This window comes from Miscanthus floridulus, chromosome 11 (assembly GCF_019320115.1).
Source record: "Miscanthus floridulus cultivar M001 chromosome 11, ASM1932011v1, whole genome shotgun sequence".
Lineage (NCBI taxonomy): Eukaryota > Viridiplantae > Streptophyta > Magnoliopsida > Poales > Poaceae > Miscanthus > Miscanthus floridulus.
In genome coordinates, this window is record NC_089590.1 from 54,377,741 (window position 1) to 54,498,870 (window position 121,130).

General features: G+C 46.1%; 7 protein-coding genes and 2 pseudogenes across 7 annotated transcripts; 4 read left to right on the forward strand and 5 right to left on the reverse strand.

The window, feature by feature from the left end:
* Positions 1-2,012: 2,012 nt before the first annotated feature.
* Positions 2,013-3,308, reverse strand: LOC136494926 (fasciclin-like arabinogalactan protein 7). The gene is made up of 2 exons (XM_066491092.1): positions 2,825-3,308; positions 2,013-2,724 (listed from the first exon to the last, which is right to left on the reverse strand). The coding sequence occupies exons 1-2, from the start codon at positions 3,140-3,142 to the stop codon at positions 2,269-2,271; spliced, it is 774 nt and encodes a 257-aa protein (XP_066347189.1). The 5' UTR covers positions 3,143-3,308; the 3' UTR covers positions 2,013-2,268.
* Positions 3,309-3,547: 239 nt separating this feature from the next.
* Positions 3,548-6,176, reverse strand: LOC136492889 (fasciclin-like arabinogalactan protein 7). Its single transcript, XM_066488941.1, has 2 exons — positions 6,088-6,176; positions 3,548-4,342 (listed from the first exon to the last, which is right to left on the reverse strand). Exon 2 carries the CDS (start codon positions 4,322-4,324, stop codon positions 3,548-3,550), a length of 777 nt encoding a protein of 258 aa, XP_066345038.1. The 5' UTR covers positions 4,325-4,342; positions 6,088-6,176.
* A 4,959-nt stretch (positions 6,177-11,135) lies between these two features.
* LOC136493127 (glycerophosphodiester phosphodiesterase GDPDL3-like) lies at positions 11,136-16,265 on the forward strand. Its single transcript, XM_066489167.1, has 9 exons — positions 11,136-11,509; positions 12,128-12,421; positions 12,724-12,839; positions 12,927-13,425; positions 13,964-14,002; positions 14,085-14,372; positions 14,603-14,742; positions 14,971-15,454; positions 15,571-16,265. The coding sequence occupies exons 1-9, from the start codon at positions 11,410-11,412 to the stop codon at positions 15,852-15,854; spliced, it is 2,244 nt and encodes a 747-aa protein (XP_066345264.1). The 5' UTR covers positions 11,136-11,409; the 3' UTR covers positions 15,855-16,265.
* Positions 16,266-43,034: 26,769 nt separating this feature from the next.
* On the forward strand, positions 43,035-47,995 carry LOC136493128 (glycerophosphodiester phosphodiesterase GDPDL3-like). The gene is made up of 9 exons (XM_066489168.1): positions 43,035-43,434; positions 44,053-44,346; positions 44,649-44,764; positions 44,852-45,350; positions 45,882-45,920; positions 46,003-46,290; positions 46,521-46,660; positions 46,889-47,372; positions 47,489-47,995. The coding sequence occupies exons 1-9, from the start codon at positions 43,335-43,337 to the stop codon at positions 47,770-47,772; spliced, it is 2,244 nt and encodes a 747-aa protein (XP_066345265.1). The 5' UTR covers positions 43,035-43,334; the 3' UTR covers positions 47,773-47,995.
* A 20,155-nt stretch (positions 47,996-68,150) lies between these two features.
* LOC136494070 (uncharacterized) lies at positions 68,151-69,011 on the reverse strand. The gene has a single exon (XM_066490210.1). The coding sequence runs from the start codon at positions 68,687-68,689 to the stop codon at positions 68,357-68,359; it is 333 nt and encodes a 110-aa protein (XP_066346307.1). The 5' UTR covers positions 68,690-69,011; the 3' UTR covers positions 68,151-68,356.
* A 2,833-nt stretch (positions 69,012-71,844) lies between these two features.
* On the forward strand, positions 71,845-80,827 carry LOC136490772 (uncharacterized; annotated as a pseudogene).
* Positions 80,828-82,268: 1,441 nt separating this feature from the next.
* LOC136493129 (probably inactive leucine-rich repeat receptor-like protein kinase At5g06940) lies at positions 82,269-85,574 on the forward strand. The gene is given in 3 exon segments (XM_066489169.1): positions 82,269-82,473; positions 82,475-84,650; positions 84,848-85,574. Coding segments are annotated over 3 exon segments (2,604 nt in total). The 5' UTR covers positions 82,269-82,395; the 3' UTR covers positions 85,198-85,574.
* A 1,500-nt stretch (positions 85,575-87,074) lies between these two features.
* Positions 87,075-88,996, reverse strand: LOC136493130 (uncharacterized). The gene has a single exon (XM_066489170.1). It carries the CDS (start codon positions 88,973-88,975, stop codon positions 87,410-87,412), a length of 1,566 nt encoding a protein of 521 aa, XP_066345267.1. The 5' UTR covers positions 88,976-88,996; the 3' UTR covers positions 87,075-87,409.
* Positions 88,997-96,537: 7,541 nt separating this feature from the next.
* LOC136491967 (asparagine--tRNA ligase, cytoplasmic 3-like) lies at positions 96,538-99,376 on the reverse strand (annotated as a pseudogene).
* Between the last annotated feature and the right edge of the window lie 21,754 nt (positions 99,377-121,130).

Genomic DNA, 121,130 nt, shown 5'->3' on the forward strand with positions numbered 1-121,130 from the left:
TCATCGTAGTTATTGTAAGCTTCAACATCGTCCACGCCATCAACTCTAATAATGTGTTGTTTCCCGGAGGCAACCACATGCTTTGTCTTCTTCTTCAGGGGGAGGTTACTTTGGGGTTAGACATATAGAAAACTTATGCGACACGTGAAGCGAGCACCCAAGGGTCATCTTGGTAGCCTAGATTCTCGAGGTCCAGGACTCTCAATCCGATCTCGTTCAGTTGGTGTTGTTTGATCCAGCGACATCGAAACAAGGCCACTGTTATATCCCTTCCATAGTCAAGTTCCCATATATCTTCAATGATGCCAAAGTATTGGATCTTTCGCCCCAATCCATCAAGAGCCTATATTCAAACGCCGCTGTTTTGGTTCACATATTTACTATCCTTTGCGTGGATATAGAAAATTACATGAAGCATACAAACACACCATGGTAGAAGAAAATTAATTAATGGCTCATTTATTCATAAATAATTAAAATACATATTTGTTGATTACAATAAACAATTTCAAAGACAACAATTAGCAACAATTATATTTTACCCAATATCTTTCATGCAAACCCTAGTCTAATTTCATCAAACACAAATTTACAAAACCGAAATTAATAAAAAAAACCAAACCCTAGATCTAGATCTACATACATATAAAACATCCATAAAACTAACTAATTGTTCACTAAAATTAAGACACATGGACCAAATAAGGGTATGATCTTGTTTCCCTCCCTAATTTACCCTAGTACATTCAAAACTTGAGTCTAATTTGCTTCATAAGTAGCTCAAGCACCATAGAAGAGAGAGAAAAGCAAAACTCTAATTACTCACTAACCAACCATTAAAACTTCAAAAAAAAGGTGTGGAATAGCATTTTTTTACCGTCTACAACCTCTCCACCGAAGGATTTGAGACCAAAACCTTCCCCACTAGTAGAACAATTTTTGGGAGATGCCCAAGGCCTTCCCACCTTTCTTTCACGGGTTGGAGTGAGTGACCCGAGGAGGAAGAAGATGCTGCAGCTTGCTTTATATGTGGGTCATTTGTAGGGGCGGCTGGTGATTGAGCCGCCCCTACAAATCGCAGGTATTTATACGCGGGCATTTGTAGGGACGGCTCAATCACCAGCCGCCCCTACAAATAGCAATACCGGGGGCGGCTGGTGAGTGAGCCGCCCCTACAAATCCGATCCATTTGTAGGGGCGGCTCGTATCACCAGCCCCCTGCTGTTTTATTTGTAGGGGTGGCTGGTCTCGTGGCTCCCGAGTACAGCACTATAGGGGCGGCTCCATCACCAGCCGCTCCTACAAAAAATTTGTCCCGTTGCTACAAACCATTTTTCACGTAGTGTTTCTAGAGGATAGGCCGAGGACAGCTTCGAGACTAGTACCAGGCCTTTCTAGAGGCTAGGCAGAGGACAGCCGCGGAGGTAGCCCATTTCCAGGAGAAGCGAGCGCTCATCGACGACGATGAGGACGCCGATGCCCTAGCCCTGTTAGCAGGGTGTGCCTGCGGATAGGAGGAGATTGCAATAGCCACAATGGAGGATGTGAAGAGCATCAGGTTGGTAGGCATGGACGCGGAACTGGCTGTCCACGCGCAACTATCTTAAGTAGAATGATCGGGGGAGAGGGGCGTGTGCCCCAGGCCCCTCGACCCGAACGAGTTTTTTAAAGAGTGTGTATCCCTTCAGGGAAACTTTGAATACAAACCTCTTTATGCAAATTTTATATCCTATACTTATATATAATTTGACATTGTTGGTTAAAGTTTGTAAAAATTAACTTTCTATGTGCAATTCATTTGTCTTTCTGAGACGGAGGGACTATGGAGTATTTAATTAGACACATTTCTGAAACACTAAGTAGATTTTTTTCTCCCCCACCCCCACATTTTGCGTGTACACTACTTCCTCTGGTCAGAATTGCAAGCCACGTCCACAATGTATATCCTGTGCCGGAGGCTCCCATATAAGTGGGGTTTGGGAAGGGATAAACCGAGACAAGCCTTTCTCCCGCAAAATCTACAGAGAGACGGCTTCGAACCCACGACCTGGTAACTCAGTAAGACAACTCTCATCACTGCACCAGGCGTGCCCTTCGGATATTAAACTTTCTATGCTATCGCAAAAATGACGATCCAATATAATCCTATCCATCAGTCATCGCTTATCAGTTATCACATGCAAGAATTCTACATCGGTGAGACGGTGACACATTCTACTCTCGCACTAATAAAGCTCAAAAGCACCTCTGTCAGACTATCACAGTTATTCACAATGCGACCAGCGCCATCACTGCACCGAGAGCCGCGGCGGCCGCATAGCACGCGACCCGACCGTCGTCGTCTCCGCACGCCGAGACTGGGGCGTCCGCCACTCCCGGCGTGCCGTACTGCGCCGTTACAACCGGATCCGGCTCCGTCAAGGGCTCACCACCGGGCGGCTGGGCGTGGAAGAGCGTGTCCGGGAGCAGCACCCGGTCGAGCTCGTATATCGCCATGGGCGCGTCCACGGACACGCTCCCGACGATCTTGGCGTGGGCCCACGTGGAGTGCACGTGGACGGTGCCCGCGTCGTAGGTCACGTTCACCGTGTACAGCCCGCCGGCGAGCGTCGTCACCGGCCTGGTCTGGCTCAGCCGCTCGAAGTCCGCGAGCTCGTAGTGCTTGGGCAGCGAGTGGTACATCATCAGGTTCTTGAGCTGCTGCACGGAGAGATCCGACAGCCCCTGCATGTCAGACACGCAAATTGATGGATCGATCCTGATGTCAGACACCCTTGCTCCGTATTCTACGAGTACTCTGCGATGGTTTTGTTGTTGACGTTACCGGCGGCTTGACGGCGGCGAAGGCCCTGTCGACGGGGACGAAGATGGTGATGCCCTGGTCCGTCAGGTACGCCTGGCTCTGGAACACTTCCACGAGGTTGGTCTGCTGCAGGTAGCCGAGGAAGGTGCGGAAGGGCCCGTCCAGGGTCAGGATCGCGGTGAGGTTGGCGGTGCGCTTGGCCTGTGGCGTAGGCGGCAATGTGCCGGTCATCTGCAGCGTCGTTGCGTGGGACGGCTTGACGAGCGGCCGATGCGCGCCGGCGTGCAGTGCAGACACGCACACCATCACGGCCGCGAGCAACGCCACGGCGCACTTCATGTTGCAAGCGTTCGAAGAGCGCAGTGCCGTAGGCAAGTCCGGAGGAGGCGAGTTCACGGTGAACTGCCGGGTATTTGCGACTGCACACAGGGGCGCGGGGGAGAGACGCTGAGATGCGATCTTTGTGCGAGCTGTCAGCTCTCGTTTCCTATTTTTCCAGCGGCTCAGAGGCCCCAGAACTGTGTCAACTGGTAGAAGATCCAATGTGCCTTGAGAGCTGAGAAATGTGCAGCTCTGGAGAGTGGATAGCCAGACGAGTCGTTAGAGTCCTCTCTTTATTAACCTGTGGAAATTGTCACGGTACAAACGAATCGACACGTCTGCAATGCAAAATACATAAAAGGTGCAACAGAGCCCACTCCTCACAAAACACTAACGACGCAATCGTGCAAATGAATTCAGCGTCTACATCAACAGAAATCCGAAAGACATCAAGGCCAAGTATCCAACGAGAACGCGACGTGCACCGAACCGGCACGACGAACTATTGCTGTCTCCACGCTCGGTAGCGGCCGGCACGGCGTCGGTCGCGTCACCCCCGCCCGCCGCCGGCGCGGGCACGGGCGCCACGGCGGGCTCGGTCGGGAACACCTGCTCCGGCAGCAGCACCCTGTCGAGCGCGTACACAGCGACCGGCGGCGTGGAGTACACGCTGCTGACGAGCCTGGCCGCCCGGGTCCAGCCCGACGTGACGTGGATCCTCCCGGCGGCGTCGGTGACGTTCAGCGCGCACCCCGGCACGCCGCCCGCGAACGTGGGCACGGGTCCCGACGCGGCCAGCGCCGCGAAGGAGGAGAGCGGGAGGTACCGAGGCACGCCGTGGCACAGCATGAGCGTCCGGAGCTGGTCCGCGGTGAGGTTGGACAGCGCGGCGCCGTCGACGGCCGCGAACGCCGAGTCCTGCGGCGCGAACACGGTGACGCCGCCCTGGTCGTGGTCGTGGTCGGTGGTGGCGTTGGCCTGGCTCTGGAACGTCCGGATCACGTCGGTCCGGGTGAGGTAGTCCAAGAACGTCCCGTATGGCCCCGCGAGGGCGAGCAGCTCGGTGAGGTTGACGTGGTGCAGCGCTGGCGCCGGCGCCGGCGTTTCGACTACCCGTGACGATGTCCGCTGTGACAATGTGGCCCGGGGCAGCGCGAGGCACAGCATCGCGATGGCAAGGACGGCTGACTTGGGCTCCATTGCTGCCAAGCACTGCAGCTGCAAGTGCAACCGTCAGAAGTAACCGTGAGCAAGATGAAGGCTTTGCTGAACTGCAGACAAAGCTCAGGTCGTGGCGAAGCTGTGAACAGATCGCAGGAGAATTTATACTGTATATATGGGAGTGTGGTCAAACATAAGAAATAGTGAAAGCACCCGGGCTGGCATTTGGTTGTCAGTGTGTCGGCACTCGGTAAGTAGTAGCATGCCGTCACGCTTAACGGAAGACTTCAACACGATCGTGTTTGGGGAATGTTTTTCTCTGACGGTGGTGGTGAATTGGTGATCAACGTTCCGTCTGATACTGAGAATTCGCGTATAGGTTTAAGCACGGATTATCGAAACGTTGAGCGGCCAAATGATTACAGTAAGTGATTCGGAGGCCAGAAAAGCTGAATCTGTATTACAGTCAAGACAACAGCAGTGCTCTCAATAACTTGCATAGCAATGCCACATAATAAAATTAAACTCATAACGTCAGTATGCACCGACGCGGAGGTGAGAAAAGAGCGGGGTGCAGTCCAGCGTCAGTGTGGACCGACGCGGAGAGCTGCCAGCCTATGGCGTCACTCCTCGTGCTCGGGCGCTGCATAATGCTTTTCATTGCAATGGGTAGCTTTGGCATGCCTTGGTTCCCCGTCTCGCTGCACTCATGCACGAGAGCACGTCTCAATTCGCAGAGAGCTGCTAGCCCGTGGTATCACTCCACGTGTCCGGGAGCTGCACAATGCTTTCATTGCGATGTGGGTAGCTTTAGCATGGCTTGCCTCCCCGTCTCGCTGCACTCCGCATCTATTTCGAACGACCAATGACGTGGCTGCCATCCCTAACCACATTTACGGCGGAGAACTGAAGTGGAGAAAGCAGCAAATTCTTCTCACGGCGGGGGAGGCCCAGACGTGCTCGCCGCGAATCAGCCTACAGCTCTCGGTGTCTCGCTGTCCCAGCGCTTGCCGACACGCAAACGCAAATAGTCACATGGATGGACAGCTAAAGAAAAGCCGGTATAGATCGATATATAGTAGTAGTACGTATAAAATAACACCATTTGTGCGTGTCACGGCTTAACAGATCATTAGACCAGCCCAGCGAGTACAGTGAATCATGCGTGCGCAGCGCCGTGGCCGGGGGCGCACGACTTGGCGAGTGGCGACGGACGGACGGCCACGTCTGCCAGGTGCCAGCCAGCTGATTTCCGTTGTCTGTCTGCGCAGACCCGCACGCAGAGATACTGTAGGCGGTTTGTCGGGCCTACGTAATAAAACTCGGTCTCCCGTCCATAGCAGCCCAATCAAACAGGCCCAATTTAAGGAAGCCGCTTAACCCAGCCCACACTTCGGCATGGCCGCATCCGCTTCATGTGTTCGGATTCGGATCGGCCTGTCTGTCTGTTTGGTTGGGTTTTTTTTTTTAAAAAAAAACAAGGAGTTATCACAGAAACTTCTCCAAAAAAAAGTTGTCACAGGAACGTTTCGAACGCAATGGTCTGCAAACAGAGTTTTTTGCGGTCTCTGGTCTGGATTCTGGATTCTGGACTCTGGACGCATGCCAGTAATGTGCAAGTCAATAATTGGGGGTAATTTCCTTTTAAAGAATCCTTCTAAAAAGCTTTGGTTACCTATGAAAATAATCACGCAATAAAAAGTAGGTACATACTAAATTATTAATATGTGCAAGCAGCCATGCGTATACTGTTAAAAGTCGGTACTGAAATGCAACTATGCAAGCTTAAGCTGTATAGATACCTATAACATCTTGCCAGAATGAAAGAGCTAGAGCATGTTGTTTGCTGGAAGCCTGGAAGAGTGGAGCGCAAACGTCGTATCCGCTTTCTATGTTCCAATTGTATTGCTGAAAAAATAAAATAAAAACTTAAGACATCACCTTTCAGACTTGATTGTTGATTACCGATTGCAGAATTGTATATTTGAGTTACCTGGACAGCAGATGGGCAGGGAGAGCTTAACGCAGCGGCCACCGGCCACCGGCAAGTCGTCGCTGAGATTTGCGTCTTGAGACGCGTGGTCCAGAATGAATACTAAGGAGCAGCCGCTGGCACCGGCACCGTCAGGAGGACTTACGAATTGCGATGTGAAAATAATGAAGATCAGAAGATGAAACGGTGATTAGGGTTAGGCTGTAGCGGAGGCCAGAGGCGACGTTTCGGCCTTCTGGGCTGCTGTTCCATGAAAGGAGAGCTGGGGCTGGGCTATTGGGTGTGCTACTGGGCTTATTCCTGCTCCTCGCAAACGATGGAGGGATGGGCTGAGGCATTGCCGCGATGGAACTGCTGAGCCGCCGGGGGGTCGCACGTAATTTTTGCCGGGGTCATTAGCGGACCCAGACCTAGGTCCTAGGGCCAGTAGGGCCTTGGCCCTAGTCGTCGTGGCTCATCGTGCACATGACCTGCTGCGCTGTGTTGTGCTGGATAACAAGCTGTTCGACCTCAGGATGGTGATCGTAGATACTAGAAGTCTGGAAGCGCTACATGGCGCACCCGCTGTGAGAGCGGCAAACACTGAATATCAGCTGGACATTCCAGGCAGAATGCATACATTGACTGACTGCACGTGTGTTTATGTATGTACGCATTTGAATTCTCCAATAGATAGATGTCTGTCATCTCATCCGACCAGCCTATGTGTAGTCTATCAAACACTCAAACCTAAGGAATTTCGAATGTGTAGTCTGTCAAACACTCAAACCTAAGAATTATATATCATCTTGTGTCTCTTTAAGCCGCATTATTTACTGATCATTTGCTTACGTAAGAGAGATGTGCCCTTGCTTCTTCTGAAAACAGCAACGAAGAGCAACAAGACTTTGACATGTTATTTCTCTCATACTTGTCCATGGACCATCGAGCACTTCTTCGAGACCTGCACCTGCACGTGACGGTGCCCTTCGGTTTTGGCTCGATGCCAACTACCACGCAGTGGCGATGGGTGCCCAACATACTACGCCGGATTCACGATTTGTTCACACCATTTGCATGGCGTTCCTTTTGGACGATGGGAGTATGTGTCGCAGTACTCTTCATTTTGGAGGAAGTTTAAGCATGGTTGCAAGGTAAAAACTGTCTCAAACTTAGCTTAGTCACAGACCCGGAACTTGGCACGGCCCTGGTTTTTGTCACCCGGGAACACAAGCCGATCTGCCCCTTGGTTTATTTTTTTTTCTTTACTGCAAGCTCCTTTTTCCTCGGCAACAGGAACAGGGCGTGAGGGTCCATCCTCTTAAAATGACATGCCTGGAAAGGTCACCCAAGACGGTGCAGTTTCCGTATGGTAACGAGGTGAGATTGCAGCACTGGACCGGGCTGTGCTCCTCCGTACTGATCTGTGGCCATTTCAGCTCGATCGGACACTCTGCTGAACAATCTGAAGACGAAACATCAACATTTCCCTGCTGCATCCTCCATGTGGAGGTCGTTTATCGTTAACTGCCTGCTCCTAGGATAGGATCATCATTTAATTAAGAGTTCTTTTTCCGGGGAAACGCCTCCCAACATGTCATGTGACGTCCAATCAAAAAAAAAAAGGACACCGGCCGGCCATGATCAGGTACACCTAGTAGACGTCAACACATACAGGAGGGCCCTGATCTGCCACCGGCCAATCAACCTCGCGCACCGCCACCGGGACCTAATGATTTCGTTAGCGCGTTCCGGTTCCGTGACGACCTGCCTCCATCGGTAAGCTGTACGTGCACAGACATTTGTGCTGCTGCTCAGCTGTACGGCTGTAACACTTTTGTGCAATGGTCTGAACTCGCTCCAAGACTCTTCCATTCATAATATGAACTGGTATTACCGATAGGCAATAAGCTCAGTTCCACGCAGGCCTAGCGCTATCATCACCCATAATCTGAACGTTCCAAAACCTGAAAGCCGTGTGGTGTGGGGTTTGATGACGACAAGGGAACGGAGTCCGTAGCACTGGCACTGAATCACTGATCCAGTAATCCACCGGCCGTAGCGTCCCCATCAACTAGGATGAGCTATTCAGCTGGCACAAATGGACACGGGGACGAGCGAGCGAGTGCTCCGTCGCCGTCCACGAGCGCCGCGCCGGTAAGTTGAGTCGTTTTCCGTACGCGCTGCAACGCATCTGCTCCTCAGCCTCAAATGACAAAAAGCCGTGAGGGACGAGAGTACGAAACCGTGTGACTTGTGAGTATGCGTCGTCACGGTCATGGGCAGCGATTAGGCACCGTCAGATGGAAAAATGGCACTAGTACTGCAACTGCAGTTGCGAGAGCTGTCGTGCATTAGCTGTATATGTGCAAGGGGTGCAGTTCGACCCCCCCTAAAAAGTTGATCCGCTCCTCATTTTAGCCGACGGAGCAAACCGGTTCGACCCCAAAACCAAGAGGAGCGACAGGGTCACGACCCGTCCGACCCCAAGGGTCGACCCGTGAGCGTGCAGTACTCTTCTCCGACTCTCCATCGCCGCACTTCTTCGTCCAATCGCTCTCCCCGGCTCCCCGCAGCCATGCTCCCCGTGATGCTGTGCTCCTGGAACTTGATTAGGCGGCAGTGCATCTGCTCGCCGTCGACGGAGGTGCCGTTCATGCCCTCCTCGCCGCTGGTCAGGTCGTCCCCGTCGTGGCAGATGGACCGCCGGCCGTCTTTGACGAGCACCAGCCCTGGCGGGCAGCCGCCCTCGTCCAAAATGTTCCCAGGTGGGCGCGGACGAATCACCCTGACGAGCTCGAATGAGTCGTCGCCGGCGTGCAGGTACAACAGTGCGCTCCGGAACGCAGCGCAGCGCGCCGCCGAGTAGAGCTGGGACTTGGGCAAGTGGCCTTCGAGGGTGGGTCGTGGCGTGGTCTTTTAGCATGATCCGAAGCACGACACGGTACGAAATATTTTAGACCATGCCGGCACAACTAGAACACGAGGGCCCACATTTTGGTCCGAGCTTGGACCGGCACGACACAAAAATGACACGTACACATATCTACAACTATACAATCCAATTTCCAAGCATTTGTTATACTACATCTCATACAATTCTTGGATAGATTATGAAAATCATTAAAACTTTCATGAAAATAGTATACATAAAATATATATTTTTTATATCACGAGCAGAAAAAGATTAGCATAGATATTTTAAGGGCCGTGCTCGGGCCAACACGACCCAAAGACATACCGACGTGCATGACCCCAGACCCAAGACGGCACGAAGCACGGGAGGGCCGTTGGACCCTTCCCGGCCTCGAGGCAGGCACGGAAGGAGCCCTCGATGATGCCCTCCCCGCAGTCACCCTCCCCGGCTCCGACGAGCAGATGCTATGCTCCCCGTGATGTGTACACGCATGAGGTTTGAACCTCGGAGCACCGTGGATCGTTAACATCCGCAGGAAAAAGAGTTTCGGGTCGACCCTGATCCTCGTTTAAACAAGAGCGGAGCTCAGGGTCGGGATTATGGGCGCTCCGGTCCGCCCCCTTGCAGGCATAATTAGCTGGGGTTCTTCTTTTCCTTGATGATGCTCGTTCCTCCTGCTCTCCATTAGCTGGAGTGTTAACTTGCAGGTCAAACATGACAGGGTGGCCGATTGCCTGCTTGATTTTTCCCGGATATTATAGTCTTTCATGGGAGCTGAAGGGCTGGGAAGGAAACCTGAATGAATCCAACTTCCAACGGCCGTCAGTCCGTCACTGTTGCGCTCTACCTGGAGCACTTGGTTGGTTGCCGTTGGGGCTTTGTGCTGTTCGTCATGGGATTCCTGCCCACTGGCCACCTGCGCCGCTCATGATCCGTGGGCCGTGGCAGCGGCCGAGCAGGCAGAACATTACTCCCTCGTCCTGTTTTTTGGCCCCGTGAGGAGGCAGAACATTTCGTGGTATCCCGCGGCCTGATTGAGAGAGCTACCTGCTCTGCTCATCATCTGGCACTTCCTGCGCGACTGAACCTGTGTGGTGTGGCCCGGGCTCCGGGGACCGTGGGTGCCGATGAGCTACGCCCCGTTCCGGCAGTTTCGCTACTTCCCTATGCGTGGAACCCGTGTGGAATCCCGCCGAAACAATGCCAGCCGACCGGGCCGTTCCGTTCCGCCCGGATCGACAGCCGCACGCGCACGTCCAATTTCCTGCCCCAATCCCGCTGCGGGCGGTGCTCCAACGTGCGCGTCCTACTCCCAAATCGCAAATTCTTCGGTTGCGGTGCTGATCTGCTGGACGCCTGGACATGACTGCTGGATGCTGGAGCACCTGCACGGGGAGGCGGGGAGCGACGCCGACGCTAGCGCGGCGCACCGATCGGGCGACGGGCGGGGCGCGTGGGCCTGCTCGACCTGCACTGCACTGCACGTAGGGGTTATTCCGCGGGGACCCTGTGTCAGGGAGCTGGGTCGAGTCCAGGCCCAGGCTGCCAGGCGTCCAGGTACTCCTGCATCGTCTGATCATCTCAGTTCTCAGCTGACTGTAATCGCAATAGGAAGTATCCGATGCTTTGTAGTACCAATTATTAGCGATATAGTGCTACAGTACATGGATACTTACGCTGTGATTAGCTACGGTTTCTTTGTACCTATAGCAAGATCAGTTCGAGCAAGCCACCTAAACAACTTAACGCTTTTTGCATCATGTCTCTTATGGCCAGCACATAGCACTACTACCCTTACTAAAGCATAACGTAGTACACTTCGGTAAATGATGAAGAAAATGGTAGTGGTACTCGTAATAACGAGCAAACAGTCCTGGTGGCATCGATGGAGGCTGGAGGCAGCTGTCTCATTATTTGACCACCACTACGAGTACCCACCAGCAGGCCACCACCACCTTCCCCCTGCTGCTTGTTCACTACCTGCCTCTCCTCTCCCATCCGGCCATCCCCTCCCATCTCCTCTCTTCCAAGCTCCAACGCAGCTCACCATTACTTCCCCTCATCTCCAGTTCATCGTCTTCGTCTGCAGGGCTTAAATACAACAAAGCCATTGCGGCAGCTCAGTGATTTCTCCATCACCGCTGCCTTCTTGGTCTCTCGGGGCCCGGCGTTGTCGGTCCACAGCGCTGCTTCCGGAGCAGGGCGCTTGCGCTGAGGGCTGAGCTCTCTGCCGGAATGAGGAGCGGCCGTGCCTGCTCCCTTCTTGTGTGGCTCCTGCTGCTGTGGCTGGGCGTCGCCGCCGCGCAGAAGGCCTCGTCTTGGAAGACATTGAGCGGTAAATCCTTCATGCTCCTCTCCTGGGCTCTCCCCACCAGGTTTTTTATTACTGGCCCAAAACGCGGCCCACGAGATTAGTTACAGGTTTACAGTGCTTATGTAGTTACTCCCCCTTCTTTTGAGAACAACTGTTTCGTTAATCGCACGATAGCCCCGTTCGTTTCGTTTCTCGTCCATTCTAGCATTGCCGGAATCCCGACACTCAGCTGCAGATTTTGGGTTCTCTGTCAGGGGATTGTAAATTTGGGCCGACGGCCGACCAAGATGTTTCCCCCTCTCTTTCTGGTCGATTAGCCTTTTCAGCTGATGTTCATGTGGTTATTACTTGGGACCTGCTGCCGGCTTTTCGGACGAAGGATCGGCACATGACTGTGCTACTAGTATCTCTGTAGTCTGTACACCTTTATACAACCTTGTACCGTTATCTAAAAAAAATACATTTTTTTATCGTGTCGGCGAAACATAGAGCGTGATCTCCTTGAGGATTTATCCTACCTGCATGTCCCATTTTGCATAACGAATTCTGCTTCTTGGATGGATTCCAGATCGGAATTAGGATCCATCCATTTCAGGCATCCTCTAGGCTAACAAATATTCCCAATACATTTTTTTTCAGGCAAGGCTCCAGCAATCGTAGCCAAGGGTGGATTTTCCGGGCTATTCCCTGATTCAAGCGAATATGCTTATCAATTTGCGCTGGTCGCTAGCTCGCCGGATACAATACTGTACTGCGATGTGCGGCTGACCAAGGATGAGATTGGCATTTGCCTGCCGGACATCAAGATGGATAACTGCACAAACATTCCAGATTTCTATGCGCAGGGTCAGAAGAGTTACCTCGTCAATGGTGTGCCTACCTCGGGATGGTTCTCGGTGGACTACAATGGCACCGAGCTTGGGCAAGTGACTCGTAAGTGATATCATATTGTTCTAAGTTTTTTTTTCATCGAAGATGCAGGAGAGTTGCACTTCATTGCCCTTCATTAACGCCTTGTTTGGATGCATGTATATCTACTTCAATTCACATGTGTTGGAGTGGATTGGAATGAAACTTAGTTTAATTCCACTCCAATCCACTTTAACACATGTGGATTGAGATGAATACATGCGCATCCAAACAAGGCCTAAGAGAGAAAAAAGTAGAAAGGAGGGATATGAACCTCTCCTGGTTGGTTTATTTGTCTAACCCATGGGATTGTATATGTTGAGCAGTCAAGCAGTCAATCAATTCTCGGACGCCTAGATTTGATTCAAATTTCTTTCCACTACTTGCTGTTGAAGATGTGCAGTCCAAATTCAAACCTCCTGGAATTTGGCTCAATGTTCAGGTACAAATAAGAATCTCATTCCATAAGGTAGATTACGTCGGGGCTCTTTTCTGCTGTCGCCGTAACCTCCTCTTAATGCCATTGCAGCACGACAGTTTCTACAGCCAGTTCAACCTAAGCATGAGGAATTATATCATTTCTGTATCTAAGCGTGTTGTTGTCAATTATGTCTCATCACCTGAAGTGAGCTTCCTCGCCAAAATACTTGGAAGAATTAGCAACAAAACAAAGCTCGTGTTCCGCTTTCTTGATGAGAGCACTCTCGAGCCATCTACGAACCAGACATATGGTTCCATGTTGAAAAATCTTACATTTGTCAAGACATTTGCATCTGGGATACTTGTCCCAAAGAGTTATATTTGGCCTAATTCACCAGATAATTATCTGCAACCATATACTTCAGTTGTCGACGATGCTCATAAAGTAGGGTTGGAAATTTATGCTGCTGATTTTGCAAATGATTTTCTGCTCAGTTACAACCACAGCTACGATCCCTTAGCAGAATATCTCTCATTCATTGATAATGATGTCTTCTCAGTTGATGGTGTACTGACTGATTTCCCTGTCACAGCATCAGAGGCAATTGGTGAGTCCTTCTGCCTTTTTTTTTTTTTTTTTTTTTTTTTGTGTGTGTGTGTGGGGGGGGGGGGGGGGCGGGGGGGGGGGTCAGCAAAACACATATGCTTCTCAAATTTTAGTGCATTTTTTTCTTTCTAGGAGGCAAGACACCAGAGGAGGACCTTACTCCGTACTTCTGTTGGTAGATTAGTATAAAAAACTGAAAGGAATCATATGCGTACAAGATAAAGGGAAGAGCATACAGGCTCTGGGTCATTTAATTTGTGTTAGACTGCAAAATCATAAATGATGGAATGTTGCTTTTATCTAATGGGCTTCATAGCTTACACATCTATAAACTGTATGTTTCACATCAAAAATATCTGCTGCATATCATTCCAGTTTCCAAAAGCTGCAGCCTCCAAACAGGGTGTGCTTCTTAACTTTTGGTTCCAAAGTATCTTTTATGTGCATTTTTCTTTAGTCCCTGATCAACTGTCATACTATATCTGATAGATTTGAATGGATTGTAGCTTCTCATCCTTGTTTTACGTTTGTATGTGCAGGATGTTTTACCAATTTGAACAAAAGCAACAATGATCATGGTATATCTAGCACTTTTGTTCCTATTATGTCATTGTTTATATTTATTCGTTGCTGACCGCCCTTCTCACATTTTTACTGCAGGAAAGCCTTTAATTATTTCCCACAATGGTGCTAGTGGGGATTACCCTGGGTGCACTGATCTAGCTTATCAAAAAGCAGTTGATGATAGTGCAGATGTCATTGATTGCCCTGTTCAAGTGACCAAAGATGGAACACCAATATGCATGTCTTCCATTGACCTAATGACCGATACTACTGTTGCAAGATCACAATTCATCTCTCAGACTTCCACAATAAAGGATATTCAGATTGCACCAGGGGTTTTTAGTTTCAACCTCACCTGGGATGACATTGTAAAGAACCTGAAACGTAAGTTGAATTGAAATGTTTTATGATATTAGCATGAACTGCAAAATATATTTGGAGTGCTAAGCCAATATGAATGAAATGATCTTAAGTGACCTATTTATTGACTCTTGTTGGCTCGTTCTGTATCTTGTTAAGCTGCCCGACAACTTCGCTGTCCTTCTATTGCTTACTTCACTACCAAATTACCACTGATCGTTTACTAAGAGACTAATTCATTTCCATTGTTACAGCCAAAATATCCACCCCATGGACCAACTTCGCATTGGACCGAAATCCGAGATATAGGAATGCAGGAAAGTTCATGAGGTTATCAGACTTTTTGGACTTTACAAAAGATAAAGATTTGTCTGGAATCATGATCACTGTAGAGGTGAGAAGCTGAGAATTTATTTTATTGATTTCATTGCTTTGCTATGGTGATATTCGCTGCCCCTTTTGTTCCGTCGTGCCATTAGTTTGAACTGCCATGCTTTGAGCATTTGCTCCACATTTTAGTATTGAAGCATACCAACACAAATCAAACCTGTAAAATTAAAATTCTTACTAGTTCCAGCAATATCTTCACGCTTGAATTAACTTTGATATTCATATTTTGCAGCATGCTGCCTTCATGGCAGGAGAACTTGGGTTTGACATGGTCGATAATGTTATCAAAGCCCTTGACGACGCTGGTTACCATGACCAAACTGCCCAGAAAGTTATGATTCAGTCAACCGATAGTTCAGTTCTAGAGAAGTTCAAGGAGCAAACAAAGTACGACCTTGTGTACATGATCAACAAAGAAGTCGGGGACGCTGCACCTTCCTCGCTCGCGGACATTAAAAAGTTTGCTAGTGCCGTTTCCGTTGATACCAGCTCTGTCTTCCCTGAATCCCACTACTTCACAGTGTATGAAACCAATCTTGTCCAGACACTGCAGACAGCTGGCCTCTCGGTCTATGTTTATACTCTTATGAATGAGTTTCCGTCTCAGCCATACGACTTCTTCTCAGATGCTACAGCGCAGATCAATGCCTATGTTAAGGGTGCTCTAGTGGATGGGCTAATCACGGATTTCCCTGCTACGGCTCGAAGATACAAGGGTAAGTTTATGTTCCCTTTTTGTGTATCCTGCATCCTTGACAGTACCATGTTTAGGTCACAAAGCATCCACAATACAAGCAGCTGTCTGTACTCACATGATGAATTCATTTTGCAGTGAACAATTGCATGAACATGGGGAACAGCACGCCGAATTTCATGGCCCCTGCTCATCCCGGCGATCTCATGCAAAGCATCAGCAAGAGTGAGCAGCCACCAGCATTGGCTCCCATTCCGCCCTTGACTGAGTCCGACGTGGCACAGCCGCCTTTGCCTCCTGCCAGATCAAACAGCAGTACAGCTCTGACGCAATCACCCGCGAGCAGGACGCATGCCTGTGCTGCTCACATCCCAGTCCTCGTCACACTGGCAATGCTTTGTGCTTGGCGTTCCCTGGTCTGAGCTTGCAATGCAGGCCACCCTCGTCCCTCGAGCTGGAGCGCCGATCTACTAATCAGATATTCTTCCCCACCTGTAGCAGTAGTTATTTGTTCAGTGAATTTGCATCTAGGGGCTTGCGCGGAATGCATATGACACTTCTGTGTGAGCTGTCCTTGCTGACGTTCCGGTACATATATGTGGGATGGGTAATATATTCTTCGAGAATTTCTTCTTCTCAAGGCTATTGACCATGTCCTCACAAAGAAAATGCTATGGTCATGTGTAAGCAACTCAGATTGCATAGTTGTATGCAATCTGTCTGAGCCTATGAGCCGTGAGCCCGTGACTGTTCTGTTCTGAAAGGCTGAGAAATATGAAAAGTGCGACAACCCTCCCTGAATTAGGATGGCGTGTGAAATGGTCGGATGGATGTGTTTCCGGATGGACTTGTGATCTCTTACTAATCTCAATAGGTGTGTTCTTTCATGTGCACCGTACTATGCAGCTGCTGGTATTTCTGACCTGTCAGTTGTTAAATTGGCATACAGTGTCGATGAGTTCTTCTCTAAGCTTCGGGGTTATATTTGCCCCTGCAATCCTACAGTCTACTGATTCGGGGCCACGTTAACCCTCATCCAGGTCGTTTATTTACCCAGAGCTTGCCGGAACTTGCAGTTGAGTTAGGTAGGCCTCAAGCCTCATTATAGTTAGACCCATCTGCCACTCTACCAGTGAATTAGTGATTCAACTGCAGAGGAGACTCATCGTACTTGCCAGTTGCCACAACCTAATAGAAACCGAATGCCGGTCTTGGATACTGAATGGCCAAGGCGAAGGATGGCAGTGCATGATGTCCATGGTAACCAGAGGCCTAGGCGCCTAGGCCTACCAAGGCTACCAGGACCTCGATCGGCAACTAGTCCAGTCATGACCCATCTTTCGATTGCCGAAAACGACCTGCAAATCTGGTTCTGATCTTATCACCAGCATTGTTCATGATAAGCACAGTGATGGACAGCCACATGCACGTGATAAGGAGATGTTCGGTCTGCGCCTGGTCCCTTTTGAGGGTAAAATCTTATCCTCTTTTTTTACTTGTGTGATCTCCGTCATCTTCTTTCCCTCACAAAAGGTCAGCAACTTGGCCATTAACCTGCCAGTGCCATGAGCCATGGCCCGCTTGTAATCCCTTCGAAGCGCCGGGAAGGATGGATAGTGCCAGTGGGTACTCCGGCCGTCACCCGTCAGGCTTGCTGTTTGCAGCCGTTCCTCTGACTTGATAGCTTGATCTGCAGCTGTCTCGCGGTAGGGCGCCGTTGCTCTGTTGTTGGTATGATGATCTGAGAACTGATCTGACTGTCTCGCGAAATCAAGCGTGGAGATCCATGTGCTAGCTGCTAAGTTTCGAACAGAGCATGGAGCAGAAAAGGGGACACGGACCAAATTCTCCAGCAGAAGAACATGTCAATTACTCCTTTCCGCTTCATGCTCTGCTCCCTTTCTGCTTCATGAAACTAAGCAGAAAGTCAGTTTGCGCGAGCCGCTCGCCGCTGACGCCCATGCTACCTCCGCTCTGCCACACGCCATGACGACACCGACAGGGGCGCTCCGCTCTGGCCACGGCGCCAGGCGCCGGCGCATTTCCGCGCGCCACGTTGCCGGATATCGCGTCCGTCCCGTCGCCGAGCGCGCTCTGGTCGACCACCGCGCAGTCCGCGGCCGACGCGGCCCGTGGCCGCCGTAGGCCTTGCGCCCTTGCCACACAAGCGACAGCACGTCCGACAACCGATATAGACATAGGATTATAGGAAGCCAGGAAGATCAGATCAGCGACACAAGATTGCTGGACTGTCAAGAAATCAATTTTCCTTTTGGCCCTCTCTCCTCTGCGCCGAAGATCACACATATGCATGCCAACACATGTCATGTTCACTTGTGTGTCAACAGACTCGTGAGAACATATGGGAGGGAAAGCTGTTATCGGATTGATCTCACTTGTAAGCTAACGAAACACACATGAAAGGCACAAAGGCATGGTGGGGTGCTGATGGGAGAGGGACGAGCACTCGCTAAAGCTGAAAAGGCTTTGAGGTTAGTGGAAGAGGGATGGTCACAACCGAAAACAGCAGCTCTGCACCAGCCAGCAATTAGCGCAGGATTTTCAGGCTCTCTCACGTACGATCGTTTTGCCGGGCTACATAGGAACAATTTAATCTTTTGGTCGCACCAGGCACATGTTGCGTGGTTTGGCATGTCATATACCGCCACGTTCCCTCGAACTTGTTTTTCTCTAAAAAAATCAGCTTTACAATAAATCAGCGTGACAAGATGTGACATGCTAGAGGGTTTAGGAGAATTTTATTTAAGGTCAATAAGATGCTTAAAGAGTTGACAATAACTTTTAACAAGGTGTTCTTTAACGGAAGAGCAAGTGCAAGTACGTCCGGCCGCAGGACTTGTCCTGACGCTGCTCCCGCACCTGCGCCGCATCGCATACCACGCCCCCCACGGCCCCACCCTGTATCCCATCCCACGCCAGCGCCTGCGTCCGAATGCAGCACCCTCGACGACCACCACCCCAACGCCAACGCCGAGGCGAGATGGAGGGAAGGGAAGTGAGGGGAGGGAGATGAGAGGAGAGGACGAGGTGCGCCATGCGAGGTAGGAACTGAAGCCTTGCGGCAGGCTGCTATCCGCCAGTCACCGGCGCCATTGCAATATGTGCAACACTAGATCTATTTTTGAAACATTCACATGAAATATTTGTCAAATACATCTGTAGACAGATAAAACATTTGAACATGCGTCTAATACACTTGTAAAACACATGAAAAGTTATTGCAAAACATATGCAACATCAAGATAAAACACGTGCAACATATGTGTGAAACATATATAACATCCAAATAAACACATTTGCAACATAGTCTAAAAAACAGATGAAACATTTGAAACATACACTTGCAACAAACGTGTATGGCTATTGCAACATGTGCAACAGCCTGATCTACTTTTGCAATGAAAGCATCTAGGCCCCTAGTTGGATTTCGGTGATTAATGACAATGCAAGATTACTATGACTAACGTGTGTTTTGCGGAGGCAATTAAGTTAGGTCATGGTAATGGAGATCGATTGGGCAATCGAGGTGGTCATGCCCCTACGATGGAAATCGTTTCGGTTTTCAAAGGATGGACGGCAAGGTTAAGGATGACTAGTTTTAAGTGTCGATTGGAGTTGGAGAGACACTTAGAGTAGTTTAGGACTTTATTTTTCCTTTAACCGTACTATTAAGGGGGTATGGACGGGTAGCTTGACCTAGGTGAGTCTAGTGAGTTAGGTGTGGTGCACACTTGTTAAAACTAGCTCTAGGTAGCTCCTACGAATGCCTAAGATCCTTTGGAGCAAACTTCATTCACATATGATCGAGAGTTGGAAGTGAATGGAGGGTCAAATGCTGACCGGACGCTGGCTCCGGTGCGACCGGACGCTGGCCGCAGGGTCCGGTTAGTTCATTTGATCAAGTGACTGTGTTCAGTGCGACCGGACGCTGGAGGGGTCAAGTGACCAGACGCTGAGAGGCAGCGCCCGGTCGACTCCATTAAGGTTCTAGAGAAGGGAATCTGTGACCGGACGCGTTCGGTCAGTACTGACCGGACCGTGGGGGTTCAGCGTCCGGTCGAGTACAGTAAGGTTCCAGTAAGGGTTTAATACGACCGAACGCATCCGGTCAACACATATTCACTGGTTTGCGGGTTGAACTGACCGGAGCGTCTGGTCAACATGACCGGAGCGTCCGATCACCCCGCAGAAGCTCATAACGGTTCATTTTTCAGGCTGCCTTATAAATAGAAGCTCCACTCGTGTGTGGAGTTACTTTTGCTCATTCCAACAGCTGAGAAACACGTTTGTGAGTGCCAAGAAGAGCAAGGTCCTAGTGAGGTGATTGAGATTTGAAAATCCAAGAGAGTAGCCTCATTAGTGAATCAAGAGTAGCAAAGTGTACATCCATCTTCTCATTAGGCTTTGCGTGGTCAAGTGAGAGTTCGTGCTTGTTACTCTTAGTGATCGTCATCACCTAGACGGCTTGGTGGTGATTGGGAGCTTGGTGATCACCCGACAAAGCTTGTGGGTGACCCAACTCAAGTTGTGAGCGGCTTTGGGTGATTCGCCACGACAGAGTATCGAAGAATCAACCCGTAGAGAGCACTTGATCCTTGCGCGGATCAAGGGGGAGCTACACCCTTGCGCGGGTGCTCCAACGAGAACTAGTGGGGAGTGGCGACTCTCCGATACCTTGGCAAAACATCGCCGTGTTCCTCTCTCTCTATTTATCTTGAGCATTTACTTTGAGCATTTACTTTGAGCAATTCAATACTTGTCTTTACATTCATAGAATTGTCATGCTAGAGTAAGTTTGGAACATAGGTTACAAATCCGTTGTGCGTTAGATTAATAGAAATACTTTTCTAGGCACAAGGGGTTAATTGGGCTAACCATAGGATTTGATTATTGCAAGAAAAAATAGAATTAGCCCAATTCACCCCCCCTCTTAGGCATCTTGATCCTTTCAATTGGTATCAGAGCCTTGTGCTCACGTTTTTAAGCTTAATCGCTTAGAGCAAGATGTCTCACGGGGATGGACCTCCTCCTATCTTTGAGGGAGATGACTTTCCATATTGGAAAATCCGCATGGAGGCGTACTTGGAAGCTCTAGACGTTGGTATTCTTAGAGCCGCCTCACAAGGCTTCCCAAAACCTCGAGATGCAACTAATTTACAAGGCGATGAGGTTAATTATGAAAAATGGAATGCAAAGGCTTGAAACACCATCTTTAGATGCCTTTGCAAAGATGTGTTCAACCGTGTAAGGAACCACAAAGACGTCCATGCACTATGGTCGGATGTTTGTGCGCTCCATGAGGGAACTAAGAGTGAGCGTGAGGAACGCTATCATCTTGTAATCAAAAAGCTAAATTCTTTTGAGATGCTTCCCAAAGAATGTGCTAATGAAATGTATTCACGTTTAAATATTCTTGTAGAGGAAGTCAATGGGCTTAGACTTACTCAAATGTCACCATCCGACGTTGTGAGAAAGATCTTGAGTGTCCTCCCTATTGACAAATATAGGCATATTGTGACCGTGCTACATCAAGGTGATCTTTCCGCCGCTACACCGACATAAATCTTGGGAAAGATCAATGCTCATGAGATGTACATGCACATCACGCCACAAGATGGTTCATCCTCTACCAAGAAGAAAAAGAAGGACATAACATTCAAAGCTAGCCAAGATAAGGGCAAAGCAAGACTTGAGTATGAGAGCTCAAGTGATAAAGAAAATGAAGATGAAAATCTTGCTCTCATGGTGAAGAAAGCCACCAAGATGCTAAAGAAGCTAAACAAGAGTGGCATCAAGTTTGATGGCAAGAAGAAGAAGTTCTTCACTAGTTTAAGAAGAAAGCCAATCTCCGAGATGGATTGCTACAATTATGGCGAACTTGGCCATCTAGCTCATCAATGCACAAAGCCCAAGAAAGACAAGTTCAAGAACAAGAACAAGGGCAAGAAAGATGACTCAAGCAATGAAGATGAAGATGAGAAGAAAAAGAACAAGCCATACAAGAAGAGAGATGGCAAAAAGAAGGACTTCTACAAGAAGAAGAAGAAGAGCAAAAAGGCCTACATCGTCGGTGATTGGCTTACGGATATTGATTCATCTAGTGGATTATCTGATGATGATAGTGACAATAAGAAGGTGGCCGCCATTGCTATTGATCTTCTATCTTCACCATCACCATCGCCATCATCCTCTACACACCTATGCCTTATGGCCAAGGGTGAACGCAAGGTATCAAATGATGATGATAGTAGTGATGATGAACATGCTAGTGATGATGATAGTGATAGCGATAGCGATAGCGATGATGATGATTCACCTTCATATGATGATCTTGTCAAAATACTAAGAAAATACACTAAGATCATTAGAAAGAGTAGAGCTAAAAATGAAAAGCTTGATGCTAAAAATGATTCACTCTTAGCTAAATGCGATACATTGGAAAAGGCTAATGTTGAGCTCAAAGAAACAAATGATTCTATATCATCCAAACTTAAGGAGCTCAAATCTTCTAAGAAAGAGCTTAAAGATAAATATGATAAACTTGAGTGGGTGCACAATGAGCTCATCACTAGCCACAATAAGCTAAAAGATGAATACACTACTCTTAAGATCAATCATGATACTCTTGTTATTGCTTAAGAATTTTTACCAAATGAGCCACATGATGCTACTAACCATGTTGTTAAGATTGATATAGCTACTTCATGTGATGATTTAATTGATGAGAGCATTGAGCAAGGATCTAATGGCAAAGGCAAGCAAGTGGTTGAGTGCAATGACTATGATGAATATGTCAAGCTCAAGAACACAAATGAAAAGCTCATGAAAGATCTTGAAGAGATCAAAAGCCACAACATCATTGTGCTAGAAACTCTTGATCATGACAAAGAGTTGATCCTTGAGAATGAGAAGCTCAAAGAAGAAAACAAGAAGCTCAAGGAAGAGAAGAAAGATGATGCTCTAAAGGAAGAAAATAAGAAGCTCAAGTTGGAGAAAGAGCATCTCAAGATTGGGTTGAGCAAGTTTGCTAGAGGCAAGCACCTCCAAAGTGAGCTACTCATGAACACCATCATGAAGATAGATAGAAGTGGCATTGGATATATGGCAAGTGTAGAGAAGAAGAAGGCTCAAGTTCAACAACAACAATCAAAGCCAAAGCCAAAGCCAAAGAGATATTTTGAGTGTGGATAAGAAGGCCACTTTGCTCATGAGTGCCAAACTCTACCGCCACAACCCTTGCCCAAGCATGCTAGACCCTTTACCTTTAATGCTCACTACATGCTTAGAAATGACTCTAGTGGAAAGATGAAAGTCATGTTCTTAGGACCCCTTAACAAGAATAGACCTAAGAAGATTTGGGTGGCTAAGTCACTTGTTGAGAAGGTGAAGGGCCCTCAACAAGTTTGGATTCCTAAAGCTTGAATCTCTTGTGTGTAGGTGAACTACAAGACCGGTGGAAGTCATTGGGTTATTAATAGTGGTTGCACTCAACATATGACCGGTGATCCTCGCATGTTCATCTTACTAGATGAAGAGGTAGATGGTCAAGAGAAAATAACATTTGGAGATAACTCAAAGGGCAAGGTTAAAGGATTGGGCAAAGTGGCAATAACAAATGATCATTCCATCTCCAATGTGCTCTATGTTGCTTCATTGAGCTTCAACTTGCTATCAGTTAGACAATTGTGTGATCTTGGCTTCCAATGCTTGTTCACCGAGAAGAAGGTTGTTGTGTCCAAGGTAGATGACAATCAAGTGATATTCAATGGATTTAGATACAACAACTTATATCTAGTGGACTTCACCTCCGAAGATACAAATTTGAAGACTTGTCTATTCACCAAAACAACACTTGGGTGGCTATGGCATAGAAGACTTGCTCATGTTGGGATGAGCTCACTCAAGAAGCTTATGAAGAATGATTTGGTGAGAGGGTTGAAGGATGTGAAGTTTGAAAAGGACAAGCTTTGTAGTGCATGTCAAGCTGGCAAGCAAGTTGCAAATACTCATCTAACCAAAGTTTTCATGTCAACCACAAGAGTGCTAGAACTCCTACATATGGATTTATTTAGACCAACAATATACAAGAGTTTGGGAGGGAATCTCTATTGTCTTGTGATTGTTGATAACTATTCAAGGTATACATGGGTATTCTTTCTTCATGAAAAATTCGAAGTTGCATCTTGCTTCAAGAAGTTTGCCAAGAGAGCTCAAAATGAATTTGAAGTGAAGCTCAAGAAGATAAGAAGTGATAATAGAAAAGAATTTGACAACACAAACATTGAAGCTTATTGTGATGAAGTTGAGATCAAGCATGAAGTCTTTGCAACTTATACTCCTCAACAAAATGGTGTAGTTGAGAGGAAGAACCGGACTTTGATCACTCTTACAAGGACAATGCTAGATGAGTACAACACCCCCAAAGCTCTATGGGTGGAAGCAATCAACACCGCATACTATGCATCCAACCGTCTATTCCTTCAAAAGTTCCTTGGCAAGACATCTTATGAGTTACTCAATGGGAAGAAGCTAGACGTCTCCTTTAGGGTGTTTGGTTGCAAATGCTACATCTACAAGAAGCAGCAACACCTAGGGAAATTCCAAAAACGTTGTGATATTAGTTTTCTTATTGGTTACTCATCAAAGTCTAAAGCATATAGAGTATTTAATCATGCCACCAGCTTGGTTGAAGAAACATATGATGTGGAATTTGATGAATCTAACGGCTCCCAAGGAGCACATGAGAATCTTGATGATGTAGGTGATGAACCATTGAGGGATGCTATGAAGAACATTCCGGTGGGAGACATCAAGCCAAAAGATGATGAAGATGATGTACAAGTCATTAATCAACCTTCTTCATCAAGTGTGCCACAAGATGGTGAAAAAGATGGAAGAGCAGAAAATGAAGATACTCATATCTCTCATAAGCAAATGGTGGTACAAGCACAAGATGTTGATGCTCCATAACCTCCTCCTCAAGTGGTCAATAGAAGAAATATACCTCTTCTACAAGATCATCCACAAGATCTCATCATAGAGAGTTCATCAAAGGGTTTAATGACTCGATCTCAAAAACTTGCTTCGTTTATTGCTTATCACTCTTTTGTCTCTTGCTATAAGCCTACCAAGGTAGAAGAAGCTCTCAAAGATCTGGATTGGATAAATGCCATGCATGAAGAGTTGAACAACTTCACTCGTAATGAAGTTTGGACTCTTGAAGAGCGACTAAAAGGTGCAATAGTCATTGGAACAAAGTGAGTGTTCCATAACAAGCAAGATGATCAAGGTGTTGTTGTGAGGAACAAGGCAAGACTAGTTGCAAAGGGGTTCTCCTAAGTTGAAGGTTTAGATTTTGGGGAGACCTTTGCACCGGTTGTAAGATTAGAAGCCATCCGTATCCTACTTGCATATGCATCACATCATGAAATGAAACTATATCAAATAGATGTGAAAAGTACATTTTTAAATGGCTTTATTAATAAACTAGTCTATGTTGATCAACCTCCTAGGTTTGAAGACCCTAAATATCCTAATCATGTTTATAGGTTGTCCAAGGCACTATATAAGCTTAAGCAAGCCCCAAGAGCCTGGTATGAGCGCCTTCGGGACTTCCTCGTTGAGAAGGACTTCACCATTGGAAAGGTCGACACCATACTATTCACCAAGAAGCTTGATGGGCATATCTTTATTTATCAAGTGTATGTTGATGATATCATCTTTGGATCATCAAATAAAGACTCATGCAAAGAATTTGGTGAATTAATGTCGAAGGAGTTCGAGATATAAATGATCGGTGAGCTTACATTCTTTCTTGGTTTTCAAGTCAAGCAAATGAAAGAAGACATCTTTATCTCTTAAGAGAAATACGCAAAAGATCTTCTCAAGAGATTTAAGATGGATGAATGTAAGCCAATCAAGACACCAATGCCTACCAATGGACATTTCGACCTAGATGAGGGAGGTAACCCGGTTAATCAAACTCTCTACCGTTCCATGATTGGTAGCTTGTTATATTTAACCGCATCTAGGCCCGACATCATGTTTAGTGTGTACATATGTGCTAGATTTCAAGCTAATCCTAAGAAAACACATTTAATTGTCATAAAAAGAATTCTTAGGTATTTTAAGCACACGCCAAGCATTGTCCTTTGGTATCCCAAAGAAGCTATATTTGAATTAGTTGGTTATTCCAATTCGAATTACGCCGGATGCAAAGTTGATAGAAAGAGCATATCCGGAGGGTGCCATTTGCTTGGTAGATCACTTGTGTCTTGGTCCTCCAAGAAACAAAATAGTGTGGCTTTATCCACCGCCGAAGCAGAATACATTGCCACGGGTGCTTGTTGTGCACAAATTTTATACATGAAACAAACTTTGCTAGACTATGGTGTAATTCTAGAAAAAGTACCTCTTTTGTGCAACAATGAAAGTGTGGTAAAACTTGCAAATAATTCGGTTCAACACTCTCGCACCAAGCACATAGATATCCGCCATCACTTTCTAAGAGATCATGTTGCTAAAAATGATATATCACTAGAAGATGTAAGAATCAAAGATCAATTAGCGGATATCTTCACTAAATCGTTAGATGAGGCTACATTTTGTAGATTGCAGAATGAGCTCAATGTGCTTGACTTTAGCAACTTCACTAAAAATTGAGCTTGTGTTGACCCTTGCATTCATTGTAATATACAACATGTTTAATTTTTGGCAATGCATATAGGGCTTGTCTAACATGGTTAAGATAACCGCCGAAAAGCGTGTGAAGAAGCTTAACCTTGGATCAAACTTGACAAGCAACTAGATTTACTTACAAGTATTGCATATGCATAGATGTTGTTTTTGTTGTTTTGTTCCATTTGCCCTCTTATTGTCTATTTTCTTAAAAAGAATTATAGCCTAAGGCAAAGTATCTTGAAAAATATGAGGGTTTGAGAGAGGTTACTCACATTAGTCCCGATTGGTGTTTATTTGGATCTTATTTAAGTTGGGACTTAATTGGGAACAGGCAGTGCGAAGGAACTTTGAAGATTTGCTAGAAAAGGACCACCGGACGCTACATCGGACGCTTGAAAGGTCCTTATTTGGTTTTGGTAATTGAGTGACAACTTAGGTGGACTAAGTGTGTTTATGTGAGATACACAGGTGATTAGTCCACAGGTACATATGTGTGAGCAACATATGCCATGGAGGTGAAAATGGCTTGGAGATGTTGCAAAGCTCACACATGTGATGATGAAGGAGCTTATTGCACATGAGACATGACATTGAGTCATGTGATCAAGGTGGAGAAGATCAAGACAAGACTTAGCACCGATGGACGATGGCAACGGTGAAGAGCAAGTGAAGTCAAGATCGATGAACCAATATGATCACGTGATGATATGAAGTGGATCATATCATTATTGATCGTGTTGGTGCATGTGTTGCATCGATGTTGGAGGAGATGGAATGGAATACGCAAGGCAAAGGTATAACCTAGGACATTTCATTTCATCGGTCATAGGTGTGTAGAGAAGTTTATGACCAGGTTTAGGATAGATGACCATACTATCAAGAGGGGCAAACTTGTTTGCATATCGGTCATCTAGTGCCACTCGAGTGATCTAACTTTGTATCGTCGCTAGGATCGAGTGGCGTGGCAAGTTGAGTGGCTAACATCCTTTGGGAAATGATTGTAAAAATGCTAACATACATACACATGGTGGTGTACACTTGGTGGTGTTGGCACATTTACAAAGGAGGTGGTGTTGGCACATTTACAAAGGAGGTGGCGCTTTCAGGAAAATGGAATGCCTATTTTCTATTGCGCTGAATGCAAGTTCTTGTGGTTAGCACATTAGAGCAAGGGTGAAGAAGTTAGAAGTGAAAACGAGTTGATCGCAAAGATGCTGGCGTCGGTCAACTGACCAGACGCTGGATCTGAATGCACCGGACGCTGGCAGGCTACATCCGGTCAGGCTGACGTACGATGACGCAGAAGCTGGAGTGTGACCGGACGCTGGCTGCGTCCGATCAAGTGTGACCGAACGCGTCCGATCGAGGTCAGTACCTTACTGGAAACGACCGGACGCTGGGGGTTCAGCGTCCGGTCAGTTGAAGCTGCTATGTCCGGTCAAGTCTAGTGACCGTTGGAACCGGGACACATGGCCGTCTGCGGGCGACCGGACGCTGAGGTCCAGCGTCCGATCAACACGACCGAAGCATCTGGTCGGCCCGACCGTTGCCCAGTGAAGGGGTAACAGCTAGTTTAGCCCTTGGGGCTATAAATAGAAGTGGCCTTTGGCCATGGCTGGCGGGGAGCACCTTGGGGGACTTTATGTCCATTCTTAAGAGTGCTTAGGAGCCCTCCATCTCACACATACTTGATAGCGATCATTCGATTGTGTGAGTGAGCGATTCTAGTGTGATTGCATCATGAGGTTGCATCAAGTGGCACTAGGTGATCGAGTTGCAAGCCAGTGGTGCTTGTTACTCTTGGAGGTTGCCACCTCCTAGATGGCTTGGTGGTGGTCTCCGTCGAAGCACGCAAGAAGCTTGTGCGGCGCTTCGAAGAAGTGCTTGTGAGGGGCACTTGTGCTCACCCCACGGGAGTCACGAAGAGCAACTTTAGTAAAGCGTGTCATTGAGCTACCCTCACTCAAGGGGTAGGTTCTTGCGGCGCTCAACGTGCGGGCTTAGCGGGTGATGCTAATTAGCCGCCGAACCACCAAGTGAGCGGTCGACACAACGGGGACTAGCGTGTTGGCAAACACATAAACCTTGGGAGAAAAATCATCGTGTCAACCTTGTTCTTCCCATTGGTTTGCATCCCTATTACACAAGCTTGCAATTACTTTTATACATATTAAGCTTATGCAGTTGCTCTTGTAATTAGATAGCTTGTGTAGCTTACTAATTACCTTCTTGCTTGTGTAGCATAGAAGTAGCTCCCGTGTGTGGCTAATTTGGTTTATGTAACCTTGTTAGTCACATTGCTTAGTTTGTGTAGCTAAGTATTTGCACTCTCTAATTAGGCATTGGTTGCCTTGTTATTGAGCATTGCTAGTGAGCTTAGCTAGCTTTGTGCTTTTGCTTACTAGCATGTGTAGAAGCTCCCTCATTGCTTAAAGTACTAGTGGCATAGGTTTGTGTGACCTTGCTCCTAGAATTGACTAAGAGAGCTCTAGCTAGCTCGGCACCTTTGTTGCATAATTGTTATCTTTGAAAGGTGCTAGTGAACATATATAGTGGGGTATAGTCTTGGCTAGACCGATAGTTTTAATTCCGCATTTGTATCGGTTAGCTGACGTGATTAAGTTTTAGAAAAGACTATTCACCCCCCCCCCCCTCTAGTCGCCATCTCGACCCTTCAACGCTGCTATCCAGCGTCCGATTAGTTCATAGGATGTGAACTGCTGCTGAAGGAGTGACCGAACGCTACGTTTGTGCGTCCAGTCAGGAAGGGATCCAGCGTCCGGTCGTTTGAAGGAGAATCAGGCTGAGCTGACCGGACCCTACCTACGTCCGGTCATGGACCACCGAACGCGTCCGGTCATGATTTCAGAGGAACTGGACCTCTCTAGAATTGACCGGACGCTAGGTGGCAGCATCCAGTCGCTACCACCGGAGCGTCCGGTCAATGGATCTTGTGCGGCTTTAGGACTCCTTTTCCATTTCCTTTCTTGTCGAGTTGGGAGACCTATTTAATCGCATCTGCCATAGCCTTTGCCCCACATCTCGCCGTGACCTAGCCCTAGCCCGAGCCACTGCCAGCTCACCGTAGCCGCTTCCGTGTCAACGCCGCCGTCGTCTCTAGCCGCCCGCGCTCGCCACCGTCCGCACTGCAGCGCTTCCCCACACCTAGCACCTCGCCATGCCATCCTCTACTGCCGCGCGCCTCCTGCGACCAAGCGCTGCCGTAGCCAAGCCCGTTCGCCCGATGCCGCCAGCCAGCGACCAGCTCCACCGCGCCGATCTGCTGCGCCAGTAGTTAGCCTTCAAGCGCCACCGTAGCCATAGTTCCCGTGCCCTAGCCCTGCCTTCTTGTCGATAAGGCCATAGCATCATCCTTGCTTGATTTTGATCCGTTCAAATTTCAATGCATTGACCTAGATCATCTAGGGCCGCCGAATTCATCGAAGTGCTTCGCAACCCTAACCCCAGCTGGTTTTGAGGTTTCCCCGCGTGACACGTCTCTTCTTCTCTCGGATCGCTGGTTCGTTAGGTAGAAAGCCCGTCGTCTCAATTTCGTACCTAAATTGCTTGCTTCCTAGGGTTTTTACATCTATTAGATATATTGTATTTATTTGTATATCCATCTACTCCATCGTGTAGCAAGTCGGTGCCGTTGAGGTTCTTGTAGCAGTTGTTAGACAACTTGGAGCCAAGCTCGCGAGTACGGATCGAGGCCAAGCCTCGAGAGTGTTAGTTTGACAGTTGATCTTTGTCAATGGCAGTTCATCTTCTTGTCAGATCAGATGGCTCACACCAAGAACGTAGGTGGTGGTCCAGCAGATGACGATCGGAGGCCCCCACCTCGCTAGCCTGCAGGACCGAAAGGCAAGGCGACAAAGTAGGTTACATCTAAGAAGCGCAAGTACCCTGACGCAGAGACAGCGAGAGCAGCTGCAGTCGCTGAGGCCGCAGAGCGTGCCGAGAGAGGAGGTGCCCGCAGTGGAGTTGTCATAGCAGATCATCTGGCACTAGACGCGTAGGGCAGACTTAGGGAGATTGAGCGACTTCATGGTAGTCCATCTAGGACTGTCATGATGGTAGGATGTCATCTGGCTATTGAGGAGCCTCAGCGTTAGGGAGAGTCCCAGCAGGAGCCACAATAATAGTCCCCACCAGTAGAGCCTCAGCCAGCTCAGGAGACTTAGGAGGGCCAGCAGGCCAAGGAGACCGAGCAGGCACCCCAGCTATGTCGCTCTAGTCATACCAGTGCTATAGTTCCATCGAGGCCAGCTACACAGCGTAGGGGTTCACGCCCACTGCCCAGACCACAGGGTCCACCTCCAGTGGTACATCTTGACTTGAGGGCCACCATAGCTAGATAGGTTCACCAGCTGAGGTTTGTTGAGTTTGATGTGTGGTTCCCTCCGAGGAGGGATGAGAGAGCAGTAGAGGGTTTCTATACACCATTTCAGGAGGATTTCTATAATGCTTATCTCAACAATAGGGCAGTGTTCAGATCTCAGCGAGTATGCAGTATAGAGTCTATTGTGGCAGCAGCCGGAGAGCATATCCACCCCTACTTGTTGTATTTGCCAGGGCTGATAGATCTGATTGGCTGGACAAGAGTATATGTACCATCTTGGGTTCAGCAGTTTTATGCTTCGCTCTACGTTGATCCATATCACAACTTTATACACTTTGCATTCAACGGCAGAGACTACAGAGTGATGAGTTTCAGGGCCTAGGAGATACTAAGGCTATAGGATCAACCTGTTAGATTGCATGAGGTATGTTATGGACAGTAGGAGCCTCCTAGGCGTTCTCATGGAGGGTTGGTGCCCCCTACAGATCTTGTGCGACATTGCTTCAAGGAGCCCTTTGGTGAGGGGTCGAGGAGGAACCCCAGTGACCTTACTCCTATAGCTCGTGTGCTAGAGGCTATCATCAGGAGGACACTACTTCCCAGGTTGGGATACAGAGAGGGTCTGACTCGCTTATAGCTCTGGCTCCTCAACGCCCTGATGCAGCAGACTATGTTTGACATTTGGGACCTCCTTCTATCAGAGATGGAGGATACTATAACTAAGAGCTTCAAGGGTCGTAGACAGCTTCCATATGCACATTGGATTACATTCCTGATGCTCTAGTCTATGCAGGTTAGGACCCCAGAGATGGTTGCCGAGTACAGAGGTGCCACCACAGAGTTTCCCGCTTATAACATGGCATAGAGGATTAGGCACAGCACACCTCAGGTACCCGCTCAGCCTAGTCATCGTCCAGATGTTCTAAAGTCAGCAGCTCAGCAGGACGAGATCATCAGAGGCATAGCCACTACTGAGGAGGAGCAACTTGAGGCACAGCAGGAGATGATCGAGTCTAGTGACAGTTTGGATGATGACTATCAGCCGATTCCTTAGATGCCTCTACGTAGACATGATGCAGAGGCCTGCAGTTCTAGCTCAGCTCCACCTGCACCGCAGATGGATCCCGCATTGATTGCTATTCTTGAGCGGATGCAGCAGGATCAGGCACAACAAGCTCAGGAGACACCTGCCAACTTTGCACAGTTTCAGGCTCGTCAGGATGAGTTCCAGCGGCAGCAGCAGCTCCTTCAGCAGTAGCAGCAGTAGATGCATCAGCAACAGATACTTATGCAGCAGCAGCTCATGGGATTTATGCAGCATGTAGTAACAGCTCTTGGGGCCCCACAGCCACAGCTTTTGCCCCAGTTTGCTCAGCCTGCCACCACTACGACGACCCTAGCTGTACAGCCCAATGGGCTTCAGAGTTAGGGACAGCCTCCAGCTCCATTTGCTTCATCTACAGTTTAGGTGTCCTAGTGGTTGTCCTTACCAGTGGTAGCCCCACAGTTCACACCATATTATATGGGCTTCTCACCGGATTAGTCTTCCTCGCTTTTTGTACCTGACACGTCAGTCTCCAGGAGTCTTGGAGCATCCTTCAGCGAGTTGACTGGCATGCCTACACCGCCTCATATGCATACCGCTGGTCCTTCTAGAGCAGCCCCTGTCGCCATGACTACTCAGAGGCTCCCTTCGTCTGTCACCTCTTCAGATCCTACGACAGACGTACTAGCAGCATCACAGACAGCACCTGCCCTAGCTTAGACCCAGCCCGCTTCAGAGACGCTTCCAGCCACAGAGGGTCAGTCAGTGCAGAGCTCAGGGTCAGATGATGATGGCGCCCAGTTTCATCTTGCTCCACGTACTTCAGTGCCTGGCTCGTCCGCTATAGCCCCACCGATCGACCCTTAGGTTTTGTTGTTTGATGCCAAAGGAGGAGAGGGTTCGAGTATGTAGACTCAGGGGGAGCGACATTTAGGGGGAGCTAGTTATCTATTATTAGCTTATTATATACATTTGGGGTTTTTATTTGTGTGATATACTATTACTTATGCATTCGTGTGTTACTTTCATGCATATTATTATATCTATGTGATAGTGATATCTACGTGATTGTGATATATGACATGTGTGCTCTCTACTTTGCATTATTTATATGTCATATCACTTGTGTGATGCTCATTTGCCTTTGCTTCCGCGTTTATACTCCGATGCAAATGAGCTTTGTTACTTGTACTCTTACTTAATTCATATCCTTTGAGTACATTGTGTTGGCTTGGATCATATAAGCTTGCCTAACTCTTTTGTTCTTATCGACAAAAGCTTATATGAACCTAGCCCATCAAAAACCTCACTCTTTCACATACTCGAGGTGGTATTGTCATCAATCACTAAAAATGGGGAGATTGAAAGCATCTAGGCCCCTAGTTGGATTTTGGTGATTAATGACAATACAAGATTACTATAACTAACGTGTGTTTTGCAGAGGCAATTAAGTTAGGTCATGGTAATGGAGATCGATTGGGCAATCGAGGTGGTCATGCCCCTACGATGGAAATCGTTTTGGTTTTCAAAGGATAGACAACAAGGTTAAGGATGACTAGTTCTAAGTGTCGATTGGAGTTGGAGAGACACTTAGAGTAGTTTAGGACTTTGTTTTTCCTTTGGCCGTACTATTAAGGGGGGTATAGATGGGTAGCTTGACCTAGGTGAGTCTAGTGAGTTAGGTGTGGTGCACACTTGTTAAAACTAGCTCTAGGTAGCTCCTACGAATACCTAAGATCCTTTGGAGCAAACTTCATTCACATATGATCGAGAGTTAGAAGTGAATGGAGGGTCAAATGCTGACCGGACGCTGGCTCCGGTGCGACCGGATGCTGGCCGTAGGGTCCGATCAGTTCATTTAATCAAGTGACTACGTTCGGTGCGACCGGACGCTGGAGAGGTCAAGTGACCGGACGCTGAGAGGCAGCGTCCGGTCGACTCCAGTAAGGTTCCAGAGAAGGGAATTTGTGATCGGACGCGTCCGGTCAGTACTGACTGGACCCTGGGGGTTCAGCATCCGGTCGAGTACAGTAAGGTTCCAGTAAGGGTTTAATGCGATCGGACGCGTCCGGTCAACATATATTCACTGGTTTGTGGGTTGAACTGACCGGAGCGTCCGGTCAACATGACCGGAGCATTCGGTCACACCGTAGAAGCTCATAACGGTTTGTTTTTTAGGCTGCCTTATAAATAGAAGCTCCACTCATGTGTGGAGTTACTTTTGCTCATTCCAATAGCTGAGAAACACGTTTGTGAGTGCCAAGAAGAGCAAGGTCCTAGTGAGGTGATTGAGATTTGAGAATCCAAGAGAGTAGCTGAAAGGTCCTTGTTTGGTTTTGGTAATTGAGTGACAACTTAGGTGGACTAATTGTGTTTATGTGAGATACACAGGTGATTAGTCCACAGGTACATGTGTATGAGCAACATATGCCATGGAGGTGAAAATGGCTTGGAGATGTTGCAAAGCTCACACATGTGATGATGAAGGAGCTTAAATGCACATGAGACATGACATTGAGTCATGTGATCAAGGTGGAGAAGATCAAGACAAGACTTGGCTTGATGGACCGGTTGCAAGCGTGAAGGGCAAGTCGAAGGCTTTGGAGTGATGGACCGCGTGGTGGTGAAGCTTGAGCAAGACTTGGCGCCGATGGACGATGGCAACGGTGAAGAGCAAGTAAAGTCAAGATCGATGAACCAATATGATCATGTGATGATATGAAGTGGATCATATCATTGTTGATCGTGTTGGTGCATGTGTTGCATCAACATTGAAGGAGATGGAATGGAATGCGCAAGGCAAAGGTATAACCTAGGGCATTTCATTTCACCGGTCATAGGTGTGTAGAGAAGTTTATGACCGGGTTTAGGATAGATGGCCGTACTATCAAGAGGGGCAAACTTGTTTGCATATCGGTCATCTAGTGCCACTCGAGTGATCTAACTTTACATTGTCGCTAGGATCGAGTGGCGTGGCAAGTTGAGTGGCTAACATCCTTTGGGAAATGATTGTAAAAAGCTAACACACATACACATGGTGGTGTACACTTGGTGGTGTTGGCACATTTACAAAGGAGGTGGTGTTTGCAGGGTTGAGATGGGTTTGGGTCCCTCTCGGTGCTTTCGGGAAAATGGAATGCCTATTTTCTATTGTGTCGGATGCAAGTTCTTGGTGGTTAGCACATTGGAGCAAGGGTGAAGAAGTTAGAAGTAAAAACGAGTTGGTCGCGAAGATGCCGGCGTCGGTCAACTGAACGGACGCTGGATCTGAATGCACCGGACGCTGGAAGGCTGCGTCTGGTCAGGCTAACGTACGGTGACGCAGTAGCTGGAGAGTGACCGGACGCTGGCTGCATCCGATCGCGTTCGACCGGACGCGTCCGGTCATGCTCGGGAGCTTACTAGAAACGACCGGACGCTGGGGGTTTAGCGTCCGGTCAGTTGAGTGCTGCTGCGTCCGGTCAGGTCAAGTGACCGTTGGAACCAGGACACGTGGTCGTCTGTGGGTGACCGGACGCTGAGGTCCAGCGTCCAGTCAACACGACCGGAGCGTCCGGTCAGCCCGACCGTTGCCCAGTGAAGGGGTAACGGCTAGTTTAGCCCTTGGGGCTATAAATAGAAGTGGCCTTTGGCCATGGCTGGTGTGGAGCACCTCAAGGGACTCAGTGTCCATGCTTGTGAGTGCTTGGGAGCCCTCCATCACACATATACTTGATAGTGATCATTCGATTGTGTGAGTGAGCGATTCTAGTGCGATTGCATCGTGAGGTTGCATCGAGTGGCACTAGGTGATCGAGTTGCAAGCCGGTGGTGCTTGTTACTCTTGGAGGTTGCCACCTCCTAGATGGCTTGGTGGTGGTCTCCGTCGAAGCGCGCAAGAAGCTTGTGCGGCGCTCTGGAGAAGTGCTTGTGAGGGGCATTGTGCTCGCCCCGCGGGAGTCGCGAAGAGCAACTCTAGTAAAGCGTGTCATTGAGCTACCCTCACTCAAGGGGTAGGTTCTTGCGGCGCCCGACGTGCAGGCTTAGCGGGTGATGCTAATTAGCCGCCGAACCACCAAGTGAGCGGTCGACACAACGGGGACTAGCGTGTTGGCAAACACGTGAACCTCGGGAGAAAAATCATCGTGTCAACCTTGTTCTTCCCATTGGTTTGCATCCCCATTACACAAGCTTGCAATTACTTTTATACATATTAAGCTTGTGTAGTTGCTCTTGTAATTAGATAGCTTGTGTAGCTTGCTAATTACCTTCTTGCTTGTGTAGCATAGAAGTAGCTCCCTTGCGTGGCTAATTTGGTTTTAGTAACCTTGTTAGTCACATTGCTTAGTTTATGTAACTAAGTATTTGCGCTCTCTAATTAGGCATTGGTTGCCTTGTTATTGAGCATTGCTAGTGAGCTTAGTTAGCTTTGTGCTTTTGCTTACTAGCATGTGTAGGAGCTCCCTTGTTGCTTAAAGTACTAGTGGCATAGGTTTGTGTAACCTTGCTCCTAGAATTGTTTAGGAGAGCTCTAGCTAGTCCGGCACCTTTGTTGCATAATTGTTATCTTTGCAAGGTGCTAGTGAACACATATAGTGGGGTATAGTCTTGGCTAGACCGATAGTTTTAATTCCGCATTTGTATCGGTTAGCCGACGCGATTAAGTTTTAGAAAAGACTATTCACCCCCCCTCTAGTCGCCATCTCGACCCTTCAAGTGGTATCAGAGCCCGGTCTCTCATTTGTGGTCTTCACCGACCCGAGAGGATGGCGTCTAATGGGCTAGATAATTGTGAGAATCACATTTTTGATGGCACAAACTTTGCACTTTGGAAAAATCATATGCTTGATCATTTTCATGCAAAGGGACCTAAATTTTGGTGGGTTGTCACTAGTGGTCTCTCCCATGTCTTGAATCATAGAACTCTAACCAAAGCTCAAAGAGTCCTCTATGAACTTGATGCAAATGCTTGTTATTTTCTATTGGATGCTTTACATTTTGATTTGATGAAGCAAGTAAACTACAAAGGGACCGCTCATGAGATATGGGACTCCATCAAGGACATCTTCGGTGATTCCTCCACATGGGATGATGGAAAATTCAAGAAGGAGGATGAGCCCAAGAAGGAGACACATGAGTGTGTTGAGCATAACCACAATTTGGTGATTGTGGAAGATTGCTCCACCTCATTGTCAAGTGAGGATGATGATGATCAATCCACTACAAGTTCACTTGACAAGGTTGATGATGTTGCCACAAGTGTTGCAAGTGACGATGCTACCCCATGCACACTTGATGGTAATGATGGTTCATGCTCAAGCCATGATGATGCTACTACAAGCCCATCCACTACACCACATTGCTTCATGTCACAAGGTGACACTAAGGTATCAAATGATAATGTGGTTGATCATGTTGATTCATATGATGAGCTTGTTAGTAGACTTGCTAGCATGACCATGTCTTTAGAAAATAAGAAAGCTAAAACATTGAAATTAGAAAATGAAAACTCATTTCTAAAGAACTCTTATGAAGAACATAAGAAATTAAATAATGCTTATAAATCTTCACTTGATGAGCTTAAATTGAATCATGAGACACTACTTGCATCTCATGATGAATTATTAGAAAAACAAGCTTCTCTCATTAAAATATTTACAAAGAAACTTAAAAATAATGAGAGCCCATCACATGGGTCAAATAATCAATCACATGTTGTTGCTAACCCTTGTGATGTAGGCAAGAAGCATGTATCCACCTCTTGTGATGATTTATTAGATATGACATGCTCTTCACATATAGATGCTTGTTCTACTTCTATGTCTTGTGAGACTAACCTTTTGAAGGAGAACAATGAGCTCAAAAATGAAGTGAAGAAATTGAGCAACAAGTTAGAGAGGTGCTACAACTCAAAAGTCACCTTTGAGCATATGTTGAAAACTCAAAGAAACTATGGTGACAAGTGTGGCCTTGGCTTCGAAAAGAAGATGACAAAGGGCAAAATGAAGAGAGAAAGAAAGATGAAGAAGCTACAACAAAGAAAGCTCTCTCATACCATGTGCTTCCGGTGTCATGAAGTGGGACACTTTGCAAATGGTTGCCCTAACATCGAGAAGCTCAAGAAGCTAAAAGAAGAAGAGAGGCTAAAGCATGTCAAGTGCTTCAAGTGCGGCACTTGGGGTCATCTTACCTCGATGTGCCCAACCAAGAAATTGGTGAAGCAACAAGTGAAGCCTCAACCAAAGCCACAAGTTGAGCAAAAGAAGACACCCCAAGAGCAAATCAAGATCAATCATGAAGATGATGATTTGATGATCAAAAAGAAGAAAACAAGAAGGGGTGGAAAGGCAAGGCATCCAATGCAAATTCAAGATGTCAAGATGATGAGCAAGAATGACAATGAGAAGAAAGTCTATGCTCACATCAAGTGCTTCAAGTGTGAAAGTACGGGACACTTTGCCTCTAAGTGTCCTAACAAGCTTGAGAAGAAGGCTTAAGCAATCCATGAGAGGCAAGGCAATGAGAAGCACCACATGAGCAAGGAAGAAAAGGCTCAATCAAAGAGGAAGTGCTACTCATGCCGGGAAAGGGGACACATGGCACATTCATGTCCCCTAGGTAAAATTTCTAAGCCTATTTCAATTGATGATCATGATATGCTTAGAAAGGATGGTAATGGTACCTCATTGGTTGCAATTGCAAAACATCCCGCTACTCATACTAAGGCGTTGCCTAAGTATGTTGCTCCTAACTTGAGAGGACCCAAAGTTGTTTGGGTACCATCAAAAAGTGGATGAATATGTGTAGGTACCATTGGCATTGGAGGCTTGATTCAATTGTCTTCATAGTGATCATCATATGTTGAGTCAAGATATGAAGTTTAGTGCACATCCAATCCCAATGCCATGACAAATTAAGTGAAGTCCAAATGCTATAACATACAAGTATCATATTCAAGTTGTGGTGATTTATTGGAATATTTGATGACTTGCAAATAATTGAGTTGAAGCTTGCTAGTTGGATGATCATGAGCTAACCAAGGTATATCTCCTGTTGATCATTTCATTTGGGTGCATATGAGTTGATTGAATTGGATAAATATGCAATGTTGCTTGCTATGAGATGTTTGAATGGATAATTGCTTAGTAATCAAGTTTGGATTGATTTGTGTTGGATAAATTCATAAGATGACTTTTAGTAAGTGGTTTGAATGGATATATGTCTTATGGAAGTATTCAAACAAGTTAGTATCAAGTTTGATTCATATTTGATGAAGTATAGCTCAATTGCTTGAAATCTGTCCTATATTCAAAATCTGAGCTAGCTGGCAAACACTGACTGACTGCACGTGTGTTTATGTATGTACGTATTTGAATTCTCCAATAGATAGATGTCTGTCATCTCATCCGACCAGCCTATGTGTAGTCTATCAAACACTCAAACCTAAGAAATTTCGAATGTGTAGTCTGTCAAACACTCAAACCTAAAAATTCTATATCATCTTGTGTCTCTTTTAGCCGCATTATTTACTGACCATTTGCTTACGTAAGAGAGATGTGCCCTTGCTTCTTCTGAAAACAGCAACGAAGAGCAACAAGACTTTGACATGTTATTTCTCTCATACTTGTCCATGGACCATCGAGCATACTTCTTCGAGACCTGCACCTGCACGTGACGGTGCCCTTCGGTTTTGGCTCGATGCCAACTACCACGCAGTGGCGATGGGTGCCCAACATACTACGCCGGATTCACGATTTGTTCACACCATTTGCATGGCGTTCCTTTTGGACGATGGGAGTATGTGTCGCAGTACTCTTCATTTTGGAGGAAGTTTAAGCATGGTTGCAAGGTAAAAACTGTCTCAAACTTAGCTTAGTCACAGACCCGGAACTTGGCACGGCCCTGGTTTTTGTCACCCGGGAACACAAGCCGATCTGCCCCTTGGTTTATTTTTTTTTCTTTACTGCAAGCTCCTTTTTCCTCGGCAACAGGAACAGGGCGTGAGGGTCCATCCTCTTAAAATGACATGCCTGGAAAGGTCACCCAAGACGGTGCAGTTTCCGTATGGTAACGAGGTGAGATTGCAGCACTGGACCGGGCTGTGCTCCTCCGTACTGATCTGTGGCCATTTCAGCTCGATCGGACACTCTGCTGAACAATCTGAAGACGAAACATCAACATTTCCCTGCTGCATCCTCCATGTGGAGGTCGTTTATCGTTAACTGCCTGCTCCTAGGATAGGATCATCATTTAATTAAGAGTTCTTTTTCCGGGGAAACGCCTCCCAACATGTCATGTGACGTCCAATCAAAAAAAAAGGACACCGGCCGGCCATGACCAGGTACACCTAGTAGATGTCAACACATACAGGAGGGCCCTGATCTGCCACCGGCCAATCAATCTCGCGCACCGCCACCGGGACCTAATGATTTCGTTAGCGCGTTCCGGTTCCGTGACGACCTGCCTCCATCGCTAAGCTGTACGTGCACAGACATTTGTGCTGCTGCTCAGCTGTACGGCTGTAACACTTTTGTGCAATGGTCTGAACTCGCTCCAAGACTCTTCCATTCATAATATGAACTGGTATTACCGATAGGCAATAAGCTCAGTTCCACGCAGGCCTAGCGCTATCATCACCCATAATCTGAACGTTCCAAAACCTGAAAGCCGTGTGGTGTGGGGTTTGATGACGACAAGGGAACGGAGTCCGTAGCACTGGCACTGAATCACTGATCCAGTAATCCACCGGCCGTAGCGTCCCCATCAACTAGGATGAGCTATTCAGCTGGCACAAATGGACACGGGGACGAGCGAGCGAGTGCTCCGTCGCCGTCCACGAGCGCCGCGCCGGTAAGTTGAGTCGTTTTCCGTACGCGCTGCAACGCATCTGCTCCTCAGACTCAAATGGCAAAAAGCCGTGAGGGACGAGAGGACGAGACCGTGTGACTTGTGAGTATGCGTCGTCACGGTCATGGGCAGCGACTAGGCACCGTCAGATGGAAAAATGGCACTAGTACTGCAACTGCAGTTGCGAGAGCTGTCGTGCATTAGCTGTATATGTGCAAGGGGTGCAGTTCGACCCCCCCTAAAAAGTTGATCCGCTCCTCATTTTAGCCGACGGAGCAAACCGGTTCGACCCCAAAACCAAGAGGAGCGACAGGGTCACGACCCGTCCGACCCCAAGGGTCGACCCGTGAGCGTGCAGTACTCTTCTCCGACTCTCCATCGCCGCACTTCTTCGTCCAATCGCTCTCCCCGGCTCCCCGCAGCCATGCTCCCCGTGATGCTGTGCTCCTGGAACTTGATTAGGCGGCAGTGCATCTGCTCGCCGTCGACGGAGGTGCCGTTCATGCCCTCCTCGCCGCTGGTCAGGTCGTCCCCGTCGTGGCAGATGGACCGCCGGCCGTCTTTGACGAGCACCAGCCCTGGCGGGCAGCCGCCCTCGTCCAAAATGTTCCCAGGTGGGCGCGGACGAATCACCCTGACGAGCTCGAATGAGTCGTCGCCGGCGTGCAGGTACAACAGTGCGTCCGGAACGCAGCGCAGCGCGCCGCCGAGTAGAGCTGGGACTTGGGCAAGTGGCCTTCGAGGGTGGGTCATGGCGTGGTCTTTTAGCATGATCCGAAGCACGACACGGTACGAAATATTTTAGACCATGCCGGCACAACTAGAACACGAGGGCCCACATTTTGGTCCGAGCTTGACCGGCACGACACAAAAATAACACGTACACATATCTACAACTATGCAATCCAATTTCCAAGCATTTCTTATACTACATCTCATACAATTCTTGGATAGATTATGAAAATCATTAAAACTTTCATGAGAATAGTATACACAAAATATATATTTTTTATATCACGAGCAGAAAAAGATTAGCATAGATATTTTAAGGGCCATGCTCGGGCCAACACGACCCAAAGACATACCGACGTGCATGACCCCAGACCCAAGGCGGCACGAAGCGTTGGACCCTTCCCGGCCTCGAGGCAGGCACGGAAGGAGCCCTCGATGATGCCCTCCCCGCAGTCACCCTCCCCGGCTCCGACGAGCAGATGCTATGCTCCCCGTGATGTGTACACGCATGAGGTTTGAACCTCGGAGCACCGTGGATCGTTAACATCCGCAGGAAAAAGAGTTTCGGGTCGACCCTGATCCTCGTTTAAACAAGAGCGGAGCTCAGGGTCGGGATTATGGGCGCTCCGGTCCGCCCCCTTGCAGGCATAATTAGCTGGGGTTCTTCTTTTCCTTGATGATGCTCGTTCCTCCTGCTCTCCATTAGCTGGAGTGTTAACTTGCAGGTCAAACATGACAGGGTGGCCGATTGCCTGCTTGATTTTTCCCGGATATTATAGTCTTTCATGGGAGCTGAAGGGCTGGGAAGGAAACCTGAATGAATCCAACTTCCAACGGCCGTCAGTCCGTCACTGTTGCGCTCTACCTGGAGCACTTGGTTGGTTGCCGTTGGGGCTTTTGTGCTGTTCGTCATGGGATTCCTGCCCACTGGCCACCTGCGCCGCTCATGATCCGTGGGCCGTGGCAGCGGCCGAGCAGGCAGAACATTACTCCCTCGTCCTGTTTTTTGGCCCCGTGAGGAGGCAGAACATTTCGTGGTATCCCGCGGCCTGATTGAGAGAGCTACCTGCTCTGCTCATCATCTGGCACTTCCTGCGCGACTGAACCTGTGTGGTGTGGTCCGGGCTTCCGGGGACCGTGGGTGCGGATGAGCTGCGCCCCGTTCCGGCAGTTTCGCTACTTCCCTATGCGTGGAACCCGTGTGGAATCCCGCCGAAAAAATGCCAGCCGACCGGGCCGTTCCGTTCCGCCCGGATCGACAGCCGCACGCGCACGTCCAATTTCCGGCCCCAATCCCGCTGCGGGCGGTGCTCCAACGTGCGCGTCCTACTCCCAAATCGCAAATTCTTCGGTTGCGGTGCTGATCTGCTGGACGCCTGGACATGACTGCTGGATGCTGGAGCACCTGCACGGGGAGGCGGGGAGCGACGCCGACGCTAGCGCGGCGCACCGATCGGGCGACGGGCGGGGCGCGTGGGCCTGCTCGACCTGCACTGCACTGCACGTAGGGGTTATTCCGCGGGGACCCTGTGTCAGGGAGCTGGGTCGAGTCCAGGCCCAGGCTGCCAGGCGTCCAGGTACTCCTGCATCGTCTGATCATCTCAGTTCTCAGCTGACTGTAATCGCAATAGGAAGTATCCGATGCTTTGTAGTACCAATTATTAGCGATATAGTGCTACAGTACATGGATACTTACGCTGTGATTAGCTACGGTTTCTTTGTACCTATAGCAAGATCAGTTCGAGCAAGCCACCTAAACAACTTAGCGCTTTGCATCATGTCTCTTATGGCCAGCACATAGCACTACTACCCTTACTAAAGCATAACGTAGTACACTTCGGTAAATGAGGAAGAAAATGGTAGTGGTACTCGTAATAACGAGCAAACAGTCCTGGTGGCATCAATGGAGGCTGGAGGCAGCTGTCTCATTATTTGACCACCACTACGAGTACCCACCAGCAGGCCACCACCACCTTCCCCTGCTGCTTGTTCACTACCTTCCTCTCCTCTCCCATCCGGCCATCCCCTCCCATCTCCTCTCTTCCAAGCTCCAACGCAGCTCACCACTACTTCCCCTCATCTCCAGTTCATCGTCTTCGTCTGCAGGGCTTAAATACAACAAAGCCATTGCGGCAGCTCAGTGATTTCTCCATCACCGCTGCCTTCTTGGTCTCTCGGGGCCCGGCATTGTCGGTCCACAGCGCTGCTTCCGGAGCAGGGCGCTTGCGCTGAGGGCTGAGCTCTCTGCCGGAGGCAATGAGGAGCGGCCGTGCCTGCTCCCTTCTTGTGTGGCTCCTGCTGCTGTGGCTGGGCGCCGCCGCCGCGCAGAAGGCCTCGTCTTGGAAGACATTGAGCGGTAAATCCTTCATGCTCCTCTCCTGGGCTCTCCCCACCAGGTTTTTTATTACTGTCCCAAAACGCGGCCCACGAGATTAGTTCCAGGTTTACAGTGCTTATGTAGTTACTCCCCCTTCTTTTGAGAACAACTGTTTCGTTAATCGCACGATAGCCCCGTTCGTTTCGTTTCTCGTCCATTCTAGCATTGCCGGAATCCCAACACTCAGCTGCAGATTTTGGGTTCTCGGTCAGGGGATTGTAAATTTGGGCCGACGGCCGACCAAGATGTTTCCCCCCCTCTTTCTGGTCGATTAGCCTTTTCAGCTGATGTTCATGTCGTTATTACTTGGGACCTGCTGCCGGCTTTTCGGACGAAGGATCGGCACATGACTGTGCTACTAGTATCTCTGTAGTCTGTACACCTGTATACAACCTTGTACCATTATCTAAAAAAAATACATTTTTTTATCGTGTCGGCGAAACATAGAGCGTGATCTCCTTGAGGATTTATCCTACCTGCATGTCCCATTTTGCATAACGAATTCTGCTTCTTGGATGGATTCCAGATCGGAATTAGGATCCATCCATTTCAGGCATCCTCTAGGCTAACAAATATTCCCAATACATTTTTTTTCAGGCAAGGCTCCAGCAATCGTAGCCAAGGGTGGATTTTCCGGGCTATTCCCTGATTCAAGCGAATATGCTTATCAATTTGCGCTGGTCGCTAGCTCGCCGGATACAATACTGTACTGCGATGTGCGGCTGACCAAGGATGAGATTGGCATTTGCCTGCCGGACATCAAGATGGATAACTGCACAAACATTCCAGATTTCTATGCGCAGGGTCAGAAGAGTTACCTCGTCAATGGTGTGCCTACCTCGGGATGGTTCTCGGTGGACTACAATGGCACCGAGCTTGGGCAAGTGACTCGTAAGTGATATCATATTGTTCTAAGTTTTTTTTTCATCGAAGATGCAGGAGAGTTGCACTTCATTGCCCTTCATTAACGCCTTGTTTGGATGCATGTGTATCTACTTCAATTCACATGTGTTGGAGTGGATTGGAATGAAACTTAGTTTAATTCCACTCCAATCCACTTTAACACATGTGGATTAAGATGAATACATGCGCATCCAAACAAGGCCTAAGAGAGAAAAAAGTAGAAAGGAGGGATATGAACCCCTCCTGGTTGGTTTATTTGTCTAACCCATGGGATTGTATATGTTGAGCAGTCAAGCAGTCAATCAATTCTCGGACGCCTAGATTTGATTCAAATTTCTTTCCACTACTTGCTGTTGAAGATGTGCAGTCCAAATTCAAACCTCCTGGAATTTGGCTCAATGTTCAGGTACAAATAAGAATCTCATTCCATAAGGTAGATTACGTCGGGGCTCTTTTCTGCTGTCGCCGTAACCTCCTCTTAATGCCATTGCAGCACGGCAGTTTCTACAGCCAGTTCAACCTAAGCACGAGGAATTATATCATTTCTGTATCTAAGCGTGTTGTTGTCAATTATGTCTCATCACCTGAAGTGAGCTTCCTCGCCAAAATACTTGGAAGAATTAGCAACAAAACAAAGCTCGTGTTCCGCTTTCTTGATGAGAGCACTCTCGAGCCATCTACGAACCAGACATATGGTTCCATGTTGAAAAATCTTACATTTGTCAAGACATTTGCATCTGGGATACTTGTCCCAAAGAGTTATATTTGGCCTAATTCACCAGATAATTATCTGCAACCATATACTTCAGTTGTCGACGATGCTCATAAAGTAGGGTTGGAAATTTATGCTGCTGATTTTGCAAATGATTTTCTGCTCAGTTACAACCACAGCTACGATCCCTTAGCAGAATATCTCTCATTCATTGATAATGATGTCTTCTCAGTTGATGGTGTACTGACTGATTTCCCTGTCACAGCATCAGAGGCAATTGGTGAGTCCTTCTGCCTTTTCGTGTGTGTGTGTGTGTGTGTGTGTGGGGGGGGGGGGGGGGGGGGGGGGGGGGTCAGCAAAACACATATGCTTCTCAAATTTTAGTGCATTTTTTTCTTTCTAGGAGGCAAGACACCAGAGGAGGACCTTACTCCGTACTTCTGTTGGTAGATTAGTATAAAAAAACTGAAAGGAATCATATGCGTACAAGATAAAGGGAAGAGCATACAGGCTCTGGGTCATTTAATTTGTGTTAGACTGCAAAATCATAAATGATGGAATGTTGCTTTTATCTAATGGGCTTCATAGCTTACACATCTATAAACTGTATGTTTCACATCAAAAATATCTGCTGCATATCATTCCAGTTTCCAAAAGCTGCAGCCTCCAAACAGGGTGTGCTTCTTAACTTTTGGTTCCAAAGTATCTTTTATGTGCATTTTTCTTTAGTCCCTGATCAACTGTCATACTATATCTGATAGATTTGAATGGATTGTAGCTTCTCATCCTTGTTTTACGTTTGTATGTGCAGGATGTTTTACCAATTTGAACAAAAGCAACAATGATCATGGTATATCTAGCACTTTTGTTCCTATTATGTCATGGTTTATATTAATTCGTTGCTGACCGCCCTTCTCACATTTTTACTGCAGGAAAGCCTTTAATTATTTCCCACAATGGTGCTAGTGGGGATTACCCTGGGTGCACTGATCTAGCTTATCAAAAAGCAGTTGATGATAGTGCAGATGTCATTGATTGCCCTGTTCAAGTGACCAAAGATGGAACACCAATATGCATGTCTTCCATTGACCTAATGACCGATACTACTGTTGCAAGATCACAATTCATCTCTCAGACTTCCACGATAAAGGATATTCAGATTGCACCAGGGGTTTTTAGTTTCAACCTCACCTGGGATGACATTGTAAAGAACCTGAAACGTAAGTTGAATTGAAATGTTTTATGATATTAGCATGAACTGCAAAATATATTTGGAGTGCTAAGCCAATATGAATGAAATGATCTTAAGTGACCTATTTATTGACTCTTGTTGGCTCGTTCTGTATCTTGTTAAGCTGCCCGACAACTTCGCTGTCCTTCTATTGCTTACTTCACTACCAAATTACCACTGATCGTTTACTAAGAGACTAATTCATTTCCATTGTTACAGCCAAAATATCCACCCCATGGACCAACTTCGCATTGGACCGAAATCCGAGATATAGGAATGCAGGAAAGTTCATGAGGTTATCAGACTTTTTGGACTTTACAAAAGATAAAGATTTGTCTGGAATCATGATCACTGTAGAGGTGAGAAGCTGAGAATTTATTTTATTGATTTCATTGCTTTGCTATGGTGATATTCGCTGCCCCTTTTGTTCCGTCGTGCCATTAGTTTGAACTGCCATGCTTTGAGCATTTGCTCCACATTTTAGTATTGAAGCATACCAACACAAATCAAACCTGTAAAATTAAAATTCTTACTAGTTCCAGCAATATCTTCACGCTTGAATTAACTTTGATATTCATATTTTGCAGCATGCTGCCTTCATGGCAGGAGAACTTGGGTTTGACATGGTCGATAATGTTATCAAAGCCCTTGACGACGCTGGTTACCATGACCAAACTGCCCAGAAAGTTATGATTCAGTCAACCGATAGTTCAGTTCTAGAGAAGTTCAAGGAGCAAACAAAGTACGACCTTGTGTACATGATCAACAAAGAAGTCGGGGACGCTGCACCTTCCTCGCTCGCGGACATTAAAAAGTTTGCTAGTGCCGTTTCCGTTGATACCAGCTCTGTCTTCCCTGAATCCCACTACTTCACAGTGTATGAAACCAATCTTGTCCAGACACTGCAGACAGCTGGCCTCTCGGTCTATGTTTATACTCTTATGAATGAGTTTCCGTCTCAGCCATACGACTTCTTCTCAGATGCTACAGCGCAGATCAATGCCTATGTTAAGGGTGCTCTAGTGGATGGGCTAATCACGGATTTCCCTGCTACGGCTCGAAGATACAAGGGTAAGTTTATGTTCCCTTTTTGTGTATCCTGCATCCTTGACAGTACCATGTTTAGGTCACAAAGCATCCACAATACAAGCAGCTGTCTGTACTCACATGATGAATTCATTTTGCAGTGAACAATTGCATGAACATGGGGAACAGCACGCCGAATTTCATGGCCCCTGCTCATCCCGGCGATCTCATGCAAAGCATCAGCAAGAGTGAGCAGCCACCAGCATTGGCTCCCATTCCGCCCTTGACTGAGTCCGACGTGGCACAGCCGCCTTTGCCTCCTGCCAGATCAAACAGCAGTACAGCTCTGACGCAATCACCCGCGAGCAGGACGCATGCCTGTGCTGCTCACATCCCAGTCCTCGTCACACTGGCAATGCTTTGTGCTTGGCGTTCCCTGGTCTGAGCTTGCAATGCAGGCCACCCTCGTCCCTCGAGCTGGAGCGCCGATCTACTAATCAGATATTCTTCCCCACCTGTAGCAGTAGTTATTTGTTCAGTGAATTTGCATCTAGGGGCTTGCGCGGAATGCATATGACACTTCTGTGTGAGCTGTCCTTGCTGACGTTCCGGTACATATATGTGGGATGGGTAATATATTCTCCGAGAATTTCTTCTTCTCAAGGCTATTGACCATGTCCTCACAAAGAAAATGCTATGGTCATGTGTAAGCAACTCAGATTGCATAGTTGTATGCAATCTGTCTGAGCCTATGAGCCGTGAGCCCGTGACTGTTCTGTTCTGAAAGGCTGAGAAATATGAAAAGTGCGACAACCCTCCCTGAATTAGGATGGCGTGTGAAATGGTCGGATGGATGTGTTTCCGGATGGACTTGTGATCTCTTACTAATCTCAATAGGTGTGTTCTTTCATGCGCACCATGAGTTCTTCTCTAAGCTTCGGGGTTATATTTGCCCCTGCAATCCTACAGTCTACTGATTCGGGGCCACGTTAACCCTCATCCAGGTCGTTTATTTACCCAGAGCTTGCCGGAACTTGCAGTTGAGTTAGGTAGGCCTCAAGCCTCATTATAGTTAGACCCATCTGCCACTCTACCAGTGAATTAGTGATTCAACTGCAGAGGAGACTCATCGTACTTGCCAGTTGCCACAACCTAATAGAAACCGAATGCCGGTCTTGGATACTGAATGGCCAAGGCGAAGGATGGCAGTGCATGATGTCCATGGTAACCAGAGGCCTAGGCGCCTAGGCCTACCAAGGCTACCAGGACCTCGATCGGCAACTAGTCCAGTCATGACCCATCTTTCGATTGCCGAAAACGACCTGCAAATCTGGTTCTGATCTTATCACCAGCATTGTTCATGATAAGCACAGTGATGGACAGCCACATGCACGTGATAAGGAGATGTTCGGTCTGCGCCTGGTCCCTTTTGAGGGTAAAATCTTATCCTCTTTTTTTTACTTGTGTGATCTCCGTCATCTTCTTTTCCTCACAAAAGGTCAGCAACTTGGCCATTAACCTGCCAGTGCCATGAGCCATGGCCCGCTTGTAATCCCTTCGAAGCGCCGGGAAGGATGGATAGTGCCAGTGGGTACTCCGGCCGTCACCCGTCAGGCTTGCTGTTTGCAGCCGTTCCTCTGACTTGATAGCTTGATCTGCAGCTGTCTCGCGGTAGGGCGCCGTTGCTCTGTTGTTGGTATGATGATCTGAGAACTGATCTGACTGTCTCGCGAAATCAAGCGTGGAGATCCATGTGCTAGCTGCTAAGTTTCGAACAGAGCATGGAGCAGAAAAGGGGACACGGACCAAATTCTCCAGCAGAAGAACATGTCAATTACTCCTTTCCGCTTCATGCTCTGCTTCATGAAACTAAGCAGAAAGTCAGTTTGCGCGAGCCGCTCGCCGCTGACGCCCATGCTACCTCCGCTCTGCCAGCATCCTCGCCGTAAGCGCGGACGGCGCCACACGCCATGACGACACCGACAGGGGCGCTCCGCTCTGGCCACGGCGCCAGGCGCCGGTGCATTTCCGCGCGCCATGTTGCCGGATATCGCGTCCGTCCCGTCGCCGAGCGCGCTCTGGTCGACCACAGCGCAGTCCGCGGCCGACGCGGCCCGTGGCCGCCGTAGGCCTTGCGCCGTCCGACAACCGATATAGACATAGGATTATAGGAAGCCAGGAAGATCAGATCAGCGACACAACATTGCTGGACTGTCAAGAAATCAATTTTCCTTTTGGCCCTCTCTCCTCTGCGCCGAAGATCACACATATGCATGCCAACACATGTCATGTTCACTTGTGTGTCAACAGACTCGTGAGAACATATGGGAGGGAAAGCTGTTATCGGATTGATCTCACTTGTAAGCTAACGAAACACACATGAAAGGCACAAAGGCATGGTGGGGTGCTGATGGGAGAGGGACGAGCACTCGCTAAAGCTGAAAAGGCTTTGAGGTTAGTGGAAGAGGGATGGTCACAACCGAAAACAGCAGCTCTGCACCAGCCAGCAATTAGCGCAGGATTTTCAGGCTCTCTCACGTACGATCGTTTTGCCGGGCTACATAGGAACAATTTAATCTTTTGGTCGCACCAGGCACATGTTGCGTGGTTTGGCATGTCATATACCGCCACGTTCCCTCGAACTTGTTTTTCTCTAAAAAAATCAGCAATAAATCAGCGTGACAAGATGTGACATGCTAGAGGGTTTAGGAGAATTTTATTTAAGGTCAATAAGATGCTTAAAGAGTTGACAATAACTTTTAACAAGGTGTTCTTTAACGGAAGAGCAAGTGCAAGTACGTCCGGCCGCAGGACTTGTCCGGACGCTGCTCCCGCACCTGCGCCGCATCGCATACCACGCCCCCCACGGCCCCACCCTGTATCCCATCCCACGCCAGCGCCTGCGTCCGAATGCAGCACCCTCGACGACCACCACCCCAACGCCAACGCCGAGGCGAGATGGAGGGAAGGGAAGTGAGGGGAGGGAGATGAGAGGAGAGGACGAGGTGCGCCATGCGAGGTAGGAACTGAAGCCTTGCGGCAGGCTGCTATTCGCCAGTCACCGGCGCCATTGCAATATGTGCAACACTAGATCTACTTTTGAAACATTCACATGAAATATTTGTCAAATACATCTGTAGACAGATAAAACATTTGAACATGCGTCTAATACACTTGTAAAACACATGAAAAGTCATTGCAAAACATATGCAACATCCAGATAAAACACGTGCAACATATGTGTGAAACATATATAACATCCAAATAAACACATTTGCAACATAGTCTAAAAAACAGATGAAACATTTGAAACATACACTTGCAACAAACGTGTATGGCTATTGCAACATGTGCAACAGCCTGATCTACTTTTGCAATGAAAGCATATAGGCCCCTAGTTGGATTTCGGTGATTAATGATAATACAAGATTACTATGACTAACGTGTGTTTTGCGGAGACAATTAAGTTAGGTCATGGTAATGGAGATCGATTGGGCAATCGAGGTGGTCATGCCCCTACGATGGAAATCGTTTCGGTTTTCAAAGGATGGACGACAAGGTTAAGGATGACTAGTTCTAAGTGTCGATTGGAGTTGGAGAGACACTTAGAGTAGTTTAGGACTTTGTTTTTTCTTTGGTCGTACTATTAAGGGGGGTATGGACGGGTAGCTTGACCTAGGTGAGTCTAGTGAGTTAGGTGTGGTGCACACTTGTTAAAACTAGCTCTAGGTAGCTCCTACGAATGCCTAAGATCCTTTGGAGCAAACTTCATTCACATATGATCGAGAGTTGGAAGTGAATGGAGGGTCAAATGCTGACCGGACGCTGGCTCCGGTGCGACCGGACGCTGGCCGCAGGGTCCGGTCAGTTCATTTGATCAAGTGACTGTGTTCAGTGCGACCGGACGCTGGAGGGGTCAAGTGACCGGACGCTGAGAGGCAACGTCCGGTCGACTCCATTAAGGTTCCAGAGAAGGGAATCTATGACCGGACGCGTTCGGTCAGTACTGACCGGACCCTGAGGGTTTAGCGTCCGGTCGAGTACAGTAAGGTTCCAGTAAGGGTTTAATGCGACCAAACGCGTCTGGTCAACACATATTCACTGGTTTGCAGGTTGAACTGACCAGAGCGTCTGGTCAATATGACCGGAGCGTCCGGTCACCCCGCAGAAGCTCATAACGGTTCGTTTTTCAGGCTGCCTTATAAATAGAAGCTCCACTCGTGTGTGGAGTTACTTTTGCTCATTCCAATAGCTGAGAAACATGTTTGTGAGTGCCAAGAAGAGCAAGGTCCTAGTGAGGTGATTGAGATTTGAGAATCCAAGAGAGTAGCCTTATTAGTGAATCAAGAGTAGCAAAGTGTACATCCATCTTCTCATTAGGCTTTGCGTGGTCAAGTGAGAGTTCGTGCTTGTTACTCTTGGTGATCGTCATCACCTAGACGGCTTGGTGGTGATTGGGAGCTTGGTGATCACCCGACAAAGCTTGTGGGTGACCCAACTCAAGTTGTGAGCGGCTTTGGGTGATTCGCCGCGACGGAGTATCGAAGAATCAACCCGTAGAGAGCACTTGATCCTTGCGCGGATCAAGGGGGAGCTACACCCTTGCGTGGGTGCTCCAACGAGAACTAGTGGAGAGTGGCGACTCTCCGATACCTTGGCAAAACATCGCCGTGTTCCTCTCTCTCTATTTATCTTGAGCATTTACTTTGAGCATTTACTTTGAGCAATTCAATACTTGTCTTTATATTCATAGAATTGCCATGCTAGAGTAAGTTTGGAACATAGGTTACAAGTCCGTTGTGCGTTAGATTAATAGAAATACTTTTCTAGGCACAAGGGGTTAATTGGGCTAACCGTAGGATTTGATTATTGCAAGAAAATTTAGAATTAGCCCAATTCACCCCCCCTCTTAGGCATCTTGATCCTTTCAATTGGTATCAGAGCCTCGTGCTCACGTTTTTAAGCTTAATCGCTTAGAGCAAGATGTCTCACGGGAATGGACCTCCTCCTATCTTTGAGGGAGATGACTTTCTATATTGGAAAATCCGCATGGAGGCGTACTTAGAAGCTCTAGACGTTGGTATTCTTAGAGCCGCCTCACAAGGCTTCCCAAAACCTCAAGATGCAACTAATTTACAAGGCAATGAAGTTAATTATGAAAAATGGAATGCAAAGGCTTGAAACACCATCTTTAGAGGCCTTTGCAAAGATGTGTTCAACCGTGTAAGGAACCACAAAGACGCCCATGCACTATGGTCGGACGTTTGTACGCTCCATGAGTGAACCAAGAGTGAGCGTGAGGAACGCTATCATCTTGTAATCAAAAAGCTAAATTCTTTTGAGATGCTTCCCAAAGAATGTGCTAATGAAATGTATTCACGTTTAAATATTCTTGTAGAGGAAGTCAATGGGCTTGGACTTACTCAAATGTCACCATCCGACATTGTGAGAAAGATCTTGAGTGTCCTCCCCATTGACAAATATAGGCATATTATGACCGTGCTACATCAAGGTGATCTTTCCGCCGCTACACCGACACAAATCTTAGGAAAGATCAATGCTTATGAGATGTACATGCACATCACGCCATAAGATGGCTCATCCTCTACCAAGAAGAAAAAGAAGGACATAACATTCAAAGCTAGCCAAGATAAGGGCAAAGCAAGACTTGAGTATGAGAGCTCAAGTGATGAAGAAAATGAAGATGAAAATCTTGCTCTCATGGTGAAGAAAGCCACCAAGATGCTAAAGAAGCTAAACAAGAGTGGCATCAAGTTTGACGGCAAGAAGAAGTTCTTCACTAGCTCAAGAAGAAAGCCAATCTCTGAGATAGATTGCTACAATTTTGGTGAACTTGGCCATCTAGCTCATCAATGCACAAAGCCCAAGAAAGACAAGTTCAAGAACAAGAACAAGGGTAAGAAAGATGACTCAAGCAATGAAGATGAAGATGAGAAGAAAAAGAACAAGCCATACAAGAAGAGAGATGGCAAAAAGAAGGACTTCTACAAGAAGAAGAAGAGCGAAAAGGCCTACATCATTGGTGATTGCCTTACGGACTTTGATTCATCTAGTGGATCATCCGATGATGATAGTAACAATAAGAAGGTGGCCGCCATTGCTATTGATCTTCTATCTTCACCGTCACCATCGCCATCATCCTCTACACACCTATGCCTTATGGCCAAGGGTGAACGCAAGGTATCAAATGATGATGATAGTAGTGATGATGAACATGCTAGTGATGATGATAGTGATAGCGATAGCGATGATGATGATTCACCTTCATATGATGATCTTGTCAAAATACTAAGAAAATACACTAAGATCATTAGAAAGAGTAGAGCTAAAAATGAAAAGCTTGATGCTAAAAATGATTCACTCTTAGCTAAATGTGATACATTGGAAAAGGCTAATGTTGAGCTCAAAGAAACAAATGATTCTATATCATCCAAACTCAAGGAGCTCAAATCTTCTAAGAAAGAGCTTAAAGATAAACATGATAAACTTGAGTGGGTGCACAATGAGCTCATCACTAGCCACAACAAGCTAAAAGATGAATACACTACTCTTAAGATCAATCATGATACTCTTGTTATTGCTTAAGAATTTTTACCAAATGAGCCACATGATGCTACTAACCATGTTGTTAAGATTGATATAGCTACTTCATGTGATGATTTAATTGATGAGAGCATTGAGCAAGGATCTAATGGCAAAGGCAAGCAAGTGGTTGAGTGCAATGACTATGATGAATATGTCAAGCTCAAGAACACAAATGAAAAGCTCATGAAAGATCTTGAAGAGATCAAAAGCCACAACATCATTGTGCTAGAAACTCTTGATCATGACAAAGAGTTGATCCTTGAGAATGAGAAGCTCAAAGAAGAAAACAAGAAGCTCAAGGAAGAGAAGAAAGATGATGCTCTAAAGGAAGAAAATAAGAAGCTCAAGTTGGAGAAAGAGCATCTCAAGATTGGGTTGAGCAAGTTTGCTAGAGGCAAGCACCTCCAAAGTGAGCTACTCATGAACACCATCATGAAGATAGATAGAAGTGGCATTGGATATATGGCAAGTGTAGAGAAGAAGAAGGCTCAAGTTCAACAACAACAATCAAAGCCAAAGCCAAAGCCAAAGAGATATTTTGAGTGTGATAAGAAGGTCACTTTGCTCATGAGTGCCAAACTTTACCGCCACAACCCTTGCCCAAGCATGCTAGACCCTTTGCCTTTAATGCTCACTACATGCTTAGAAATGACTCTAGTGGAAAGATGAAAGTCATGTTCTTAGGACCCCCTAACAAGAATAGACCTAAGAAGATTTGGGTGGCTAAGTCACTTGTTGAGAAGGTGAAGGGCCCTCAACAAGTTTGGATTCCTAAAGCTTGAATCTCTTGTGTGTAGGTGAACTACAAGACCGGTGGAAGTCATTAGGTTATTAATAGTGGTTGCACTCAACATATGACCGGTGATCCTCGCATGTTTATCTTACTAGATGAAGAGGTAGATGGTCAAGAGAAAATAACATTTGGAGATAACTCAAAGGGCAAGGTTAAAGGATTAGGCAAAGTGGCAATATCAAATGATCATTCCATCTCCAATGTGCTCTATGTTGCTTTATTGAGCTTCAACTTGCTATCCGTTAGACAATTGTATGATCTTAGCTTCCAATGCTTGTTCACCGAGAAGGAGGTTGTTGTGTCCAAGGTAGATGATAATCAAGTGATATTCAATGGATTTAGATACAACAACTTATATCTAGTGGACTTCACCTCCGAAGATACAAATTTGAAGACTTGTCTATTCACCAAAACAACACTTAGGTGGCTATGGCATAGAAGACTTGCTCATGTTGGGATGAGCTCACTCAAGAAGCTTATGAAGAATGATTTGGTAAGAGGGTTTAAGGATGTGAAGTTTGAAAAGGACAAGCTTTGTAGTGTATGTCAAGCCGGTAAGCAAGTTGCAAATACTCATCCAACCAAAGCTTTCATGTCAACCATAAGAGTGCTAGAACTCCTACACATGGATTTATTTAGACCAACAACATACAAGAGTTTGGGAGAGAATCTCTATTGTCTTATGATTGTTGATGACTATTCAAGGTATACATGGGTATTCTTTCTTCATGAAAAATTCAAAGTTGCATCTTGCTTCAAGAAGTTTGCCAAGAGAGCTCAAAATGAATTTGAAGTGAAGCTCAAGAAGATAAGAAGTGACAATAGAAAAGAATTTGACAACACAAATATTGAAGCTTATTGTGATGAAGTTGAGATCAAGCATGAAGTCTCTACAACTTATACTCCTCAACAAAATGGTGTAGTTGAGAGGAAGAACCAGACTTTGATCACTCTTGCAAGGACAATGCTAGATGAGTACAACACCCCCGAAGCTCTATGGGTGGAAGCAATCAACACCACATGCTATGCATTCAACCGCCTATTCCTTCAAAAGTTCTTTGGCAAGACACCTTATGAGTTGCTCAATAGGAAGAAGCCAAACGTCTCCTTTAGGGTGTTTGGTTGCAAATGCTACATCTACAAGAAGCAGCAACACCTAGGGAAATTCCAAAAAATGTTGTGATATTAGTTTTCTTGTTGGTTACTCATCAAAGTACAAAGCATATAGAGTATTTAATCATGCCACCGGCTTGGTTGAAGAAACATATGATGTGGAATTTGATGAATCTAATGGCTCCCAAGAAGCACATGAGAATCTTGATGATGTAGGTGATGAACCATTGAGGGATGCTATGAAGAACATTCCGGTGGGAGACATCAAGCCAAAAGATGATGAAAATGATGTACAAGTCATTGATCAACCTTCTTCATCAAGTGTGCCACAAGATGGTGAAAAAGATGGAAGAGTAGAAAATGAAGATACTCATATCTCTCATAAGCAAATGGTGGTACAAGCACAAGATGTTGATGCTCCACAACCTCCTCCTCAAGTGGTCAATAGAAGAAATACACCTCTTCTACAAGATGATCCACAAGATCTTATCATAGAGAGTTCATCAAAGGGTTTAATGACTCGATCTCAAAAACTTGCTTCGTTTATTGCTTATCACTCTTTTGTCTCTTACTATAAGCCTACCAAGGTAGAAGAAGCTCTCAAAGATCTAGATTGGATCAATGCCATGCATGAAGAGTTGAACAACTTCACTCGTAATGAAGTTTGGACTCTTGAAGAGTGACTAAAAGGTGCAAGAGTCATTGGAACAAAGTGGGTGTTCCATAACAAGCAAGATGATCAAGGTGTTGTTGTGAGGAACAAGGCAAGACTAGTTGCAAAGGGGTTCTCCTAAATTGAAGGTTTAAATTTTGGGGAGACCTTTGCACCGATTGCAAGATTAGAAGCCATCCGTATCCTACTTGCATATGCATCACATCATGAAATGAAACTATATCAAATAGATATGAAAAGTGCATTTTTAAATGGCTTTATTAATAAACTAGTCTATGTTGATCAACCTCTTAGGTTTGAAGACCCTAGATATCCTAATCATGTTTATAGGTTGTCCAAGGCACTATATAAGCTTAAGCAAGCCCCAAGAGCTTGGTATGAGCGCCTTCAGGACTTCCTCGTTGAGAAGGACTTCACCATTAGAAAGGTCGACACCACATTATTCACCAAGAAGCTTGATGGGCATATCTTCATTTATCAAGTGTATATTGATGATATCATCTTTGGATCATCAAATGAAGACTCATGCAAAGAATTTGGTGAATTAATGTCGAAGGAGTTCGAGATATCAATGATCGGTGAGCTTACATTCTTTCTTGGTTTTCAAGTCAAGCAAATGAAAGAAGGCATCTTTATCTCTCAAGAGAAATACGCAAAAGATCTTCTCAAGAGATTCAAGATGGATGAATGTAAGCCAATCAAGACACCAATACCTACCAATGGACATCTTGACCTAGATGAGGGAGGTAACCCAGTTAATCAAACTCTCTACCGTTCCATGATTAGTAGCTTGTTATATTTAACCGCATCTAGGCCCGACATCATGTTTAGTGTGTACATATGTGCTAGATTTCAAACTAATCCTAAGAAAACACATTTAATTGCCGTAAAAAGAATTCTTAGGTATCTTAAGCACATACCAAGCATTGTCCTTTGGTATCCCAAAGGAGCTATATTTGAATTAGTTGGTTATTCCGATTTGAATTACGCCGGATGCAAAGTTGATAGAAAGAGCATATTCGAAGGGTGTCATTTGCTTGGTAGATCACTTGTGTCTTGGTCCTCCAAGAAACAAAATAGTGTGGCTTTGTCCACCGCCGAAGCGGAATACATTGCCGCGGGTGCTTGTTGTGCACAAATTTTATACATGAAACAAACTTTGCTAGACTATGGTGTAGTTCTAGAAAAGGTACCTCTTTTGTGCAACAATGAAAGTGTGGTAAAACTTGCAAATAATCCGGTTCAACACTCTCGCACCAAGTACATAGATATCCGCCATCACTTTCTAAGAGATCATGTTGCTAAAAATGATATATCACTAGAAGGTGTAAGAATCAAAGATCAATTAGCAGATATCTTCACTAAATCGTTAGATGAGGCTACATTTTGTAGATTGCGGAATGAGCTCAATGTGCTTGACTTTAGCAACTTCACTAAAAATTGAGCTTGTGTTGTCCCTTGCATTCATTATAATATACAACATGTTTAATTTTTGGCAATGCATATAGGGCTTGTCTAACATGGTTAAGATAACCGCCGAAAAGCATGTGAAGAAGCTTAACCTTGGATCAAACTTGACAAGCAACTAGATTTACTTACAAGTATTACATATGCATAGATGTTGTTTTTGTTGTTTTGTTCCATTTGCCCTCTTATTGTCTATTTTCTTAAAAAGAATTATAGCCTAAGGCAAAGTATCTTAAAAAATATGAGGGTTTGAGAGAGGTCACTCACATTAGTCCCGATTGATGTTTATTTGGATCTTATTCAAGTTGGGACTTAATTGGGAACAGGCAGTGCAAAGGAACTTTGAAGATTTGCTAGAAAAGGACCACCGGACGCTACACCGAACGCTAGAAAGGTCCTTATTTGGTTTTGGTAATTGAGTGACAACTTAGGTGGACTAAGTGTGTTTATGTGAGATACACAGGTGATTAGTCCACAGGTACATGTGTGTGAGCAACATATGCCATGGAGGTGAAAATGGCTTGGAGATGTTGCAAAGCTCACACATGTGATGATGAAGGAGCTTATTGCACATGAGACATGACATTGAGTCATGTGATCAAGGTGGAGAAGATCAAGACAAGACTTGGCACCGATGGACGATGGGAACGGTGAAGAGCAAGTGAAGTCAAGATCGATGAACCAATATGATCATGTGATGATATGAAGTAGATCATATCATTGTTGATCGTGTTGGTGCATGTGTTGCATCGATGTTGGAGGAGATGGAATGGAATGCGCAAGGCAAAGGTATAACCTAGGGCATTTCATTTCACCGGTCATAGGTGTGTAGAGAAGTTTATGACCAGGTTTAGGATAGATGACTGTACTATCAAGAGGGGCAAACTTGTTTGCATATCGATCATCTAGTGCCACTCGAGTGATCTAACTTTGTATCGTCGCTAGGATCGAGTGGCGTGGCAAGTTGAGTGGCTAACATCCTTTGGGAAATGATTGTGAAAATGCTAACATACATACACATGGTGGTGTATACTTGGTGGTGTTGGCACATTTACAAAGGAGGTGGTGTTGGCACATTTACAAAGGAGGTGGCGCTTTCGGGAAAATGGAATGCCTATTTTCTATTGCGCCGAATGCAAGTTCTTGTGGTTAGCACATTAGAGCAAGGGTGAAGAAGTTAGAAGTGAAAACAAGTTGATCGCAAAGATGCTGGCGTCGGTCAACTGACCGGACGTTGGATCTGAATGCACCGGACGTTGGCAGGCTGCATCCGGTCAGGCTGACGTATAATGACACAGAAGCTGGAGTGTGACCGGATGCTGGCTGCGTTCGATCAAGTGTGACCGGACACGTCCGGTCGAGGTCAGTACCTTACTGGAAATGACCGGGCACTGGGGGTTTAGCATCTGGTCAATTGAAGCTGCTGCGTCCGATCAAGTCTAGTGACCGTTGGAACCGGGACACGTGGCCGTCTGCGGGTGACCGGATGCTGAGGTCCAGCGTCCGGTCAACACGATCGGAGCGTCCGGTCGGCTCGACCGTTGCCCAGTGAAGGGGTAACGGCTAGTTTAGCCCTTGGGGCTATAAATAGAAGTGGCCTTCGGCCATGGCTGGCGGGGAGCACCTTGGGGGACTTTGTGTCCATGCTTAAGAGTGCTTAGGAGCCCTCCATCTCACACATACTTGATAGTGATCATTTGATTGTATGAGTGAGTGATTCTAGTGTGATTGCATCATGATGTTGTATCGAGTGGCACTAGGTGATCGAGTTGCAAGCCGATGGTGCTTATTACTCTTGGAGGTTGCCACCTCCTAGACGGCTTGGTGGTGGTCTCCGTCGAAGCGCACAAGAAGCTTGTGCGGTGCTTCGGAGAAGTGCTTGTGAGGGGCACTTGTGCTCGCCCCACGGGAGTCGCGAAGAGCAACTTTAGTAAAGCGTGTCATTGAGCTACCCTCACTCAAGGGGTAGGTTCTTGCGGCGCTCAATGTGCGGGCTTAGCGGGTGATGCTAATTAGCCGCCGAACCACCAAGTGAGCGGTCGACACAACGGGGACTAGCGTGTTGGCAAACACGTGAACCTCGGGAGAAAAATCATCATGTCAACCTTGTTCTTCCCGTTGGTTTGCATCCCTATTACACAAGCTTGCAATTACTTTTATACATATTAAGCTTGTGCAGTTGCTCTTGTAATTAGATAGCTTGTGTAGCTTACTAATTACCTTCTTGCTTGTGTAGCATAGAAGTAGCTTCCGTGTGTGGCTAATTTGGTTTATGTAACCTTGTTAGTCACATTGCTTAGTTTGTGTAGCTAAGTATTTGCACTCTCTAATTAGGCATTGGTTGCCTTGTTATTGAGCATTGCTAGTGAGCTTAGCTAGCTTTGTGCTTTTGCTTACTAGCATGTGTAGGAGCTCCCTCATTGCTTAAAGTACTAGTGGCATAGGTTTGTGTGACCTTGCTCCTAGAATTGACTAAGAGAGCTCTAGCTAGCCCGGCACCTTTGTTGCATAATTGTTATCTTTGAAAGGTGCTAGTGAACATATATAGTGGGGTATAGTCTTGGCTAGACCGATAGTTTTAATTCCGCATTTGTATCGGTTAGCCGACGCGATTAAGTTTTAGAAAAGACTATTCACCCCCCTCTAGTCGCCATCTCGACCCTTCAATGCTGCTGTCCAGCGTCTGATCAGTTCATAGGATGTGAACTGCTGCTGAAGGAGTGACCGGACGCTGCGTTTATGCGTCCGATCAGGAAGGGATCCAGCGTCCGGTCGTTTGAAGGAGAATCAGGCTGAGCTGACCGGACCCTACCTGCGTCCGGTCATGGACCATCGGACGCGTCCGATCGTGATTTCAGAGGAACTGGACCTCTCTAGAATCGACCGGACGCTAGGTGGCAGCGTCCGGTCGCTACCATCGGAGCGTCCAGTCAATGGATCTTGTGCGGCTTCAGGACTCCTTTTCTGTTTCCTTTCTTGTCGAGTTGGGAGACCTATTTAATCGCATCTACCATAGCCTTTGCCCCGCATCTCGTCGTGACCTAGCCCTAGCCCGAGCCGCTGCCAGCTCACCGCAGCCGCTTCCGTGTCAACGCCGCCGCCGTCTCTAGCCGCCCGCGCTCGCCACCGTCCGCACTACAGCGCCTCCCCACACCTAGCACCTCGCCACGCCATCCTCTACTGCCACGCACCTCCTACAACCAAGCACTACCGTAGCCGAGCCCGTTCGCCTGACGCCGCTAGCCAGCGACCAGCTCCACCACGCTGATCTGCCGTGCCAGCAGTCAGCCTTCAAGCGCCACCGCAGCCACAGTTCCCGTGCCCTAGCCCTGCCTTCTCGCCGATAAGGCCATAGCATCATCCTTGCTTGATTTTGATCCATTCAAATTTCAATGCATTGACCTAGATCATCCAGGGCTGCCGAATTCATCGAAGTGCTTCGCAACCCTAACCCCAGCTAGTTTTGAGGTTTCCCCCGTGTGACACGTCTCTTCTTCTCTCGGATCGCCGGTTCGTTAGGTAGAAAGCCCGTCGTCTCAATTTCATACCTAAATTGCTTGCTTCCTAGGGTTTTCACATCTATTAGATATATTGTATTTATTTGTATATCCATCTACTCCATCGTGTAGCGAGTCGGTGCCGTTGAGGTTCTTGTAGCAGTTGTTAGACAACTCGGAGCCAAGCTCACGAGTACGGATCGAGGCCAAGCCTCGGGAGTGTTAGTTTGACAGTTGATCTTTGTCAGCGGTAGTTCATCTTCTTGTCAGATCAGATGGCTCGCACCAAGAACGTAGGTGGTGGTCCAGGAGATGACGATCGGAGGCCCCCGCCTCGCCAGCCTGCAGGACCGAAAGGCAAGGTGACGAAGTAGGTTACATCTAAGAAGTGCAAGTACCCTGACGCAGAGACAGCAAGAGCAGCTGCAGTCACTGAGGCCGCAGAGCGTGCCGAGAGAAGAGGTGCCCACAGTGGAGTTGTCATAGTAGATCATCTGGCACCAGACGCATAGGGCAGACTTAGGGAGATTAAGCGACTTCATGGTAGTCCATCTAGGACTGTCATGATGGTAGGACGTCGTCTGGCTATTGAGGAGCCTCAGCGTCAGGGAGAGTCCCAGCAGGAGCCACAACAATAGTCCCCACCAGTAGAGCCTCAGCCAGCTCAGGAGACTTAGGAGGGCCAGCAGGCCGAGGAGACCGAGCAGGCACCCCAGCTACGCCGCTCTGGTCGTACCAGTGCTATAGTTCCATCGAGGCTAGCTACATAGTGCAGGGGTTCACACCTATCGCCCAGACCACAGGGTCCACCTCCAGTGGTACATCTTGACTTGAGGGCCACCATAGCCAGATAGGTTCGCCAGCTGAGGTTTATTGAGTTTGACGTGTGGTTCCCTCCGAGGAGGGATGAGAGAGCAGTAGAGGGTTTCTATACACCACTTCAGGAGGATTTCTATAATGCTTATCTCAATAATAGGGCAGTGTTTAGATCTCAGCAGGTATGTAGTATAGAGTCTATTGTGGCAGTAGCCGGAGAGCATATCCGCCCCTACTTGTCGTATTTGCCGGGGCTGATAGATCTGATTGGTTGGACAAGAGTATATGTACCATCTTGGGTTCAGCAGTTTTATGCTTCGCTCTACGTTGATCCATATCACAACTTCATACACTTTGCATTCAACGGCAGAGACTACAGGGTGATGAGTTTTAGGGCCTGGGAGATACTAAGGCTATAGGATCAGCCTATCAGATTGCATGAGGTATGTTATGGACAACAGGAGCCTCCCAGGCGTTCTCATGGAGGGTTGGTGCCCCCTACAGATCTTGTGCGACATTGCTTCAAGGAGCCCTTTGGTGAGGGGTCGAGGAGGAACCCCAGTGACCTTACTCCTATAGCTCGTGTGCTAGAGGCTATCATCAGGAGGACACTACTTTCCAGGTTGGGATACAGAGAGGGTCTAACTCGCTTATAGCTCTGGCTCCTCAATGCCCTGATGCAGCAGACTATGTTCGACATTTGGGACCTCCTTCTATCAGAGATGGAGGATACTATAACTAAGGGCTTCAAGGGTCGTAGACAGCTTCCATATGCACATTGGATTACATTCCTGATGCTCTAGTCTATGCAGGTTAGGACCCCAGAGATGGTTGCCGAGTATAGAGGTGCCACCACAGAGTTTCCAGCTTATAACATGGCATAGAGGATCAGGCACAGCACACCTCAGGCACCCGCTCAGCCTAGTCATCGTCCAGATGTTCCAAAGTCAGCAGCTCAGCAGGACGAGATCATCAGAGGCATAGCCGCTACTGAGGAGGAGCAGCTTGAGGCACAGCAGGAGATGATCGAGTCTAGTGACAGTTCGGATGATGACTATCAGCTGATTCCTCAGATGCCTCCACGCAGACATGATGCAGAGGCCAGCAGTTCTAGCTTAGCTCCACCTGCACCGCAGATGGATCCCGCATTGATTGCCATTCTTGAGCGGATGCAGCAGGATTAGGCACAACAAGCTCAGGAGACACCTGCCAACTTTGCATAGTTTCAGGCTCGTCAGGACGAGTTCCAACGGCAGCAGCAGCTCCTTCAGCAGTAGCAGCAGTAGATGCATCAGCAGCAGATACTTATGCAGCAGCAGCTCATGGGATTTATGCAGCATGTAGTAACAGCTCTTGGGGCCCCACAACCATAGCTTTTGCCCCAGCTTGCTCAGCCTGCCACCACTACGATGACTCTAGCTGTACAGCCCAGTGGGCTTCAGAGTTAGGGACAGCCTCCAGCTCCATTTGCTTCATCTACAGTTTAGGTGTCCTAGTGGTTGTCCTCACTAGTGGTAGCCCACACAGTTCACACCATATCATACGGGCTTCTCATCGAATCAGTCTTTCTCGCTTTTTGTGCCTGACACGTTAGTCTCCAGGAGTCTTAGAGCATCCTTCAGCGAGTTGATCGGCATGCCTACACCGCCTCATATGCATACCGCTGGTCCTTCTACAGCAGCCCCTATCGTCATGACTACTCAGAGGCTCCCTTCGTCTGTCACCTCTTCAGATCCTACGATAGACGTACTAGCAGCATCACAGACAGCACCTGCCCTAGCTCAGACCTAGCCTGCTTCAGAGACGCTTCCAGCCACAGAGGGTCAGTCAGTGCAGAGCTCAGGGTCAGATGATGATGGCGCCCAGTTTCATCTTGCTCCACATACTTCAGCGCCCGGCTCGTCCGCTACAGCCCCACCGATCGACCCTTAGGTTTTGTTGTTTGACGCCAAAGGAGGAGAGGGTTCGAGTATGTAGACTCAGGGGGAGCGACATTTAGGGGGAGCTAGTTATTTATTATTAGCTTATTATATACATTTGGGGTTTTTATTTGTGTGATACACTATTACTTATGCATTCGTGTGTTACTTTCATGCATATTATTATATCTATGTGATAGTGATATCTATGTGATTGTGATATATGACATATGTGCTCTCTACTTTGCATTATTTATATGTCATATCACTTGTGTGATGCTCATTTGCCTTTGCTTCCGCGTTTATACTCCGATGCAAATGAGCTTTGTTACTTGTACTCTTACTTAATTCATATCATTTGAGTACATTGTGTTGGCTTGGATCATATAAGCTTGCCTAACTCTTTTGTTCTTATCGACAAAAGCTTATATGAACCTAGCCCATCAAAAACCTCACTCTTTCATATACTCGAGGTGGTATTGTCATCAGTCATAAAAAATGGGGAGATTGAAAGCATCTAGGCCCCTAGTTGGATTTCGGTGATTAATGACAATACAAGATTACTATAACTAACGTGTGTTTTGCAGAGGCAATTAAGTTAGGTCATGGTAATGGAGATCGATTGGGCAATCGAGGTGGTCATGCCCCTACGATGGAAATCATTTCGGTTTTCAAAGGATAGACGACAAGGTTAAGGATGACTAGTTCTAAGTGTCGATTGGAGTTGGAGAGACACTTAGAGTAGTTTAGGACTTTGTTTTTCCTTTGGTCGTACTATTAAGGGGGTATAGACGGGTAGCTTGACCTAGGTGAGTCTAGTGAGTTAGGTGTGGTGCACACTTGTTAAAACTAGCTCTAGGTAGCTCCTACGAATACCTAAGATCCTTTGGAGCAAACTTCATTCACATATGATCGAGAGTTGGAAGTGAATGGAGGGTCAAATGCTGACCGGACGCTGGCTCCGGTGCGATCGGATGCTGGCCGTAGGGTCCGATCAGTTCATTTAATCAAGTGACTACGTTCGGTGCGACCGGACGCTAGAGAGGTCAAGTGACCGGACGCTGAGAGGCAGCGTCCGGTCGACTCCAGTAAGGTTCCAGAGAAGGGAATTTGTGACCGGACGCGTCCGGTCAGTACTGACCGGACCCTGGGGGTTCAGCGTCCGGTCGAGTACAGTAAGGTTCCAGTAAGGGTTTAATGCGACCGGACGCGTCCGGTCAACACATATTCACTGGTTTGCGGGTTGAACTGACCGGAGCGTCCGGTCAACATGATCGGAGCATTCAGTCACCCCGCAGAAGCTCATAACGGTTTGTTTTTTAGGCTACCTTATAAATAGAAGCTCCACTCATGTGTGGAGTTACTTTTGCTCATTCCAACAGCTGAGAAACACGTTTGTGAGTGCCAAGAAGAGCAAGGTCCTAGTGAGGTGATTGAGATTTGAGAATCCAAGAGAGTAGCCTCATTAGTGAATCAAGAGTAGCAAAGTGTGCATCCATCTTCTCATTAGGCTTCGCGTGGTCAAGTGAGAGTTCGTGCTTGTTATTCTTAGTGATCGCCATCACCTAGACGGCTTGGTGGTGATTGGGAGCTTGGTGATCACCCGACGGAGCTTGTGGGTGACCCAACTCAAGTTGTGAGCGGCTTTAGGTGATTCGCCGCGACGTAGTGTCGAAGAATCAATCCGTAGAGAGCACTTGATCCTTGCGCGGATCAAGGGGGAGCTACACCCTTGCGCGGGTGCTCCAACGAGGACTAGTGGGGAGTGGTGACTCTCCGATACCTCGGCAAAACATCGCCGCATTCCTCTCTCTCTATTTACCTTGAGCATTTACTTTGAGCAATTCAATACTTGTCTTTACATTCATAGAATTATCATGCTAGAGTAAGTTTGAAACATATATTACAAGTCCGTTGTGCGTTAGATTAATAGAAATACTTTTCTAGGCACAAGGGGTTAATTGAGCTAACCGTAGGATTTGATTATTGCAAGAAAATTTAGAATTAGCCCAAATTCACCCCCCTCTTGGGTACCTTGATCCTTTCATGCAACATACAGATGAAATATTTGAAACACTTGAAACATACTCTTGCGACATGCGCTTTCAGCGCAGTGTCACGTTGCAGCTTGGAGGAATAGAGGCTCAGTCGTTGCGGAGCTCGATGCCAGGCGCGGAGGTTCGGCGGCGACGCAAAGAGCTCGTCGGTGCGGCAGCGGTGCAGGCAACTCGCCAACGGGGCGGCGTCATACGAAGCTCCTCCATCAACCAGGGAACACGCGATGTTGGCAACACCTCGACGCGGCGGCGGACGGAGCACGGCGCACAGCGACAGGGGACGGGGCACGACGCATCGAAGGATGGTGTGCAGCGAGGCGGAGTGGCGCGCGGCGCAACGCGGAGCGGGGGCGCCGTGGCTTGGGGTGGACAAATGACGCGGTGAGCCACGACAAGGCGAAGCGAGTGGGGAGTTGGAGATTTCTATCGGCTGTCACAGTGTAGAGATGGAGGAGAGAGTGTAGATGGAGCAGATCTGTTGCTGATTGGGCCCGATCACTGCGTAGCCCAAAAAATGGGGCGTTCGAACGGACACGCCCGGACAGACGTCATCACCAGAGCATTAGTGATTTTTAAAAGGATAGGTGCATAGCAAAAAAAAAACAATATCTACAAAATTCAAAACGTACCTATAATTAAGAACCGAGGAGTACACTAGTGTCCGGTTCGGATCAAACATTATTAAGCAAATTAATATTAAATTATTAATTGGAAACTACTCCACGCCGCAGAAACAAAAAGATGATCGGCACTGTGTTCCAACCGGCCGGACCCGATAGTTAGCGGCGAAGAAAACTGACACTTCATACTTGTGTGAGCCCCGTCATCGTTTCGGTTTCTGTAAAAGGTCCAGCGGCTATCTCAACAACGACGTCCAAAATACAAAACATATTCGTTCTTTGGGTAGCGCTACAGATAAAAGGTTTAATATATATTCAGGTATATTCTTCTAACAACAAGACTCAAAAGAGAATCCTTTCTATAAATGGTTTTTCAAGAGAGAGGATGTCCATATTTGGATTATGCCTCTTAGACAACCCAAAATAGGTCTCCCCTATAGATACTCTGTTGGATGCTGATTTTAAATCTTTTGCTACTTATTTTAGGTTTGTGTGTTTATATAGATTTTTTTTTGGAGACCGTCTTAGGCCGTGTTTGTGGTGTTCCGGATGCAGCCAGCCTTGCATGCCCTCGTACGCGAACAGCTTGTTTGGTTTCCTGGAACTCGAGCTCGGCCTGGTTGCGCGCATGCAAAAGGACGCCCGGAGCCTGGCTGCCGAGGAACGCAGCTGAGGTCCGTTTCTACTCAGCCTGGCTGGCCCGAGACAGCAGCTTGCGTGCGCATGTGTGTTTGGATCATGGTTTGTAGTCCAGCTGACCAAACAAACTCCCTACCTAGCCTAGTCACATACATGCAGTAAACCAAAAAAAAACTAGCACCTGAATGCACTTGACCTGTCCCAATCTAGCCTGGCTGGTGGATGCGACGCAGGCTCTCCAGCGAAGTGAACCAATCACGCCCTTCTCACTGCCGGCATTTGTACACGAGTCACGAGCCACGGCCCACGGGCCACCGGTCTTGCCGTGGAGGCGCCGACGAGCGAGATTCTTGGCCACCTCTTCGCCATCAGCTCCGCATTCCACTACGGGCAGTGCAATCCTCGTGCAAAGTCAGCCGCACGAACACGAACGATACGGGCATACGGCCCTGCGCATGCTCGCTCGCTCGACGCTCGGGTACGGTGCTCAGGTTTGCGGTTCCCATTGCCGACGTTCGCCGGCCCGGGGAGAAGGGGGACTTGATTAATCCGAGCTGACGAACCAAGGACCGGTTTGGTCGGTTCGGTTATTAACTTGTTATATATCGTGTCACGCACGCGCATCCAACCACGAAAGAACTAATCAGTAATCATGCACAGAGCAGAATAACTTGACGGCGACGACAGTCTATGTATACATTAGGTATAGGAGTATGTAACTACTGCTGCAAGATACGGTTAATCACGGCACGAGCAATGGCGCGTACGTCTGCTCCTGCACATACACATGCACACGTCAGCGCGTGCCCGGCAAGCAAAAAAGCGCGCGTCACGCGTAGATGACGTAGCGCAGGCTCTCGCGCACCATGAGGTGTCCGACCTCGTCGGCCGCGCGCGCCGGGCGCCACCCGCTCGCCGCCGCCCACGCCTCCTCCGCGCCGCGGCCGCCCTCGTCGTCCAGACGGACGGCGCCCCGCGCCATCGCCAGGACCGCCCTGGCCAGCTGGGCGCCGGGCGCGTGCGCGGGCGCAGCTCGCGCCGCCACGTCGCCGGCGTCCGGAACTTCGCCGAGCGCGCTCTCGTCCACCACCCGCGCCGTCGTCCGCCGCCTCGGCCGGCGCCACAGGCCTTGCCGCGCCAGCGACAGCACGCCGACACACATAGCCAGGCCACAAGAGAACTGAAGTACTGCCAAAGAAGAGACGCCAACCTCTCACTCCTTGGTGCCGCTAGCTGACTTCTTTCTTCTCTGCTCCGAGGTCACGCGCCCTCCTCCAGGCGGCTCCAGCTCAACTGCTCAAATATGGCAGGAACAACTACGTACTCTTCTCTTGTCATCTTGTGAGTCAGCAGCAGCTAGCTTCTTGCAGAGCCCGATCAAAGCCATGTCTCGTTTATATACACGAGATTGGCCTCGCTTCTAAGCTAATGCATGCAACTTGCAACAAGGTTAAACGGACTTGGACAGAGTCCTTTTTTTCTCACAAAGGTGAGAGGCACCAGGCCTGGCTGGTGGTGGACTGGTGGGGAAGTGGGGAGGGACAGGCACTCGCGAACGCTGAAAAGGTTAGTGGAGGGTTGGTCATCACAGCCGAAAACAACTGCACGCCTGGTTATCTAGCTCATCTCGGTCAGGCGATCTTTTCTTAAAAAAAAAAATCAGACTGTTTCTTCTGTAATTGCGCTGCATGTGCAGCTATGTACTCCTACAAAGCAACGGGTTTGGCTTCGCAGTTGGCACGAGTGTATCGGGGCGTCCTTAATCTTGTCACTGGTGCAAAACTTGTCAGAGTGCTAATGCACTGAACAAGTCGGCAAGTTCACACTAGGTACTGCCTCCCAGCTGCAACTTACGGTAAAAGCTAGGAATAAGCCCGTAGAAAGGCATGTGCCTTTTGCATATTGGCACGGCGTCGCAACTACGGAGTAGCAACGAAACCAGTGCATTGCTGCTGCCACTGCGGTCCTGGATGCGATCTGGTGGTTCTCCCTCGGAGAGAAGAGGATTTGGTTGGGGGTTCACGGGCCGCATGATCATGCTCTTTTGGAAAGTGGATTCTGAACTTGTGGACGCTGGTGGATTGTGGCTGCGAGCTCTTGACATCAGGTGGCTGCTACTGCTAGGCAGCACTTGGGTTGATTGGAGATTTGGAGGTCAATGCTAGCACGAACTGTGGCTAAGAAGGTGGATGGCAACACAAACACATAGCATGTGTCCCATCTCTCGAAAATGCGCGATGAATTTAGAGCATGTGTTAGATACATCATACATGCTCCTTCCGATGAACATGTTTAGAGTCAAACGTTTTTAACATTTATCAAATATATACAAAAAAATATTAATATTTATGGTACATAATTATAGTATCATTAGATGGGATTGTTGAATCTATTTTCATAATAAACTTATTTGGAGATACAAATATTGCTAATATTTGTATAAATTTAGTCAAACTTAAGAACATAGGCCTAATTGTCAGTCAACCAATTTTTAACTCTGAGCTCATTCAAACAGAGGGCAAATAAATGGGCTAACTTTTTAGCTTAACTAAACCAACTAATTTTTAACTCCAGCACATCAAAATAGTGTACTATGACTTTGACTGTGCGGTGGATGACCCTGCACAACTACTTACACATTTGAGTTCCTGACTCTCAATAGGCTTTCTCCCCGCATGACAACGCTTAAAATTTGTGCCCGATCAGACTGTTCATCATATTGTTTAGGAACATCAATCCTGCGACAAACTTTGCAATGGATAAGACCTGGTGGTTCGAGGGTTTTGACGAAATATCATCAATGCAGAATTTACGGTGGAGTCATGCTACGGAAGCGAAATTTACTACCACATATACCATTATGCCTCTTTGATGACGAGGTGTTTTCAATCCGGTTCAAGAGAGGTTTCCTGTTGGTCTCAATTTTATCATGACGGTCAACAATGCAAAGGGGCACACTATACCTAATGCTACTGTGTATTTACCTAGACCATTGTTGTCTCATGGTCGTTTGTACCACGTCATCCCAGCCGATGATAAGAAGGAGAAAAAAACACAATGATTAATAGTACATACACGGAAAATATTATCTACAAAGAGATCCTAACACCATAAAAAGGTATTGTCTTCTATTCAATAAATGCTTTATCTTACATGTCGTTTGCTATTTATATTTGTCTTATGCATTTGCATATGGTAAGACCGTCTCCAACCGATGACCCATATGGACACCAAAACCCAAAATGAGTCTTGGATAGTACTGTATCAGTCTCCAACAAAGTACCTATATGCGAGACCTATTTTGTGTTGCAGCAGAGGCACAATCCAAATATGAGTATCCTCTCTCCTGGAGACTCATTTTCAGAAAGGGTTCTCTTGTGGGTCCTGTTGTTAGGAGAAGACAAAATATGGGTATTGAACCATTTGGCTGTAACGCTAACCAAATGTAAAATGAGTCTTGTGTGTTTGGGTGATGTTGTTGGAGATAGTGTCCTAGAACAATGGAGCAGCTACTAAGTTAATGTACTCGTTGTAGTATAATATAGTATATAATTTCATTATACTATGCATGATTGAATGAATGTTTATTTGTCACGTGATATTTTTATTTATAATAATGTTTCCTTGCTTTTAAGGTTAATGGTTAGCAGTACTTCAATTTTTTTCGCGTGAATAGATTGGACTTTGGTGGTACTCCAATAAACTTTTGTTCGTGAATAGAACAGACTTTGGTATTGGCTCGCTATAAAAAGAAAAAAGTATTACACAAGTACGAAGAATGATCATGTCAAGTCAAGAAAAAGGTAACGAACCATGTTATGGCAAGGAAAGTAAAACAAACAAATACGAAAAATGTTATGTCATGGAATTCTGTGTATATTACGTAGCAACGCACGGTCAAGCTATATGTGTTCCTGTAGCTAGTTTTCGTACAGCCAACGATTTTTTGGTTTCGCACAAAATGAGTTTTGTTTTTTTCGCGGTGTGGTTTCTTTTGGTCTTGTCGGGGCGGACGGGCTGGATCGTTTACACGTCCAGGCGTGTCTAGACCGTGGCCCGCGGGAAACAATTGCACGTGTCCTTGATGAGCCCTGCATGCTGCATAGATGCATTGGCCCCTGACGGCCCGCTAAACTAAGCAAAACCCAACTCCGGAACCGCCGGCCTGGCCTGACAAATCTCTTTTGCCACAGCCCAGTTATCAAAACGGGGGAGCCCGCTGGCCCGTGACCGGACCCGCCCGGATGCCGCCGTACGCGCGTGCGCCGCATCAGTTCGTCAAGGGATCAGGCCCAAAATTGCACGAGAGAAGCTCACCATAGCAAGCAACCTCCCTTCTCCCCCCACACGCGCACGGCCGCACCGCACAAGGGACCGTCCCCGCGACTCCGCGACGGTCCAGACTCCAGACGCCGCTCGCATTTCCCCGCCGTATCCATCCGCCCACACCCTCCCTCCCCGCCGCTTCCGCCTCGTACGCGACCGTACGACGCGGCCACGTTCGCCGCCTCAAACTGTGGCTGGGGCGGCGGGAGGGGCGGCGGCATCGAGCAAGCTAGGGTTCCCCAATGGACGGCGGCGAGGATCGAACGTTCAAGGCGAACTTTACCGGCGAGGGGGTGACGATGCTGCAGGACCGCGTCAAGGAGAAGCTCAGGGAGCTTATGGGCGACTACTCCGACGACACCCTTGCCGTGAGCGCCCCCCCTCTTCTTCCCTCTCCCACTCCCACACCGCGGCCCGATACCCGATCCGTTGCTAAAACCCTAGCGTCGCACATGCCATCTGTGGAATGCGGTTCCGTAGCGGGCGGCGGGCGGCGCGCGGCTCTCTGGATTTTGCGGAATCTCGTTTCGAATCGGATATTGGGTTATTGCTTTCCTTTAGGATCGTAGGCTCGGGGCATGTTATGGGGTTTAGCGTGGTTCATACGCTCTGGAGATTGGAGGCACACGATCCCCCACCCCACGTTTTAGATATTGGTTGGATTGTGTAGTGGGGATAGCTGGCATTTGGCTGCCTATGCAATCAGCTACGCAGTGATTTTGAAGGAAGCGTGTTTGGATTGTTGTGCACCTTTTAGCATCTCTGGTGTGTCCGGAGTGGAGGTTAAAGTACCTGGTTGCTTTCTTTTAGTTTTCAATATTGTGATGGACAATTTATATTGTTGGCATTAGGGTTGTTCTTTTCTTGCTGTGGCAAATCCATAACCCATTATTATTGATTATCTATCTATATCTTGTTGTTGCTCAGGAGTATGTTGTAGTGCTGCTAAGAAATGGGAGGCGCAAGGATGAGGCTGCCAAGGAGCTACAGGTTTTTTTAGGCGATGACAATGATGCATTTGTATCCTGGTTATCTTCGTTCACCTTAACCTTTCCTTTTTCATTTTCTTTTCATGTACCATGCATTTCCTCTGACAACACCATGAATTTATGTACAATCTTGCAGGTTATGGGATCATCTGTCCTCAAATTTGCACCTATATGTTCAGCCTAAAGCTGCCTCTTCTAAAGATGATGCTAGAAGCACTCGCAGTGCTGCCAGAGGATTGCCTGTTCACAGTGTGACAAGCAGCATACAAGTGAATCATGAACCTGAAGCTGAAACCCAGAAGACAGCAGTAACCCATCAAAAAAGAGATTGGGGAACAATTGGTCAAGGTCAATCAGAAGCAGTTCCTCTTAGAAGCGTTGTAGCCAATGTTTCTCATGCAGAGGAAAAAGATTTTCATGAATCACATGCAGATGAAAGGGCTTATCATAAATCACATTCTGTAAGACGAACCCACTCTCCTGACATGCATAACCACAGAAAGAGGAGCAGAGACGCAGATGTGTGGTCTACCAAGGTTTCTAATCCTCTTTTGTTCATGCTTGTTATTTTGCATATCTGAGCAACATTCACAGTATCTCCCATTTCTTCTTTTTGTATATGCATTTGCTAAATGCTATTTGTCTTTCATAACAGATGGTCTCATACGAAAACATATGAATATGCCTAGCTTTATGTCTCTTACTCTCTTATAGTCTTCATGAATATGCTAAATTCTTGTAGTGTAATAGATTTCTATTTCTGTGTCAATATTACTGCGTACATATGGAACAGAGTGCATTTCCCTGTTCACGCCACATGTAGTTGTAGTCCGTTTGGCTTTTATAACTAGAACATAATGTTTTCATCTCTGGTGAAGCCATAAATAAAACCTTGGGGGTAACTTATACAAGTCATTGCATTCTGTTAAGTGGCAGTAGCATTATCTGCATTTTCCCTTTCTGTGTGTCTGCCCCAATATAATTTGAATGTTCCACTGTTTTTGCTTTTCATGATTGTTAGTATATAGTATATTATGAAAAAATTGTAGTTTGTCCCAATAATGGAAATCCTATAACCTGATTATAACATACACACCAGATTGTGCAAGTCTAAAGGAAAGGGTGAAAGCTCATCACATTGTCCTAATAAAGGCAGTACATGGTCAGGTTTCAAAGTTCAAGCTACAAGTTTTTGGTCCTACTAGCAAGAAGATAACAGCTACCATTGTTGATATGCAACCTCTGTTCCATTTTATAGCATGCGCTTTCTCTAGTCACAAATAAATGATGTTTTGGGTTGTCTTAAGTCAGCCATTTTAATCTTTGGTTGTGCTCTACTTTTTATGGGTTGAGTTTGGATAGTTAAAAATGGTATGAGTAGATTTGTCTTGAAATGTAGTTTCGTAAGATTACTCTTTTACTCTGTTTTATTTATGACTGTCTTATGATAAAATGTACTTGTGAAAGTTGAGTTTTGAAGATCGTGTAAATGTCCAAAATCACTTATTTGTGTCTGGAGGGAGTATTTTGGAACCCTCTATCTAAACTATGCAAGTAGATGCTTAACATCCTCAACATTTGAATCTAGATTGATGTCAAAACTGACTATTACCACAAATGGTAATTCTGCCATTCTGGTCACGTTAGAAACTGTTTCCATGTCGATATGCAGTCATGTGGGGGGTTAGGTGTTCATAAGAGGTGAGGATAATCTGTGAATCAAATATTTATATATTCGAGAAATCTATAAAAGAGTGATTGACTATAGTGCTTGGCCAACTTTAAGAAAAATATGTTTCAATGGTTGTGTGCTTTATCTTCTTTATTTCTCACTCTGTTTTAAATTACGTGATTTTTAGGAAAAGCTATTACTTTATTTTTTATGAACTAATTAGCTTGTCCTCAACTACATATATTTTAAAAGCTCTGTAAGTTCTCTCAATCAACAACAACAACAACAAAGCCTTTAAGTCCCAAACAAGTTGGGGTAGGCTAGAGTTGAAACCCAACAGAAACAATCAAGGTTCAGGCACGTGAATAGCTGTCTTCCAAGCACTCCTATCTAAGGCTAAGTCTTTGGGTATATTCCATCCTTTCAAGTCTCCTTTTATTGCCTCTACCCAAGTCAACTTCGGTCTTCCTCTGCCTCTCTTCACGTTACTATCCTGACTTAGGATTCCACTACGCACCGGTGCATCTGGAGGTCTCCGTTGCACATGTCCAAACCATCTCAACCGGTGTTGGACAAGCTTTTCTTCAATTGGCGCTACTCCTAATCTCTCACGTATATCATCGTTCCGAACTCGATTCCTTCTTGTATGCCCGCAAATCCAACGCAACATACGCATTTCCGCGACACTTAGCTGTTGAATATGTCGTCTTTTCGTAGGCCAACATTCTGCACCATACAACATAGCAGGTCTAATCGCCGTCCTATAAAACTTGCCTTTTAGCTTCTGTGGTACCCTTTTGTCACATAGGACACCAGACGCTTGCCGCCACTTCATCCACCCTTGCTTTGATTCTATGGCTAACATCTTCATCAATATCCCCGTCCCTCTGTAGCATTGATCCTAAATATCGAAAGGTATCCATCCTAGGCACTACTTGACCTTCCAAACTAACATCTTCCTCCTCCCGAGTAGTAGTGCCGAAGTCACATCTCATATACTCAGTTTTAGTTCTACTAAGTCTAAAACCTTTGGACTCCAAAGTCTCCCGCCATAACTCTAGTTTCTGATTCACTCCTGTCCGGCTTTCATCAACTAGCACTACATCGTCCGCGAAAAGCATACACCAAGGGATGTCCCCTTGTATGTCCCTTGTGACCTCATCCATCACTAAAGCAAACAAATAAGGGCTCAAAGCTGACCCTTGATGTAGTCCTATCCTAATCGGGAAGTCATCCGTGTCTCCATCACTTGTTCGAACTCTAGTCACAACATTGTTGTACATGTCCTTAATGAGCCCGACGTACTTCGTTGGGATTTTATGTTTGTCCAAAGCCCACCACATAACATTCCTTGGTATTTTATCATAAGCCTTCTCCAAGTCAATAAAAACCATGTGTAGGTCCTTCTTCTTCTCCCTATACCGCTCCATAACTTGTCTTATTAAGAAAATGGCTTCCATGGTTGACCTTCCGGGCATGAAACCAAATTGGTTCATAGAGACCCGCGTTATTGCTCTCAAGCGATGCTCGATAACTCTCTCCCATAGCTTCATAGTATGGCTCATCAACTTAATTCCCCGGTAATTTGTACAACTTTGAATATCCCCTTTATTCTTGTAGATCGGTACCAATATACTTCTCCTCCACTCATCAGGCATCTTGTTCGATCGAAAAATATGGTTGAACAACTTGGTCAACCATACTACAGCTATGTCCCCGAGGCATCTCCACACCTCGATTGGGATACCATCCGGTCCCATCGCCTTACCTCCTTTCATCCTTTTCAACGCCTCTCTGACCTCAGATTCTTGGATTCTCCGCACAAAGCGCCTATTGATGTCATCGAAAGAGTCATCCAACTGAAAGGTTGTGTCCATATTCTCACCATTGAACAATTTGTCAAAATACTCTTGCCATCGATGTCGGATCTCATCCTCCTTTACCAAGAGATGCTCCCTTTCATCCTTAATGCACTTAACTTGGTTGAAGTCCCGTGTCCTTCTCAATAGAAGTAACTTTTTTTTTCTGCCCAGTCCTTTTTGTTTGTTGTTTGTGATAATATTTTAATGTCTTTCGAAATATGGTTGTGTGCTTTAACTTGTTCATTATTATACCATTACTGATGTGATCTATGAACTGCTGTAAGATCTCTCAATGGAACTGACTTCCTTATTTCCCCTGCCTTTTCCTTGTTCTTTTTCTTATAATACTTTTTACACTTTTCCAGAGGGCATCTCATCCAGCTGTTGGTGCACCACGTCGGCTTCTTCAGTTTGCTGTTCGTGATGCTGTCAGAACTGTGCAGCCAGTTACTTCTAGTTCAGAACCAGCTTCCAAGCGACTTCGTTCTGTAGTGTCTACATTGGGGTCAGATTCCACACTTGATATTACTCATATTAGGTTACAGAAAACAAATTCAGATTTGAGAATACCAGGTGCCACAGCAGCACTAAGAGCTGCAGCTGAGGCTGCTGAAGATGCTCTCAAGGATAGCTTTTCTGGAAGTGTTTTTAGTAGATTGGGCAGAATGCCCAAAATAAATTCTACTGAACAATCACCTGCTCGTAGAGAAGAAGATCTTGAAGGCAATGAATATGAGAATATAGATAACATACAAGCAGAAAATCAAGTTGAATTTTATGAAAGAAATCAACATGGTGGCAGCGATGTTTACATGCGTGATCGGAGAACAGAGGAAGCTACAGGTTCTATTCCCAATATTGATGAGTATGATCACAACAGTGCAATTAGGTGTAATGGATTGGGTTCTCGCCGAAGTGCATTGCCTGCTAGTGGAGGTAAAGAGTCATTAGTACTGGGGTATGTAAGAGGAGCTTCTGAAGTAAGAAGTAGAAGATTGATAGCTCAGGGGCCACATGCTGGTTCAGGACGAAGACCATCTGAAAAGATCCTAAATGTTTCTGGTAACACTAACACACAGAAGTTTCCAACTCATGCGACTAGGGATGCCATCGCATTTGACCCTCAAGTGCCAATGGAGAAGGTTGCTGATGCAAGGAAAGCACATGTGAAGATTGCACATGCTAATGATATGTCCACGATGACTGATAAGTCCAAAGTAAGTTTTTTTATCTGTATTTTCCAATGGCTATGCGATTTACTGTAAAATTAGCAACTATTTCATTTCATCATATGTTCAGTGCTTAGAGGTGTTGTCATCCCTAAATTTAATGTTGAGTAAAATGCACCAAAGGTACAAGAACTAGTAAAGTAGCGAGGTGGGTAAACTTATAGAACTTGAAATGTGCTCAAATTTATCAGGAAATTTCTTTAAATTATGCATGATAGGTCAAAATCGGAAACCATGTCATGTCTGCGTGCACGTAGCACTAATTTGCCAGCCACTACATTTACACCATCTTCCTCTGGAATTTAACGTACAAAACACAGATAATCAGAATAATGATATGCAAGATTCTATCTAGCACCATGAGCAAAACATTCAAACCATCTAAGTGTCTAACTAGCTAGAGAATTATAACCAGAGTGGAACAAAGCTAGGCATATACCCATGTTGGGTACCCCAGCTAGCGCATGCTCCTTTTTTTGTCAGATTTTTTACCTACACGAACCATTTAAACAGGTTAAAGGAAGTTACCCACCACATGTACCCACCTCATAAGTTGTACCTGTGGTGTCATTTACTCTTTAATGTTTCAAGTCAATGCATCCAGACCAGCATACCATGCCATGCCAATCGACACAAAAATCATCAAAACACCTAGCAGAGTCCAAAATTCAACTCATGGAACTCTTAAGTCAGTTAAAAGTATGTTGAGGTCAGTAGTCAGTAATTCTCATCAGTTTGTCGGACTGCAATACACTTGCATCTGGCAAGGACTGCATCAAATTTTTGAACTATAGCCTTGTATCTTATTCATGCTCTTCTTTCATTTTTACTGACTATAAATGTTCATTTTGTGATGCTGCATTTTATTTTCTGGGTGATTTGTGATTCATCGATTCTATTTTTTAAAATACAATCCAGGATTTGATACAGCCAAGTTCAATGCTGGAGGCACAGAAGGCTTCATCAGGTGGTATGCAAAACTGCTTGCTTTATGAGTGATAACTGATTTAGTTGGTTTACCTTGGGCAGATATGTTTGGAAAGCAGTCCTTTTATACCTTTTTTTGCCTATGATGGCAGTGCTTTGATTTGTGTTTCCTGTTGTGCTTGATATCAATTAAAAAAATCTAGTAGGAATTTGGAAGGGCTAGTTACGAGTTATCCAATATCCTTGGAAAACTACTATTAAACGGCTTTTAGTGATATTGGTCTTTGAGGCTATCAGTTTTCCTGCAATTTGTTTCGATAGGCACTTGTTTTTTCATAAACACTCTTTTTGTATACTAGATGATGAAAAAATTTGCCGAGATTTGGCATCTGCTTAATATTCTGGTGCATTAGGCTTTGATATGAGGACCATTTTTTTTTTCCTTTAAAGGGTCACTATTGTAACATCACTTGACCCATCCATCTTTTCAACCCTGTTAAACTACTAAATTTTTCATGTTTCTTTGCTTTTCAATCCCCCCTTTATGATTAAAGGAAGTTTTTGTTCTTTTTCCCTTTATAGCTGCTGGATCAAATACTACAGGCCAACCCGAAGGTGGCCCTGATTCTAGAACTGTCTTTGTTAGCAATGTAAGTGTTCCTCTACTTTTCCCGTTATGTTCATATAGCTGAAGACTTGGATTTTACTAGTTTTTCTGTTTCTTTTAGGTACATTTTGGTGCATCAAAAGATGCTCTTTCTCGTCACTTCAATAAGTTTGGGGCGGTCTTAAAGACCCATATTGTGACCGATAGGTGTCACTGGTCAGTCAACTGGGTATGAATTCTAAGTCTTATATGAAATTCTGAAAAAAAGAATAGCTTTGTTAGATTATAGTCTCAGTTTTTTCCATCTCCTTTTGATTGATCAGCTCAGCGTATATTGAGTTTTTGCACAAAGAATCAGCAGAGCAGGCGTTGACCCTGAACGGGTCATCATTTATGTCACGCATTTTGAAGGTAATATTACCTTGGCCTAACTTCTTTTGTAATTGTACAGTAAGGTTTTTTCTATGGACTTTTATGGATTGCTACACATGTGACATGGCCTAGCTGCTTTGTTAAGATTTTGCTGTACTTTCTACGGTTGAAGATGTTATCATGTCTAGGGATGTCATTAGTTGAGTTGCTTCAAGCGCGCGCACAATTAATTTTGAGTTGTGTATTGTGTTTTCTATTATTCATTAGATGGTAGCACAAAAATGTGCCAGTAGCATTTATTACCTTTTCATATATTGGTAAAATAAAATTATGACGAGAAGTTATACTCAGGAAGTATATGCTGTTGATTTTGTGCTTTTGAGCATTCTTTCTGATCGATTCTCAGCATCTAGATCTTAGAAGTACTCCAATCATCTTTGACGCAGGTCGTTTGGAAAAGCTCCACTGAAGCAACCCAATTGCCTGGCTTGCCCCGTGCTTCTTGGGGATCACCATTTGCTTCAAGGCTCATTAGAACTGCATACCCAAGGCCGATGTTTCCTGGTGCAATCCGTGGACGACTGCCACTCAGGGGTGTTGCCCGGAGTTTACAGTGGAAGCGCGGTGCTGCTGATTCCGCAGATGCTGGAAAACCTAGTCAAACTGCACCTGCAGCTCCTGGCAATCAGTCGATCAGCCCGACCACAAGAAGCTTCACCTACACACGCACGGAGCCAAAACCAAATGACGGTGCGATGGCATGACTGCTCAGCTGCAGCATGCCGCAGCTCCTGATGAATCTAGCAGAAAGAGCTCGTGATTGATGACTGTTTCCTAGTTCATTCAGCTGCTTTTGGTAAATATTTAAGTAGCTGCAGATGTTAGTTTGTAGCAGGCTGTTTTTTTGTGGACCACAACCTTTGAGCAATATTCTGTGAGAGGTTCTGTGCTGTTTTTTCACCATCGGCACACATGCTGTGCTGGCTGGCTGTTCGGACTTCGGAGTTCGCGGATGGAGAGTAAAATATATAAGTAGTAGTAGTAAAGGAAAAGGACGAACGCGATCGGAACGTTGCAACATTTGTTATTATTTATTGATGGATTATTTACAGCCTGTTCGTTTCGACTTATTCGCTCGTATCTGGCTTATAATCTACGGCTTGAACAGTGTTTTTCTCTTACATCAAATCAGTCCAGCAGTACTTTCAGCCATGGCTTATAAGCCAATTCAGTCGAAACGAACAGGCTGTTAGTCTCCACGGTTTCCTTGTCAAGTGGTGTGTGATCAATTATCATATTCAAACCCATAGTTTCAGTAACGAGCTTCTACTTGTTTCTACATGAGGGTAGCTTTCTTGTCTCAGTTTTGTAAATAGAAACCTTTAGAGATCTCAAACCTTTACCTGTGAGGTTTGGTTGTCTACTGCACATCAGCAAATGTTTGTGCGTGTTTCTACTCAAATGCTTTTTTAGCAGCCTCTTGTGTAGAAAACTGGAGACCTGTCTGTCCTGGGTGTCTGCTGTACTGTACATGTTTTCTCAGAGAGAAGTGCATTTTGTCATGGAATCAGCGGAACTCACGGGTTGCTAAAATCCAAGGACTGCTCGCATTGACCATTGAGCCATGAAAGTCAGGTGACAGGAGAACCAACCTCTGTGGGCTCCCCCTCATCTATTACTGTCCGCCCTCCGTATCTGCTTGCTGATTTCTTGTGCAGTATTTCTTTATTTGTTTTGTTTCGATTTGTGGATGGAGCAAAAACAATACCCGTGACATTAGCCGCTGGCGCTGAGGATTAAAATATCAACCAGGGCGGTTGTTCTACTGATTGTTTCTGGGTGCATTTGTCTGGCTAACTCTTCACTATGATTGTACGGTAAATTTTCATTGGAAAGTTATCTCATCCGATGTTCCCAGCAAAGCATGTCTTTTTTTTTCACCTTTACATCATAGGTTGTTGTGGAGTAGCGTTCTTAGATTATAGCAGGGAACAATGGTAACGAGTAACAATGATCACTCACTCTGTAACGAGTAACAATGATCGATCACTCACTCTGTAACGAGTAACAATGATCACTCACTCTGTAACGAGTAACAATGATCAATCACTCACTCTGTAACTACTCTGCTATCCAGCCAAAGGCCGTGGGAGTTGTGACTCCATTGACATGTATCCTTCACCCAGACTCACACCTTCCGCTGGGAGCAGAGCTGTTGTTTCTGCAGCCACGTCCGGGGGAATGGATACTACCTGAACGTCACGTCGCCTCCAACACGCAGGACAAAGGCGCCGCTCCAAGTCCAAAAGTGACAGTGCCAGCATCGCAAAGTCCAAACGAAATAATGCAAAAGGCGAGAGCTCGCCGGCAGAATGTACTGCAATCCTGCAGGCGATGATATGTTTACTCCACTACTAGGGACAGTACTACTACTACCCAACCACCCTGAGTCTACTCGTGCAATGACCAGACGTGCTGATCTTGTTGACGAGTCGATGGTGAATTGGTGATGAGTGGTGAATGATTTATTTTCAGTGCGTAGTTCGTGAATTTTAGAAATTGTATTTTCGTTTTTATTTGATAATTAGTGTTTAATTATGGACTAATTAGGATTTAAAACGTTCGTCTCGTAATTTCTAATCAAACTGTGTAATTAATTTTTTTTCGTCTACATTTAATGCACCATGCATATATCGTAAGATTCGATACGACGCTACTACAACACTGTTTGGGAACTTTTTGAAACTAAACCACTCAGTTGAGCGAAAGCGAATGATGAGTGAGTGAAGAGTGCGTTCCTGTTGCTTTTGGCCGGCGCACAAAACAGTCGACGGCAGCTCGATCGCACACTCCACACTCCACTCACCAGCTTCGATCCTCGTCCATGGCAGCCGCCGCCGCCGCCACCTGCCTCCCTCTCTTCCTCCTCCTCCTTTCACTACTGATCGCTGCCTCAACCTCGCCAGTCTTCGGCAGCCGCACCATCAGCGGCAGAGACGCCGCAAGAGCTCCTGCTCGACTTCAAGGCGTCCCTGCAGGACCCATCGGGCGCGCTCTCCTCCTGGTCGCGCGTCACGCCCTACTGCAACTGGCCACACGTCACCTGCGCCAGCACCACCGCCGCCGCGAACGCGACCGTCTCCGTCTCCCTCTCCCTGCAGGGCCTCGGCCTCTCCGGCGAGCTGTCCGCCGCCTCGCTCTGCCGCGTGCCGGGCCTCGTCGCGCTGAGCCTCGCGTCCAACGGCTTCAACCAGACCATCCCGCTGGAGCTGTCGCGGTGCGCCTCGCTGGCCGCGCTCAACCTCAGCGCGGGCGCCTTCTGGGGCCCGCTCCCCGAGCAGCTCGCGCTGCTCACCTCGCTCGTGTCGCTCGACCTCAGCCGCAACAGCATCGAGGGGCAGGTGCCCGCCGGCCTCGCCGCGCTCGGCGGCGGCCTCCAGGTGCTCGACCTCGGGGGCAACCTGCTCTCCGGCGTGCTCCACCCGGCGCTGCTCCGCAACCTCACCGGCCTGCACCTCCTGGACCTGTCCAGGAACCAGTTCCTCGAGTCCGAGCTGCCGCGGGAGATCGGCGAGATGAGCAGCCTCAGGTGGCTGTTCCTGCAGGGCTCGGGGTTCAGCGGCGTCATCCCGGAATCCTTCCTCGGCCTGGAGCAGCTGGAGGTTCTCGATCTGTCCATGAACAACCTGGCCGGAGTCGTTCCTCCCGGGTTCGGCGGCAAATTTCAGAAGCTGATGACTCTGGATTTGTCACAGAACGGTCTGTCTGGGCCGTTCCCGGAGGAGATCGCTAGGTGTTCGATGCTTCGGAGGTTCGAGGTCCACGACAACGCCTTCACCGGGGAGCTCCCCGCCGGGCTCTGGTCGCTGCCGGACCTGCGCGTGATACGGGCCCAGAACAACCGGTTCACCGGCCGGTTACCCGAGTTCCCCAGCGGCCAGTCTCGGCTCGAGCAGGTTCAGGTTGACAACAACAGCTTCTCCGGCGGGATACCTCAGAGCATCGGCCAGGTCCGCACCATGTACCGCTTCTCCGCCTCCCTAAACACGCTCAACGGCAGCTTGCCGGACAACCTCTGCGACTCCCCCGCGATGAGCATCATCAACATCTCCCGCAACGCGCTCTCCGGCACGATCCCGGTGTTCAAGAACTGCAGGAGGCTGGTGTCGCTGTACCTGGCCGGCAATGGCTTCACCGGGCCGATACCGGCGTCCCTCGGAGACTTTCAGGTGCTGACGTACATCGACCTGTCCAGCAACGCCCTCACCGGCGCCATTCCGACGGAGCTCCAGAACCTGAAGCTCGCCCTGCTGAACGTATCGTACAACCAGCTCTTCGGCCCCGTGCCGCCATCTCTCATCTCCGAGCTTCCTGCCGTGTTCCTCCAGGGGAACCCGGGGCTGTGCGGCCCGGGACTGCCGAAAGACTGCTATGCGCCATCGCGGAAGCGTCAAGGACTGGCGGTGGCCGTAACAGTGGCGTCGTTTCTCACCGGCGTGGCGCTGCTCGCCGTCGGAACATTTGCGGTCTGCAAGAGGTTACACGGCGGCGAGTCCTCCTCATCCCCGTGGAAGCTTGTGCTCTTTCACCCTGTCAAGATCACCGGAGACGAACTGCTCGCTGGATTCCACGACAAGAACATCATCGGCAGGGGTGCCTTTGGAAGAGTTTACCTGATCGAGCTCCAAGACGGGCAAAACGTTGCGGTGAAGAGGCTGATGAATTCATCAGGCAAGCTAACATTCAGAGTAGTCAAGAACGAGTTGAAAGCGCTCGCGAAAATCCGGCACAAGAACATCGCCAAGATGCTGGGATTCTTCTACTGGGAGGGCGAGGTCAGCATCATATATGATTACTTGCAGAGTGGAAGCTTGCAGGATCTCATCTGCGCGCCGAAATTCACGATCTGCTGGAAGGACCGGATGAGGATCGCTCTGGGAGTAGCTCAAGGGCTGGCGCACCTTCACCATGATCATGCTCCTCAAGTGCTGCATAGAGACCTCAAGTCGAGCAATGTGCTGCTCGGTGATGAATTCGAGCCCAGGGTTACCGGATTTGGGATTGACCGTGTTGTCGGGGAGACGGCGTACCAGTCTTCCATGTCTTCGGATCTGAATTACATGTGCTACATTGCACCAGGTATGCTTTTTTGCAGTTCAGTTGATGCACTCAGATTGCAATGCTCGCACGTGCAGCTCCATATGCCAGAAGCATTTATTTATGTGTTTTCAGCTCAACATTTTGGCTTTGACTGAATGTATAAATAAACACGAAAGAAAACCAGCAGTAAACAGATTTCACTGAAGTTGTTCTGCTCCTTTTTTTTCTGACACCAGAGCAAAACTGCAGCAAGAAACCAACGCACCTCATGGACGTGTACAGTTTCGGGGTCATCCTACTGGAGCTGGTCACCGGAAAGCCAGCTGAGCAGCCGGCGTCCGACGACGGCTCCGTCGACATCGTCAAGTGGGTGCGGCGGCGGGCCAACGTGACTGACGGAGTGTCGCAGATACTTGACCCCAGCATCGCCAGCGCAGCGGCGCACAAGGGGATGCTGGCCACTCTCGAGCTCGCTCTGCGCTGCACGTCGGTGATGCCCGATCAGAGACCGGCCATGGATGAGGTTGCCCGGTCGCTGCAGGCACTATGTTTCAGCGTTCGTCCACAGACGCCGCTGGAGCCATGAATGGCACTGGTAGCGGCGTAGCGCAAGGGTTCACAGCATCTATTCGTATTGCATAGCCCTTTCTTCTTGTATACATACATGGCGATAGGAAGTGAGGATGCAAGGCATAATAAAGAGAAATAAAGGATCAGAGTGATCTCAAAGCTTATTCTGCAACAAGATTTAGATTAAAAAGAACCAGCGGGCACCCAAGGAACTGATAATATCAATTTCTGGCGGAATCATGAAACGAAAATACTTAGTTTTTAATAGGGGAGATAACAGTATAACTAAAAGACATAACTAGATTCAAATAGTTTGCAGGCACCATGTACCTTGTGACTGACACTCGAGTATAAATAAAAGTGGCAGGTTCAGGCCACAAACATGACAAGTATGGCCCCGTTTAGTTGGAGCCAAAAACCAAAATTTTTTGTACAGTACCCGTCACATCAAATCTTGCGGCACATGCATGGAGTACTAAATGTAGACGAAAAAAAACTAATTGCACAGTTAGCTGAGAAATCGTGAGACGAATCTTTTAAGCCTAATTAGTTCATAATTGGACAATTTTTGCCAAATAAAAACGAAAGTGCTACAGTAACCCCAAAGCCAAAAAAAAAAATTTGAAACTAAACGGAGCCTATAAATAAATACGGGCCTTGAATGTTTCAATACTTGCAGCAATCTGGTTAAGGATCTGATTATTTTACTCCCGTAGACCCTGGATTGCACTGTCGAGTGTCCACAGCAGGTGCTAATTCAGAGTGCAATGAGAACTATTACAGGTAGGATCAAACATTTGTAAAGGTATGCACACAAGGAAGTTCACATTTTCATTACCATTAATATGCTTCTGCAGAATGAATGAATAGAAATGAACTTTTAATGGAAGGAACAAGACCAGCATTTGTTAGACGAATGCAGTTACATAATGGACATTTTATATCAGTCCATCACAAGGAATATATATGAATATGAATCTTGACAGAAAACAAAAACAAGACTTTGTATGCCATAATTATACATTGCAACATTAATAAACCCCAAAGCTTCTTACTGCAACATCTTCCTTGAAGATTTTACCGAAGCACAATGAAAAACTAAGAGCGCTAGCAAAAGTTGCACAAGCTAGCAGGTTCGTTGACTTCATGTGAGTGACCTTTCAGAACTATAATCCACCTACCTTTAACGCAGCAAGTCACACTTACACTTCCTCGTCCAGTTGTTCATGTCCAGTATCAGATTGCAATTATAATTTATAAGCTTCCAATATCAGAAAGCAATTATAATAAGCTCGTCACAATGAAATAACAGTAAAGCATTGCCACCTGCCAGCGTATTTCCACTATAACATGTTTCTAAGAAAATATGCTAATGGATCCACAATTCTACATAAAAAAAATGTTTTGGATGAAGATGTTGCTACTTGCTTGTGTTTTGTCATAGTTTGTTCTCATGGTTGTATCAGGATCAAGAATACAAGCAAATGAAGTATGGTTAATCCAGGAAATCATCACCTTCTACTTAAACCATAGTAAGAATATGTTAAAACAAATAGGTAAAGTGAACCAGTGGAACATTTTGTTTAGGCAGCACAGAAACTGATAATAGAATTCAGTACATTACCAATGCCCAGATATTACTCCATCAAATTATTTCAACACAACATAATGAAAATTAATTAAACATAAAAAGGAGAATAATTATTCAGTTACCTCAACAGTTCAGAGCATCTATCACAGCATAGCACTTGCTTCTTGCATATAGCAGTGCACTTGGTGTGTGTAAGCAAACAGAATATATAAAGAGAAATAAAGGATCAGTGCAATTTCAAAGCTTATTCTGCAACAAGCTTTTTAGATAAAAAAAAAGAGAGCAAGCACCACACAAACCAGTAATAAAATTCAGAACATTACCAACACCAAACATATTACATAATACATTGAGTTATTTCAACACAACAACATGAAAATTGAGTATAGAAAGACAATAATTATTATCCTGTTACATCGAATAAGCATACAAACATTATAGAGGCTACAGGCAAGTAAACAAACTGAACATTATTTCAGGAAACAGGCTACACATGAGGAAGTTCCTCAGCCTTCTCTGCAAGATTTTGCTTCGCCTTGAAATCAAGCTCTGACCCCCAAGACCAAAGCAATAAACTCAATTTCCACCAAGGTGCTTGGTGTTCCTCACTATGTCGCCGAGAAGTTCGGCGACGCAATCATTCTTCCATGTCTGCAAGATCTGCTCGTGCTCTTGCTCGAGTCTGATAAACTTTTCTTCCTCCACTGCTGCTGCTGACGCTAGTGTTGTAACTGTTGTTGATGCTCATTACATCGCTCAAGAAGTACCAGCAGATTGTGCTATGCGGATGCCCAGGTAAAAAGCCAACCAGAGGAGCCCTGCACGGCGTGGACCTCCCAGATTCCATGTCAAAAACCATGCCTTGATCCCTACCACGCCCACCAATCCAGTATACACAGTTGCCCTTCAGTCCTGGCACACCCTCTGCATACATTGACACTGCATTGTTCCTTCCCACAAAAAGCGAGTGACCTCCCAGGTCCTTCACCACATCCCAGAAAGGCTGCCGCCGAGGATAGTACCTAAGCACCAATATCTCATTTTCCGCAACGCGACGCTGACCTCCTGCAGGCAGCTGCAGAGTAACAGTGCAGCTTGCGTTCCTCCAAACTTGGTACAGATTGCCCTCACAGAACACCAAGTTCTTCGCACTAGTGAACGACGACACAGTGTCATAAGGTGGAGCAAAGACAGTGGCAGGGTTGAATGGGAGGTTGGCCTCAGACAACAAGGGCTCAACAGTGGCTGGCGCATTTAGGTGCGGTCCTTGCGATTCAGGTGGAACTTTCTTATAGGATGGGATGAATGTCTCTGCACAGAACGTTACCCTCAGTGGAATAGTTGGATCCTGGTCTCTTGTTCGGGCCTGTTCATAGCGCAACATCCGGAAATTGCGCTGATGTTGCCATCGCAGTGGGCGGAAATTGATGCGTTCAGTAGGCTGTGGTGGCTGGAGAACAGAAAACTCTGGCTCCGAGGGCCCTGCTTCATCGGCGTTGGCAGGCTTCCGGCGCCGGCGCTCAGGGAGACGGAGCACATGCACGTCCCCGCACTTGGTGAGGCAGTAGACCTTACCTTTGTCGGTGTAGACGACGTCGGTGAGCTGGTCCCCGCTGGTGAGGCGGACGGGTTCCATGACGGCCCACCTCCTGGCACCGGCGGTGACGTACGCGATCCGGTCGATGTCGCAGATTGCCGCGGCGGCGAAGTCGTCCTTGGCGGGGCTCGGGGTGAAGACGACCTTGGAAACCCAGCGGCTCTCGTAGATGAGCGGCGGGAGGACGATCTCCACGGCGGCGATGGGGTTGAGGAGCACGAAGACGGTCTGGCCGCTGAAGAGGACGATGGAGAGCGCGAGCCAGCCGTTGCTGGAGCCGACGCAGCGGCTCCCCGAGACGATGGCGGTGAGCTCGAAAGACCTCCGCGTGGGGAGGGAGGCGGCGTAGGGGCACCAGCGGGCGTCGTCGGCGACCACGAGGAGCGCGGGCGACGGCGGCGCGAGCGCGCAGCGCCACGCCGTGCAGGCGCCCCGCGCGCTTGCATACCATTTGAGGTCGAGCCGGTCTCCGATGCGGCAGAGGAGATCTGGCGGCAGGTCAGCCCAGCGCCGGAACGGCGCCATGGCGACCGGCGGATTCGGGGTGCTAGGGTTTGGGGAGGACGGATGCAAGCGATTCCCCTGTTGGGGAATTTTACGATCCATTGTTTGGGACTTCGGGTGGGGGATTTTACGAAGGGGCCCTCTCGGTTCCGATGCGTTTGCGGAACGGTCCAGGAGAAGGAATGGGAACCGCTTTCCCAGGCAGATAGCCCAGCTGTGATCCTTAGCCCAATAAGGCCCAGTTTGGGAACGAGGTAAGAACTGTTTTTAGGGCTCGTTTAGTAGTGTTTTGGATCCTAGAAACATTCTAGCTCTCCTTACAAACGTTTCTTGATCACATTCCTTAAAAACGTTTGCTAGGGATCTAAATTTGGATTTTTCTTGAAATAAAATTAGGAGGAGAATCAGAATCAGGCAAAACACCCTTTTGGTGATTCTCCCTTTAGTGTAAAAAATGAGAATCATTTCGGGTGATTATTGGTGAAACGATTCACGTTTTATCATGTTTGGCAAGTATTCTGGAGATTCACGTGAGAATCTAATGGCCAATTTGGTAGGGCTTCCAACCTAATTCCACTTATTCTAACTCCAGCTCCTCGCTGCTTGTCCTCCCTCGCGCTCCAAGCTCGAAGAGGCATCAGTTGGTAGAGCTCTCACAACAACTTCAGTTCCTAATCCAGCAAAGGAAGAGGATGGCGAGCTGGATCTCAGCAATGGCAACTAGTAGGCTTGGTGGTGACGGCAAGCGCGGGCTTGGAGGCGACAGTGACACCAAGCGCAGGTTCGAAGGCGACGATAGAAACGAGCTCAAATGTCACGGCGAGATCAAGAGGGCATCTCGACAGTGGTAGAGGTGGAGGAGAGTAGGCTCGATCTTGAAGACAGTGGCTAGATCTCGGCAAGCGACTAAAGTTGTTGTTTCCATTTTTATAGAATTTCAAGAAGACGGCAGTGATAGTGGCCACGGGCTTGGAGGCCGATGATGACAAGCGCAGGCTCGAAGGCGATGGCGGACGTGGGTCTCGGAGACCACAACGATGGTGGCGCGCGAGGGGAGTGGAGTGGATCAGTGGGGAGCAGATTTTTTTTCCGCTCCCCATCCACAGTGCAAAAATGATGGAGCAGTGAGAGATAGAGCAGCGCGCGCAGTGACGGAGCCAGCGGTGGGGCTAGGGGGGCTCTAGCCCCCCTACCCATCCTGGGCACGTGGGGCCCCTCTACGCCCTTCATTAAAATTTTATGTATATATGTATTAGGTAGGAGGGGGCTAAGGTTAAGAGAAGATAAAAAAGTCTCTATTTTTTTTGTTCAGCCCCCCTAAATTTTTTTCTGGCTTCGTCACTGAGCGCGCGCTGGAGCTCAGCGGTAGGAGTGGTGTCAAACTTGGCCTAAAATGATTTGGGCATCCAAACCCAAACCAGAAATGTTTATGGCATCCAAAATTCCAAACGCACCCTGCAAACATATAGAAAAGCCACCACGGCACTGCAACGTACGTATGAAAAAGTGCTATGTGCGTGCACGGAGAAAAATGTTTGGGAAGCGACTTTGCTTCTCAAAGCCAGATGTATATGAAGTATATTGCATAGTAATAAAACAGTAAACAAGATTTTCCCCCTTTTTTAGGGTGGTGTTTTTTTTCGTGAGCGTGTCTTAGCGACATGTATTTCATTAAGCAGAAGCAGAGTTTGACTGGTTACAACATCCCTAGGTAATCCATAGATTACCGTGGAAGGATGGAAGCCAACATGACCTAAATAAATCTAATTTAAATTACATTACATAAACGTTGAGCAACCAATTAGGCAGATGCCAACGAGACTAGCAAGCCTCCTTGAACATACGCTCGAACCCCGCCACGTTGAACTTCATAAGCTCTCGAAGTGCGGCTCTTTTTGTGGAGTCGAGCGGGCCTTGGAATGTCTGCAGGAAGTCTGCCACTACTTGAGTATCCGCCGACTGTGAGGCGGTGGGTTCCCACTTGGACACAAGCACCTTTTGCGCTTGAAGGGTGGTGTTAAAGGGCCGAGAGGCACACCTTACCACGCAGACGCGTGCTACGGCGGATGGTGACCAACGATGGAGAGCGACGGGTTCGACGTTGGGGTGGCGCCTTGAGTATGGGAGTCTTCAGCGGGGCGGAGACACGTCTAGCAAACTCCCTGGCAAGGGCGGAAGGAGAAACGTTGTCGTCGTTCGGTTGCCGATCATCACCATCCACCGCGAAGCTGAGCTAAACCATCTGTAGTGGCAAACGGGTGTCTGCCAACGATCCCTGAACCTCCAGAGAGGCCGCTGTTGGAGTAGACGGGCGCCCAAACCCTGGAGCACCCGCCGATCGACTCGCGACGAGCGTGGCAGCTAAGCCTGGGCAAAATACCCGATATCCATTACCCGTACCCGAATTACCCGAACCCGGACCCGAATTACCCGAACCCGAGGTACCCGATCCCAAATTCGGATAGCGATTTTGATTACCCGAAATTAGTTTGGGTAATTCGGGTAATATCCCCCAGTACCCAAACTATCCGAACTACCCAAAGATTTGTTTTTGTCTTTGTATTTATCATGTGTTGTTAGCTGAACCATTTAACTTACCACTTTATTAGAATATAATTCTCTCTATTTGAATGAGTGACTGTAATATATTATTCTCTACAAATTGCTATTAAAATTCTATACAAATTGCTGCTGAAATTATGTATAGATCGCTACTGAAATTTAGTGTAGTTTGTTGTTTTCTGTAAATTTGGGTATATCGGGTAATACCCGAACCCGAACCCGAATTATCGGGTACCCGAATTTGCGGGTAGTGTTTTTTCGGAGGTAATATCGGGTAGCAATTTTCATTACCCGAATTTTGAATTACCCGAATTACCCGACCCAAAAAAAATTGGGTAACCCGAACGCCCAGGCTTAGTGGCAGCGAGCTCATCGAGCATCGAGTCGACCCATACAGGAGGGCCAGCGCCATCGCACAGCGCCACCGCGAGCGGATCAGACTCGTGGGAGCAGCATGCGGCAGTAGAAGAAGTGACGTTGTCAGTCACGACAATATTGATCTCCCTCAGCAGCTTGCTCCGGTGCCGCCGGTGTCATCGACGGGAGCCGTTGGTGCCCCTCACAGCCACCTGCGCGGCTCCGTCTGAGCCACCATGTGGCGCATGCCGGGAGGGCCGTGAGCCTCCACCCCCTGCCTCTGACGCCGACGCTGCGGCACACCTGGGCCACTTGCAGTCCCTAGCGAGGTGACAGTAGCCGTGGCAGCGCAGACAACACCGTGGCAACTGGCAGGTCACTACTCGGTGTGAGTAGGAAAGGTAGTTGAAACATCTGCCGAGTAGCTCTGTCGGGATCTCCCGGGCCTGCGGAAGCAGCTTCTCGATCGAGGCGGCCGCTGGTCATGTCTCCTGTCGTTGGAGAATCTCACGCCACCCATCAGCGTTGGGGGCGGAGACCCATCCGCGACGTCCAAAGTGTTGGTAGACGGGGACGCGGCCATCCACATGCCGAGCAGGCAGGCCGTGCACTAGCTGGGGGCACGGCCGACAGCGTCTCCTCGACCTTCACCCACGTCCCTACCGCCCAGCATCGGCGTTGCCTCGGCCCCCAACCACTGCTGATCGAGGCTAGGCACGCGGCGGGGACGCCGATGCAGGCTTCGCCTGACGAAGAACGGTGTCGAGGTAGGTTGTGGATTGGTCATCGTCGAACTCCTCGCTGTCGTCGTTCGCCCACCGACACCTCTTCGTGCGCCCTCCGGAGGAGGGACCTGGGTAGAACGGGGCCGCATCCGGCGAGAGAGAGGAGGAGCAGGGGGTGGCCGGTGGCTCCTCGGTGGCGCCCATGGGCCTAGAAGACCTAGATTTGGTGAGGTCGCTGGCAGCTGTGGCTACAGCGCACCTGGCACCAACCGACAGCGGCGACGTCTGGCGGGGTGCCCCGGACTATGTCAGCGGCGACTCAGGCTCCAGCTCCGGCTCCTGCGGCGAGCAGCACGCGTGTGGGCTGCCACCACCGGCGGCGGTGTCAAGGTCGTGCTACGGGGTAGTGGCGGCGCACAAGGGGGACGAAGGGTCGGCGGAGTCAGTGGAGGTACCTGCCGTCGTCGGAGCCGAAGCCGATGGCGGGGGCGGCAGCATAGAGAGGCCACGGCACTGTGGAGTAGCGGGGGAGGCCAGCCGTGGGGTGGCTAAGCCAGCTCCAAATGCGGGCGGCGTTAGGGACACCGTGAGCGCCGCACGTGGCTCGAGGACTGTGGATCTGGAGGGGGTAGGGGAGGGGGAGGTGGGTGGTGGTCGCCGGCGGCGGAGGCAGGCATGGAGCCGTCGGCTGGGGCTGCACGGTCGGCTCCGGGCGTGACTGGGAAGGGTCGTGGGTGGCGGATGGGGTGGGGGAGGGGGAGAGGGAGGTGGGCGAGGCGGATGGCTACGGCCGCCAGGGGCGCCCCTAGGGTTTCATCGGCTGGGTTGGGCTAGGCTATTCCGCGTCTCCCACTTCCTTTAGGGTGGTGTAGTAAAACAAATCATGAGTTTCTAAGAACGAAGCGGATTTACTACACTGGGTTGAGCGGGGCTAGGTTCGTGTTGAATTGAACCAGGAAAAATAGTCATCACGTCAAAATCTTTTGTTTGAGCCTAAGCCCGACCCGACACCCTAGTGTGTTAGGCTATTTCTCTGGTCTACCTACTTTGGATTGAGTTTTTTCAAGTTGTATAGGACCATGGGTTGAAAATCATGACCTAAACTCAACCCGGCGCACTGTCATATTAGATTATGTCAGATTAGATTAGGTTTTTCCCGGATAGAACTTGTTCGGACGGAGCATCCCACAATTCGAACACACATGGACATACTTATTTTGGCAATATTATTTCAAAAGAGGTGCACCGGAAGATAAGACATGACAGGTCGATAATTTGCTGTACAGTAAATATTTTCTATACCTAATACTAAAGAGATAAAATTTCTAGACAACTTTAATATTTCGTCCAACCTGATAATCCTAAAGTGTCTCGGTCTCGGCTATCGTGGAACCTTCGGACAAAAAAAAAAAAAACTTTACGGCCCCGTTCCGACGGTCCCTCGATATTGCAATAGGAAATCGAACCGTGCATGCCCACATGCAAATCCAAAACCGAATCAAGCAAACATGCGAATCTCCTTCCATACCCACACGTCACGCATTGGAAAGACTTGATGTTGATAAAGGCCGCCATCCCCTTAGCCACGTTGCCAAAAGACCCAAAGACGGATGTTCTTGGGCTCGACGTCGGATGCAAACTCGTCGGCATACGGTGGTGACCACAGCACATTGGATCGTCGAGAGGATGAAGCTAGCAACTGCCTTGCAGCTAAGCTGCGGAGATCCGCAACGCGGCTCTGGAGCTAGGCGACGGCTCGATGCTGGGTGGCTGCGCGACGCGGCGCTGGGGCCGGACATCGGCGGCGGCGTGGTGCTGGGGTCGGGAGCCGGCGGCGGAGCAACGCTGGTTTCATCGTGTGATGGAGCCATGTCCATATGGGCCTGCAATCTGGATGGGAGACTATAAGTAAAACGGGCCTGCAAGACATATCCTAATGCAACTATTAATTCAATTGGACCTACAACCCAGAGACGCATTCATGACAAATCTATTAGTGTTAATGCTCTACATACAATCTAAGATTATAGTAGTTAATTAACTAAATAAATATCTCGAGACTATGATGCACATTTTATAGCTACGTTCCACGTACGTAGTTCCAAATTTTTAAGAATCATGTTCCACTCTTTGAACTAACCATTCCAAAGAGGTATATCCCCTTGCAAACCGAGAACTTAAAATTGTCAATCCACGTTCGCGTATCCTGTTCCACGTACCCTTCGTACTAGGAACTTAGTGACAATGGTCCAGCCTCGCGTGCCTCCGTCACCGCACTAGCATCTTCATCATGCGGCCGCTCATCAGCATGCGGCCTGCTGGCGAGGCCCGACACGTGTAGCATCATCAGAGCCAGCGTGTGCTCCGCAAAGACGAATAATTAAATGTAACTAATATGTCATGAGCATTAAATTACTTTTATGAAAAAAGAGAAGTTGTATACTATTAAGATACTAAATTCGAGTATATGTTGTTGATGATACAACCTACTTAATAGGGAAAAAAGAATCTTAAATCCTGAGCCTCTCCTTGGCCGATCTACATTTGGTATTGAATCTCCACTTCTTCATAACAATTGTTGATTTTTTGGGTTTCTATTTTCTTCGGTTGCAAAGATTATGTGTCCGGTACTCCCGTTGCAATGCACGGGCATTTTTGCTAGTATTTAAAGAAAAAGAAAGTTTTGAAATGTGGCGGTTTGACGCTAAGCTAGTACATAATTTGAGAATTATCGTTAAACTTTTGCAGTTAGTTTATGATGCTTATCAGCTTCACTTTGCTCTGGCAGGCGGCCAATTGGCTTCTTCAGGCTAAAGCCCTAAGAGGATGCATGTAGTCGTGTAGATGTGTTTAGGCTTAAAATGGTGACCAACATGCGCTAAATTGACTCAGTCTGTAGTCCTTTACAAAATTTACAGTAGTATAAAAGGACTGGGAAACCTTTGGAAATCTAGTACTATCGAGCTAGAAATCTTGGCGCATGTGAACGACTTTTTGACTTGGGTTTTGAGTAGTCTCTTTGGTGTAAAATCCTCTTCTTAAGCATAGCCTTTGGACACTCTTTGCCCTCCTGCCACATTCATCAAATGAAAAGAGAACTTGATCAATAATTTAAGTGATGAAACCGAACCAAAAAAACTTTCATCAAGCTTAGCTAGGATACAGTCCAATATAACGTCAAAAAAAAATGCAGTCCAATATCTGTAAGGAAATAGTACAAACACAAATCGACTCCCAACAGTTATTATCGAGAAAAAAGCCAACAGACCCAATGCTATGAGCATACCCTTGTTCTAAGGTGCAGATTTGAAGGGCAACCGGCTTATCAGAATGATGAATAACATTTCGAAACCAGATTCATGAATTGCAGGACTTACTCTACTTCAATTAAAGGCAGACACTGGCGAGTAGTCAAAGATCAGCCCTCCCAGGGCATCTTGGGAACGGAATGACATCCCTGATGTTGTCAAGACCGGTGGCGAAGAGGACCATCCTGTCAAAGCCCATGCCAAATCCACTGTGCTTTACAGAGCCAAACCGGCGGAGGTCCAAATACCATTCATATGGCTCGACAGACAGCCCTGAGTCCACTATCCTGCACAAGGTGACATAATTTAACTGCAATTAGATCACTAGCACACTACTCATACGATGTAGTAGTCTCTTAGCCTTTTCAGCATCAGTGAAGGGCATGCTTATGCACCTTCAAAGTGTTTCAATTCCCACCATTGGTTTGCACGAACTAGCCGCTAGGAAAGGCTAACAGAAATACATCCCAAAAATGAAATGGTATAAATCTCAGTAACGGAATGCAAACTGTTTTCAGGTTACTACTCGTCTCGAACACCACATTCATGAGACTAATTTAAATGATGCGACTGTTGCCCACATTGATTGGCGTGTCTTTTTTGAAAGAAAGTGGCAGGAGCTCTGCCTTGCATTGAAGTAAGGGAAAATTATAGCAGAAAGTTTTGCCTCAATGGCAAACAGGCCTCAGCAGGTTGCAGGACAACCCCAAGCTTCTTGAGCAATGAGAAGAATAACAATATCCAACAGACAGTTAATTAAGTTTACAAAATTAAGTTAGATTTGCCATGGTCCATCAGCACAAGCTGCACAACTGGACAAATGAACCAAGTAGGAATTTGAAGCAAAATAAGTATAAGACCGAACTATATGAATATATAAGGTGAACTACAAAATGGACAATGATATCTCTTTTTAAGGATATCTAGACGCTCCTCCCTTTGGCTTCCACCAATCAATTCACCAACCTAGTAAAAAAAATATCCAGAAAACACATGAAGATATCTTAGTATTAGGGCAGACATAACTGTTCCATAAGAGTAGAACCAATTTTCCATAAAAAATGATACAAAACCCAAGAAACAGTAGAAAAATAGACATGCTAAACATATCCAATAATGAATGCATACTGCCAACCGACAATGGTTTGGCAAACTAGTCCTAAAAAGAATTGCCCAATCTTACTGGACTAAGCAACATGTGACTATCAAAATTGTGATGATTGTCCTCTTCTTGGAAATTGGAGTGTTACAAAGCACAATATTCTTTTTATATGTTATATAGAGGCAAAAAGGAATTCAGTGATATAGAAAGGTAGTTCACATGCTATGCTACCAAGTAAGGCACATGCCTATTAGGGAGGTCGTCCGCACAACGCCGAGATATGCATTTTCACATATGGAACTATTGAATACAATATTTACCTTCGGCACAAGAACGTCCATAGCAGCGACAGTCTTCTGGTCATCGTTAAGCCTCATATAGAATGACTTTATTTCTTTCGGGTAGTTATAAACAATAACGGGCTTCATAAATACCGTCTCAGTCAAATACCTTCATCATAAATAAAGAACACAATTTGCACCTCTAAACAAGGTAAAGCAGGCCATAGAAAATTGAGAAGTAAGACCAACTGTGCTATACATACCTATCATGCTCAGATGCTAGATCATTGCCCCATTCAATAGCGTTCTTGAACATCTCCTCTTTGGCATCTTTTAAGATATTCACAGCCTCTGTATATGAAATGCGTTCAAAAGGCGTTGAAGAAACAAGCCTCAGACGCTCAGTTGAAGTTGTACCATTTTCAGCACATTTCTTATCCATGAATTCCAGTTCTTTTTCACAATACACAAGTAACCCCTTGCATAGGTATTGTACGTAGCTCTCCGCATAATTCATAACATCCTTTGACACAGTTGAACACAGGTGCATTAGTAGAATTCATGTTCATACAAGTTCAGGTCCTATTTAGGTAAAGTGGTCAAGAAAAGACTAGAGTTTGTCAAGCAGCTCACTTGCAAATTTGCAAATGCAATTTCTGGTTCAACCATCCAAAACTCTGCTAAATGTCTTGACATATGTGAGTTCTCTGCTCGGAATGTTGGTCAAAAGGTGTACACACTACTTAGAGCGCAAGCATAAGTCTCAACCTGAAGTTGGCCTGAGACAGTAAAAAAAGCTTGTCGCTTGAAGAAATCATTCTCAAAAGCAATTTTTCCATCATCCTTGCGTGGAATAGTTCCATCACCCTGGCTGAACAGAGTTGTGACCTTGAAACATCTCACCAGCACCCTCACAATCACTTGTGGTTATTATGGGTGTATGGACATAAAAGAAACCGCTCTTGTGAAAAAAACTCGTGCGTCAAATAGGGCAAGTAATGTCTTATCCGAGCAACGGTGCTTATCTGCAAAAGATTAGTTAGAATAAAAAATTAATGCAATTAATCTCACTGGAAAGATAAAGATATGCTGCAATATAGGGACTGTAAGATCATAAGTTGACAACAAAACACAAGTCGGCGTTCTCAGGTAACTACTTGAGGCCTGTGATGATCAATTAAGCAAACACATTAAGCCAGAAAGGAAAAGATTTCATACCGTGTTGGTGCGTGCACGGAGGTGTACCAAGTCCCTGAAATTCTCAGGCTTTGTCATGCTCTTGTGCAGCGGGTACGCGTCGTCCACCTCCCCGACCTCGATTACCCTATCGACATGGAGCTCGACGCGCTCCTTGGAGTTCCGGGGGGCTTCTTGAGCTTTCCCTCGAGCAGCACGGAGGTGCCCATCGGCGTGAGGCGCGCGAGCGTTGCGCCGCGCAGTAACCCGGCCTCCACCACGGCCTGGAGGGCGGCGAGGCAGGAGCCGTCGCTTACCTTGAGGAAAGCGAACGCACCGCGGCCCTGCTCGCGGCCTTCGACGACCCAGCCGCCGACTACCACATGCTCGCCCACGCGTCAAGGATGGCGCTGATGCGGGTGCGGGTGATCGAGGGCTCCAGGTGATCCGGTTAAAAATTACAGGATGACTAGCTATAGAACTAACATTTGATTGAATAGTAAATCCTAGTACTAGTGCGAAAAACAGAGAGAGTCAGAAGTTACGGAGGTGCAAACTATCGACCGTCTTCGTTGAAGATGAGCTGGCCATCGCGATGCTTCTCGTGAGGTGGTGAAGTCGCGGACTCTATAGCGGCGGTGCAGAGGCGATGGTGAAACCGGTAGTGGCGTTTCCGTCGCTAGCAGCATCCCCTCTCTAGATCGGTTAGGGTTGGGATCTAGGTGGACGTCTGGCGGCTCAGGAAAACCTCTTACCTTGTGTCCTGGCCTCACTTTCCTTTTTATGGCGCTGTACGACAGGACCCACCAACCATAGTTAGGGTTGGACGTCCCTGATCAGGACGCGGATCAAGGTCGAATTGGTCGTTGGGCCAAATTGGTGGGATCAATCTAACATTCTTTCCCTTGATCTCACATTAGGACTTAAACTCGACTTACTTGCTTTTTCTTGTTCCCATTCCATCATAGATTAGTGCATACAGCGTGCCTCATCGTCACGATCAGTTGCCATTAGATTAAACAGCTACAATGCACCTCTCTGTTTTGAAATAGATTCTCAACTAGGCCTTTATTGTCCAGAAATCATAAGCTTCCCTTAAACCCATACCAGCTAAGTGTTCTCTAAACACGTTGGGTGGTAAGCCTTTTATAAGCGGATCCACGAGCATCTTTTCTATTCTTATATGCTCAAGACTAATTATACGATCCCGGACTTTATCTTTCACAACATAATACTTTATGTCAATGTGTTTGGCAGCACCACTTGACTTATTGTTGTGAAGCATAATATACTGCTGGATTATTATCGTAGTATAACTTAAGTAGTTTATGTATGTCGTCTACCACTTTCAACACGGATATGAATTTTTTCAGTCAATTCAGCCTACCCTGTGGCCTCATAACATGCTACAAACTCAGCATATATTGTGGACAATATAGTGACGATTTGCTTTGAGCTTTTTCATGATATAACTCCTCCTACGAGAGTGAATATGTATCCTGACGTGGACTTTCTGTCATCTCTCACATAATTAGAATCTATATACTCCTCTATATGCAGAGAATCAGATCTTCTGTACATTAGCATGATACCCTTTATACCTTATAGGTAACACAAAACTTTCTTTACTAATTTTCAGTATTCTATTCCTGAATTACTTTGATATCTGTCAAGTAACCCAGTAACAAATGCTAAGTCAGGGCGAGTACACACTTAAGCATACTGTAAACTTCTGACAGCTGAACTATATAAAACCGCTTTCATTTGATCGATCTCATATTAGTTTCTGAGACATTAAAATTCCCCATATCTATTACCCTTGACTATGAGAGCAGGTGAAGACTTATAATTTTGCATACTATATTTTTTAGAACTTTTTCTAAGTATGCATTTTGTGATAATCTTAAAACTCTCTTTTCTCTATCTCAGTGAATCTGTATTCCTAGAACGATCGAAGCTTTACCGAGATCCTTCATATCAAACTTCAAGGACAGGAACTTCTTTGTTTCTAGTAGTAGATTAACATCACTGCTAGCGAGCAAGATGTCATCCATATATAAGACTAGGAAAATGCATTTTCCATTCTTAAACTTTGCATAAACACAATTGTCCTCTATATTTTTGTGAAACTCAAACTTTCTTATTGTACTATCAAACTTCAAATACCACTATCTTGAAGCTTGTTTTAATCCGTAAATGGATTTCTTAGGCGGTACTCATACGTTCTTTTCCTTCTACAACAAAACCTTTTGGTTGTACCATGTAAACATTTTCCTCCATATCCCCATTTAGGAACGTCATCTTTACATCCATCTGATGTAATTCTAAATTATAATGTGCTACAAGCGCCATTATAATTCTAAAAGAATTCTTACCTGAGACTGGAGAAAATGTCTCATTATAATCTATACATTCTCTTTGCGTGAAGCCTTTCGTCATAAGTCGCGCTTTGAATCTTTCTATATTCCCTTTGGAGTCATGTTTGGTTTTGTAGACCCATTTACAGCCTACTGTCTTGGCTCCTTTAGGAATTGTTTTGAAGTCCCAAACATCGTTGGTTTTCATTGATTTCATTTCATCTTCCATGGCTTTAAGCCACTTTGATAAGTAAGCGCTTCTCATGGCTTCTTCAAATGAGGTGGGATCACTCTCCATTTGAACTTCCTCACATTATAAACTTTGTAATCTTCAGGAATAGCTGATCTCATAACTCTTTGAGATCTTCTAGGGGCCTCGTTAGATGACGCTTGTTCTATATGATGCTGTTGTTGCTCTTCTTCATATGTGGCAAAGGGTTCTATGGGATCCTGAATGACAGATTCCTCATGCTCATTATTGTTGCCACAGGAGAACTAACAACAGGTGCTATTACTACAGTGTCTTACACTGTTGGTACAACAACAACAGGTAGCGTGAAGAATGGTTTCTGAACTATTGGAGTGGGCATGTATACCCACTTCTCTTCAAAATTAATTTCTTACGCTACTATGCTCCCCCTGATCATATCATTCTTCAAGAACACAACATGTCTTGTTTCTACAAACTTTGTTTGTCTGTCAGGACAATAGAAGAGGTAACCTTTTGACTTTTCTGGATAGCCAATGAAATGGCAACTGACTGTCTTAGAGTCTAGCTTCTCTATGTTTAGGTTAAAGACTTTTGCATCAGTTGGATAACCCCACATACGTAAATAGTTAAGTGAGGGTTCCTTTCCTATCCATAACTTATATGGGGTTTTGGGCACCGACTTGCTTGGCACTCGATTAAGAATAAGAATGGCGGTTTTTAACGCCTCCATCCATAAACTTATCGGTAGGGTAGAGTAACTTATCACGCTTCTCACCATATCTATTAAGGTACGGTTACGTCTTTCAGCTACTCCATTCTATTTAGGCTCGCCCGGTGTAGAATACTATGCAACTATGTCATTTTCCTGTAAGAACCTTGCAAAAGGTCCAGGAACTTTGCTATATGGGGTGTGTTGACCGTAGTACTCTCTCCCACGGTTGGATCTTACTACCTTAATCTTTAAGTTGTGCTAATTTTCTACTTCAGCCTTAAATATTTTAAATTTATCCAACGCTTCCGATCTTTCCTTAATTGGATAAATATAGCCAAAACAAGAATAATCATCTATGAATGTTATAAATGAATCATAACCATCCACACTCTTCATAGGAAAAGGACCACAGATGTGAACTATTTCTAAAATTCCTGCGCTTCATTTGGTATCTTTTTTTATTTTCTTAACGTACTTTCCTTTTATGCAATCAATGCATTGTTCTAGATCTAAAAATTTTAAGGCGAAAGAATTGATTTCTTAATCAATCGCTCTATTCTCCTCTTGAAATATGGCCTAAACGACAATGCCATAATTTCAATGATGTATCATGAATTCTCTTTCGCTTATTACTTGCATTCATAGACGAGGATGCATTCTTATTCTCGGTGCTCACAACATTCACATTCTCAGAAAGTGATAATAAATAAAGCTTGTCTTGTCGGGAGGCAAGACCAACACACTTATCATTATACACAATCCGACATTTGCCATTACCAAAATGGCAATCATAACTATCATCATCTAATCATAAAACACTTATCAAGTTTCTACGCAAAGAAGATACATAAATGATATCTGAAAGCTGAAGTATAAAACCATCGTCTAATTTCAGAGAGAGATCTCTAATGGTGTTAACTTCAGCTTCAACTCCATTTACAACTTTAATTCTTCTTTCTTCTCTTTGCAGGGTCCTCCTCATACAAAATCTCTGTAATGAATTTGCAACATGAATAGTTACACCTAAATCAATCCACCAAGTAGATTTTGCATAACTTAAAAATAAGGATTCATCTATGAATGTAATGAAATCCTCACCTCTCTTCAGAAGGCTCTTTAGGAAGTCTGGACAGTCCTTCTGGTAATGTCCATGCTTCTTGCAACATTTATACTGATCCTTGTCAACTTGAGCATTGTTGTTCTTCGGATGGTGGTCATTCTGATGGGCTTTCCCTTGAGGTTTGGCATTTTTTTGTTAAAGTTTTTCTTTTTATTATCCTTCACTAGGTTAACAGAATCACCTTGTGAGCTTTTTAGCCTTTTCTTTTCTTAACACACATTGCGATGAGCTTCTCTATATCCCACTTATTAGGCTGCATGTTGTAATTAACAACAAAGATTTCATATTCCTTAGGCAAGGAAGCAAAAACCAAATGAATTAGAAACTCATCCTTGAGCCTCAAATCCATTGGCTTCAGCTTTGAAGCCATGTTGCTCATCTTCAGTATGTGCTCTCTGATACCGCCACCAGTGTATTTCTCATTGAATAATTTCTTGATCAAAGTACTGGCATAAGCCTTTGAAGAGCCAGTGAACTGACTCTCCACCTTCTTAAGATACTCTGTGGCGGTATCACAATCTGGGATAGACCCTCTTATCGCATCTAAAATAGTGGACTTAGGCACCATCAAGCACTTGCGGTTTGAAATGTCCCATTTTTTTGCGTTCGAGATCATATTTCATCCGCACTTCTACATGATCTCGCTGCCGAGCAGTGAAATCGGCATCACTCATTTTCTTCCCTCACTGGGTCTACTGGCTTAGTAGGACACGGAGAGGTAAACGCTAGGTCATTTTCAGACAGCGCAAGTGCTAGTTTATACTTCTTTCGCCATATCCTATAGTTGCCTCCTTCAAGAGGCGGTATGTGCGAGATAAAAGCCATTGGGTTGAGTCCTGGAAAACACCGTCAGAGACAGTGAGAAAAAACATGACGTAATAATTGCATACCTTAATTTAACGTTGATCAAAATTAAAACATACAACTTTCTTATACACTAATTCTACATCACCGTTGCGTAGAAATAGAATTAACGCATGTAAAACTTATGAATAAACATTATAATATTGCTATTATCAATGTTGATCAGAAAATAATAATATTATAATTTACTAACTAAATAACTGCCCTTCAAATTAAATTCTCCTGTTGGTTCAAATTTAATTGGAAGATAATAAACTTTAACATTGCAGCAGAAACATGAAAAAGAATTCATTTACTTTTTAGAAGCATTTTACCGTACTGATCTACTCTCTGAAAAAATTTCCCGTTGGGTCAAATTTTTGACAGAGATTGAAACTAGACAAAAATTATTTAAATTTGCTTATGAAAATGAATAAAATAATAACACAGTTTCCATTGTTCACTTTGGCCTAGCCCATTGAAATAGTGCTCGGCCCAGCGGTGAAATGCCGCCTGCGCGCCCACGCTCGTGGCCCAGCAGCGGCCCAACACAGCACGCGCGCCCGCTCCCCCGCGCCCAGGCCGCAACCTAGGCCTAGGCCGAGAATCTCCGAACCCGCCTAGGCCGATTCTAGCCTGAGTGCCCAGAGTCGTTCGATCAGATTGGACGGACGCCCGTCGTTCTCGCTCGCATAAAAACGCCAACGGCGGCCGCACCTCCGAACCCTAGCTCATTCTCCACTTTCTCTTCTCTGTAACACCCTTGGTGTTACACCATAAATCATGAAATAAAATATGTCACGAGCATCATGTTGATATGTTAATGCATGTGATAAAGTGTGTAGATCAATTTCTATAACTCAAAACGATGAACAAAAAGGCTAAACGAAAGTTGATTCAATAGTCACGTTATATCACTTAAGGTTTTTATTAAGCAAAAATACTATAGAACATGTGTGTGACATTTAAATAAAGTTTAAAGTGCAAACTTTATAGATGACAGTGAAATACTTACGGTCGAAAAATGATATTGCTAGCTAATATTTCCACTAGCTTCGAAATCACAAATTGAAAACAAATCTAGCTCAAACTTATAAATTTTCAAGTCTGCTAACAGCTAGACATTGCTAGGTTTAGCAATTTATTGTGAGAGATTGGGTTAAAGGGGTGGTGTAATGTTATAGCTTGATTTGGTAGTCTCATATGCCATCTTGAGCATGGTGAAGCTGGTTTGGCTCCTAGAGCAACCGTTTGGTCATGTTGAGTGCTTTAAAATTAATGCGCGTTACTGTCTTGGGTTGGTTGGCACCAGGTGCGTGGTCACCGCGTGGCCTCCCCACGTCGCACACTTGGTCACGTCCCATGCGGCCACCCCGTGATGCCACACCCTTGGTCCGCGTGGCTGTCGCCGTGCTTGTCGCGCGCACGCGGCCAACCCTGCTCAGGTAGTCATTCGTCGAACCACCACTTCGGCCGGGTTCACGGTGTGCCCCTGGTGCTTATCTCCTATCTCTATTATCCTATTAGTGCTGTGGCTCATCAAAACGCGTTTGCCGTCGCTATAGATCACCCGCCGCCGGAGAGAGCCCGCTCTGCTTCACCCCATTCATGCAACCACCGCCCATCGTCGCACGTCGGCCCATAGGTGAGCATCGGTCCCCTAGCTAGGTCCGTAAGGGTCCCGGGTGGTCGGCGTACCGCCTAGTGCCACCGCTCGCCACGCCGGAGCGCGCGGAGGAGGTCAGGGACCATGCCGTTGTAAAGAGGAGAAAGTGAAAGGGTTCCGTTGCAAAGTCGTTGTCTATAGTAATAGTACGTGTAGTATTCGTGCTATTGTCTGATAACATGAGGGTGTTTTTGCAAGAGTGCCAGTGCGCGCGCGGGCTCCCCACCGTGGGCCGCCTCCGCGGTGGACCACGTTGGGCCGAAATGGGTTTATCTTTTTTGGGGAATATAGAAGTAGCTTTTCATTTTAATACTGAGCTAAACTTTAGTAATTAATATAAAATAATGTAGATATCCAAAAATTGTGAAACAAATTTTGTTAAGTTCCTAAAATTGTGCTCTATTTGTTAGTGTATTTAGTTCATTTATATACTTATTGATACCAGGAGCTATTAAATCATTTGAGAATGCTTAATATTATTAGGTTAAATATTATAGGAATTTTTGTGGTAAAATGGTGCTAGCTTTAACCCTTAAATTTTTTTATAGTAGCTTCATTGTATTATTATGTGCTCACTGTAATTTTTGTAGCCCTAAAATAGACTATTTAATATGGTAGCTAAATACCCATTAAGGCTAAAGAATAATGGCATGATATTGGTTTATAAAAGTTAAGCACTTGTGGGGTGAGCTTAAAACCTATTTGGTAGATATAATGATTAGCTTAGTATCTTAGTCATTAGAACTAGCTTAGTAGCTTAGCATGTGTATTCTTATTTTAAGAGTTGTTGTTGCCAAAATACTAAGTGTTGCATCATCATTGCATACATGTAGAGAACGAGTTGGTGGAGTTCATCCTAGCCGAGGAGCAGGAGAACGAAGAGGTGATCGAGGAGTACGAAGAGGAGGTCCATGTGCAGGAGGAGGTCCCAGAGCCATCACTAACTGACTTAGCTGACAATCCACCTACCCAAGGCAAGTCCTGGTGCATAACCCTTATTTTGAATAGTCACTAGAAACATATATGTGATGTGCATTTACGTTACAGGATTTATATTGAAACTACATGCATAGATAAACCTACCTATGAGTCCTACTAGCATAGATCAAGTAGCTGCTATGCTTAGGCTATCGATAGCGTGAGTAACCTGTTGTTACTTACAATAGGCAATTATTATTATTACTCTCATGATAAAATGGTGAAAGGAAATGGAGACCTGGCAGGGACATGGTACGGGTATTGGTGGGTGTAATAGGTTGTGTCCCATGGCTAACAGGGCATAGCTTGGTTACATTATTTTCCCTGTCTGTGTCGATTAAGGTCCGTCCGTTGCATTGTATTCTAGTTAGGTCACAGACTTATTATCCTGAGCATATACTTGCTTATGGGAGCGGAAAGGCTCGTTGCTCTCTTGTCATTGGTTTTGGCTCTTTTTAGATTAACTGATTGGAGGCAGGGATGGTGGAGGTCTAAGCACCACACTGAGTCCGGGACTCAGGTGTGGGAGCTTGGAGTCCAAGTTTGGACGGGGACCTGGACCCCTTGACAGAAGAGTGGTGGGTTGGTCTTGCTTGTGCCTATGATATAAGCGGGGCGTGTGTTTCAGGGTACCCAGCTAGGATACATTGGTTCTGAATCGCCATGTGATACAGTATGACTTATCTATGATCTAACACTATAGTAAGAACTAGAAGATGAAAGATGGTGAAATGGATCTGATCACTCAACTCTTGCTTGAAAGTAGAACATGTGCTTACATAGAATGGTTAGCTAATGAAGTAATCATGACTGCTAATAAAACACATATATATGGATTCACTACTAGTAATGCTTTTCACAAAAAGGAAACCCAACAAACCATAAAACTTATCATATCCTTTGGAGTTAGGAAGTTATTTCCACTAGTCGGGTAAGTCTTGCGAGTACGTTGTGTACTCAGGGTTTATTTATCCCTATTCAGGTGCAGCTTAAGGAGTAACTGTTGTGTGGAGGATTCTTCTAGTGGGCACAGACAAATCCTTATATCTTATTGTTAGATGTTTATTTTATTTTCACTGTTTAAATTCCACACTCTGAATTGGGTATTGTAATAATGTATTTCTAAAAACTCTTGTTGTATGAAATGGACTAAGTATTGTAAACTCATTCTCATTATTGGATCCTAGATGAAAAACTTGGATTGTTCGAGTTCTCCCTTAGGGTGTGCTTGATGGAGCCGTCCGATGTAGCTCACTTTTGGGGTGCTTAGTGTCTAGTGGAAGACGAGCGCCTCCGAAAGCGTGCTATTTTGAGCGGTTTTGCCACATTGTCTCTCTTCGCCGTGGTGCCGGCTCTCTCTCCCACTCTCACCCCGAACCATGATGGCCCGAGAGAGCAGCAGGGTGGCACCACCGTGGTGCCCTTCGCCGGTGCATGCGTGCAGCTTCATCTGCGTGCGACGCCGTCGAGCGGCACCGTGGTGGTGCACTTTGTTCCCCCACATGCGTTGTGGTGGAGCACGACCCCAAACCCTATATCTTACCGGTGCCACCGTGGGTCCCCTTGCCAGAGTGCGCACTCCTCAGTGGGTGAGCGCGCTGTAACTCCTCTGGTGTTATGAGCTCGTTTAGCACTGAGATTTAGGACTAAGAAAATTTCTAAAATGATTTTCTCAGATTTTAAAATTCAACTTATATTTAAAAGTGTCACTTTTGGCGAATTATAATGAACAACGGGTTAATTAGTTCCTAGATATTTTATTTCTACGAGTTAGTATGACATATGGATTAGTGCGTAAAAATGCCCGATAGCAAATAAATAGTGAATGGCTTGTTTATTTGATTAAGTAATTTTTATAAACAAAATTTGTCAAAAGTAAAATTTGCTAAATAATAAAACCTTAGAGTTTTAGTTATGCTTGTTAATGCATAAAGTTCTTTAGAAAATGAATATTTGGAAGCTAAAATAATATAAAATATAAACAGGAAAAATCATATTAGCAGTAGGATATGAACATCGTGAATATGTTGGTATGCTTGTTTGAGTGTCAATGTGATGTTGTGGGTTTACAAATAATGACAAGAGTACCGCTGGCCTTTCAGCTCGCCTACCTCGCCGGTATGACGTGCACGTTAATTAATGATCTCTCGCGTCCTTGCTCTACCGCTAGACGACGGTAGTGTGTTCCCCTTTGCACGAAATCAGTCAATTCTAGTTAATGAGTGTCATGCCACGTTGTTGGGTCCCCGTCGCCGTGTATGTGATTTTTGCTGGCCACCACCGATGGAGCCGGTCTTAATTGCTCATGCCACGCTACCCTGCCCCTACATACGCCAGGCCCGACAACCCTTGTCTTGCTCGATCCTCGTAGACCCCATTCTCGTCCTTCTAGTCATGGCCACATGTGCTGCTGCTCCCTACCCTCTGCTTGTGGATGCCCACTCGCTCTCATGCTCACCTCTGCTCTCTCTCTGCTTGCTTCTACCGCTGGAGGCCGCAGTCACCGCGTGTAGCTCCGCCTCACACGAGCACCTACCGACTCCGCCATCATCGCCTAACCCTTCTTGCGTGCACGCTTGAGAGCCCTACAACTTCCATGGCGTCACTCCCTCCTCTGCTTGCCTTGCGCCAGCGCCCCACCACTAAGCCGTTTCGTCTCCTCCCCGCGCACGAGCCCCTGGTCCGCTACCCCACGTCGCATGCTGTGCCCATAGCGCCACCCTCCATGTGAGCACCGGCCCCCTCGTCGCTCCTCCTCTCGTGCTGCCAGCACCAGCCCCTCCCTGCACTAGGCGTTCTGCTATCTCCAAGCCCACCGATAGACCACCCCTTTTGGCCGACGTGCAGCCTTCCATGCGCTCGAGCCCGTGCTGCTGTCGCACGCCACCGGTGCTCCCCGCTCCCTGCTCCCTGCTTGCTACCTCGTAGTGCCATCTCCAATCGTGCCATGGCTACGCCCCCACCGTGCCGCCTTCCCTACCGTGGCTATGAGTGGTCGCCGTGCTCTACCCCACCCCAACCCACGCCTTCCTCCTCATGCACGTGCGCCGCTGCTGCGTAGTCACCGCACTAGAGCGCCGTTGTTGCCGTCCATCTTGCTGGAGCCACCGCTGCCGGCTTGCCGCTACCATGGCTCACGTGGGTAGGCTGCCGGGGGCCGGCTCGGGTCTTGCCACGGCCAGGACATGGTCACATGGGCTCCCATGCCCCTCACCAGTGGATTCCCACAGCCGTCGTACCTTCCCCGACCGGGATTGACCCCGGGGTAAGAAATGAGTATTTCTAGGGTGATTGCTACGAATTGGATGACTCATAGAAGCATAGGGACATTTTTGCAAAACTACCATCACGTTGGGCTTGGCCGCGTGGGCCGCTGCCTCATGCGCACCGGTTGGCCGCCAGTCAGGCGCCTGGGCCAGTCTGGTGCCTCCTGGGCCGCGCGCTTGGGGCCGAATTGTGCTGTCGGCTTGCTGCCATCCGTGCCTAGGCCACGTGTCTGCGTGGGCCGCTAGCCTCCATTGGATCGTCATGCGCCCGTCCCCACCAGGCCTGCCCACCCGCCTGGGCTACCTTGCTGCTGGACCTAGCCGAACGGCTTGCTGGGCCAATTTAGTTGTCGCCGGCCTTTCCATTTTCTAAATGTTTTTCTAATATAGGTTTCTAGTTAACTTGTAAAATGAATATAAATTTGTGTAGTTGTCCAAAAGTTATGAAACCAATTTTGTTGAGTTTCTAAAATCATGATTTATCTATTAGCATAATGGGTTAATCTAGTTTTAAAATATTTCTAGGGTGGCTTTAATTATTTTAACATGCTTAATATTGCTAAAATATAAACTTCCGTGATAAATCGGTGATAGTGTTAACTCTAAAAATTTTATAATAAATTACTAATATTATTAGATACTCATTGTAATTGTTGTAGCTCCAGAATAATTAATTTGCTATATAGATAATAATGCCCTATTTCGAATAAAGATAAAATCGATAGAATGAAATAAAGAAACAACTTGGGTTTATATAACTAAAACATTTGTTTAGAAATAACGCCTTATTCGACAACATGGATATGTAGCCTAAGTACGGTCGTTGTTAGAACTAGCTCATTAACTTGAGAGGCGTAAATCATATTTCTACAAGTCAGGATTGCAGTTGATTAATTATGTCTTTGCATTGCATCGCATTGCATATCATAATAGGGACATCGATGGATCGCAGAGTCATCGGGAGTTGTTGGAGAAATGGTGCTTTTGGAGATTGTGTCGCCAGGATGGAAAGCTATTTTCTGATTAAATCTTACCCAGGCAAGCCTCGGTGCATAACCCCTACTTTTATACAGTTTAAATTATATTTGTGCATTAAGTTTTAAGGAGTTGATTGAAACCCACTTGCATATATATCTTTATCCTATGAGTCTTACTAGTATGATAGGATCATGTAGATTGCTATGCTATAGGACTCCGGTAGAAGTCGAGTGATTGCCAGTCACTCGCGAGAAATAAGAAATATATTACTATACTATTATCACTTGGAATATATATAAAATAATGGAAAAGAAAATAATGACCGAGCAGGGATATGGTTTGGCTTATGATGGGTGTAAGAGGTTGTGTCCTACGACCAATGGGGCATAGCTTGGTTACACTGCATTCCCTATCCGTGTCGGTTAAGGACCGGCCATTGCATAAGGCTCTAGACAAGTCACATACTTATTATCCCGAGCACATACTTGCATAAGGCTCTAGGACAAGTCACAGACTTATTATCTTGAGCACATACTTGGGTATGGGTGCTTAGAAGACTTGTTACTCTCTTGTCATGGGTTCTAGGCTCTTCCTGGACTGACTGTTATGGTAGTTTTTGGGTTAGGAGGTCCTTGCACCGCACTGAGTCCGGGACTTAGAGGCGGAGGCTTAGAGTCCCAGTTTAGACTGAGGACCTGGACCCCGTGACAGGAGGGTGATGGGTTGATTCTGCTTTTGCCTAGGGTACAAGCGGGGCATGTGTTTTTAGGGGTACCCAGCTAGAGGCATTGATTTGTGAATCATCGACGTTCTGGTACGGCTTGTCTGTGGTCTAGCACCGTAGTAAGAACTGAAAGATGAAAGATAGAAAAAAAACTCTTATTGTTTACCACCTGCTTGAAAGTAGCACAGGTGCTTATATAGAATGGTTGGTTAATGAACTAATGCGGTTGTTAATAAAAATTGAATATAAGGACACACGCTTAGTAATGCTTCCTGCAGATGTAATAAACCCACAAGCCAGATAACCTTGCATATTCCTTAGAGTCTTTTCTTTCCTCCTGTCGGGTAAGTCTTGCTGAGTATAATTGAGTACTCAGGATTTTATTTCCCCCTGTTGCAGGTGACAGGTGGAGGCTAGAGCTGATCTTTGTGTGTGGATTCCTCCTAGTGGGCTCAGAGAGGATTTCCTTTATGCTGCGATCATAGTTTTTATTTATAACTCTCACTAAATGTTTTTATAAATGAAAGTTTTTTAATCTGTTATCATAGTTTATATTTCGATGCTTCGTCATGTCATGAATAGACATTTATTTCTGTTGTAACTCCGATCACATGTTTATATTCCGTTGTTCAATTAAATTATTCATAACTATGATAATATGATTATATTCCATTGTTATAATCATAATTGTTATACTCTGATGTTGTATTAAAAGTGATGTAAGAAATGGTTAAGAATGTTGTAAGCTTTATTCTCTCATTTGAGATCCTGATGGAAAAATATAGATTTTTGGGTTCTCCCCTAGGGTGTGCCCGATGGAACCATGTAATTTGGTGCCCTCCCTTGAGTACTTGTTTACACCAAAAATTACTAAGCTTATCCTAGAAAGGAAGAGATCGGTCGATGATGTCAAAAGTAAGAAGTCTCCTAATTAAGAGATATTATGAGTCGAACAGGAAATATTATTTAATATATTTAAGAGAGACATGACGTCCAGGTGCATATCAGGATGAAAGAAAGAATGACATGTATCAAACAAGGAAGCTTCATCAGCAAGGACCCTGCATAAGGAAAGTTAGAGTCCATGTATCTATATTTCTTTTTGTTATCTAGTCATGTTCGTTTAGGACTCTTATCAGCCCAGGGTATAAATATAAACTCCTGGCTATTGTAACAAGACACAATTAATCAAATATAAGTTACTTATTTTTTTTTGCTCCAGCCACCCCTTAGGTATAGGAGTAGAGTAGATCTTGGTGAGTTCTTCAGTGAGTAGGGCTGCATCGGTTTGGCCGACCTTCGGCTTGTCTGTAAGTACCGTCATGGCTTATACTTCTGTTCGTACGAATGTATCGATCTGGTCGACCTCCACTGCGACTCTGGTATAAGCTAGTTATCGACTCTTGTTTAGTTCAAGTATGGCTGCATCAATCCGGTCGACCTCCACTGCTCGAACTAGATTAAGGTCAAGTTATCGGCTCTGTCTAAGGGTGGCGTCATTCGGATAGATTTATTAAGTTACCGATATTGCTTATTTCTTTCATTGTTTATTTAATTATAGCAATATCACTTTGCTATGATTATGATTGATCTAGATTGGTCTTATATCCTGTTTAACCCATCGTTTATTAATCTAAACTGAATCTAATCTGCATCTTAAATGATGAGTTTTGTTTTATCGGCTATTTTGTGTCAATCTTGATCGTGCATAGTATGCGGTTAAGGCATGTCTGATCTTGAATAGATCTATTAGCTAACGAAAACTGTTCCATGGCTTGTTATCACGGCCTGTGTGATTCTGCCTCACACCCCACTGTTAGCACCATGGAGTGGGGATCGTTACTTGGTAGATTTGTTCCTGATAGGACACGACCTTAACTGTGCGCTATGTCTGAATCGGCTATTTTCACCGATATCGAGTGCTTTCACATATGCAGTTCACGTCACGAGAGCGTTGAAGTAAAGATAGGTTAAAAGATGTGTTAGCCCCATGATTTTATTATTGTATTATGGCCTGTATGATTCTACCTTATGTCCCACTGATATTAGTAATACGTTAGAGTCGTTGAATTTATCGTTGTTTCTACGATCTGCATGATTCTGCCTCATGCCCCACTGGTCATAACGATATATGAGATCTAATATGTTCATTAGATTTATCTTTATTAAATAGTTAAATGATGATAAGCTATTTCTTTTATATAAAAAGGGATTCGGTTACTTGCAATCGTTGGCTTAGCACAAACTGATTATTGCTGATATCCTATTGTCATTGACTAATATTTATCTAAATAACGATATTTATCCTGAATGATAATCGATTTTTCTTCCACAACCCCATGAGGTTTAACTGATTTATTCTTATGAGTATGCTAGAATCGACTATTTTCCTTCCACATCGGCTCTCAGAGCCACACATTCAGGACTGTCTGGCAATAACAGCATGTTCCGCCTTAAATTACTAATTAGTTTTCTCTCATTGTCAATTGTAGGGTCAAATTGACTGGCACATCTTAGGAGGAGTGCGCAGGATCGATAATCCCTGCGTTGAAGCTAGGCGGATCTCCAACTCCATCGAGCGGACCCTTCTGGCTTGCTCGTGTGCCCTGGCACGGGACGAAATTTCGTGCCAACACATGTTCTAGGCACACCTGGTGGGACCATAGTCCTTTGATTAGAAGTTAGATATATCCACAATTGAACATGACAAAAACGCCAAGAGCTTGCATATGGGCATCGATATAATTGGCGATCATCTCATTGGACTTCATATTCTACCTCGCCATATGTATGCCATGGCCTTTTTCTCGAAGATGCAAGCGGAAGAGCCAATGAAATTTTGAGCCGATGGATCAAGCTAATGAGCATCGGCCGATGGTCATCTAAACAAAGATACAAAAGGCGATGGACCATGCTAAAAAGCATAGGCTGAAGAGCAAATGCATCGGCTATCTATGCTTCGAAGATTATTACTTCTAGTTGAGAAAATGATGGCCCACAGGGACAACCGATGTGACTAGAAATACAATAATGTTGACAGATGTCTTCAAGAAATTGATTGGTTTAGTTCAATTGGCTACGGTGGAGCCCACAAAGTTTAATCAACTATGGGATAGCCGATTTCACCAACATAGGAGCCAATTTTACCATCGGCACACCTCCAGCAAAGGGAACTATGGGTTCTCCACAAGCCGGCATGTGCCTCAATATGCAAACAGGTAAAATGAAATTAATAATTATTATAATTCTGGTACATGGAGATCGGTTGTCCTAAAGCAGAATTGGCATCTAACCTTTAAGATTCAACGCCTTGCCCACAAGCTGATGATCTTCTAATGGATCAGTCTGATAGCCGATGCCATCAAGACAAGTTTGGAAGGAGGGTAGTTAATATGGTGCATACATCAAATTTACATGCACGAGCTAGCTTGAGGACTTACTATATTTAAATATTATATGCAAGACAACCATCAGCTGATCGGCAAGGCCAGACCATGAAGCCGATGAAGACTGACACAGCCGATGACCATCGATGATTCAATTGGAGCCTATGAGTACATGGAGAGAGCCGACATCATTGGTGGAAAGTGTATCGGCTATTTATAAAAAAACATTATTATATCATCGATTATCGAAATAGTACATCAGCTGTTGAAGGAATATCGGCTATTGAAATATTTTATCAAGTTGATCAGTAAGGCTGATGGACCAATGGAATAGTTAGCCGATGGCTCACACCGGGGCTATCAAAGCATGTTCTTATTATGTCCTCTTGACGTGTCGGCTAGTCGGCTACCGGTAATGTTTTTTATTGGATCCGACTAACTGGTATTGATATTATTTCGGTTTGATCTTCTCATCGATATTGAGTCATTCCATCTACAATGCACTTCATCATTATTCAAAAAAGGAATTTTAATTATTCTTTGGAGGTGGATTTGACAATGTTATGGTGGGATGCGTTCATAAATTCTGATGGCAATTAAAGGTCATAACATTGACGCTGAAAGCCGATGAGATATGTCTATCGGCTACATGTTATTCAATTAGATTTGATGCTAAGTTAATTGTGGAGAAGGTTGGCATGAGAAAGGAGGCATGTGGGACCAGGATAGAGCTCACTTCAGATAGGACATGCATTGGTAATAGGGACCTTCTTTGTTCTCAACATGGCTTCCAGAATTACAATCTGATTAAGCCGATAGCAATGATAACGCATCAACGGCTTCAAGCAGTTGTTTCCTAAGGGACAGAAGTGACCAAGAAAAAAGGAGAAGCTGTTTAGGGAAGCATATACATACCCGGTAAAATTCGGAAGCAAGATGAAGTCAGGTCGATTGGCAGCAGCAAATCCGGGCAAACAACAATTAGCATGGCTAGCCAATGACGGTGATAGATGTCTTGACTGCAGCTTACATGAACAAACCAGCCAATAGATGCAACTAGAACACCCAGTAAGGTGAATCGATCAGTTTTACCACGATCTATTTGAAAGTCACGTATGTAATCCATGGTGAGAAGGAAAGAAAAGAAATCAAGTAATGATTATTTATTAGATCGGACTTGGTGTTGGACTTGTTCATGCAGTGCGGCTTGAGTACAAACAAAGCGTATATTGATTCTTTATTAGTTTCAAGCCAACATAGAGTAGATGCGAGTGAACAAGCATGGAAGCCAATGTGGGCTGTGAAGCGCATCAGCCATCAGGAGACAGAGTCTAACTAAATACGTCCACATACTCGATGCTAGTTAAGAGAAAATAGCAGAAGGCCGCTACCGATTTGCTTATATATTTGAATTAAGAGCGAATCAATACGTGACAAGGATACTCATCGGCTTCTGAGTGCGAAGATCAAGGCATCAAGCCGATGGGGCCCTTTATGTTGTGATCAAGCATCAAGCCGATGGGTTTAAACCAGATTAAGTCTCCTTCCATCGGCTATTATGATCGGCTATTGTGAAGCAGCAACATAGTTACAACAAGTGAAAACCCCATCTACTACAAGTTGCTATAGATAAATACTTTCCCTGTGGTGTCTATATACTTACATAGAAGGCAAAATCTGCTACACCATACTCCTACCCAGGGCGAGATCAATTTAATTCAAAGGAAGGACTACACATACATGGAAGGCGGCGTTGGAAAGCAGGATAACTCCCAACATTTTAGTTCATGACATCACCTCCAACACCCAGTTTGAGGAAGGCTAAAGAAGTTGGGAGCAGTTGACCTATGTGAGCAGATATTAGAAGAAGAGTATCAGAGCTGTGATCCTAATTTAAGGAAACAAAAGCCGATGATAAAGCTTATTACATCGGCTAGAGATATCGATTCGTTAATATCTCGATACGTCAGATACAAGGCAGGATGAAAATGAATGAGTCCCATACAGGCAAAAGCAGCCACTGTGGATGACTTCTTCTCCAGCATCATGGCCAAGCCTGATGTCACCAACGATATGATCAGCTCATCATGGAACCAACACCGAGAAGATCCTTGAGATGAATACGCTCGGCATCTTGAGCAATTGCATGAACTACGCATCAGGGGGGCCTACCGCTGCACATGCACCTACGAGCCGCCAAGCTCATCTTCATGTTCTACTGGCATGCTCAACATCAATTTCATCGCCATGACATTCTTTGGGGCTACACGTGAGCTGCTCGATGACATGTTCACCTAGGTGCTCTAGATCCCCAACAAGGAGATCGACAAAGGCCAAGATTGTGTCTAAGAAGGACTGAATATAACAAAGGCCATTGCATATTCGTCAGTAGTAGAGGTGGCTATAGGAGTGCGATGCAAGCACATCGGCAATACCTGCGCATGATCCAACGCTAGGAATCACCATCAGCGACTAGCATCACCCATTACGCTGTTGGCATCATCACCGCTGTTATTGTCTTGCTAGTTGCGATCATCCTCAATTGTGTTGGCAGCAGCTGCTGATATTGACAAAGCTCGGATGGCATGGCCATCGCAATCTTGATCTTCCTGGTGGATTCGTAATTCGATGGTTGACACAGAGAAGACCAAGAGACAGATCGAGTAGAAAGCCAATAAAGACCAATCACATCTCTTGAGATAGAATCGGCTATTACTTCATGACCTTACCCTTCAAGCAGACGGAGTCTGTAGCCTGATCGGCAAGAGCATAAAGCTGATGGTTTCCTGGATAGAAAAGGAAAAAACGACTAAGATTCTCTTGCTAGGGCAACATACGGATAGAGATCCTCATGGGAATTCTCAACCATTCGCTCACTGGCTCCTCTGTGGTGTGAACATCTCATTGAATTGGTTGTTGGTTTCGCCATCATTGTTGCAGCTGCATTCTTATTCTCTGGCACCTTGGGTTTTGCCAGTGACTATGTCACATTGATGCTTAGCTGCTTTATTGCCAGCGTCGATGTGGCTACAATCGGGGGCCTAGTATTCCTCAAATGGTTCATCAAGATCCTGCAAATACTTGTCCAGGTTAAGCGCCAAGGTATCGGCTATGAGTGCTTGGAGTATATTTTAAATATGGTGGCCGAGAACCTAAGGCACTGTACATGTGCATGGCTACATTAGTTGGAGCTCAACCAGTTCGACTTTATTATCTACAATGCCAACTGTGGATGTGCCAAGGCACGAGTACTCCTCCTACCTAGACCAAAAGATGTAGCAACAGATATACAGAAATTGGTAGGGGTCAGCTCACCTGCACATGATTCATAGAGCATCCAGCCTCAAAGCCGATTATTTCTATTTCTAGCAACGAATTAGGCACAACACCGATTACGTTTACTGAGTTTGACACATATAAATTTGTCACAACACTTGACTCAAGAGCTTGTGCTGGTCATCTCGTGGAAGGCAAATTGAAGGTTCTGTTACGTGTTCTTACATCTACAAAGAAAATACAAACAACAGTAGGGAAAGGGATAAATGTTAAGCATATTCTTCTAGTGAAGTATCTGAACTAATGACCTTCCCTGAAGAAAATTGGCTGCTAGTTCGAAACCCTGCTTTTCAAACCGAAGAATCATTTATTCCTAAAAAGCCAATGAAGATCAGACATCATTGAAAATTGGAACTTAGAGTCGCATTGGCTGAATATTTTAATCAAAGACTTCAAGGCTGATTCTAATCTGTTCGTTCAGTCAACAGTGATTAGATACTACTCCAGGCCACCATACTGTTAGGATTTGTCCATTTTGCTTAGGCCAGCGCCACTTCCGACTTCTTTGGCGACAACTAGGGATTCCACGAGTTGACAAAAGTCGCCGAGCAGGCCGTAAAGCGCACTGAGGTAACTAGACTCAGGTTGGAGGTACATGGATGCAGATATGAGGTATATATTCTTTATTCCTTGCTTTTCCTATCACTTATGAACAATTTATCATAGGGAAAGCATGTCGTCTAAGTAGTTGATGAATGAGATATGGTATGATGAAGGGAACCTTGCTTCTTTTTTAAAGTACTTGAGAAATTTTCTTACAAAAATTCAAAATCAATAGTTTGTCTCCTCGATGATATAGAATTTCCAACCAAGGCCATATGTTATCATAAAAAAACCTTCCACATAGGCTGCTTACTTTGTGTTGAGTTTTGTCAAGTCTTGTTGACCCTTGTTAAGAGATTTATCATGCTCCCAAGATCAAGATCACATACACGCTACATATGTGTGCTGCTTCTACACTTGAAGTACGCAAAAATATGCTTTTCATCCACCTCAAAATGTTCTGCTCCTACACTAGGAGAAGACAAAAAAATATATTTGCTAGATTTTATCGGGAATAAATGCTCCTAAGTTCTTGATAATATTTCTCTCAAAAGTTGATGTAAAAAGAGACATGTGATATGCAAAAATGTAAAAAGATGGACACAAAAGAGGTCCAAAGTAAAAAAAGGGAAAAAGAAAAAGAGATGAGAATAAAGATAACCCATGTTCTCGCAAAAATATTCCACAAGGGAGAAATATATTTCAGAGAGCATAGTAGAATTAGGTTAGCCACTAAACATTCGCACACATGCATATCTTAATCTAAGAGTATGACACTTTCTCTCCTTGGATCCAGGGTTTGACTTTACGATACGCAAGGTAAGTATGCTACATACTTTGTCCCTACCCGAACTCCACATAAGCTTTTTAGAAGTAGGGTAAATAGAGGCGAAACAATGTCTTGACGAGGAACTATGCACATTGGGCGATCTGAGAGAATTATTTGGGGAGCAAAGCTATATTTTAATTTTAAAAGTCCTTTCAAAAATCTAAGTTTTCTGAGCAGGAGAAGTGAGGATGACTGGATTCTAATCTATTCCATTCTTCAACCACCTAAGATGGCGTGATAGACACTTCAAAGTTCACATGTATAGGTGAGGCTTGGAATAAAGTAATATTGCTACCGATGAATTCTTTAGCTCCTTACTAGTGATTTGATAGTCGATTATAGTTATAAACTCGGGGCTAGCTCTTAATCGGCTAAAGCAGATAAACAGTCAACCCAAGTAAGTCATCAAAGCCAAGTATTACAATCAGATGTCGCTGACTCAGGAAAGGAGATTATTGGATCAAAATAGTTCGAAGCATGGGGGCCCGTATTTACACCAAAGATTGGTAAGCTTATCCTGGAAAGGAAGAGATCGGCCGATGATATCAAAAGCAAGAAAGTCTCCTAATTAAGAGATATTTATGAGCCCGGATAAGAAATATTATTTAATATATTTAAGAGAGGCATGACGTCCATGTGTATATCAACATGAAAGAAACAAGGACACGTATCAAACAAGAAAGCTTCATCAGCAAGGACTCTGCATAAGGAAAGTTAGAATCCATGTATCTATATTTCTTTTTGTTATCTAGTCATGTTCGTTTAGTACTCTTATCAGCCCAGGGTATAAATATAAACCCTCGACTATTGTAACAAGGCACACAATCAATCAAATACAAATTACTTACTTTTTTTTGCTCCATCCACCCCTTAGGAGTAGGAGTAGAGTAGATCTCGGCGAGTTCTTCAGCGAGCAGGGCTGCATCGGTTCGGCCGACCTTCGGTTTGTCTGTAAGTACCATCATGGATTATACTTCTGTTTGTATGGCTGTATCGATCCTGGTCGACCTCCACTGCAACTCTGGTATAAGCTAGTTATCGACTCTTGTTTAGTTCAAGTACGGCTGCATCGATCTGGTTGACCTACACCGCTCGAACTAGATTAAGGTCAAGTTATCGGCTCTGTCTAAGGGCGGCGTCCTTTGGATGGATTCATTAAGTTACCGATATTGCTTATTGCTTTCATTGTTTATTTAATTACAGCAATATCACTTCGTCCGATTAGGATTGATCTAGATCGGCCTTATATCCTGTTTAACCCATCTTTTATTAATATAAACTGATCTAATCTGCATCTTAAATGATGAGTTATGTTTTATCGGCTGTTTTGTGTCAATCTTAATCGTGCATAGTGTACGGTTAAGGTATGTCTGGTCTTGAATAGATCTATTGGCTAACGAAAACCGTTCCATGACCTGTTATCACGGCCTATATGATTCTGCCTCACACCCCACTGTTAGCACCATGGAGTGGGGATCGTTACTTGGTAGATCTGTTCCTGATAGAACACGACCTTAACTATGCGCTATGCCTGAATCGGCTATTTTAGCCGATATCGAGTGCTTTCATATATGCAGTTCACATCACGAGACCGTTGAAGTAAAGATATGTTAAAAGATATGTTAGCCCCATAATCTTATTATTGTATTATGGCCTGCATGATTCTGCCTCGTGATCATTTCAGCTGGAAATTGTTCCCAACAAGAACCGAACGAGACCTTAGTCTTGTTGTGAGCTTATTGGGGTGGGATCCAAATGACTGGCAGAGAACTTATGGAAAAGAGGGGAAATGATTAG

Bases quoted from the DNA above. Each gene is read 5' to 3' on its own strand.
- LOC136494926 (XM_066491092.1), bottom strand. From the start codon at position 3,142: ATGAAGTGCGCCGTGGCGTTGCTCGCGGCCGTGATGGTGTGCGTGTCT. The intron at 2,725-2,824 runs GTAACGTCAACA...TCTGACATGCAG, and splicing joins TCGCCGCCGTCAAGCCGCCG to GGGCTGTCGGATCTCTCCGT.
- LOC136492889 (XM_066488941.1), bottom strand. From the start codon at position 4,324: ATGGAGCCCAAGTCAGCCGTCCTTGCCATCGCGATGCTGTGCCTCGCG.
- LOC136493127 (XM_066489167.1), top strand. From the start codon at position 11,410: ATGAGGAGCGGCCGTGCCTGCTCCCTTCTTGTGTGGCTCCTGCTGCTG. The intron at 13,426-13,963 runs GTGAGTCCTTCT...TTGTATGTGCAG, and splicing joins CACAGCATCAGAGGCAATTG to GATGTTTTACCAATTTGAAC. The intron at 14,373-14,602 runs GTAAGTTGAATT...CCATTGTTACAG, and splicing joins CATTGTAAAGAACCTGAAAC to CCAAAATATCCACCCCATGG.
- LOC136493128 (XM_066489168.1), top strand. From the start codon at position 43,335: ATGAGGAGCGGCCGTGCCTGCTCCCTTCTTGTGTGGCTCCTGCTGCTG. The intron at 45,351-45,881 runs GTGAGTCCTTCT...TTGTATGTGCAG, and splicing joins CACAGCATCAGAGGCAATTG to GATGTTTTACCAATTTGAAC. The intron at 45,921-46,002 runs GTATATCTAGCA...TTTTTACTGCAG, and splicing joins CAAAAGCAACAATGATCATG to GAAAGCCTTTAATTATTTCC.
- LOC136494070 (XM_066490210.1), bottom strand. From the start codon at position 68,689: ATGTGTGTCGGCGTGCTGTCGCTGGCGCGGCAAGGCCTGTGGCGCCGG.
- LOC136493130 (XM_066489170.1), bottom strand. From the start codon at position 88,975: ATGGATCGTAAAATTCCCCAACAGGGGAATCGCTTGCATCCGTCCTCC.